We start from the raw sequence: 144,179 nt of genomic DNA on the forward strand, positions 1-144,179 counted from the left end.
GCCACTTATGTGGGTTGTAGACTCCGTCTCATGCTACCACTAGAGTGAAAGCACCGCCAGCATTCAAAAGTGACCAAAACATCAGCCAGGAAGCAGGAACTGAGAAGTGGTCTGTGGTCCCCACCTGCAGAACCACTCCTTTATTGGGGGTGTCTTGCTAATTGCCTATAATTTCCACCTGTTGTCTATTCCATTCGCACAACAGCATGTGAAATGTATTGTCAATCAGTGTTGCTTCCTAAGTGGACAGTTTGATTTCACAGAAGTGTGATTGACTTGGAGTTACATTGTGTTGTTTAAGTGTTCCCTTTATTTTTTTGAGCAGTGTATAAAACATATTTGAACTTATTGCAATAAAACAAATATGTAACTTTTGTAGAATATTGCAATGAGATTGGAACTTTGGGTGCAATACCATTTTTTTTACATACTTACCCTCTGTATTTACTAGTGGCACACATGACTGCAATACAAGAACGTATGGTATGCTCTCAAGTATCATGTAAAATGCCTCACTGTCTCCTCACGTACTGTACAGTATGTTACACTGACTCACGCTTAACTAGCTGAAGTACAGACATGCCTTACTGGAGAAAGAGCACGGTTGGTAATAATGCTCAAACATGTATAAACTATATGTATTTTATGGTGAGAAATGTGTTAAATACTGTTTTGTGTAAAATGCGTATGTGGTAGTTGCATTGCACCCCACCCAGGCCATGTCAAAATGTTTTTCAGCCCTTTAGTACAAATTATTGACCTCACCAAATGTTTGTGATGGTAATCCTCATGATGCAAAATGGAGAGCAGATGCTCTGCGTTTTCCACTGTTTTCCTGCCAGTCCCCTCTGCTCTATGTGTGGCTGAATCTGGAAAATAAATTGCTCACAAACTCAGATTCCCAAGCATGGCGTTCACATTTCACAGACATAATATGAGCGATATACACCTGGAGCGTCTGTAGTGGTCTCCACGGGGTTCTCCTCAGCGCTGTTCATCTTACTGTCAACACAGAGGAGAGATCAAATTACATGAAGTGTTATGGGGCAAAACAATAAGGAATACTGTTCCTCAAGAACCAAAACACAGAGGTTGTTAAGATTTTGGTCCTAAAGTTAAAAAAATGGAAACATTTTATTTTCCAGTCAATATCAGATGTCATGGAAAGCTGGGCTGACACTAGATCCCATGGGGAGCTATTTGATACTGTGGCCTAGCACAACGGACAGCTCTGAAAAAGCTAACTCCAACAATCATGCACAGGTGATCCATCTAGAATTATAGAAAGAAAAATACATATTTAAAAAAAAAAATGTGTCACACTAATAATCAAATATTTTCCTATTTCACTAAGAGATAATAATATGTTTTAAGCCTATTACTCAATTTGCTGGCAGAACTACTTGTTTGTAATCTATGCTATAGTGATTAATACTTAGTTCTTTAATACTTCAGTAATAGTGTGTTTCTACCGCTTACTGTCAGCAGAGGGATCAAGAATAGGACCGGGATGACTCCTCACCTGTTGACTTTCAGACAGGTTCTCTTCTCTCTCCAGTTATTTACTTCCTCTAGCTGAGGCTCCATTGCTATCAGATCTCTGCCTCCCTTTTTGTGACAGAACAGCACATAGTTCATGTCACTGTTGTTTGCCCAAAAGGTGCCCACTGATGTCTCGTATCTGAGACAGAACTCCACTCTGGTTCCCTCCATCTCAAAGGGCGGCACGAGGGTAAGCCTGAACGCAAACCTGTCCGTTGTTCCATCGCTGGAGCCCGGGACGTACTCAGCCAGTAGGTCAAAGTTGGTCTTCCAGCTATCCAGAGTGATCCGGATATAAAGGGATTTATTGTAGCACAGGTTCACCACTCTGACAATACCCCTGAGCACAGTGGTGCCAGGAAGTAACTCAATGCTCTCCAGCTCCAGCTTCTGATCCTGGAGTCTCTGTTCGAGTTCCTCTGGAGACGAGGGCACGGTAAACAAAGATGACAGGAAATACTCGTCCGGTTCTTTAACTTTGACCTCGGGCTCCGGGGGGTCAGCGACCTCTGCCCCTGTCAGGTCTGTACTGTCAAACTCCTTGACGTACACCAGATCCAGACCGAAGGCATCAGCAAAGGACACCTTCCTACGGATGACGGCCAGGGGCTCGGGCTCCGAACCATCTGACTCGTCCGACTCGTCCGTGGCGCCTTTCTGTGTGTAGAGGCTTCCTCGCTCGTCTTCCTCCCTCACTCCCCCCTCTTTAATATTCCTGCTTCCCCAGGTTCTGGTGTCTGGAGCCTCCATGAAGTTTGAGGGCCCGAGAGGCCTTGGATGGTCTGCAGACATCAGTGGGCTGGCTGTCTGTCTACATTGGGAAGGGAGGACAGAACCAGAGTGCTCCTGGCTGTGGCGACACTCGAGAGGACGTGAGTTGACATACGAGGTCCAGTTACAGCTGAATATTGTGGTGTAAGCCAGGTCTATTAATAGGTCTCATACAATATGCTAGTCTGGCCCCTGCAGTCATCTGTCCCAACATAACGTCTCTCATATCTGTTGCAATAAAGAAATATACCAGTAATAACAAAAGAAATATGACACATTTAAGACAGAGGCAAAAATGTATATTGAACTCATCTGTGCACATCTATTAAATGACAGAATGAGATGAATTTGTTTCACTTACCAGTAGTGGATGGTGTTTATGGTTGCCCAGACCGCAAATGTTGCATGCAGTTTGCATCTGTCACTTGCAGGTGTCGATAAAGTCCTCCAGACATGGATCAAAAGTGGAGCCAGGGCCAAGTCTCAGTCCTGTGGATTCCTCATCTGTCCTATACCCTCTTGCCATCATATTACTATAATTCCCCAAGCCTCAGGTTATTGAGGACAAGGAGATAGGACTTAGAAAATAAAGCAACTTCAGAGTAAATTATTGTACAGTAGCCAAGCTCTCACTGGCTCTCAAACAATCACCTCTCTAATTATGATGCAAGAGTAACCTCTACCTTGTAAAATGACATTTTAATTCCTTGAATCTGGTCAGATAGGAGATGCAAGTATGCCTGTAAATCTGACATTCCCTTTCCAACAGGCTGTAGGCCTAGTTATAGAATACAGCCCAGGTATGTACACCGGTTTCACTCTCAATGGATTCTTTGTGCAAGGTTGTTAATGAATCTAGATGGAGTCGTTTAGAATTTTCAACATTACAACAAGACAGTGCATTGGTATTTCTACATAAAATGACATGAAACTGACATGAGTATGATATTTACTGTACTGAATAATCAGATCAGTAGATGGCAGTGTATGACCAAAGTGGATTTCTTCCATGCCTAAGTACGGCATTAGGTAATCTATTCAGCACACCATGTCTGACCTCAACATATATTAATTTTTATCGCTTATATGCATTTCAACATCATCAAATGCATTAGGTTAGGTAAAGTCAATAATAGCTAGGTATACAATACACATTTGTTAGCCTGTTATAAGACGTGCAGTACATACCTGTGACCTAAGTGAATGAAAGACACTACATTACCAGTAGGTGGCAGCAAAGCCCCATTTTCCACACAGTGATGTCGTTTTTTTTTATACTTCATGACATCCAAAATGATTTTTCCTCCTATTTATAGAAATTATGATGGAATGCTCAATCTCACTTAGAATCTTCCGAAATGTCATGGAATTGGATCTTTTACGAAAAACATATTGTATTTTAAACAATTTAAAGATTTTAATCTTAATCGTTGATACCGTTTATAAAATATATATGAATGTATTTAATGTTGTATGCACAATATTCCCTTTTATATATTTCTTACACATGCACATACAGATTATCTGGTGTAAATTGCAAGTTTGCAATTGTTTACAAGTTTGACAATGATATGTCATATTTGTTTTCAACGTAATAGTATTGTGTATTTGTTGTGCATAACAAAACGGAACAATAAAATACTAAAAGCACATCCCTAACATTTAAACAAAGCAGAGGTTTGAACGTCACATTGAAATTAATGTACCTTCTTTTTACACATAAAATCGGATACAAGTGATTTCAATCAAGCTTTTAATCAACACACAATTGTTTCAGTTTCATTAAGCCGACTTTGTAATTTAATATATATATGAAAATGTGTTTTTCCTGTATATGTAAAACAAACAACTTTCACCCAGTATTTTATCTATAGGGAGAGTAAATAAAGACGACATACAACAGGTCAGACCTTGAACGCCAATCTCTGCGGTCCACACCGGTCAATGCTGCAGGTTTACTGCAGTGAGGAGCAGACAGTGCGTTATGACAAATACATTTAACATTTCTAAAGGTTTAAAACATTAATAGATTTCTTAATAGATTGATATCTAGCGCTGGTCCAATTTTAAATGTTTTACAAACACGACTGATCAAACTGCAATGGCACAAAGATTACTATTAAGTATATTGATCACGCATCAATAGATCGAACGTCTTATCATCACCATGTACATGTCAACAATAGCTATATTTATAGCTTATTCTGATGATTGTTTTTTAAATTTTAAAATCTAATCTCATCCTGAATCATAACCTATTTTAAAATATGTGTTCTTCACATGAAAATATAGTAAACAGTGGGCCTATATTAGTTCCTTTCAAAAGAGCAGAATTACCAAAAATATTATAACAAATCGTTAGGCTATATATTTTTGCTAATGCATTTTCTTTGCGCTAACATTACCAATATGCACCCTTATTTGGGACTGATTAGTTAGTAAATGTGCACTAAATGTTTTAGTAATTGTTGTTTGATGTCTAGATCATTTATTTTCATTGTGTGAACAAACCTTCCAAATAAATATCCGTATTGATGCTCACATTGTTTCATATCTGTTTAAGATCAGTAGGTTAGTCTACAAATAACAATGCATATGTGTATTATATAATAGAATACACCTTATTTGGATATTTAAATACGTCTTTCTCCAGTGGCCGACTTTATAGATCAACTCTACAGTAGATATCGGAGCTGGCTTCATCTGGAAACAAGACTTAACTGGAAATGGGACTGTTTGCTTATCTTTGACTTCCAGAAAGAAACAAACATGTAACTTCCAAATAGTTTTTTTGTTTACAAAGCAGGTGGACATGACGTCATATGGGAGGTCGTAGCACTCCAAAAAATAATAACATTCAACTCCGCGTAAGTGCCTCCCCTGGGGCTGCATTGTAATAAGATAGTCCAAAAATAGTTCGTGGAATACATCTTGATGTATTGAATCGCATTGCAAAAAAAACAAGCTACTTCTTCGCATTGCGCGTCATGCGAGAGCATTCAAACAGGACTCAGTGTACTGCCTTTTCTGTTACATTAGTAATAACAGCAGCATTGACTGAAGACAGCAGGAGCGCAAGACAACGCTTGTATGAGTGCAGCGCCAGCGGAGGAATATTCGAGTTTTTATTTACTCTCCGGCTTGTTGTTCATTTCTCTGCTTTCTGGTTAACTTGTACAGTCACGTGTGGAGATTTCTGGAAGCTCAACGTACACCAACTTCTTCTCACGTGGTGGCTCTCGTTTTCCTAGAAGAGATAAACCTGCGTTTTTGGTAAGTTTTAACCAAAGTGTTTATTTCTTTCCACCCTCTTGAGTTTCACTGATTCTCTTGATCGATTCTTACTGTCTACTAACTTCAATGATGAAGCCATAGTTTGTGCGGATGATTGTGAACAACTTCAAATCATCCCAACAACTATATATTGCATATGTGTAAATATATATATATATTACATATTTCATGTTGGTTCTTTTCATGTACTTTCACACAATAGTCGGCTGTGCTTTTTCGTTGCCAAGGACCCTCAAGCAACACTGTCCGGCGTGTGCAGCCAATAGGGAGGATAGACCTCTTCTATAGATGACCACTGACTCGCTGAAGCCGATATGCAACACTGTATCCTATGCATCTTTCTTTTCAGTATATTAAAGATGGAACTATGTATTGCCATTAGCACTAATAACAATACAATAAAACGTTATGAAAGACCATTTTTGCATAGGTTGAAAAGTCAGGTAGAATAGTTGTAGATAACCAGTTGAAAGTAGCCTACCAATTCAGAGATGTATTCACTTTTTCTGGTGTTTTTGGAATTAATAAAAAAATAAAAATAATAGTCATAGTCACATTCATTCACTGGAATGGAATCTCAAAGTATTCTCATTTAAATGTTACAATTAAAGTTTGAAATAAATTTATTTTTGGCCATTGAATATAATGATAATTCGGAAAGTACAGCATTCACCACTATCTTATTAATATGTAGATATTGGAAAACGTTTTTTTCTCTAAAACTAAAAGTTGAGCTATTATAACTGATTCGTTGATAATAATGTATTGCATTCTAGTTTACTATCTGTGTAATGAGAATTTGTAGTAGTGTCGTTATCAGTTGTGCCACAGTTCTTACTATTATCATCACCTTCTACTACTATAGTACTACTACAGTAACTTACTTTACTATTATTTGATGTTCCTTTTACACTACAGTTACTACTGCATTACTACTGCTTCTAGCTACCAACTACTGTTGCTGCTCAGACTACCAAAGCTTAAAATGAAAGCAAACGTATAATAGTATAACTAGTTGTACTGCTATCGTTGTTGATGGTGCTGATGATAAAGATCAATGGTTAACACCTTACCGTTACATTCTTGCTCCATTTCTAGCTACAACATATTCCATATCTTCATAGCCCAGATATAAAATGAGATACCAGTTTCAGTATTATCCTCATAGTTCTTAATAAGCACGATGGACTTGTAGTTTGGACGATGGGTTGCTACACCTTGGTTAAGGGCCCCCCTAAAAACACTCTAAAGTACCTCTCTACTTTAGTTAGCACTGCACCTAAATCGATAGCCTATGTGTAGCTTTTTTTTCATATAGAAACGCTAACAAAGTTCCCTCATGGCCTGTGATCAGTTTTCACCCCTGGTGGATTAACAGGACTGAAGCCTTTTGTTCAAGCCGTGGGTGCACAGGTGTTGCCCAGCCTGAAATGCAGGTGTGCTTCACTGTTTCATCACTCAACACTTTTGTCCTTCTTTTAGGACCATACTTTATCAACTCCTTGTTTGTTACCTCTGTAATCATTGCCTGGTAGGAACTATATATGTCTGTAGCTATAGATGCCCTGTTTCAGGGATTTTTAGTTTGTTGTTGACGTTTACTTTTGGGAAAGTAACCTAATATTTCACTCTGCTGTCTGCGTCAAGGCTATATGGTTGAATGTGGACAAATGGTATCTGGCCAGCATTAGTAGCACGGTGCACTTATTATTGTGCCACTCTGCATCCATTTTCTGATTGCTGCATTTATCATTTTGTGGTTTGCTGCTACATTATGGTAATATGAAAATGAATGTCCTTCCAAGGATTAATGTGTATACGTTTATCATAGCTTTCAATCATTTATCAAAATTTAAGCTGCAATATGTAACTTTTTGGGCATTCTGTCATTCTCATTTAAAGCAAGTCTAAGAAGCGGTAGATCTGTTCTATGTGCGCTATTTCTATGCTTCCCGTTCTTAAATTTTGTGTTTGCATCTTTTACTTTCGGTTTTGTACCCCAGCTTCAAACAGCTGAACATACAATAGTTTTGGTTATTGAAAAGATATTCCACAGCGGTTTAGATGGTACAATGATTCTCTACAATCTACACTATACATTGCTTGTTTTGTCACATTAACTGAAATTAGGTGAACTATTAGAATTTTAGCAACCAGGAAATGGCAGAGGAATTTCTGCATATTGCACCTTTAAGTTTAAGATTTCAGCCAGCCAGTCATAAGTTAATGCATGATTTTTTTCTCTGATTAAAAAAAGTATGCTAGTAACTGAGAAATAGTATATGACTTGTTCTCTTTTTCATGTATATTGAGTCTTCCTTTAAATCATTCAAAGGACATGTCATGCAGTGCAGTCTGAATTTAGAATAAAGTAATATTGTTTTCTTTTAATGTATTACAGAGCAACTTTGAAACAAATACCTACTTTTTCATGTAAGTGAGCTCTAGCCTCTCTCTTAGCTTTTGTATCGTACCACCACCCATCCCCCAACATCTCCTTTTTAATAAAACTGTCTGCTTGCTCAACCTTAGAGGTGTTGCTATGTTTTGGGGAAAAAAGGAAAAACAAAAGTGTGGAGCACCATAGTTTCATTTGTCTAAATATGAGCACTGTACCCTGTCTGTGTTTTAATTTATGGGAAAGTCAACTCTGCTCTCTAAGCCTAATGGCAATTCAACTGGAAAGCTTTCTGTTTTTATCCCGTTAACTTCATAGAAATGTTTCCATGACAACCTCCATGCAAGTTAAAGCAACCAGAGGTGATCAAGTCTTTTTTCCTCCCCACCTCCCTCCCTCCCTTCCTTCAGTAAGAATGGAATTTGTGTTGACAGTTTTGGCCTTTAATGGCACTTTTGTGCTGCGTGAACATATTTGTTTACCAGGATAATATGCTGCTAGCTGTCAGCCTAGAAGAGATTGCCTTCTTAAGATAAAAGAGTATATAACATGCTTAAGAGGCCCCCATGCACTGTAATTATCCACATAATGGTAATGGTGTTTTGTGTGCCCCAGTAACTAAGAGGCCGAGAGCTCAGACTTTTTTAGTTACGCTCTGGGTCACTTCTATAAGCTGGACTTTCTGCTGTTGTGGGTAAGAAACACTGTGACTTTTGGCCAAGAAAAGCTGTGTTGGGTGGAGTCAGAGGATATGGATTAAACTGAGATTGCAGTTTGACTCAAGACTGAAGGCTGTGTTAAGTGTTGTCTTTGAAACAAGTCTCAACCCCGACGTGTTTATTTTACACTGAGCATTTATTTTACTTTCCGGACAAGTTTGGAGGAGTGTCTCATTGCTCATTGCGTTATGACTCATTTTAGAACAATGGGATACTGATGGATCACTTGTCAGTTTGAAACACTTGCCAATATTTCTATTTATGTATAACAGTCCTAAATGCTGTGTTTCTACGAAAGCAAGGTTTCTGAAATATCACGTTGTACGTCACCATGCCACGATCTCAGGGTTGTTGCACTACAAACAAATGACCAAACACGTGTGCGCTGCAGGTTCAGCGGGTTCCCAAAACCTCATAATGACTCCTGTACTTTGACAAAGAATAGAACCTACGCAAGCTGCAGCATGACTTGTGACTGATGTAAACAAACTTGCTTTAGCACTAACCAACAGAGCATCGTTACCATTGCAGTCTGCCAATGCAGTCAGGCTGTATCGGCTCAGCTAATGTCTAGCAGTAGATGCTTGATCATGACCTGGACCTTGACAACTGAACCACCGGTTGACCCTTTAAAAGGCCATTAGTTCTACCTGTTAGGTGGACTTGCTGCATTTCAACCTGCATTATCTGTAAAATTGTGTGATTTCTGTTTTAGCTGTTTGATTCCCATGCGAGAATAGATTTGATAGTTTTGGGTCACTTCTTGTTCACATTTTTCCCCCTGCTTTGTGCAGCCAACACTTGTTTACTCTATATGACAGAGATGGGCAACTCCAGTCCTCAGGGGCCAGAGTGGTGACACACGTTTTCCCCCTTCACTAGCACAGCTGATTCATCTAATTGCATTTTAAACTGAAGATCACTATTAGTTGATTACTGGAGTCAGTGTGATAACAATCAGGCCCCCGAGGAATGGAGTTCCTCATCCCTTCTCAGCAGTGTAAAATAATGCCAGCTTTTGCTTTTCTTTAAGTGACGGTTGGATGGAGAAAGAAGGCACAGTGTACTGGACTGGTGTGAAAGAATGTGTTGGTTGCAGGGTCTTGCCCTATATCAAAGATGGAGGGTCACTCATAGTGAACGGCAAGGTCGCCATCACTCAGGCGAAATCTGCCACCAGCCTGTCTGCATCAATGTAAACAACTACTCACGTCAGACAGATTGAGAAATAACAGGGCTATTGTCTTAACTCTACAATTGTTTAACGGTTAATTGAGAAACAGGTTGCCTTCACAAAATTGTGTAATGAGTCATGTCTAGATCTGTGTGCTAGCTTCATCTTACAATCTGATTAAATTGTTGGTCAAATTAACATGGCTTTTTAAACATCTGGGGCTCATTGAAGTTGTCCTTTTAGGAATTCTAGAAAAAAGGGAGGGAATGGCTAGTATTGATTTGAAGCAGGCATGTGCTGCTCAAACAGCAGGAACACAAACAAATACTGACCTTCCTCTCACTGGTGCTGTGTGTCTCTGAAGACAATTCTGTTGGAGAGAGAGAGATGGGGGAAAAAAACTGTTTATTTCAAACATGTTGAAAAAACACAGGATTTGTGAGGGTAATGCTTTTTGACAGGCACATTAGGCTGCAGAAAGAGCATCGAGCTCGGGGCTGGGGGCATATGGTGCTGCCTTCTGCCGGCGTTGCTCTAGAACAAGTTACAACACTCTGCCAGGGTCACGACTGTCTCAGGTTTGTTCCTTCTGTCTCACTGGCTCGTCTATGTCACGCCCTGACCATAGAGAGCCATTGTTTCTCTATGGTGAAGTAGGTCAGGGTGTGACTGGGGGGTATTCTAGTTTATTATTTCTATGTGGGGTTCTAGGTTATTATTATCTATGTTGGTGATTTGTATGATTCCCAATTAGAGGCAGTTGGTAATCGTTGTCTCTAATTGGGGATCATATTTAAGTAGCTGTTTTTCCCACCTGTGTTTGTGGGATATTATTTTGTGTAGGTGCCTATTTGCACTTCACTGTCTTCACGTTTCATTTGATCATTTATTGTTTTTGTATTTTGCTGAAGTTTCACGTTATAATAAAGATGTGGAACGCTACTCACGCTGCGCCTTGGTCCAATCATTACGACGAGCGTGACAGTCTAAATAAAAACAGCCAGGAAAAAAACAGGGCCTTTGTCTTTCAGAATACATGGATGCACGTTAAACGACAATTACATTCTTGGCTATGATATTTTACAGTGATATAAAAGGGAGGCAATTTTCAGAAATATGCCTAGCTATTTGTTGTTGTGTCTTTGATATCATGGCCACATTATAATATCTACTGCATGTAGGCTAGTTGATAATATCATAAATGTCTCTAACAATCCTATTAGCACATTCTAATAGTTTGAATACTTTAATGATTTGCCAATGTATAACAGGTGACATTACAAGCGTAAAGCTATTTACTAGCTAGCTATTAGTAACACTTCATACCAACATTTCGCCCGCTATAGTGTTTCCTCAAAGTTGTTCATGGACAGTAGGCCTGGTCCTTTTGTCGTAGGGCCATAGTTTTATATCCTGTAATTTCAGAGGGATGGACTTGGACATGATGATATGAGATGCTGACGCAGTGCTCTGGTTAGAACAGAGGGGATTGGTTGAGAGTAATTATAGGCTACTGTGTGGCTTGTAGGGTTTCCCTAGATGACAGGGCCATAATCCTTCATTCAGCCACTTTTATAAAAGAAATGGCCACAACATATGGCCGCAGCAATACAATGGTTTATTTTTATGATATTTGATGGGTGGTTTTTGATTTAGATTGTCACTTCTGGCAACCAGCAAGGCAGATGGTGTAAACTTGAGTGCCCATCAGAGCCTAAATACCTTCGGGCAGCTGTTGCTAATAAACTTTTTTTGTGCATTTATTTCCTTCTAACATGGTTTAGGTCTAGAGCAGTCAAACCTGTTACAACACCTGTTTCTGCATATGTAAATCTGTTGTTTTGTCATTTCATTAGACAAGAAAAAAAGGCAGAGGTCACTCGTGGTTGCAAATGCGGCTGGCACTGGGCCCACTTGGCACGGTACAAAGAGAAAGCTGGTAAAATGCGGCTGGCACTGGGCCCACTTGGCACGGTACAAAGAGAAAAGCTGGTAAAATGCGGCTGGCACTGGGCCCACTTGGCACGGTACAAAGAGAAAAGCTGGTAAAAGCGGCTGGCCGGGCCCACTTGGCACGGTACAAAGAGAAAAGCTGGTAAAATGCGGCTGGCCTGGGCCACTTGGCACGGTACAAAGAGAAAAGCTGGTAAAATGCGGCTGGCGCTGGGCCCACTTGGCACGGTACAAAGAGAAAAGCTGGTAAAATGCGGCTGGCACTGGGCCCACTTGGCACGGTACAAAGAGAAAAGCTGGTAAAATGCGGCTGGCACTGGGCCCACTTGGCACGGGACAAAGAGAAAAGGGGGAAAATACCAAGAGAGAGAATGAGGGATGGAGGGATAAAGAAGTAGAGAACGTTAGTTTCTGTAGGGAAGCCACAAGGCCACAGGATGCATCCTCTGTTGTAAGCTCTCTATCTGGAAGGCTGCCTGCAATTCTGAAGAGCTCCCAGAGACTACAGGACAGGGAAGAGAAGGCGTTCTCTCTCTCACTTTCTCTGTCTCTTTTTCCCTTTCTCCCTGTGAGAGTAGCAGTGAGGCAGGACATGCCCAGGAGCCAATGACTGGCACATGCGTGGCTGCCACGCGCCACACGCTTCGCTCCCAACCCACCCATTATCTGGTGCACCCCTGTGGCTCTCGCCTCTCAACCACATGTGCCAGGGTCTGTTTGGGCTCAGGGGCTAATTGTTCTTTAGTAAACTAAACTGCATGCTTGTTGGGTCCCGACATTAAAACCGAGATGGGAATGAAGATCGTGCTCTTTTTAAGGCAGTTATTTTTCATGAAGTCTTGAAGGTTTCATTTATAATCTTGTCTGTGTAGCTGAATGTAACAAATACACCATGAAATTAAAGGTTATTGCCTAAACGTTGTTTGAAAGCTTGGAAGATTAGTGTTTCTCTGTGCAGAACTAGAGCAGGGAACATAATATGGCTCATTCTTGCATTTGGATGTCATGCTTCTTGTGAGAAATGGATTGACATGCGTCCAGAAACAATGTTTATTGCCTTGTCTTTCCATCTGTCCTCCATTCTCTGGTGATAATTAGGTATTTGAGGCACTTAATGTTGAAGTGTTGCTGATGTTGATGCTGTGAAGCCAATGTGTAATAGAATATATTATATTCTGTCCCACTCTATTCCACTGTCTCCAGTAGTCTTGACAGACCTGGGGTTGTATTGGCCCCATGCAGTGAGCTGGTCTCATGTGGCCCTACAGAGCCACACCTCCTATAGCTGTGGGTTGTTCTGATTTGTAGCGCTTCCTCTTTCTCTTCACACAAGCAGCCAGACAGGAAGCATTAAAAACAGGCACAAACCCCCTCTGATATGGGAGTTCATTAGAGATGGGCCTTTGATGGGCCTCCTTTTTAAGTGACTACAGTTTCAAATACCTTGATGTAGAAGGTTAAGAAGCCATTGTGCAGTAAGCCCTCCTTTTGATGCGACTTATTTAGATCTGCATAGTAAATCAAGGAGAGTAAATAGCCAGGCAGCAGATGGAAGCACGGAGATAAGGCCCCGGGCCGAACAATCACGTTTGTATTTTGTTATGATGTTGACAGCAGCTAAAACGCACTAATCTAGCTCCACTGATCTGCATTTCAAAGAAATCTCATTTAGCAGAGGGGAGGATAAAGTTCTTCTCATTGTGTCCATTTTATTGCGTTCTTCGTTAATTTATCTGCTGGCAGATTTAACGTTCGCCGGTGCTCGGGGAGGGTGAGAGGAGAGAGGGCGGCGTGCGCTGTGGCGGCGGCGTTGCAGAGAGAGGGGGTCTTAAATTCTGTGAAAGCGGTAACGTCTAGACTGTGAGCCCAAGGTAATTACACGTCCGGTGATGAATAGAATGAGTTTGAAGACTCATCTTTGTTCGGGGGCCTGAATTGCTCGCCTAACACCGATAAGGAGCATTTGGTTCCCTGTCGAAAATATTATTGGCGGTGACTTTTCCGTAAGCCCCCACCGCCGTAACACAGGGATGGTATTTACGTTAAAGATAAAATGATTGTGTACAGTAATCTGACTTGTTAGCATAATGTCCCTCTTTCAGCCACAGACTCTTCTATAGCCGCTGTGGAGGTATTTCTGCTCTCCATTTTAAATAGTTTATCTTGACTAAGCACAGCGCTTTATGTAAATAGCCAATGGTATTATTAGGCCCCTTGAATGCTTGAATGCAGTCTGTATTTATAAGTTGATAGAATTTAAAGATCATTTTTGTATTTAGGCTAAGCGTAAAGATATGTGTGATATTTGTAAATCTCTTGAATTGGTCACACAGACTAAGAGCATTCTTGTTGCTTTTCCTCTGAATAGAGTATTACGTCTTCACAGGCCAACGCTGTATTAAAGTAAAGTCAGCATGTCATTCTGGATGAATGGAACAATTACTGAAAATTATGTTTTTATCCAACTATTAAGGCAGTTACATTTTACCTGAATGTTTATTCACACAAATATAGCTAAGTGTTAAGTAGTTTGATTCAGATTTGGTGTGTTATTAGTCCTTTATTGCATGTTTACTAAGCCTTCATTCTAGTACTAAACAGTAGAGTATTTTCTTTTTAAGTACATCAGTGCGAGATTAGATGATTGTGTACACTAACAGAAACATCACCATGCCTATTTTCACAATAGACAGTACAGTAGATGGAAGGGGAGATTTGCATCTTATTTTCCACTGCATAAATGTTACACAGCAATCTGTGTGCACTGTGCAACACGTCTTTCCACAAACTGAAACAGTCAAAATAATGGCACTTGGCAGGTTTTGTTTTCCTCGGTGCTCTTTGGGCTGAGGGCTTTTTGTACAGTTCAGAGAGCACATTCCACAGGATTCAGCAGTTGCTGGTTGCCTTCAGGGGTCATTGGAATTCGGGAAGAAGAAAAAAAGAAAGAAAAATTCTACAGGAACATCCAGGCTAGGCCATTGGTCCATGTGTCTTAAGTATCAGAGAGAGAGAGGCTGCCTGTAAAACACTCGCTCAACCACGAGGGGAATTCAAATGTTGCGACGGGTCAAGTGCTTAAACATGATGTATAGGCATTAAAACGTCTGAGAGGTTATGTGGCTGCAGTTTGTAATTTTTACGGTAATGTAACAAAACATAGCAAACATTAGAAAGATGCATGTGGAAATAACAGATTGATGATTGAGGATTGTTTGATACAGAATTGCAGATAGGTGTATTATAAGAACATGGGACATGTCATTATTGTCATTAAAACCTGTCATTTACTGGTTGACCATTTAAGCCTTCAAGGCACTGCACCCTTTCGCTTGTGGAAAAAACACTTCACATATTCCTCTTTAATGTGTACTGTACATTACCTAAATTCAGAAGGTCACTCCTCGTCTTTCTTGCACAGACACACACACACGCACACACACACACACACACACACACACACACACACACACACACACACACACACACACGTGCGCGCACACACACACACACACACACACACACACACACACACACACACACACACACACACAAGCATACATTCACATGTACTAGAGCTGGGGAATATGGTCAAAAATAGATATCACGATAAATTGCATTAAAAAATGATTTATTATCCTTTAAACTACTACTACTGCTATTAGTTTGACGGTTGTAGTCATCAATTGTACCATTAACAATCACCTATATTAGCTAACTTATTTCATTTCAAACGTCACATTTCTCTAGTATAGGCTACGTATAGTAATGAAGGATATCCGCAAAATGCCTGCGATAAGTGATCGGTATGGTCGGTGTCGATCATTTTCGGTTTATCGTCCCAGCTCTAACACGTTCAGACAGACACATACTCCCTCACATGCATACAGTCACCTAACAGGCAAATCCAGGTGCACTTTGTTGTTCCCAACTTTATTGCTTTCCCCTAAAAGCTAATAACGCTCATGTGCAAGTAAACCTACCCACATTTATCCTATACATGTTTGCACAAGCACCATCGGGGGGGAGGGTGGGGCATTTACAATTTACTATGTGAATTGGAAACTTGGTTGATAATGTTTTACTGTATGGGAACATGCTTTTGAGTAATGATTACTCTCTGATCTGCTCTCCCCCTGCATATCCTCTACAGACATCTCTGGACTGGATTCCTTCCCCTCCTGGAACAGACGGACAACAACCACACATTTTCACCCTCAGGGTATGTACTACAACAGTCTTTCATGTCCCGTCAAAGGTTTTCTGCCTTTGGACTGATAAGGCAGAGTTTGACAATTGTAACGTGCTGTGTGTAACTGTGTAACTTGACTTGATTGTTCCATCCAAGATCATTCATCTCAGAGGTGTCATGCATAACTTTGAAGGGGCACTGATGACCAAATCTTAGACTTATGCATAAAATAAACTATACTTTCTAGATTTTCAGTGTACAAATGGATGAAACTTGCCCGTGCCTCCTTATTTTCAATGGACAAGACACCTCTAATCTTAAGGACAACGGGGTTTGATTTTGTTCTAGTTTCTTTACTTGTACCTGGGCAGGAGTGTTACGCTAAATCCCAGCTGAGGCACAGTTACCTCCATAGAAAATAACAAATCTTCATCTGCCCACCATGATAGAATTCCACCTCTGCAATGAAACCTGTCAGGTTGTGCCTGTTTGGTCTTCACACTTCATAGACTTCCAATCTACTGTAGCTTTTTGAAGTTATGATATGCATTAGATCCAACCAATGTGGACTTGGAGGAAGGATATATGGAAGTCTTCTTAGTGAATGTTGGGAAGGTTTTCTAGATGCCCATGTTTAATTGAGAATGAGCCGTCCTAACGCATCACAATAAACAAGAGGTTATTAACACCGAGGAACTTCAAGTGTTTTGATGTATTATGTGTACATGCATGAAGGTGGTGTTGAACATACACCAGAATGTTAGCTCATAACAAATGTTCATTTGTTTAGGATGAAATATGCAACGGATGTAAGAAGAGCACACACGTTCTGAAGTCATAAAGGGGTGAGTCATACTGTCTTTTACACTGATCTTCAGCATGCCCTCGTGTTGTGTTTTTGTTCGGATTATTATCCAATCTGAACAGTCACATCCACTGCCAATTCTTGTTGATATCAGCTCGAGGGATTCACATGCACTGGTCTTTCGGGGCTGGGGGTACAAGACAACTCCTATCAAGGGACGAAGCTCATTCAAAACTTCAAGCGGAGAAGTGTAGATGCATGAATCATCGGGAGACACTGTTCATATGTCAATCCTCCATGCACAATTCTACATACAGTAGCAAGTGAGAGATGTGTGCGCACCCTACTGTACTGTAACGTCACCCAGTGGCACAACTCAGAGCTTCTGTAGCCCCTTAGATTCCCAATGAGACTCTCTATGAGACACCCAGTGGTGATAACAGAGGCAGTTTGTCGTCACCAAGTCAGTATAAAACGAGCATAAAGAATCCCAGCCAGCACAGTAAGTGTGACACACACTGATTGTGTGACTGCTACTACGGCGGAGGCCTAACGTCATTACTACTGTGTCCCCACAGCAGCCAGACTGAGACAGACACACAGGTGGTGTCTCAGACTGAACAGAACATTGCCAGACGGTAAACTGCAGTAGCGATGGGGAGGAGAAGCCTCATCATCGTGAGGGGAATGAGGGGATGGAATTTAGCCGTAATTGGATGGGGGATAGATATCGAATGCTAACTTGACAATGGGTGATTGTTCAGTGAGCACAGAACAGTTGAAGTGAATTGCTTTGCAGGTAAAATCAAATGTGAAGGTACTGGCTTCTGTGTTTGTAGCCCTCCATAACTTCTCCACTATCAATTATTTGTGTAATTAAATGTATGCTGTAGGTCATTCTCAAGTATTTTCATAGAAGTCACCCCATAAACTTTTGAATTTGAAAAATGTTGTGAAAAAAGTCAGGGCTTGTTTTGATCTGTTTTTCACTGTTGCGGAGGAGAACTACTCTTAGTCAGGTTATTTCCTGAATCCCAGCCACTGGTTTATTTTCATATTTTGACCCAGTCTGAGGAAGAACATCTATTTATCTCCGTATTCAGCTGCAGAGTTTTGCCTTTGAGGTCCAAGTATGATTCGAGTGAGGCAGCTAGGAGCCAAGCGGAGCGAGAGGCTGGGTTAGGGTGGCTCAGCTCAGCTGTAGGCCTCAGCCCCAGCCCACATCCCAAGAGTCACATCTTCACAAGACTAAGCAGAACCGAGATTCACTTCCCTCTTCCACCTAAAAGAGATTTGAATATTAGTTTTTAATTTGTTGAGTATCCCATTTAAATCTTCAAAGATGAACTCTTAAAGCACATCTGTTCTGAAAAAGAAGTCCTCTAATCATCCCAAAGAAGTATAATTGACCTTATAATTGACCTAACTTTCGCACGTATATCAAATCTACAGCAATTAAAGCATACCTCTGGCTAGTTTATAGAAGCAGGCCCCGGACGGATGGCTTTGCCTCAGACTTCCAATTTGGAATTGATTTCTTGTTATGATCAGAGCTTCTGTCATTTCATTTCCAAAACCCTAAAGGGTTTTCTGAGCCAAGGAGCCCGGCTGGCTTCCCCCTGAGTAGGAGAGGGTAACCTCCACGGGTCTTTACCCTGGACACCCTGACTACTGGGGAGGGAGAAGAATCAAAGGGACTTGAGTCGTCCATTGTGGGTCTGATTTGGGATTGAAGAGGATGGGGATGGAGATCAGGCTAGCGCCCGTTTTTCTAATCTTTATCCACCATTAACTCTGGCGCCCAGTGTGTGGCTGGGATCAGGTCATTGGTCAATCCCCCATTCAGAACCACCCCGGAATATTTCAAAGTTAAGCCCCATCTACAACAAAAAAGTATTACTCATCAAACGTTCACTTTCTCACTCTCCAGTCCTCCCAAGGATCTGCCTGCCTCCCTTTCTTCCCTTCCTTCTTATATTCCTCTCTTTATGGTCCATTGTTTTGTCTTCCCACTTGGAGGGGAAAAAAGAGTTGACGTTTTGGAACTTCCCCAAGTTTCCATATTCCAGTTTAATGAGGTTTGGTTTGGAGTCTGATAGTGTCATGCTGTGAGCAAATTGGACCAAGAGTGGACCCACATCCTACTCTTTACAGATCTTTGGTTGGATTAGGAGTTGGAGTTTTTTAAATAGGATTTTGGAATTGCACTTTGCCTCACAGGAAATATATATTCACACCTCATACATATTTTCAACATTCTCCTTGTCCTTCACTTGGTGCAAGCACACCATGTGTAACCTATTGCTTCTCCACAGTATGTTCCTTCAGTTTCCAAAGTCTAACAAGGTAGATTTAAAAAATAAAAAACAACATCTAACTTCAAATCTATTTTATCAAGACAGACCTTGGCGCTGATATGTTATCTCCTTACCTTTTCAATCCGTTTTGTTTGTTCTAAGGTTTATTTGCCCCTCCTCCTGCCTGTTCAGAAGAGGAGTAATGAGGACCCAGAAAGAAAAGAAGAAGAGGCATCTAGAATAGATAGAGCGTAGAGGAGTGTTTGTCTGGAGTGGACAGTTGCCATGAGAATAGAGTTACAGAAGGGGGCGTCTCTACCTAGCTGCCATCCCTCCTGATGGAGAGACACACTGACTCAATGAGATTATTGATCCAGAGAGGAGAGGAGGGGGGTATGCTAATCAACAGTGTGAATGGCTACGGATGCAGCCCTGGCGGGCGACTAGTCAGTCAGCCAGTCAGTCTCTCTAAAGGTCTCGAAGCCTGATCAGATCACACTGGGGGTTGTGGCCCATTATAGACCCCGCATAGGATAAACTATAGGACTTAAGTCCACCTCCCCATTCAGCATGCATTGGTCACTGCTTGCTAAGTACTTTGGACATGACTGATTGCAGATATTGTATGCACAATCTTACTTTTTTATAAACGAGACGCATCTGGTGTTTCAGATGTCATTCTTTCCCTCCGACTTAATTGGGAAAGAGCCTGGGTGCGGAAGCCCAGACTGATGGCATGTTTCCAAGTGCCTGAGATTATTGTGAAACAAAACCCTCAAAAGGCATGACATCAGAGCGACTTGACATCGGTTTGAACTTGTTATTTCAGGTGGGAAGAATTCCGAGTCGCTTCAGTTGCAGGTGATCGTGTCCAATGAATTGGTTTCACATAGTTTCACCTTCTTTGTGGCAGGTCTAATGTTGATTATCTCGACAGTTTGAACCTGTGTGTTATCGTTGCAGCATTCATGAAACAAGGTTGTTTTTTCTAAACGTATACAAAGCCTCTGTTGTTATCTGTTGCTATCTGCTTCCTTCGAATTAAGATAGGTGGGGATTTGTCAATACAATGTTGACCAATCATGTTGATAGAATGTATGTGTTTTAAGAATATATGTGCCCTCCTAACTCCTTAAATAGAGTCATAAATCAATATATGTGCAGCGCAGAAAAGAATACCCATGACCCATTTTGAATGAACTGAGGCTGAATCCTATGTGGAAGTTGAACCAAAGTGAAAACATTGAGAAAATTATGTCATGGAATAAATACATTATTAGCAGCAATTGGTTTCTAAGAATCATACATTTTTAAAGCTTTGAAGCAATGGAGTCTGAAGGATTCCAGCTTCCTGTGGTGTTGTAAGACGCTCAGATTATTGGAATAATTGGCCACAAAGAAGGTTCATATAAATGTAAATTAGAATACATTTGTTCAGTTATGAGAACTTTTTTATATTAATCCAAATATAGTAATTATTCACCAACACGACCAGGTTTACATCTTTCATTTTGATATTATACTTCAGTAGCAGTCCAAAGTGTAGCACGTTTTTGTTTTGAAACATTAAAGAAAACTTAACTAAGATTATTAAGATGACAAATTTGGCATCCAAATGTAGTGCTGTGTTTGCTCTTCAAGTTAAGATCCTGTAGATAATGCTATTTCACAAGCTATTTTTCCTTGCTTCAAATCAAGGCCCAGTCACAGCCATTGCAAAAGCTTTTACTGCAGAGGCAACAAGCCAACTGCTTTGTTCATTATGATCATTTGATAGGGGCTTGCAATCCCACTTCCACGGCCACAAACCATAAGCCTAGACAATATGTCACTTGCTACCTGCTTTTCCCAGAATGGCCAGAAAGCATCTGTCTACGTGTCGAGATGACAAGTTGACAACCTGCTTGATTTGGGACAAAACCCTGACAGGAGTTGGAATGTGGAATCTGTATATGTTGACAAACTTGGCTACCCCTTTGAATGGGGTTTCTGATTACACCTCATCATGCGTGGGAATTTCAGTGTGTCCCCAGCCCTCTCCAAGAGGTGCCTCTCGGGCAATCATGTGGTCATACTACCTGACTCCATGCTGCTCAGAGTGCAGTTGACAAAAACAGCACGAGGCACGTCATGTGGAAAACATTCAGTCTGTATACATATATCCAGTCTGCAGCACCTCTCGGGTTAAGTGAATGAAGAATCAGGCTGTCTGTTGGTCCTGCTCACCTGTGAAGGGAAATGGTGTGTGTGAGTGTGTGTGTGCACGTGTACTTGTGTGTCCAACTTTCCCTCCTAGAGAGTCTCTCAGTTATACTCTGCCGCAGCAGTTGAGTTCCACTCCTTCTCATGTCATGTAAAATTAAGCTCCCGGTCAGTGAGAGCTTTCACCTGTCAGTCATCCTGAAGAGGTCCTGGGGTGTAGAGCTGCTCACCTGTGTTTATTGTACAATACCTGCTCTGCTCTACCCAGGGAGAACGCTCTCACTCTCTCTACGTTACTCCTTTCTTTCTCTCTCGCTCTCTCCCGCACTTATCTTATTCTCTCTCTCCGTTTACCCTCTCTTTCTCTCTTTTCCTCTACCACCACCCCTTCTCTCTTCCCGCTCCCTCCCTTTATCCATCTCTAGTCTCCCTTCTCCCCTCTCTCCTCCCTCTGTCCCCTATTGCCTCCCTCCCGCTCTCTCTCCCTTTGTGTTATTAGAGCCCTCTCACTCACTCGGTTGCTTCCAGCTCAGCCTGTCTGCAGCGTTGCTCCCTCCGCTGCACCTCGCAGAGCACACACACTGCTGCGCTGGCTTTAACGCAGACTGACGCCGCTGCCATAGGACTGATTGAAACTCGTGTCTCAAAGTTACTAATGCTCACTGAACCATTTTATTGAAGATAAAGTAAATAAAATAGGTTGCCGTCTGAGAATTCTCTGGAATAGACTGGAATGATCTGGCACGTAAAACACACTCACTCACTGGCAGGCAGGCCGACAGGCACACACGCACGGATGCACACAAACGACCGCATACACACACACACACGCACACAAACACACACATGCACGGACAGTGAAGAGGCACAACTCCTGTTGGCTCATAGAGTTTTGTTGATGGACTGGGTGGTGGAGGTGGGATGGTGATCAAGAGGTGTGAGAGGCCGAGAGGTATTTTCTATGGCTCAGGAATTTCACAAGTCCAATGTTTTTTAAGAGGCTTTGCAGAAAGCTAACAGTTTGATTTAAAGCCTGATGCAGGGAATGCCACCCATACGTTCACCATCTATAGATTGTACGGTACAGCGTCCTTGCCTAGTCATACTTTTGTGATGACGTAGTGTACGTACATCTGCATGTATGGTATGTTGATGAATGACTACCATAAGTTATTGTATGCTTAGGGTGGATGACACATTGTGTATTAAAAAGTTGCTTACAGTATTTGCATGAAAAAGGAAAACGTCCTCAGGGCTCTCATCTATTTGTATATTGTTAGTTAGTGGTAGGAAACTGTCCCAAAGCAAATAGCCCCGTGTCGTAAAACTCTTATTGAGTTTTTCCATTACTCTTCAACTTGTGACGACACAAACAGCCCGAAGGGTGCACGTCAGCCAAAGAAGTTCATATCATTTTTTTCTGTGGAACTTTAAACCTCCTTGCCTTTTCTTTCCCTTTTCCATTAATATTTCAATGTATTTTATGAATAGATGGACTAAGTGTGTTGGTTGAATCCCTGAACCAGTCATTGTTACTTCAGGTTTAACCAAATCATATACAAACGATCATTGTGTTCATTTCTTACACTTCTTGTAGACCACTATGGACCCCTCGTTTAAAGAACCAGCTACCTTTCATATTCTCAACCTGGAATTATGTAAAATTCCCCTTGCGTTTGATATGATTCCATTCTGCACTGTAAAGTGGTATAGGTGACAAGGTAGTACATTTGCCATTGTGCTCAATAACAAATATTCTTCCAGGTCTTACTCAGTTGGCTGCTTATGAAAGAGCGTTTGGACTGTGTGTGCGTTGTCGCAAGGCGCCGAGGTCATTCGGAATTCAGTCTCTCTTGCTTTTGTCAAATATTTCTGTGCTGTGATAGTTTTCTCATTTATTTAGTGAATAGTTGGGGGTGGATGGAAAGAGAGAGAGAGAAATAGTTTGGACATTATGTAAATGATGGCATGGGTCTCATAATCGCACATGTATTCATCATAGCAGACATTGGACCCTGTGATACTGCCCTCCATTTTTACCATTGTTCGCATTTCTCCCCTCTTACTGTTCCTCTCAATGGCTGTACCAGGCTTTAATCCACCCTGCCTTTCCAATGACAATGTTTACCACCTATCATTCAATAAGAGACCGAGAAGCGTACAATTGCCTTTGTCAGTAAATGCTACATGAATGCACCCGTGCCAGCCACAGAAGAAAGGTATTGTTAGCGGTATGAGGATAAGGTTGAAAGGAAAGGTTAGTTTGATGTGTGTGTGTGCATGCGTGTTTGTGCGGTGTGTGTGTGTGTGTGTGTGTGTGTGTGTGTGTGTGTGTGTGTGTGTGTGTGTGTGTGTGTGTGTGTGTGTGTGTGTGTGTGTGTGTGTGTGTGTGTGTGTGTGTGTGTGTGTGTTAACCCTTAAACTGTCAAAAGGCCATAGAAGTTTTTAACCATAGGCTGTCCTCATAGGAGAACCCTTTTTTGGTTCCAGGTAGAACTCTCTGTTGAAAGGGTTCTAACTGGAACCCAAAACAGTGCTACCTGGAACCAAAAATGGGTTCTTCAAAGGATTCTCCTATGGGGACAGCGGAAGAACCCTTTTTGGTTCTTGATAGCAGTTTTGTTTCTAAGACTGTATAGTTCCACGTAGGCTAGACAACAGCATATGTTCCTGGCATTAGCTAGAGATTAGACTGTACAGGCCCTTTGGACAGTTGTCTGTCTACAGAACAACACACTGACATCACAACATTAGGTAATTACTTCCTGTAAGTAGGGATTAGAATGTGGATGTTGACAGTAAATTGGCTCTCCGCATGTGTGTTGAATACACCTTTGTGTGGATCAGACACACTAATGCACACAGGCAAAGTGTCTGCAGGCACATACTAGAGCAAGCCTCACCACCCCTGTCCCTCCCCCGCCCCTTCCTCCATATCTACAGATCATCACTAAATATGTCTTTATTTTTCTTGTCTCTTTCTGTTTGTGAGATGATGCATTATAAGTAAGCTAATGAGGTTTCTAAATATAAAGATTTGCTCAGACTCCTACAGTGTGATGAAGGCCAGATGTTTGTCTTGGCCTGTTCTTTTTCTTCTTTTTTTTTCAGAAATTGTTTTCCTTTCAAGTGTCTTGACAGCATTATAGATTAGCACTAGAGTATAGCTGCTAACAACCATTAAGTGTTTTCACCATTGTGCCACACAGTGTTTCTTAGTGTTTCTCTCCACCCCCCCCCCCCCCCTTCCTTCGCGTCGAAGCAGCGAAAATGAAAAACAATCATTCTGACCTTTGGCGACCCTTTTTGACGCACAGTCAGTTAAATGGTTTGTAAGATGTTTAATTACCAAATGGTATAATCGTTATTCATCTCATCATTAGATGTATGATATTAAGTGAATCGCCTCCCCTGAGTACTGTGTTTCACAGATCAATAGATTTAGACAGGGCTGGAAGGGAGGGGGAGGGAGGGAGGTTTAAACACTGGATATAAACAGACACACTTTCTCTCTGTGATACCCTCACTCATTTATTTTTGTAATTAGCTTTTATATAGGTTTAATTATGCACATTTTCATTCTACACTCGGGGATGGCGGCAGTGTCTACACCTCGTTTTCCATGGTCTATACATCCTCGAGTGCATATTTTTCCGGGTGAAAGGACGTGTAACAATAGGCAAGGTTATGGATTTTCATAAATTGTTTGTATTCTCTTGTTAGTTGGAATTCTTACGTTGCACTGTACACGCAATGCAATTGATATGAGCATTGTTTAGAAGGCATTTCATGATTCTTAATTATCTGTGTCATCAAGAGGTGCTAAGAAATGCCTACAATTAGATAGTGAGCATAAACCAGTGTGAATCTGGTATACTGGGGACCTTGGTAGTTGGGGACCTAGTCATTGGTTGCACCTCTGTCACTTGGTCACGTCATGCCATTGTTCTGAACATTCTCAAGCCTCGCTCCACCATAGTGGTGCCCAAAAATCATGACAAGCCCAGGCATTCTGAACCATGACAAGCCCAGGCATTCTGAACCATGACAAGCCCAGGCATTCTGAACCATGACAAGCCCAGGCATTCTGAACCATGACAAGCCCAGGCATTCTGAACCATGACAAGCCCAGGCATTCTGAACCATGACAAGCCCAGGCATTCTGAACCATGACAAGCCCAGGCATTCTGAACCATGACAAGCCCAGGCATTCTGAACCATGACAAGCCCAGGCATTCTGAACCATGACAAGCCCAGGCATTCTGAACCATGACAAGCCCAGGCATTCTGAACCATGACAAGCCCAGGCATTCTGAACCATGACAAGCCCAGGCATTCTGAATCATGACAAGCCCAGGCATTCTGAACCATGACAAGCCCAGGCATTCTGAACCATGACAAGCCCAGGCATTCTGAACCATGACAAGCCCAGGCATTCTGAACCATGACAAGCCCAGGCATTCTGAACCATGACAAGCCCAGGCATTCTGAACCATGACAAGCCCAGGCATTCTGAACCATGACAAGCCCAGGCATTCTGAACCATGACAAGCCCAGGCATTCTGAACCATGACAAGCCCAGGCATTCTGAACCATGACAAGCCCAGGCATTCTGAACCATGACAAGCCCAGGCATTCTGAATCATGACAAGCCCAGGCATTCTGAACCATGACAAGCCCAGGCATTCTGAACCATGACAAGCCCAGGCATTCTGAACCATGACAAGCCCAGGCATTCTGAACCATGACAAGCCCAGGCATTCTGAACCATGACAAGCCCAGGCATTCTGAACCATGACAAGCCCAGGCATTCTGAACAGAGGTTAATGGCTGTTTCATCTAAATCACACTATAGTGCCTGGAAATACGATGACATTGCTGAAGTAGGCAAATATTTAGTGGGAAACAACTTTGCCATCATTATCATGTGGTCAAATTTACTTTAGACAGACGGCAATGTTGTCATTAGCTAGCAAAGTTTGTTAAAAAAAAGGCTAGCGATACTAACATTAGCTAACTAAAATCCAGTGGTCTCACATTATGCTGCATCTAAAGTCAATCTGGCGACATAAAAATGATGACAAAAGGTTTTCCTGCAAATTATTTTCCTCTGTTTGAAATGTCATTGTATTTCCAAGCCACTGTTATGCACTTCTGATGAAATCTTCAACAGCGCTCATTGACAATACATTCAGTAGAAATCTCTGTCGGCCATCAGTCCTAAAACTAATGTTCCAAAAAATATTGTGATGCAGTGTGCAACTCATGAATAGCAGCTATTCAGACCACCCAGCACCACTGCCCATAGCTAGATATCCATTATGTAACTAAAGCACCTCTACTGAACCAGCCATTACATTCAGTCACATTACCTACTGCCATTTTGTTACCTGCTCCAGTTATGCTCTACACTAGCAGAGGGGCCATGCAACAGGATTTGAATGGTAGTGATTCCATTTGTTCTCTTGCGCCTTCAACTTCCACTGGACTGTGTTAACACCGTCACAGTCTACTGAACAACCCATCGCCTACACACGGTACTGGCTATATCTTTCGTCGGATTTATGAAGATGTCTATTTGAAAAACCTTTGAATATCTGTAAATATGTGCAAGTTAGTCAGTGGTAAATACCTTATCTATTATTGTTGTTAACACAAACACTGATCACTACAGTGAAGGCTTAAGTATATCTTACTGTTACTCTCAGAGCCCTAATCAGAAGGAGGATCTGTCTGTCTTAGCACTTGAGGAATCCTCCAAAATTTCACTTGATGGCACTGTTTCCTTTTTCCTCCTCTGTGCCCCCGGCCCAAGCAACAGGGGATGTTTTATGTATGTTCCGCACGCTCCAAAAGCCTGGATCCCTCTTCCTCTACTGAGACAGAGTGGCTTTCCCTATCTTTATCTATGGCTCAGGGAAACAAGTTAAGGATGAACACTCATAAACAAAACAATACTTGAATTTGTTCAAAGTAGGTTATGATATTACTTCAAACCTGATAGTTGAGAATTAGTGTGGCAGATACAGTATAGTTATGGCTTAATACTTGTCTTATTTCAGGTGCCTTATTGAGTATAAATGAACAATTTATTTATTTATTGGATGATATTTTGGATGTAATGTTCTTAAAAAGTGTTAATGATATATCTTAAACGTTGATACTAACATTGTTTCCTTAGCGGACCTCTTATCCGTCTGTACCTCTTCAAAGGTGGAACATAGCCTTCCCTATTGTTTAGTATTTCCCAAGCATTGCCAATTCCTGAATTCTAGTAATGTTTCATTTACAATATAAATCTCTTACAACAGGAATTTTGTAGTTATTCACCCGTTTAAATGAATTAAATTAGATTCCTCTGATGCTGCCAGGCGTTCCGTTGATAATTGCATCAACCAGGCGGTACATAATATGGCTGAGAGTGTTTCTATGGCTGCAGCAGTTCATTTAAATCCACTACCTTCGCCACCACACTTGATATACTGGTAACTATCTGTCAGTAGTGTTTCAGTAATGGCCTCCACGCGTTTTAAAAGCCTCTAATTCTTTGTTCTTTCTCTAACTTAAAAGTATAAAATGCAAAATCATAATGGCTGAGAAAGAGAAAGTGTTCAAGAAGAGAGCTATTGACCTTTTTTCACATTACCCCTGATCCTGTCTGCGTTTCTTAAGTCAGAAATAAAGTGAGGGCACCTCGTTTTCCAGTATGAATCAAACTGAGTTTAAATATGGGGTGGTGGTTTGGGGCGGGGGGAGAGAAGATAGTATGTGCTCCAAACCAAATGGTTAAGCATAGCATTCATAGGTGTTGGTCTTCTAATGCTCCCCCATATGTATGAATACCCTGTATAAAGGTGATATCATAGTGAAAATTAACCAGGGTTTGTATTTCAGTAATATCTACATCATAAATAAAGGTGGGAGTATAATTGAGCCCGGATCATTGCCAGGGGGGTGGGGGGTGTCTCCCCATGATGGAGATGAAAAATGTAAATCTGTGTACTGGTAAATAGATAATCACACAAAAGTAATTGAGGTTTTCAAACCCCAATCTACTCTGCCAGCATGAGCTCGTTTGCATGTTAATCACGGAAGTGATTTCCTTTCCCTTCATCGTGAGAAAGTCCACACACTTTCATAACCAGCTTTTAATTGCATTTAAAATGTCACAGAGGTGGAACACATGTAATTTAGCCATAACCGTGTCCAAATTAATGGGCACTACAGAGCCGTTCCGTTGGATGGGCTGAAATGAGACAGGCTGCTCTGCGTCTTTATTTTTATTTAGAGATGCATCACTGTAATATAAGTGTCTTTCTGATAACATCTCAAGAGCAACTTTTGACAAATACGGCTAGATATTTATTTACGCTAAATTAAACGTGGTCTCTATGAAGCTGTGTGTATGTGTCTTCATCTCAATGCTTGCCACTCACTGGGAACCGTAAATTCATCCGATTAAAGAGAGGTATTGGGTTTGAGTGTATTTTCTTTCATCACCAGGTGTTCTTTCACGTATAAATTACCAAGATGAGGTTTCCATAACACAGCTTAGAGCACTCTGGAGAGGGAAACCTGCAAAACAGACCTATTTAATTTTTCATAGACGAGGACCATCAGGAGCAATAAGCCAATATTCCTCTTTCCCCCTTTTCCAGATGCTTTTTCCACCGCTGCATCTTTCCAAACCTAGCCCTTACATTTTTTCCCAGAAAAAAACAGCGGCAGCACTGCCGAGACCTACATGAAAGGAAGAAACTGTTGAAATGTTAATTTTACCATCTGCTGTTGAGGCCTGCTACCTTTTGGGTGTTTTTTTCCCCCTGCCTTCTTTAATTCCCAGTAGTTCTGTTCTGTTTTATGAATGTGCTGGTATTTTGGTTGTTTGAAGTTTTGGGATCTCAGAGCACGACTCTGACTGAAAAAAAAGCGGGGGAAAAAACTGAGCGCCACGTGGAGTGACATTCCGATTAGCCCTCTTTTTCAAGTGCCAGTCCCTCCTCCCAGTCTCCCTCCTACCTGTCTGTCCCCTGATCCCAGTTACACTGTCCCTCCTCCCAGTCTCCCTCCTAGCTGTCTGTCCCCTGATCCCAGTTACCCCGTCTCTCTCTCCCTCTTCCTCCCTTCTTTCTCTTCTCTCTTTCTTCCTGAGTCTTAGTGTCTTCAGGGACCCATTTAATGTGTTTATCTAACTGCTTGGGATTTGAATCATTAGTTTACAAGACCCCAAACACCCTTTGTCTAATTATGCTTTCTTTGTAACACTCACACAGTCTGCATAGCTTCCTGTAAGCCTTATAAACCCCCTGAAAAATAAATCATATAAAGCCAAATGTAAAAAAAAAAATAATAATAATAATCTAATTCCTTTCAAAACTATTCATCTCCTTTTTTTCCCGGTAAAAAGTTAACACTTTTTAAAATGACATTTCAACAGCTTTTGCTATAAGACTTTTGCCAAATGGACAGATTCCTTTGTGAGATTTGATAGTTGGCAATTAGGGTGAGACATCCTGTGTGCAGAGTTGCTTAGCATTTTCCTTGGCTGGGATCTGATTGTTTAGTCTGCTCTCATTGTGAACTGTTTCTGAGCAGCAGTTGAGGGTTGCAAAGTGCTAGGAACATGTAAGAGAAGGGCAGGGGCTCTGCTGCACTTTCTCTTATATTTAATTATTTTTCTCTGTCCTTGGAGCTTGGAATCTGATTTGTGTTCATGTTTCTCTATTCTTTCTGAGCGGTTTTTAAGTGTGGCTGCTGAAATCTTGACTTTCTATGACCTCACTGCACGGCCTGTATTTCATTAATGACCAGGCCTGTGGTTTGGGGGGGAGAGGAATATTTTTCATATGACACCGTCTTGCATTAGTGCAGAGCAGCAGCTGCAGAAACCCCAAAAACATCACATTTTGTGGCTTTGAAAGGTGTGAAAATTTCAGCTCCCTAAAGCAAGCCTTTAGAATTGTGTGGTGTGTGTTTAGAAACAGAACTATTGTAAATAAAAAATGTGTCTTTCATTCTTCCTGGCATCTTGTAAAGTCAATAAGGTAGAAGATGCATTTCAGAGTAAGACGTTTGCATTCACACGTCCTTTGACGTATTGTATATTGTACCTCAGAAAAGACACCTAAAATAACAAGCAGGTATTCAACAGAAAATAGGCTGTCAGCATTTTGGCATTGAACTGTATTATTTTGTGTACTTTAAGTACTTTAGGCTCTATAGGGTATTTTTGTACAAGGGGGTCGTTTTGTTTCTTTTTGTGCAGTAGTGCCACATCTGGCCTGTGTAGCATTTCTTCACAGATTGATTTGCCAGGCTTTGTTGGAGCGACTCACGCAAACCACTCAGCAATTGCTCTAAAAAGCCATTCAACAATACACAGACTCACTTAGTGAAACTCTGCTCCTTGTGCTCCCTCCTCCTAGCTAAACTTCCAGACACTAGACTACTGTAACTCTGTTGGGTACCTTGCAGGATATTGAATATCCAAAAGGAAACCCCAGATTTGTCCAGTCCAAACAAAGAGCCCTTGTGTCGCCCCCCCCATCCTCTCTTTAAACCAGAGAACTGCCATCGTCATCGTGACACAACAAATGCTTTACCTCAATGCCATAAGATTCCATGTGCATATTTTCCCAGATAATTCCTACTATCATTCATCATCAAACACTCGTCCTATGTGTTTCTGTCAGTGTGAAGTGTTCCGTTGTCAGTTTGGGACAGGGGCAGGAGTTTGGAACAGCGAAGAAGGCTCCGTACCAAATGGCACCCTACTCCTTTTATAGCGCACTACTTCTGACCAGAGACCGTATTGGTTCTGGTCAAATGTAGTGCACTATAAAGGGAAATGGGTGCCATTTGAGAGGCAACCAGAAGATGGGAGGGAGGTTGGTTAGTCAGGAAGGCTCAGTGGATCTGAACAAAGGAGGGATTACCTAATAGTCCTGCTATGTATTTGAAGTCGAGTCTGCTGTTTGTTTGAGGAGGTGCAGGGTGGATGGGATGATGGGATGGGCTGTGAAACGTCTCTGCAGCAGCTGATGGGTACTTTGAAGCTGTCAGAAACAGCCCCTCTGCCATCCGTCTTTCTCAATAGATAGGAACAGGCTTCGACGGGGCAGGGCAAAATGGAAAGGGGATAGAAAGTTTAATGATGTTTTAATGTTCTCCCAAGTTAGTACACTCTCTAAATACAGTATAATTTGGTGTCTGTGTTGTAAATTAAAACCCACCCAGACAATAACTTCACAACAACTTCCCAGTAGATGACTTAAGCTGCATTAGATGCACAATCCAATAACTATTTTGGGATCTGATGTGAAAGGATCTGTAGTGAGAATGCTCTCTAAATGCATGTAACCGTATTCATGAATTGAATGTTTGTAAACACACTCCCGGATTGTCGGAGAAAATGATGTTCCCTATTACGCAGAGATGAATTCTGTCTCAGCAAAATATCATGAACTTGTCGTAAACCATTTAATTGCATGCCAAGAGAGTAAAAGTTACGCAAGTTCGGCCACTCTGTGTTTAGTCCATTTTCTCAATGCCAAATGGAATGGACGTGGAATAATTGCAGTAGGTAACTATTTTCAAAGTGATGTTATTCTTTATTCACTGTCCTACTCTGCAAGATGAGTCTGTATTTGTTTGTGGTATATGACCATGGACGGTTGGCAATCTACTACATACTTGAGCCCACCATACAAGAGTGCACTGGAATGGACAGGTAGTCATTGAAAAGCAATGTGAAGCTTATTGCCATTCCCTGTATTTTCAATTGGATGGAACATTGGAGTTTTCATTGACATTGACATGTTCCGGAAAACCATCAAAGTGACTTCTAAACTCCACCAAAGTTCAGCCAAAAACTTGTTGCTGAAAGACTTTTTTAGTTTTCCGAGGCAAATTGCAGAGCATCACACTGAGTCTCGAGAAGTATGTCACAGAATCATCTACCAGAAGTAAAAATTGCCACTTGCATGCTGTCTTTGACCGAGGACAGCCTTAACCACTCCTGAGGAAAATGTGCCGTTTAGAAAGATATAAAGAAGTAATTTTATTACGAGGTACATCTCCCTCTCAGAAGTGATTTCATTTCTCCTTTCAGCCTCCACGGGAGCCTTTATTTGATCTCATATTCCTGAGTTTAACTGCCTCAAACCAGCTGGCCTCAGTTTATTTTCATTTGGAAAAACATTTTCTGTTGGAGAGGAGGTGGATGGGGTGGTTGTGGCGTATATTGCGGAACTGCACGGTTCTGTATTGAATGTAAGCGTCCCCTCTACAGAGCGACTTTTCACTCTATTAGATTGTTGGAAACCAAACTTTTTTAATCCCTCCCCCTTTTCTGACGGAGAAAGAAGTTTGATTGGTGTGTTTTGCCACGCTCACAATTTCATCTCTATCTCCTGCCTCTTTCCCTCCCTCACTTCCTCCCTTGTGAATGCAGAGTTTTTGCAGTCGACCTGATAAAAAATGTTTACATTACACAAAAGTTTCCAGACAAGCAACTACTGTACCATCATTGAGTAAATTCTTTGAGACGGTTGACCAAAAGTTGAACATCAGGTGCGGTAAAATAAAGAGAGCTGGTCCAGCATCTCAGTTCCAGAACCTCAGGTGTGTGTTTTCCCCCAGCTTGAGTGAAGAGCTTATTATGAACCAAGACTCAACAGAGCTGGCATCCCACCAGCTTGCAGGTCCACTCTGACCCCCTGGCCTTTTACACAAACCCCCCCATGCCATGGGCCTCCACAGATGTCCAGCTGGAGTAGCTCTCTCCCTTTCCCTAGGGCTGGGCGATATGGCCAAAATATTATATCATGGTATTTTTTTTTTAATTGGACTGTATGACGGTATTTTTAGTTTTTGAATAATACAAGTTATACGTTTGCTTTATGAGTAGTGAGTGCTCCTAGGGTGGCAACACATCTCAATTCTGATTGTTTTATACTGTTCAATTCAACTTCAACCAAAACAAATATCAGCACTTTTATCATTTCTGCATTTCCTGCACTCAATTGCAGTGGTGGAAAAAGTACCCAATTGTCATACTTGAGTTAAAGTAAAAATACGTTAATAGAAAATTACTGAAGTAAAAGTGAAAGTCACCCAGTAAAATTCCACTTGAGTAAAAGTCTAAAAGTATTTGGTTTTATATATACTTAAGTATCAAAAGTAAATGTAATTGATAAATTGTTCTTAAGCATCAAAAGTAAAAGTATAAATAATTTTTATTTCCTTATATTAAGCAAACCAGATGGCACCATTTTCTTATTTTATTTTATTTTTTACAGATAGCCAGGGGCACACCCCAACACTCAGACATCATTTACAAACAAAGCATTTCTGTTTAGTGAGTCCTCCAAATCAGAGGCAGTAGAAGCCCAGTAATGTTCTCTTGACAAGTGCGTGAATTGGACCATTTTCCTGTCCTGCTAAGCAAAAGTACAGCATTTTCTTTAGGAATGTAGTGAAGTAAAAGTAAAAGTAGTCAAAAATAAAAAATAGTAAAGTAACGCACAGATACCAAAAAAACCGACTTAGTACTTGAAAGTATTTTTACTCAAGTACTTTACACCACTGCTCAATTGAAAAGACTTTCCCCGCTGCCAGGTAGGGTTGCACGATATTGGCAAATCATCTAGGACTTATTTTTATTAACCAAATGATGCAATTGCGATTTGACTTGCAAATTAGAGCAAAACTGTTGGATTCATGGAAATAGAATGACTATTGTAATTCTATAGTTAGAATATAATAGTGGGCACTTTGAATACAGTGTTGTTTGAGATGACAACGAATTAAAATGCCAGGGAGGAGTTATTTTGATGGTAGGAGCAAAAAGTGTTGATAAGTGTTTCCTAGGGGACTCTATTAGCTTTGGCTACATTGCATGTTTTTTCTTAGCTATTTCATGTAGCTAACATATTCTTGCTTTGCATATTCCTCTTTGATTTAGAAGATACTGTTGCACAAACAACATGCTGGTTTAGGTCTACACCATCACTGGTAATACCAGTCTGGTATTATCAGGCTGTATTTGCTAGCTACGTTTGGTCTTACTCAGTGCATTTATTAGCTAGCTATTAGCGTTAGCGGCTAACAATTAGCGTCTCCCTAGATTTAGGGCAACTTGCTAAGAAAAGACAAACTAGCTGATGTAAGAAACACAAACCTATAGTGTCATCGAACGCTAGTAGATTTATATTAAGAAGCAAAGTGAAAACAGCATTGTTGCATGTGCTGCATTGACCATGCATACTGAATGGAAGTGCCTTGTGGTCGAGGAACAACAAATGCGCTGCTTGAGTGACAGGGGACGCGGCTAGGTCTGTATGGAAAGTGGCACGGAGAGAAAGAGCAGAGAGAGATGACTCAAGTTGCGAAGTAAACTATAAAAATGGACATTACACGAGGCGTATCACATTTAACAAACCAAACATTCAAATACCTGTATAGAAGGTAAAGTAAAAACCCAAACCGGTCCCTGCATCAATACCGGTGGTATACTGCCCAACCCAACCTGACCCTTTCTCTCTCTTGCTCTCTCTCTGTCCCTCCCTCTCACTCCCTCCTTCCCTTCCTCCCTCTATCTCCAGAAGCATCATTCTCCGCCTGCAACACCTACGTCTTCTTTAAGCCTAGACTGATGACAGCACGATGAAAACATTTCTTTGCAAGAAGTGCAGTTTCAGAGCCCGGAACTCCCACTCTCCTGAATAGTTTTATTTGGGTAGCCTCCACTGGGCTCCGCTCCATTCTGAGAATTACCTCCAGATGTAATTCCTATCCCGAATTAGTGGCTAGTAAAAATTACGTTTAAATTAGCGGCGGTGTGGAGAACGGTTAAGTTTGAAATTTCCATATAATGAGATAATTATTAGTTGGCGAGATGCCATTTTTCCTGGATTCATTTAAGTTTTCTTTTATGTTATTGGTGTCTGGTTGAATGGTATTACTGTCATGAATGGATGGCCTCTGTGTGTCAGTGGTAACTCAGAACAGTGAGGTAAGTGTTCAGGAGGAGCTCCAGTACCAGACAGGACAGATCTATGTACCACTAAACTGCTGCTGATAGCACTGGCCTTTTGAACACTATCTAATCTACTGAGTGTACAAAACATTAGGAACACCTTCATTTTGAGTTGGACCGTGTTTTGCCATCAGAACAGCCTCAATTCGTCGGGGCATGGACTCTACAAGGTGTAGAAAGTGTTCCACAAGGATGCTAGCCCATGTTGAGTCCAATGCTTCCCAAAGTTGTGTCAAGTTGGCTGGATGTCCTTTGGGTGGTGGACCATTCTTGATACACATGGGAAACTGTTGAGTGTGAAAAACCCAGCAATGTTGTAGTTCTTGACACATTCACCTGGCACCTACTACCATACAATGTTCAAAGGCACTTAAATCTTTAGTCTTGCCTGTTCACCCTCTGAATGGCACACATACGCAATCCATGTCTCAAGGCTTAAAAATACTTACTTAACCTGTCTCCTCCCCTTCATCTACACTGATTTAAGTGGATTTAACAAGTGACATCAATAAGGGATCATAGCTTTCACCTGGATTCACCTGGTCAGTCTGTGTCATCGAAAGAGTAGGTGTTCCTAATGTTTTGTACACTCAGTGTCTATGTTCTCAAACTATCTTATCATAACTCCACTATATGGAATCTTCAATGGCACCTGGTACCTGAAAATGTATAGCCAGGATGTTTTTGACAAAGTAGAAGCAGTTTGTGGTGTGTTAAAATACTGGTGCTGCGGTCTTTTGAGTTTCACTGGACCTTCTCTTAACTCTTATTCTACCAGTGTAGCTATGGTTATGGGAAGACTATGAGAATCCATGAGATCCTCAGCACACAGTGTATGAATGTCAGAAATGGCTTTCCTATTTACCGTTAACAGGAAATACACCTGTGGAAGCGGGCTATTGTATGAATCCTTAACCGTTCTCTTTCATCTATCTGATGACACCTTGCCGGCCAGGAACATTATAACCCAATATCCATGTATTTTTCAATATTATCATATTGCAGCCTTTACAATATGATAATATCTACGGTGAAAAAGGGGGAAGATGTCTGCTATGCTATGCTACTAGACTTTCATCTGACTCCAGTCTGCTGTATAATAGGTAAACTGCTGTGAGGTGCACTTACTTGTTTAAATTTACCCACACAGCCAAGCCTTTGATTTTATCAACGCGTCTAATTCAAATACGTCTTTTGAAGAAAACCTACATTTTAAAGGGAGAGAGGAGATCGGAGCGCAGAAGAGCCAATTTAACCTGGAGTATCTGTCGCATTCTCCCCCAGTTTTTCTGTTTGAAGTGCCCGGTCAGCTTGAACTGTCTGACTTCTGTCATTTCGATCTCTTTTATTTTTTCTCTGCTGCAGCAGAACTTATATACTTCAGTTCCCCTGCCTGCAGCTGGGGGCTGGTGGAAGGGAAGAGAAGGGGTGCAGCTAGGCAGGCAGGTATCATTAAGCAGTGAGAGGAGAGAGAGAGCTGAAGCCAGTGGAACGGCGCTGAGTGAGTGCTATACGTGGCTTCTCGTGGCGCATGTTTACATTTCTGTCCGGTTTATTTTCAGTAGGAACTGAAGGCTGGGCAGTTCCACCTCTAGCTGCTTATTCGGCCTGTTGATATTGAGTCAAGCAAACACTCACTCTGGGATGTCCTGTTGGGCACCGGGCCAAAGTCTCAAATGGAAGTCAAATGAGAGACTCCTGTGTCGGGAGGGAGGGAGCCTAAAGAAAGGCAAGCAGCCAGCCTAGAGGGTTAGGGTTGGTGAGCTGCCCAGTGACCACCAGTTTAAACTATTCACTTAACAGCTCCTTTTTAACCACTGGATGGAAGTGGCATACTGTAAATCTTGATTAATTCACTCAGTTGCTGTTAGGTTACATCGCTGTGAATCTGAATTGTACTTTTTTCTCAATACAGCTGCTTGGCTCAGTCGGGGCTGGCTTCTGCTTCTTTTGTAGATGAATGACTGATTAAAAACATATTCTTGCTGTTGTGACTGTGGCAGCAGCTCTCTGTCTCTCCCCTTCTCCCACTTCTCCCTTCATCTGAAATATCTATGCAAATATGTTTGGACACTATCATTATCGGCTACTTAATATGGATTTCATTAGGGATCGTTCTAAGCAAGGCACAGGGAAGTTGCCATGGATACTCCAGTTGCTTAAGTACAGTATATTAAAATGTTCAGCCTCCTGTAATATAATCACTGAGCTCTAATGGTCCATTATGGCCACACTGAACTTGTTGTGGGGAGAAAAATGAAAAGGCTTAAGATCATTATGTCTTGTTAGTGTGTTTGTGTATTGTTAAACTATAACTGTGTTATTCAGTTTTGCTTTTGGAAACGGTTCATAGTGACATTTATTTTTTATTTTATTTAACCTTTATTTAACTAGGCAAGACAGTTAAGAACAAATTCTTATTGACAATGACGGCCTACCCCGGCCAAACCCTAAACCGGACGCCACTGGGCCAATTGTGCGCTGCCCTATGGGACTCCCAATCACGGCCGGTTGTGATACAGCCTGGAATCGAACCAAGGTCTGTAGTGACGCCTCTAGCATTGAGATGCTGTGCCTGAGAGCGCTGTGCCACACGGGAGCCCCAAAACCTAAACAACTTGAAGGTGGTCTGTTTTTAGATATACTTATAGGAATGTTCATTCTATTGAAATACTGCAGGTGTCGGTCTGTATGTAGTCCAACTGTCAGTACCAGTGCAGTGTGTTTGGTGTTGAGAGGTACAGTATATTCAGCTGTTCACTGCATATTGTAGCTCTGGTCTGGTCTGGTTTAAAGGGGAGGGGAGAGGAGGAGTGAATTGAAGTGGATAACCCTCCATGCAAAGTGAACATCATGGCATTTGGGCAAAGGGCTGAAACAAATACACACTCTCTCAGTCACTGCACACACAAGCCATAGGGCAGGGATCATAAACTAGATTCAGCCGCGGGCACATTTTTTCTTCAGTGGATGGTCGGGTAGGCGGAACATAATTACAAATAATTTGTAGACTGCAAGAAGCCCAAACAGATATAATATTTGACTAAAACGTAATCACTTCAAACCTTGCTTACATTTGTATATGATCACGTGTCTCTCTATCATGTGTGGGAAACCTTGGGAACGGATTTCCAAAATTAAAATCACTTGGAGCTGTGTTCCTGGTGTTTTTACATTCTTTTATGTCCAGCAATGAAAATTATAACAACAACAAACATTTCTAATTTTTTTATCAGAATACTTGGGGGGCCAAATAAATACCACCCGCAGGCCAAATTCGGCCTGTGGGCCGCCAGTTGGGGAACCCTGCCATAGGGTCTCTCTTTCCCTCTCTTGCTCTCTCTCTCTCATCTCCCTTTCTCTCTCTCTCTCTCTCTCTCTCTCTCTCTCTCTCTCTACTCCAGACTCATTCTATTGCTGGGCTCCTTTTTAATGCATTTTTCAAACGCAGCACCTCTTAAGTGGCAGTTCCACACCAGTGTTTTCCCCTTCTTCTTAATTCCCATTTGTTTCAGCGTTGAAGTGTTTTGGCCATAATAAATCATTCTAATGGTGGGTAAGGTGAAAGAGGCTCTGGGTATCTCTGTGTCAGCCCTGAGCCCAAGCTGCTGCCTGTGAGATTGACCAATGACGCTAGTGGTGATGGTGGTGGTGGAAGCCATGGTCTCAGTCTCCAGTGTGGAAGTGTGGAATGTAGAGATGAGGCTCTTGACACTGTCTGATGGCCCCGGGTAAAGCGCTTTGTGTCTGCTTTAATTGGAAATTAATAATTAGAGGGTTGCTATGGAAATGATGCCATCGCTCAGAGATAGAAATCTACACCACCACTGCAACTGCCGTAGTTATTACCATCCCCCAGCCCGGCACGACCCTCCTCTCTACCCCCCTGCTACCCACGTCTCTTCTTCTGCCACGGTGAAGAGACGCTGGTGGCCGTTGTTTGTTGACCTTGGTGGTGTGAAGGCCTGGAAGAAAATACAGGCAGAAAACACACAGTGAAGTGTTAGTGATGCACAATGTCTTGTTGTTCTCTGGCTGACAATGTCAAGGAGGGTGGCTGGGTGGCTTTTCAACACCCAGAGGACTGTCTTGTGTTTATCTTCCAAGTGGTTTATGGGGTGTTGAAGGAGCATTATAGCCACATAGCTCAACGTGTTGAAAGTAAAATGGGTGTAATTGCTCGGCCTAATGTTTGTGCTTAAAGCAATTTGGACCTTGTATAGCTAGCTGTTTCTTAGGCACAACTCCCCCTCGATCTTGTTTAGTGTTTACCACGCTGCTTCAGACAGTGAAGGCAAATGAAAATGCTAAATCTTTTTGGCCGCTGTTGCTTTTTTAATAAGGATATCAGACAGCTAAAATCTGCTGGTTGGTATATAATGTGCTATTCAGAGCCTGTGAACTCATGCCAACACACCGCTCCGAGCTGTGAGTTCAAGTGGTCTTATACCCCGAGTTAGAGGCTAGATCTTTTACTAAATAAATCTGTCATGCCTGCCTTGGGTGCATCTCACTGAACATGAAATGTCTTGCTCCGCATACTCTCACTGTCAGTGAATTTGTGTCTGTTTATCTTTGTTTATGCTGTAAGAAGAGTTTGTTGAATTTTATGAGTACACATTCATCCACCAGACTTCAACACACATGCACTTACGCCTGTGCGCGCACACACACACACACGCACACACACACACACACACACACACACACACACACACACACACACACACACACACACACACACACACACACACACACACACACACTTGTGGGGACACGTGTGTTTCTGGTCTGGGGGAGCCTGTGTGAGTTGTATCAACCCTTTCCTCCACATCAGCCGCCCCTCCTCTTGTTTCAGTAGTGTCTACACAAATACAGCCAGCCAGACGAAGCCTAGGATTGAATCTCACAAGTCCATGTGGCTTTGTGAGCTGGTAGCAGATGGACTTGCTTTTGCATCTGCTGTGTGCAGACTGGGCTTTGTACTGTTCTCCTGGGGGAGACCGAGGCTTTCTTCTCTGCTAGTAGATTCCTGTCTGCTGGAGCAGCTAAGGAAAACATCTGTGGCATGCAGGAGAGAGAGGGGAAAGAGAGAAAGAGAGAGAGGAAGGAGAGGGGGAGAGAGAGAGAGACAAAAAAAGTGAAAATTGACAAACAGCATTAGCTCAAAATGTTCCGTCTCGTTTCTGCCGGCGTGTGTTGTTTACAGTACAGCAAATATGTCAATACATCACAGTCAGACTGGCGACGCTGTAGCTGTTGTTCTTTGGCTCCAATTAGCCAGTGTTAAATGATGAAATGCACTGTGCAAAATACTTGAGGCATGATAGGCATCTGTAAAGACAAATGTGTCTTTTGGGACGTGGTTGCAAAGGTGTGTCTGATGCGGATGGAGGAAAAGCTGTGTAAAGCTTGTCTGCTGTTCTCTCCCCTCTCCCCTCCGCTCGAATATTTCCTCTGTAAAGAGGTCTTTTTGAGTTTCGCCAGGCTTACAGCACATTGTTGCAGGCTTGCCCTAAAAAGGGAAGACAGAGGTATATTTATCAGAGTGGTGAGAGCTGCATGGCAGAAGAGGCCAACCTGGTGTCTTCCTGAGAAAGGAAGTGAGAAAAGCACTCACTGTTTGGAGATCACGCCTGCCGCTCCTGAACCTTTGTCACTCCTCACGCTTGCTATGCAGAAAGAAGAAAAAACTCGACCCCCCCCCCCCCACGTACCCCCTCCCACCCCCCTGACAAATCCTACCTCCCCCTACCCTTGCAATCAAACCGCTGATTTTTGTGTACGATTGGTCCTCGGGTGCCAAAACAATCAGAGGGGATGCTTGATTTGTTTTAATTACCCAGAAGTGCAATGGTTCTTGGACGTGACCGGGCAGGGGTGCTCTGTCACAGTGGTGTCATTACTGCTGTAAATACCTCTTTGATGATGTCTTTGACAGTTAGCGTCAGCTAGTTTTTTTTATTTTTCTTTCCTCCTTTTTTTCTCTCGTTCCCCCTCTCCCTGAAGCTGTTTTCTACCAGTGGCATTTTTCCCCCCTTGATGCGCCGTTGTTAACGCTCCGAGGCTTCTAAGAATATCTTCAAATGCCTATTACCCGGGGGAGTGGACTTCTCTCTTGTCATTGTTTAAAAGGTAGGCTACTTTCTCTCTCTACTTTACGTTATTAGCCGTTTGTATCGATGATTTGTGTTTGTTACCAGATCTGTGTGTAGTGGTAGTTCTGTGTGGTGTGGTCTGAGGACAGTTATCCAGTAATAGATAGAGCGACGTGTCTAATTGCTTTTAAGAGCTCTACTACTACTCTCTCTCTCCCGGTGCACAGCGCACAGAGCCGAGGCTACAGGCTGCTCCACTCGCTCTCCCACTAATCCTATTCTGCCTGTTTAGACAGCGACACAGAGACGGAGACGCTGAGAAAGGCACTGAGCTGTGCTAGAATAAAGCCAGGCACACATACCTCTCTCCCAGGGTGTCCGAAAACGCTCCCTTTCAGCTGCGGTTCTCCCTCAGCCGGTTAGTTAGTTCCCCTCGACACGCCGCGAGGTAGGGATGCAGGCTGTGCCGGCGAGAGCTGAGGTAGCTCGCTCGTGTGTGTGTGTGTGTGTGTGTGTGTGTGTGTGTGTGTGTGTGTGTGTGTGTGTGTGTGTGTGTGTGTGTCGCGTGCGTGCGTGCGTGCGTGCGTGCGTGTGTGTGTGAGAGAGAGAAGGAGAGCTCCTGCAAGTAGCAGATGTGCGTTGAGAGAGAGTGGTGTGAGAGAGAGTTGCCTGGCAAGCTTGCAGATGAGGCCCGAGGGGAGACCCGGCTCTCAGACACTCTACATGTACGCGTGTAAAGGTCCCCCCCCCCCCCCCCCACACACACACACACACACACGCTGCACTCACTCACTTACCCTCTCACTCAGTAGCCAAAAGCAGTGGTAAAAAAAAAAACACAAAAAAATAGTTTTTGAAGGTCACTCTCAGATCAGACACCGAGCCGTAATAATTGTAATGTCTTTCAAAGGCAATAAAAAAGGAGAATGAAATGATAAGTAGTGTTTTCAAGTAATTGTGATATATTTCATCAGCGGTCGGCAGGCCGGGTGTATGATGGTCTAATTATTTCCTGCGTGTCAGGAGAGAGAAGGCGCTGTGTCTAGGCTATAAATTTCCATTTTGGGCACTTTTTTTACTCCCACTCTCTGCCTGAGAAGGCAGGCGGCAGCCCCCCTCTCTCCCCCTCTCTCTCTTTCTGATCCCTCCCATTGGGCCTGTCCGAGAGGGGCTGCCTGTTGGTAATTGCCCGGTGACAACTGGAAATGATAGAATAATTGTCAGGAAGGCTGTTTTTTAATGGGCGACGGGGTGATTTAAGTATGCATGAACAGGGCTTGGAGAGAGGCAGGGAAGAGCAGTGGCGGCGTTGTCTTGTTTATGATACGAGCCTCTATAAACACAGTTGGAGTGATGAGAAAAGATAGAAGCCCCTCTCCCCCTGTGACACCCCAGTCTGCTCCTCACCACTGCAAACACCAACAGCTTTCCTTCTCTGGCCACCAGACACTGTCTCTGACACTACTCTTCACCTTCAGGTAATAAAACCAAGCAACTCCAACTTCATCCATCCTTTCTCATCCTGCTCTCCACGCACCTCTCTCTCTCTGCTCTCTGTACCGCTCACCTCTCGCTGTATTAATGGCTGTGTTTTATCGGCAGGGAGGCAGGCTGCTCATCCAGTATTTGGCTAGCTGCTGTACTTGGGCTTGGATTGTGTTCTGTGTGTGTCTGTGGGCTGTGCGTTCACGTGCTGGTGGTTAATTGCTCTTGATGAATGAATGGTTGGGCTGGTGATTAGTGTTTGTCTGTGGATGTGAACATGCTGCTTTTTTGGAGCTCTTAGCTCTCTTAGTATTGTGTCGGCTTCTTTATTTGATGTGTGCACTTTAGACTGCTGTTTAGGATGTTGTGTTAATGTGGAGTTTACTGTGTTACTAATGGGCAAATTATTGATCATTAAAATCAAGAGGTGAAAGTAATGTTTTTTCGGATGAGATTTTACTGGTCTAGTGGTGATTAAATAAAAAGGGGTTACCCGCCACCGTGATTCTTTATAAGCTAATAAAGATCAAATATAAATGAGTTGCAGATATTTGTTTTACTAGCGTGAGTCTTTTATTTTGAGTTATTTAGCTAGATAAAAAAAAAATTGTAAGTAAGGATCCCAAACTTTATAGGGCATATCTCAGAACAGCATATCCATATAGAGCAAATCCCTTAAGAAAGGAGGAAGAGGGAGGGTCACAAAAATTATAAGCGGGCGAAATACTAATTATATTTATCAAAGGCGGGTGAATAATTTGTTTACTTAAATATTCATGACATGGAGTAAAGCATGGTATTGGGCTATTGTGAGCATATTATTAACATTTCATAGGTCTTTGTGCTGGAATGCGGATAGGCTTCCTCTTCATAATTTAATACCCAGATGCATAATGAGCTATGTGATTAGTTCACGTGGAGAATTGGCCCAACTCCATTTTGAAGGCAGATAATTTACATTGTTCTCCAGAGTCCTGAATATAATAGGTTATTTAGTGCAATAAAATGAAATGCTACACGTTTTATATTTCAGCTTACAAATCCCCCTGGCGATATTCTGTTTTGGAGCTTTTTTCCTGTCTCCATTTTCTTTCTTTCTTTCTTTCTCTATCTCTCTCTCTCTCTTTGTGTCTCTCAGAAACAATGAATTTTAAAATTGTTTAAGTAAAACACATGTTTACCTACATGTTTTATTTAGAATGCACCGTGGCCAATTAACACTGTTCATTAGCAGAACTGGGTATTTGTTTTGAAAGTTTAACCAATCACTTTGTTATGCTAATTGTGATGTAATTTAATTTGAGTCCCGTAATGATGATGCCGCTATTATCCACGTAAATGATGCATTTAAGCGGCACCACGCTCATTTGCATGTGCTTGAAGGGGAGAGCTGAAATGAGGAGGCTCCGGTATCACTTTGCTGTAATTTTCCACCTCTGTTCACTCCCGCCCTTTGGGTCGTCCCGGGCTGTCGTTGGCTATTGATGATCAGCGCTTTTATCCGTTTTTACTAATGACAAAAGAGAGTGCCAACTGATTCCTAGAATTGTAGGATGTGGAAATTAAATAATTGGAAAAAAATGCTAATTATTCTTCAATGAACCTATCAAACATTAAGTGAAGACTCGGTAGAAACGATTGATTTGTATTTTTTTTTCTTTTTTGGGGGGGCCAGAGGGAGGGGGGGAAGTACCTCCTTGAATTTACATTTGCACATCAAAGTGGATCCTTTGTCGGGCGAGAGCTTAATTTTGTATCTGTTGATTCCATAATCTATGGTTTAGACATAATGCAGATGGAGCTATAGTGATTAGCTGGCTGTGTTTAAAATGGAAAGTAGCTGTAGCTGGTACTGTAGTGGGGTGGGTAGCTATAGTGATTAGCTGGCTGTGTTTAAAATGGAAAGTAGCTGTAGCTGGTACTGTAGTGGGGTGGGTAGCTATAGTGATTAGCTGGCTGTGTTTAAAATGGAAAGTAGCTGTAGCTGGTACTGTAGTGGGGTGGGTAGCTATAGCGGGGAGTATTTTTTAAATCAGTTCCTAAAATCCGGAGAGGGGCAGGAGTGATCTCCGTTTGGAGACCTCCAGCTGGCTGCTTGGTGTGTGACTAAGCCACTGTTAAAGACTCCCTTTTATCTGTTTTGTCCAGGGTTAGACTGGCCATTTTCTTCTGGAAAGATGATTTTTCTCCTGACCAATGTCCCCTGTTATGGACCTAATTGGTTACATAAATCTTGTCTCGGTATGAATGAGAAATGTTGTGGTCTTGTCAAGTGTAATCTTCACCCTTATTTACCAATTCATTAAGATCTATCGATGCAGGACTGGTGAGGGGGAATGACAACATAAATCAGGCCGGGGACATAATGACCCTAATCAGCCAGAAATAACTGCAAACGTCACAATGAGCTATGTCTCTGTATCACTCTGGCTGGATCCCTCTCTCCTCGCTGCAGCTCTGCCCGCTGTCCCTCTGTCCGCTTTACCGTCATTAGCTCCTCTGTTCCCCCCTCACCTTCCCTCAGAAGAAGTTGTAGGCACCTCTCTGTTGCTTGCATCAGTCAGGGAGTCCATCTCATCTCACAGCTTGTTTTATCTCGGGCCCCAGCAACAAAAGTAGACCATGTCACGACAGATAATCACATCAGAACAATGCAACGAGAGATGAAATATGCGTCGGAGGAGTTGGGTAAATAGTCCCTGGGAGATAAATGGACGTACAGGTTTCCAGCCACCGAAGAAAGTTATTTCTTCCCTGCTTCACAACGCTGCTGCTCCGTCTCTGTAGATATGATTGGAGCAGACAATGGGGCCTTCTCTTTTATAGGTCAATTACTCGTGATTAGGTGGGCTAAGTTAATTAATGGGAATTCCCCAAAATGCAAATGAGGGCCTAGCTTGATGAGCTTTCGTCACTGTCTGCTTGTGGTCGCCCACTTTGGTGCCACCTCCTCCTTCTCCTCCTCCTCCTCGCAGAAGGAGGTGCTTGATGGGTAAAATGTAAATTATATGGGAAGAGCTTAAGAGGAGAACGTACGCACTAACCACACATAATGACTTAGATTCTCCTCCTCCCGTCAATGCTACTGTGTATTACAGACCCAGAGAGAGAAGACAGGTGTAAATCTCCCATTGACCTCTGGAAACCTAAAGAATGTAATGGATTTTAATCTCAGATAAAATTAAAGACCAAGTTGAATATTTATCACTTTTTTAAAACTTTTTATTTATTATCATTGATTTATATAGAGTGTTTTCATATTTAAGGTGATTTGTAACCAATTGGATAATTAACTGGAATCGTTAGCCATTGTTTTGTATATTTAAGCACATTGTCTTAATGGAGAATCAAACTGTAGAGTAAGACACTGTGTAATATAAATTATTTAAATGTACTTTAAGACATTTAGTACAGTGCAGACTTCCTTGGTTACGTTGGCAGAATACACACACACACACACACACACACACACACACACACACACACACACACACACACACACACACACACACACACACACACACACACACACACACGCTCCCAGACACTTATACACACTTGCGTACTCTCCCCTTCATCTCATTCTTTCTGTCTCGTCTTCTTAATGTAAACAGAACAGAATTAAGTTCTGAACATTCTCTCCACAGAATGACTGGGAACGACTATTTCTTGTCAGCTAAAATGATGAATTGAAATATGACTGAGGTTTTCTGAGCATGGTCTCATTGTGCTGCCGATAATGACGTGTGATACCGTTTCAGAGAATAATGTTAATCCTAAAAAAGATAAGTCTATTATTCCTACATATTCATCCCCTTTTCATTTTTTCCAACCCCTGATTTTGTAAATATGATTTCTCCCCCTAAAGCAATCTCATCTTCTCGTTCCGTTGTGAGTCACTTTGAAATTCCTTTATCTGAAAGAGAAACCCTTACCATTATACACAGGTTTTAGAAATAAATGCTCTTTATGGTGTTCCTTCAGTGCCAAAAAGGAAGCTTTTATTTTCGGAAGCGGCTAGGTCTGCTCTGGCTTGGCTATACTTAATCTCCACTAGTGTAGCTGTGTTGAACAGAACTTTACCAGTGGCTGTTCTCTCCCTGATCCTGGCTCACTGCTTAGGGCTCCGGGAGAGGTAGCAATAAACCACAGTAACTTCCTTGGGCTGCGAGGAGCGAGAGCTTTGCTTGCGAATTACACCTCAAGTACAAACAAGCATCTTGGTCATATTTAAGGGTTTATGTAAGCAACGAGCTGAGTGGTAACGTTCAAATGAAATAAAACTTGTTTTATTTCTTTTTTTAGATTGTTATTTCAACTCAGGGTTGGTGTTATCATGTTGTAAGTACCAGCTCAAAGCCAGTGTTTTTAAGTGGGTGATATCTGGCATTTTGATTTATTAAGCAATCTTAAGTGTTAAATATTTGAGCATAGCCAGGGCCCGGCACTTCTTTATTTTGAATGCGTTGTAACTTATGGCAATGATGAATTAATTTCACTGGAGCACAGAATTTGTGATTATTTTAAATGGTATCCATATCTTGACTTGATCTGAACTGAAGGAGCCAACAGACGGTGAAATGTAATTTTTGTATTATTTTTCCACTGAATGTAAGAATTCCAACTACCTGAACTGTGAACTGATAATGAATAGACTTCTTGGATCACAGAGTTAGTGGTCACGTTTTGGTTTCTGAAATAGTCATCAGGCTTCTTTAGACTGGAGTGCTGTTTCATATACAGTATCATGCAGGCACAGTGAGAATGGACCCGTGTTCCTGACTGTAGAAGGACACTGCAGAGTGGAATCCTGAACACTCAGGCTATTTGAATCCTGGGCAAATCTCAAATGACACCCTTTTCCCTATAGTGCACTACAAAGTCCACTACGAAGTAGTGCACTATATAGGGAACATGCACTATATAGCTGAACATGCAGCATATGTGACACCCTGCCACCTCAGTTCAATTTTGGGGCAGATAGAGACCTTTATGTGTCAAATAGGGGACAGTATAACACAGTACATCTAGATAGATGGCCAGTGTTGTGTGTTTGGTACATGATGAAGAGGTAGACATGTTAGTTAATGAGGAAACATTAGGGGCTGTTAGAGAAAGGTGTGTGTGTGTGTGTGTGTGTGCGTGGGTGTGTGTGTGTGTGTGTGTGTGTGTGTGTGTGTGTGTGTGTGTGTGTGTGTGTGTGTGTGTGTGTGTGTGTGTGTGTGTGTGTGTGTGTGTGTGTGTGTGTGTGTGTGTGTGTGTGTGTGCATGCGTCTGTGTGTGTGCATGGGTGTGTGTGTGTGAATTGTCTCTGTCCTCCCACATCAGTAGTCTCACTACAAATTCACCATCTCAGCCCTGAATGTGTTGTCAGGATTCTGTCTGGGATTCTTCACCTGATGGAAAAGACAGATTTGCACGGCGTAAGATTCATGAGCAAACATTTACTCAGCCGGAGAGGAATAGCAAGCAAGGTACCGTTACAGGGGGAATTAGACACAAAGAGAAGTTACTTTAAACATTTGCAAATAATGTGTCTCTCGCACTGTATCCGAAATGATTCTCTTTCTATCAGACCCCGTAATAGGGACGTTGAAGTCATCCGTGATCTTTGACCGCAGACAGATAAAATAAAGAGTTCCGTTTTCTCTCACTATCTCCCCTTAAACACTGTATGACTATTATCTTTCCCTCCCTAGCTGTACACCTATAGTATTACCAGTAAATTACGCTGGCAATACAGTCTGTGTCTGTGTAACTGATTCATATAATATGTGATCTGGCACTCCTCATTGGAAGATTATGGCTTGAGAAAATGGCGTCAAATAGCTGGTGTGTTAAAATGCAGGACACTACCAATTTAAGGGATGTCAAACACACAGACAAGGCAGACATCCCCGAGCCTTATTCACTCACTCATGCACTGTTCAACTCCTCCATAGCCCATAGACTCTGGATAGCGCTAGTCCAGTAAATATTGTTACTGAGGGTGGAGGGCTGGATGCTTCCGGCCCAGTTGTTTCTAGGACAAGCTGATCCCAGGGCGGACTGGTTGGTAGCCCCGAGGGGTGTAGAACATAGGGGAAGACCTGCGATGGACATACACACATGTAGGCCCAATGCACGCACGCACACACACACACACACACACACACACACACACACACACACACACACACACACACACACACACACACACATATACACACACACACGTAAGCGTGTCACACACACGACACACACACCAATACACACTTACCCTCTGGTGCCATGCATTGTCACTATCCATCTCTCTCAATGTGTACAGTGAGCCCTGACTCTCTGTCAGTCACCCAGTCACCGCTATAGTCAGATCCTCTCTCTGTGGTCTGCAGCCAGGGTGGATCTAATTGACATTCTAATTGGCAGATTTGAATGCTGCCTTTAGATGGCTAATTAATTTGTCTCACCGCTGTCATTAAGGTTAAAGCACCATCTGATCTCTCGGAATATGATTAGCATATATCTGCATTATCATTATCATCGGTTAGACACATGCACAGATTTTTGTGGAGGAGGCAGAAATTATACCGTTGTCATGATTAAGATGGATATTGTATTAATATTTTGCATTTCCTTGATTTAAATGACAATATGATTCTCCCTTGTTTCTCGTTTAAGCAACATTTGATAGGTGAGAGAGGTTTCTTTCTCTTAACCAAATTTCTCATTCCAATTCTTAAAAAATTAAAAATTACTAATAATTTTCAAGTAAATTACATATAGTAAATTGAACCTGTCTTGTGGGTTAATAAACATCTAATTGGTTTAATTTCAAAATCCCCAATTTTAAGTTGAGTTAGGTAATGCTTCTCATTGTATTAACATGTCATTAAAATATCCTTATTTTTCCCTCATATATCTTCAAGTTTTCCTCGCATCCATCGCCCTTCCCCCAAAAAATCTCCATTAGAATGTTCATAAAATCCTAGTAAAGGCAATCAGGCGGTGTTTCTCTGAATATTTTAAACATTGGGCATGTAAAATGTATGCCTAATTTGAATACTTATTAGTCGCCTGATCTCGGCTACTGCTTTGTGTTTCTTGGGCTGAGATTCATCACTGGTTTGGGTGTCACACATTATGCCAGTCTTACCCTCTCACTATGTTCTTCTCCTCTCTCTCTCTCTCTCTCTCTCTCTCTTTCTCTCTCTCTCTCTCTCTCTCTCTCTCCTCTCTCTCTCTCTCTCTCTCTCTCTAAATTCAATTCAATTCAAGGGGCTTTATTGGCATGGGAAACATATGTTAACATTGCCAAAGCAAGTGAAGTAGATAATATACAAACATGAAATAAACAATAAAAATTAACAGTGAACATTACACTCACAGAAGTTCCGAAAGAATAAAGACATTACAAATGTCATAATACAGTGTTGTAACGATGTACAAATCTGATGTTTCAAATCTCTCTCTCTCTCTCTCTCTCTTTCTTTCTTTCTCTCTCTCTCTTTCTTTTCTTTCTCTCTCTTTCTCTCTTTATTTTTCATGCTCTATTCTTCTCTCTCTCCCCCTCTCTGCCCCCCTCTCAGGCTCTCTCCTTTTCTGTCTCTCGCTGCCCCCCCCTCCCTCTCTCCCTCCCTCTGTCTCTCTCTCTCTCTCTCTCTCTCTCTCTCTCTCTCTCTCTCTCTCTCTCTCTCTCTCTCTCTCTCTCTCCCTCTCACCACTAAGGTTTTAACAGGGAGTGTTTGTTCATAAGCACGTCTTGTTCACTGCTTATTTACTGTGGCCGGAGCAGCTGTCACCCTGCTCTGTGTAACTCCTGCTCCTGTTTGTTCTGTCTGTATCCTGTTTATCCTGCACCCTGGACATCCTTTAAAGACTGTCTGCTGTTAGCTGGCTTTGTGGCTGGGTCTGCCCCTCATCACACAGTTACACAGCCTGGCCCAGTCATTCTAATGGCATGTACTGATGTGAGAATGCGGTTATGTTAGAAACATAATCTGTTTTGTTACCTGAACTGTGAATTGATAACAAATTGGCGTCAGAGTTGGTGGTCACGTTTGGTGTCTGAAATAGTTCTCAGGCTCTTGAAGACTAGAGTGCTGCTGTTTCATATACAGGGAGCTCCAAAAGTATTGGGACAGTGACACATTATTTTTTGTTTGGCTCTGTACTCCAGTAATTCGAATTTTAAATAATACAGTGACACACAAATATCATACCCCCAAGACATGCTTACCTCTCATCATTATTCACGATTCATTCAGGATTATCCGTAATCATGGTAGCATCCACATTAATGTAGAAGTGTTTAGAAACATATTCTATTCTTATTAACAATAAAAGTGACTCTAAAATGACACAATACATGATTTCATTTATATTAGGCACAAAATAATCTGAAACACAACCAAAACAAACAGCAAATGCATCCAACATGCTTGATGTAATCATTGTGTGTTAGGAATATGGGACCAACTTTCGACTACTTTAATACACATACAAGTGAATTTGTCCCAATGCTTTTGGTTCCCTAAAATTGTGGGACTATGTACAGAAAGTGCTGTAATTTCTAAACAGTTCACCCGATATGGATGAAAATACCCTCAAATGAAATCTGACAGTCTGCACTTTAACCGCATAGTCATTGTATCATTTCAAATCCAAAGTACTGGGAGTACAGAGCCAAAACAACAACAAAATTCACTGTCTCAATTCTTTTGGCGCTCATTGTATCATACACGGAGATGGAATCTGTGTTTTGACTCAAGAAAGAGACACTGCGGATTGGCATACAGTCTATGGGCAAATCTGAAATGACACCCCATCGTGTCACCTCAGTAGTCAGATTGGGGGCATTTTAACCTGTATGTGTCCTGTTATTGACAGTATTCCCACCAGATAGAGATGGCCAGTGTTGTGTGTTTTGCTACATGATGAAGAGGGAGACATGTTAGTTAATGAGGAAACATTAGGTGCTGTTAGAGTATCCCTACTAAGGTCAATGTGTAGTGTGTGTGTGTGTTTGTGTGTGTGTTTGTTTGTGTGTGTGCTTGTGCATGTTTGTGTCTGTGTATGTGTGTTCACTGTGCATGAGCACGTACGTTTGTGCACAGGCATGCATGTATATATGTGAGTGAGTGGGTGTGTTTAGCATTTCATTATCAGCATTATCTCTCAAAATCAGTCATGGTACAGGATGCTTTGAATCAAAACTTAGTATTAATTGCTCAGCCTATGCATGTGACACAATTGGTGTATTTGATCTTAGAAAGGGAGGAGGGCTGTACTGTACCACCACAGATATAAGAAGGGATATTATTTGAATATGAATAACCATACATAACGATTTGAAATATCATTATTGCATACAGACTATATTCATGTTATAGACATTATATTTTATTGAAGGGAAACTCAAATATGAATCCCCAAAAATGATACATTTGAATAATTAGGTACAACCTTAATGAATATGCTAATTATGGAGAGGCTGTCAAATAGAGAAGCCCCATCAGAGTGGTATTAGAGATGCAGAACACACCTCGAACAGTGTGTTGTGTTGGGTCAGTCAGTGTGATTCGACTTATTTTAGTTATTGTGAGGATTTCCACTGATCCTGGGCAGGACTCCTCATTGCTCCAACCAAGGTACAGAGCATTTATGCAGGGAAATGATTTTTTTTTTTAAATGGATTACAGGAGAGGAGGTAATATGCATAATTTATGCTGTTTTTAGCACAATCATTAGTGATATTCGTGATATTTTTTTGCTTCTTTTCTCTTCTTCGTCTCAGCTTTTCATATCTAATAGAAGCTGGTGAAATTAGTTCAATACCTTACATTTATTTGCCCATGGACCAGTTTAATTGTGTCCCGTGGAGAACAGCAGTAAATGTTTTAAATGTCACCAAAATAAATGAATATTTGAGGTTTGATTAAAAAACAAAGAGATTTTTTTTTTGTTGCCAATATGTGACATATGAGCTTTTTCTCTATGGAAGCCTCGGAGGCACATTTTATTTAGACACAGCTAAGGAAGAGGAAGCCTATTACATAATTTATCACCGGGTGATACCATGTGATTTGGACCTCCCACCTCCTCCCCCTCCTGTCCCACATTTTAATTTTGCATGATTAGCTGTGCGTCATTAAGCAACTTTGTTCATGTGAGACTCGCACTAAAATCCTGACAGAATCAAGACGGGGAATAGTTTAGGAGGGTCTGTGTGTGCCTAGACAGGGTGAGGGGTATATCAAGGAGTGAGTGAGCATGTCAAAGAAATAAAGTGTGCTTGTGTGGTCATGTGTGTGTCTGACTGCGTGTGTATTTGTATGTATTTTTATACGTCCGTTAGAAAAAGTATTTCTGTATTTTTTTTAAATAATACATCATAAATCAAGTGTCCTATACACACATATTCCCAACATGGGCGTAGTGCAGCAGAGGCCCTATTTGTGCCTAAATTCTAGTGATTAAAACACTTACCACGTTTAGACTCTACCCTCCTTTACAACGAGACCAAGAGGACATGCATCTCTTTGTATTGCTTCATTTACACAATGAATGCATCATTCCTCCTGCATCACCCCCTCCCCCTCTTAAATGCTTTCATTTGCAGAGGTAATAATGGAAGCTTAAAAAAAAAAAAAATTAAAAAAATGAGGGAGAAAAAAATGAAAAGAGAAGAAAAGGGTTGTAACAAGAGCCTTAACTGGTGCCTCTTAATCACTTCTAGGTTTTAAGTCATGATGCAGGAGTCGGCCACAGAGACAATAAGCAACAGTTCAATGAGTCAAAATGGAATGAGCAGCCTGAGCAGCCTATGCAGCCAATTAGATGCTGGCAGTAGAGATGGAAGATCAAGCGGTGACACGAGCAGCGAAGTAAGCACAGTCGAGCTGCTGCATCTCCAACAACAGCAGGTAAGTTGTGTTTCTCCTGCACATCACAATGCTCTAACTGCTAGCACAGGGCTTGTACTGATAGGACAGACACTACTTTTTTGGAGATGACACTGTGCATTTAGTATAGAAATAAAGTTGTGTTTTTATTTTATGGATTTATTCGTGTGTTTATGATTGTTTTTATTGATAGTTGTTTATTGTGTGGTTGGGCATTTATGTTTTTGATTTTGACATGTTGCTGTTGAGGACTACTTGTCTAGAGGTTGTGTAGTTGTTGCTGGTGTTTTAGTGTGTTTTTATTGATATTTGTGTGTGTGCTGTGTTGAGAGCACACTTCAGCTGAGGCTATTTGAGTGTGTGTGTGAGAGAGCGCCGGCTGGCGCTGCCGTTGTGTGCGCACGCCCTGTGTGTGGGTTTGAGAGCCGTGGCTCAGCTGTAGCCACCAGAGGGCCTCCTAACTCGGTCCTATAGCCGTCCACTCTACTCTGCCACAGCCCCTGGAGGCAAACCTTTGACCGGGACACACTTCTGCATGCTCTCTGTTCTGACTGCTGTCTCTCATCTGGCCTGTGGAATTAACAAAGAATTCATACATTTTTTGTGTAACTGTTTAGTGCGTTTTTATAACATTTTCTGTTGATGGTGTTTATTTTATTGATTGCTGTGGGATATTTAAACGTGACTGGGGCTGTTGTGTGGGAGCTGTGAGAGTCAGGCGCTGTTGGGGAGAGGAGTCAAGTGCTCGTGTCTTTTCATGGAGAATGATGGCTTTGACAGTTTGCCAAAAGAGCAGCAGTAGAGGTCGGGCTGTGCTTAGGGGGCCCCTCGCCGCGTGTTGCTTCTGTGTATGGAACCCTGCGAGTGTGTGTTTGTGTGTGTTGTCTACTTGTAACTGTGTTTCTTTTGTTGCTTTGAGGATGTTTCTATATTTTTACATGTGTGAGTTTGTGTCTGTGTGTGTCCATGTTAGTGTGTGTGTACGCACATGCTGGTGGAGGCAGCTGAAGCCCTGTGGTTAAGTCGTGCCGGTGTGTGTGTGTGTGTGTGCGTGTCGGATGGATGGGGGTGCAGCCAGTGTAGCAGAATGAAGCATGTCCTGCAGTCCTCCCCCGGCCCTCCTACACCCCACCTAACCCCCCTGCCCCAGCCCTGCACCACCCCCGATGCTCCAGCTGGTGATTACAACAGCATCACGACACCATCGCCTCACCCCCTATTCATCATCACACTGCCTGTCTCTCTCCCTGCAGACGGCTGATTGGGGTCAGTTCTCTCCTTCTCTCATTATTCTTTTATGTTTTAACCTGTCCTACTGTGGAGGACTGCAGATACATACTCACTGTATATCTCACCATAGGCCTATATCGTACTATAGGGCCCTGTGTGCATCGGGCTGGAAATCTCTCTGCTCTCCTTCACTAGTCTCGGGAGTGTGTAGTCATAACAGTAGAAACAATAGTCATCTATTTTTTATTTTTTATTTCACTGCCATTTTAAATACTTACTAAGTAATATATTTTTTTTAGAATATTTTATTATTATATTAGAATTATGTATTATGTTATTATTTCACAAGGACCATTTTTTTTCGAACACTTAAATCGCTTAAATCTAAAACGCACACCTAAGGCAACGAGAACAGATCTTAGAACTTTAGTCAGAAACTAATTTACTGACAAAGGAAGTTGAAGCCGTAAAAGAGAGCCACGGAGGGAAAGAGCAACGTAAGCATAAAGTATCTAGTTAAGTCGTTGAGACGGACACATTGTGAAGGGGAAATGTGGAGGGATGTGACAATCTTCTCCTGTAAAGAGCAGCTTTATTTCTGTGGCGAGACAGACACATTGAAATGAGTGGTCCAGCTAACAGGTCTCCTGAGGCTTTTTAAACAGAGTCCCTGTGCTGTTAACTTCACACACTTCCTGTTCTGGGCTCTGGGCTCACATCACTCTCCCTCTGGTCTGGTCTGTCTGTATGGAGAGGATACCTCTACCTTGGTTAGCATTGGTTAGCATAAGCTTACAGTTGTTTATGAGTGGTTAGTGGATTGGTATAAAGGGTTGTGTGTGTGTGTGTGTGTGTGTGTGTGTGTTTGTGTGTGTGTGTGTGTGTGTGTGTGTGTGTGTGTGTGTGTGTGTGTGTGTGTGTGTGTGTGTGTGTGTGTGTGTGTGTGTGTTTTAACGGGATTTAGGTATGTGCTGATTTTTCTCCATACTCACAGCATGGATTGTGCTGTACTGTATGTACATGCGTATGCTTATCTAAGTGTATTCCAGCACTTTGAAGAGAGCCAGGGTTTAATTTTCTGACATACAGTATTTGGAATGACATTGAGTGTTCCAGTGGGCATAAAGGGAGCTGATAGAATCTCCCCTCTCTCATCATGGTGCTAGAGAGGATGGTTAATAAGCACTGATTAATTCTCCACTGTCCCTTTGGGTTCAGCTGTTCCACAGTCATCGCAACACACCACCTCCAGCTATAATTAGCAAGATGCCATTTTAGCGTTTTCTCTTTTTTGTGTTGCTTTCCTTGAAGGACGCACATCAGCATGTACACGAGAGCTTTTTAACTTTTTGGCCAAAAGAAGGGGAGAGAAAAAAAATGGGATTTACATGTGTACATTAAAAAAAAAAAGAATTATTCCCCGATCAAAAAACAAGATAGCCTTCAGATGATTTCCATGCTTACGTTTGCATTAATATGAAGGGATTAAAAACATTTCACTAAACAGGTTGATTGCTAAGGTCAAAGCCATTGCCACGTAGTAGGCCTTCCTGAATAATAAATACGTCCATGTCACAATTGAATTTCAAGCACACATTATGTCATCCTCTCATCACCATATTCCCAAGGTCTCCCCTAAATAGGCCTAATTTGATTTTAGATTGTAGATTAGATGTCCTGTGTATCTGATTGCAATTTGCCAGTTAGGCCCAGGTAGCCACACAGTCGTAAATGTTCCATACAGCCTAATTACTATGCAAAACCATGATGATAAAAGCACTCAGAAATGCTCTCATGTTTTTTTTCTTCCTTTAATTAAATCAATCTATAAGGCTGCGGTCGTACAAATGTATTAATATGTGATAAAAATGAGTATACATGGTGCTCTGCATCGATCTGCTGGATCCATACCATAATGTTCTTTAACGGAGCGGTTAGTTGATTACAGTGGCCTATAATCTATATGGCCCTTATCAGGAGAATGGATGACTGAATATTTATTTTATTCAGATGAACTGTCCTGTTATGTACGGAGGCCAGATCCATTCGTCTCAGCTCTTAGTCCCCTGGCTGTCCCATACCAGTTTATCTGTCACCAGTACCTGATGCTCTGCAAAAGGAAAGGATTCCAAACTTTCTCAATGGATTTAATGGCTTTATTTGAGCTATTTAAAGTTGTGCATTTCCATATTTGGGAAATGTTTATTTGGCCAATTGTAAAAAAAAAAAAAAAAAAATAAAAACTCCCAAAACACAAAGCAACACAAGGTGTCTTTTCACATCTGTGTCTCCGTCTGCTGTTCCAGTGCCACTGTGTCTCCGTCTGCTGTTCCAGTGCCACTGTGGCTCCGTCTGCTGTTCCAGTGCCACTGTGGCTCCGTCTGCTGTTCCAGTGCCACTGTGGCTCCGTCTGCTGTTCCAGTGCCACTGTGGCTCCGTCTGCTGTTCCAGTGCCACTGTGGCTCCGTCTGCTGTTCCAGTGCCACTGTGGCTCCGTCTGCTGTTCCAGTGCCACTGTGTCTCCGTCTGCTGTTCCAGTGCCACTGTGGCTCCGTCTGCTGTTCCAGTGCCACTGTGGCTCCGTCTGCTGTTCCAGTGCCACTGTGGCTCCGTCTGCTGTTCCAGTGCCACTGTGGCTCCGTCTGCTGTTCCAGTGCCACTGTGGCTCCGTCTGCTGTTCCAGTGCCACTGTGGCTCCGTCTGCTGTTCCAGTGCCACTGTGGCTCCGTCTGCTGTTCCAGTGCCACTGTGGCTCCGTCTGCAGTTCCAGTGCCACTGTGGCTCCGTCTGCTGTTCCAGTGCCACTGTGGCTCCGTCTGCTGTTCCAGTGCCACTGTGGCTCCGTCTGCTGTTCCAGTGCCACTGTGGCTCCGTCTGCTGTTCCAGTGCTACTGTGTTTGTGAACAGGCGAATGTGTGTTATATACATTATGGGAACGTCAACACGTTCCTTACTGCGAACAGAGTTTAAACAGCCATTTAGTGTGTCTGGGCCTCGGCTTGTTGGTTTTCACAAGTAAACACTCTCCATCTACTGCTGCATTACTAATGACAGAGAGCTCCCCCATCAGCACCTAATAAACAGACCTCTCTCTCTCTCTCTGAGTGTGTGTGTGTGTGTGTGTGTGTGTGTGTGTGTGTGTGTGTGTGTGTGTGTGTGTGTGTGTGTGTGTGTGTGTGTGTGTGTGTGTGTGTGTGTGTGTGTGTGTGTGTATCAGGTGTGCAAGGGGCCACTGGGAGTTTTAATTACTGTCAGTCAGGAGGATGCAGGCTCAAGACGCTTGTACACAACAGCTTGCCAGGGCTTCTGTTGTCCTCACAATCCATATTCTGGGTCTTTGCCTATAGGGAAAATGGTGGAGGTGGAGGTGGCAGTGCTACATTAAAAAGTCACTGTGACGTGATGCTGAATCTATCTGCTCCATCCTAGCTCATCAGGACAAACAAAAATAAGAATTCTCCCCCCTCAGATGCAAATCTGGGCATTGCCCTTGAGCATAACTGAGAGGCCTAATCACCCTGTTTCTCTCCCCTTTGGAGCCCGGTGAGGGAGGTGACTCTCATTTGCACTATTACACAAAGAACCTCATTAGGTTTATCTTTACAGGCCAAGACTGGCCCGACTCGAGTGTGTAAATAACACACCTCACCACCAGCCTACTATAGACTACACTATGCTTTCAGTCAGGTTATGATAAAGGCTTTCTTCTTGAAATATGAACCGTTTGAAAGAGAAGGCTACTGTATGTAGTCATCGTTCTAAATGGAGATAAGAGTGTCGGTTTGAAAGGCGGAAAGTTGACAGGGACCCACAGTTTATGTCTTACGTCTTTCTTTTTTTTCTCTCCATCACAGTTTCCACAGTCAAAGGATGGCCTGTGTCTTCCTGCTCCATGCCCCACTTATTTATAGTGGGTATAGCTATACATTTAATTTCTAACATTTCACTACTATCTCCCAGACGGTCTCTGAAGTACTGCACATACAGCCTGACATATAGGTTCGTCCGTCTCCCCTCTATGTCGATGACACTCAAGATATAGGATGTGAATGACAGACAGGACGACGTTGCTGCTGTTTGCTCCCCTCCCCAGACAAAACAGGAGTATTATTCTGTTATCTTTCTAGTCACCCCTCGCTTCTTCTTCTTTTTTTGTCCATCTGTGTTTAAGACACGTTACATGTGGCTTCGTGGAATTTACAGTGTGGCTCCCGCAGTAACTCCATTTCACGTCCCGGTCTCCTGAGACCCACGGAAATGTCAAGCTGCAAGGCTTTGAAAGAGAGACGAGGAAGATAGAGAGAGAAATGGGGATGGTGGAGCGGAGGAGAGAGAGAGAGAGAGAGAAAGGGAGAGGAGAGAAATCTGCTGGAAACAAACACTTATGAGCATTTTATGCTTGAGCAGCTGGGTGCAATTGTGAGGGGAGTGGTGTGTGAGCGGTGCGCATGTGAGTGCTGTGCGGGTTGAGATGCATCACAGGTGGAACACAGCAGGCTAGGGGGAGGGGGAGGAGAGTGTGTCCACCATGTCACCAACGGTATCGCTGCCCACACACACACACACACACACACTCATGACGAGCTGCCACTCTCTCAGAGAACATGTGGTGATGAGGTCCAAAAAATAGTTAACATTATATTTCTGAAGGTGCCATATTATTATGGGATGTGATGGTACTTAGCATTAGCAAGATCAGAGTTAGTGTAGGCTACATCCAATGTAGTAGTAGTACAGCATTCATCTCACTCCATAGTGCTAGAGTGCTGCTAGGACTGCTGTGGGTTAGAGCCAGTGATTAGAGTCAGGGTTAACCTCGCTTTATAAATAAGACCCAGCCAGCCAGTGCAGGTCAGGATCAATGGCCACTTCACAACTCATTTCCTTTTATGCCTCCTAAACCGCCCTGCTCCGCTCCCTACGACCGGGAAATAAATAGTGCTCGATCCATAGTCCTGGATCCGTAAGCCCCCGGCTATTGCTACAGCTCAATGCCCAACAATCATTTATTTGCAGATGGCTTTTTTTCTTCTCTCTAAGAATGCATCTCAGATTGTTCACCCCTTCACAATAATTGTATTGAAACAGGCATTCTGTCATTGTTTGTTGCCACTCCCCTGTCATTGACTAACAATAGACTAGCAGGTCGTTAATACGGCGAGGTGGAGGGGCCAGTCACTGAAGGTGCTTACATTATGCCTGGGTTCGTGATGTAGAGTTTGCTGGGGGGAAGGAGGGGAAAAAAACGTCCTTAAAGATGCAGTTGTAGAGACGAATACATTGCTGCTTGCCTTACACAAGCGATTCCCCAAAGCAAGTGGCTTAGACGTTTGATAGCCTGCGACACCGCTATCCATTTAACAGAGCTTAGAAATAACACATATGCATATGTCCTACGTCTTAAGCTGACAACCAAGAGGCAGGATTTGCTAGAAGGCAGCTTTGGAGCGTTGTGAATTTAACAAGCATGTCTAGTATTACAGTTTCTCTCCGCTTTAGCCATGAATAGTCACAAATCAGCGTCCAAAACGCCTGCCTTGCAGTTGTTGTTTTTCCTTCCCTCCTGAAACAAATATTAAAATCTGATTAAATGGGATGACTAGAAGTAGGCAGCTCCAGTGTCCGCGGTCCTTAGTCCTTTTCTTAACCCCAACTGTTTCCACTGTCCATGGACCAAACACCAGATGTCAGCTAGCATTCTCTGCTTTTTATGCACGAACACTATCAGGTGTTCTGACTCCAAACAGAATATTCCTCCTGAATATGTGAATGGTTTATTCCCCCCTGAAAGCTGTGGCTGTAAGCCTTCTAGGGAAGAGATGCTCATCCTCCACCCACAGCCTCCCGGCTAACATTGTATGTATATGTAGTAGGGGCCTTTTTCCTCTCTCAGCCGGCTGCTCTTCTCCTCTTCAGGCCTTTCTAACAAACCCAGTAAATAAGCCCGGGCCTCACCTCGCCAAATACACAAGAGGCTTTTTCAAACAGACATACATGTCACTTAGCTCTGGCTTTACGGTCTGCCTTTCTCACTAGCGGGCTTTCGTTTGAAGCTCCCCTTATTGGTCCAGAGGCCTTAGCTGCAGACGTTCCCGTTCCATTTCCTCTCCTGTCATTCTGGCTCGGATGTCTTCATCACTTCATCAGCCATTCTGGGTGTCTCTCCCGTCTCCTCTCGTCTGGTCTCACCCCAGTTTAAGGGAGGACAAATGGAAGTAAGAGTTGAAGACCTACAGCAAAGTACCCCAGCCTTGCAGACCAGACAGACCCTCTAATGAAGCTGTTCTCTGTTCCCCATCCCCTGCAGCCTGCCAGTCCTCATCAAGGCCCTAACCACTGGTTATGTACCTGCACTGGGACAACTTAACTGGGGTTGAATTGATCAGTGATAGCAGTGGAAAGCTGCTTCGTTCTTTCAGCCTGATAAGGGAAGTCTATGAGCATATGCAGAACATGCTTTGTGGTATGCGTAGCAGCGCTTCATGCTCGAGTTGACACTAAGCTGATATTGGGTTTCACGCTTGAGTCTTTGTGCACGAGGCACCAATAAAAATGGGAAGATTTGATTGTTTCTGCATATGCATTTATCAGAAGTTTACATGATATATATACATTAGCTGAGTGACTTGGCCATGCGTGGGATTGTTTCGGTGATAGTGCTGCTTTATGCATTCACTTTCACCTGTTTGGACTTCATCATCCAATTCCCTATGAAAATGATCATCGTAATTTGCTCAAATGTCACATTTTTTACCCCAAACGAGGTATGGGCTTTTGTTAATGTCTTTAGAGTGCAGAAATATTGCTTATTTGGTACAAGTTTTTATCATCCACATTTCCACAGTTGATTACCTAAATTTCAGACTTCAACATAGCAGCATGTTTATCACTTCCTGTACGAACTTTAACTGTGTTATAGGTTCAATAACATCAATGATATACAATGTATGATCATCTGAACAATGTTGAGGATTGACACTCTTAGAGTATGAAATCACACCCCCTTCCGCTTGATCTATTTCTATGCAGTAGCTCCTTCCTTTGCTATAAATGATCTGTCATTTCTTTTTGATGTAGATTCAAGTCGGAGGTTTTTTTTAATAACCAGTGTAATTGTGCCGGCCTTGTGTGGAGTGCTGTGGAGGGAGTGATCGTGCTTTTGGCACATTTATCAAAGCCCCCAAAAAAATTGAAAATGCAAAAAGCCCCCCGCTTCTCACATGGACACACTAAGTGAGCGACACAGTGATACATTTTCTTGTTAGGAGAAATTACATCCACTAACTTGAGCTACTTCAGCATGAAATTGAAAAAGAAGCATTTCTCCTGAATTTCCATTCTTGATTCAATGAAAGATGTAGATTAGCCCTTTGGAAAGGGGAGGAAAAGAATGAAACTAAAGAAGTATGACTTTTTTCACGCTAGGAGGTTATTCTTATAAGCGTGTTATAGGATGCCGTTGAAAAATTGAAAAAGGGCTTTGTTTATGGAAGCAAGGGTATAGTCAGCCAGGTTGTGGTCTGAAACAAATATATTTCATGTTGTTTTTTCCACCACTGTGTGTGTGTGTGTGTTTGTGTGCGCTCATGTGTGTGTTTGTGTGTGACCATCTGTGACTGCTTGTGTCTATGCCTGCAGATGTGTTCACTGGTGTGTGTGTACATCTTTATCTATGGGGCTTGTGCTCATCTCACTTCCCACCTTAGTCATACACAACTCTCCTGTAGTCAGAGCGGTACGGGGATAGCGCTTCCAGAGCCATAGCTCTGCCTCCTCTCTCCCTCCCAGCCATCCTCCACTTCTCAGCCTCCCTCCACCGCAGGCAGGCAGGCAGGCAGGCAGGCAGGCAGGCAAGACGCTGATTGATAGACGCGGCGTGTCAGAGAGGAGAAGATAACTGTATCTATCGCAGCTCACTTAAAGGTCAGACACACGGAGTAATTGGAATATTCACAAGACAACTGGATGAGATAGAGTGGTGGGGATGGTATGTGAAGAGAAGGAGGTGTTGAAAGCGTAACTCCATAAGCAGGGAAACAGTTGACGGAGATGCATTGACCCTCCACGGCTAGATGTAGTGGCCATTAACTTCAGTGATCTTTGGGGGAACCGGGCGTTCATTGAGATTGGGCCCCGGAGATCCATCACCCTGGCATCTTGGATGGGCTGGAGGCTCTTCCCATAGAGGCTAATGACAACACAGGACCCAGGTAATCGAACAGAAAGCAACCACTTTCTGGTCACCTAGGTGAAGGTGTGCTGAGAGAATCAGTACGGAGTGTTATCTTCTGAATTTTTTCCTTGTTCTTTGTGCCGCCATTGTTTGGTAGTGTCAGGAAAGCTAGATTAATAAAGTTTAGGACTGCTTCATTCCTCCTTGCACTGCCAATTGAATTGGCTACAAACATGAGAAACAGCCTAGCCCAATACAACTGCTGTGTGCGCTCTCTATTCCAGCCCATGCAAAATACTAGCCTAGCTCCACACTCAGCCCAATGGCTATTGGGTTAGCCATGCAGTCATTAAGGTTTTCATTTACAACTAAGGTCAGAGTGGCATTTAATCGACCCCGGAGGTAAGACTTACCACACAACCTGAGCCTCTGCCAGGGCCAGACGCACTCTATTGACCTGCAGCATGAGAGCCTCCGAGGGGGTGTGACCAACTGGCTACAGCAAAGCACACTGGAGCTGATTAGCTCAGTTATCTAAAAGCTCAATTTCTGTGGAAGGGAAGAGACAAGGCCTCAATCTACCTAAGATGCTGTTGTCCTTCATAGACAGTATGTGATTCCTGGTTAAGTCCACTTTGGTCCATAAGCACTAGTGGTGTATCAATGTGATTTGGTAATGATGGGTGTTAAATGGGTGAGATTAAACACACAATCAAGCTCAAGGATAGTTAGTTCATAACACATTCAGATATGGGGCCAGGCCGGTTTTTGGCAGTGCTTGGATGTGGTGAAGCTTTACTCTCATATTGCATATTTTCATTTCAATAGGATTTTGTTAACAGTCCTTTTATGACTCAAGGTTTTTGGCAGTGTAGTGTGTGTGTGTGTGTGTGTGTGTGTGTGTGTGTGTGTGTGTGTGTGTGTGTGTGTGTGTGTGTGTGTGTGTGTGTGTGTGTGTGTGTGTGCCTGCGTGCCTGCGTGCGTGCGTATCATTTTAGGCATGTGTATTGGTATTGACATCCTGCACAAACACATGATCTTCTGTCGATGCCGTTGAAAGGTTCCCTGCTCTCCTGTGCCGTAGTCAGAAAGCTCATAGCCTCCGGCCATCCACTTTGTTGTGTGAGCCTCTTAGTAACTGAAGACAGACACAAACAGAACACTGATGGTGGAAAACAACTTCATTCTGCCGTCCCCTAGCTCCCGGAAACACATACGTTTTAGCTCCAATCCATTGCCCTCCAAGCTCAGTTTTCCAGAGTGCTTTTCTTTTTCCACTGGTTGGCCCTGCTCTAAATGAACTGTAGATGCTTTTAATGCAACATTTAATAGTAGGTATTCTTCCAACTGTGTGACGTTCAGCCGTCTGGAACTGTGAAAAAGGAGATGGATCATAATCACTTGAAAGGGGAATCAAGCGAATCAAGTGTGTGCCTGGACCGTTAAGGAGTGGTGGGGTGCAGGCAAACACACAGGCATGCACATGCACACACACACCCCAACACATATACTGTATACACACACACACACACACACACACACACACACACTAGGCACGCACACACGTACACTCACACATACACTCTCTCCCCACACACCTCCCTCAGGTGTAAGTGAAAGGCAGTCTCTTCTCTTTTTCATAGTAGATTGTGGTAGCGTTCAGTTGTTGGACTGTAAAGGACTTCCCTAAGACGAGCAGATAAAAGAACTGCGAATGGTCCGTGAGTCACCTTATCTAAACCCAGTGATATACTGCAGTTGAAAGTGAAGGCTTTACTAAAGCCACCAGAAGAGAAGCGGGATAAATAGAATTTCAGAAGGGAAGAAACAGGGAATAGATGCATCGAGACAATGTCAGGTGGTTTGTAGGTGTTTTTCTAACTTGTTCCCAGCGGTGTATTTTATGTGGTGTATAAGTTCACCTCACAGGTTGCTGGCAAGCTGTAAACTATTATGCTCGCTCCATAGACAAGATTTCCTTGTATTTGCACGGAATATCCATGACAGTATCTGCAGGAGGTGGGAAGTGTATGAATGTTTGTGTTTGCAGTGAACGATGGCAGGCTCGCTCTGTTTGGTGTGTTATTGCTGGCACTGTTTCTCTCTCCTCCAGGGCGGATAGACAGAATAGAGCTCTCTCTCTCTCTCTCTCTCTCTCTCTCTCTCTCTCTCTCTCTCTCTCTCTCTCTCTCTCTCCACTGATGGGCTGAGCAGACCCATGTTTTGTCTCTCTCCCGAGCTGGAAAAATAAGTGTGAGGTTACACAATGGAGCAGGATTCCATATTTTCTCCCCCCTTTCCCCTATAAGTGCACAGCTTCCTGGGGTAGCAATGCCTGAATTCGTCTTACAATTCACTGGGGAGGGCTGAGCTATGCCGGCTCTGTTTACAGTGGCAGAAAGTTAATATAAATTTTCATCAGAGGGAGAAGTTTACACATATGATTCTATTTGTCCTTCGTTATTAGCACCTGAGTCTGGGGCTGGGGAAGCATAATTGTCTACAGGCGCAGGCCAAATAGATGCAAGGGGAAGGCAAATAAGCACACCCTGAAATAATTTCCATTGTTTGTGTGTTACAATCCCTTGCCCTGGGATTCTTAATCTAGAGGATCAATAAACACAGAGAGAAATGGAGGAGAGAGAAAGAAGGGAAGAAAGAAATTGATTGTGAGATTGATGTGTGTAAAATGAAAGGAATTCTTAGAGCGAGAATCACTGAGTAAGAGAGAGGGCGGCTGAAGATAGAGAGGGAGAGGAAGAAACAGACGTAGAAAGAGAGTGTGGAACGGACATAGAGAGAGAGACTTTAGTTGTGTTGGTAGTGAGTCGTGGCCCCAGACGGAGGAAGCAGAGCAGACCAGAGCAGCACACAGAAGCCCATTGTTCTGCTGGTTAGCTCTCCTCTCTGTCCTGTGGCTGAAGCAGATTCTCAACGGACTGCTCCCTCTCTCCCTCGCTCCCTCCACCTTTGCAGACTCTGTTGATTTATTGAGTCATACATAAAAATGCTCATTACTCCCACATCCTCTCCCTCTCCTCTACTGCTCAGGAGTGTGTGTGTGTGTGGGGGGGGGGGGGGGGGGGGGGGGGGGGGGGGGTCCCGGTGTGTCCCTATATCATCAACAACCATAGAAAAACACTAACCTCTGATTCCACAGCTATTTTTTCCCAGTATGAGATAATGGCATGATTTATCTGTGCGAACTCTCTCTCCCCCTCCCTCCGATGCTGATTCACCAACTCACTGACTTTTGTTTACCTCTTGTTTGTTGGGCCTTAGTCGAGCTCTCCGCTCCATGGTTCTGTGTACTCCGACCCTGCTACAATTTGTTTCTGTAACTCCAGTCTAACGGTGTCGTTATTTTCCAGTAATGGTTTATTTTCTGAGGAGCCAGTCAAGCAGAGTGCAGGCGGATCCCACTGTATTGTGTTGGGATGGCTTTGTGGAGCTGGGGGTGATAAGGGAAACACTGCCAGGTATTGTTGAAGCCACTGGTGCATTACTGTTCTGGATGACCTTTTATGAAAGGGATACGAATCTTTCTACTCCTGCTAGTAAGTCACTTCAGTTAGGGGAATCAATATGAGGATACACCAGACAACCAGACAGATGCTTTGGTCCTGTGTCAGACTAATTGGACGATTTTGGGGTACAGAATACACCACACACTTTGTATGCAGATGTCATTCATGCATTTTTTTACTGTTTGATCCAGTGAAAGACTTCAACAAGATTCCAATTCCATCGCTCCCAACGATCCCAGGTCACACTTTGCTTGTTTTCATGAAAGTCCGTCCACTTCTGCATTCATGAACTGTGTAGAATGTTTTATCCCTCTCTTCATGCCACCAGCCCCTCCAAGGAAGCCTCTGTTCTATCCTGAATCCACTTACATAACGCAATGTGGTGTCAGTACGTTGCTGTGTAGTGCCAGGTCCTCCTATGCTATCTCCTGCAGCCGTACCGCCTGCAGGCCACAGTCCAATCAGCCCCTGTTTGTTTGTTCAGCTTAAACTGTTTGTGCCTTGTTTTCCATGGCATGCGACTCCCCTCTCTCCCCTGGCTTGATAAAGTGTTGCACTCGTCTTTTTTTCTCCTCCTCCTCGGTCTGTTTTCTCCGGGGCGGGTTGTGTTGTGTTTCCCGGTAGCAGTGAAGGGAGGGTAAGTGGAGATAAGCCCAGTGTCTGGTCTCTAGTTGGACAAGTCTGCCATGTCAACAGGCCCGGAGATGTTCTGGATGACAGAGTCTTGTTGAACAGCAGCCCTCTGCTCCGCACAGAGGCTGGGGCCTACTGCTAAAACACACACACACAGACACACACACACACACACACACACACACAGACACACACACACACACACACACACACACACACACACACACACACACACACACACACACACACACACACACACACACACACTAAGGAAGTAGCATCATATAAGTACCCTACACTCTTTAATGACTAGAACTTCCACCACCTGTGCAGTTCAGGAAGTGACATACCCAATCCAAACACTATGTCACGGTTCCTTTCGATATACCATAATTCTGATTTCAGGGCTTATTTCATACTGTCACTAGAAAACGTATTGGAACGAGTGGCATTCCTTCAGATGACTTATTTCTCCCTGGCCATAACCCAACACTCAGCCACCATAAGCAATCTGTGGATTTGTAATGGTGTGGCCAGTCACGGCGAGCCGCTAATGTATTTCATGCTTGTTTAAGATGTTGGAATGCCCAGCTCACAAAGGTGCATTGTGATGTGTTCCTTATTACCTCTCTGCATTAAGTCTAAACACAGGCTGTGGACTGAAGGGGGGGGGGGGGAGAGTATGGCTGACATATGTTTCTTTAGTCTGTCTCTCTCCTCTTTGCAGTGATCTCTGCACGCCTATTCATGTAGCAGGGGGGAGTGCCTGTGTAAACATTCTAGTTTCTCCCTCCGTTTCGCATAATAGTTGCCTGAATTCATTTCTCCTGACCTGGCTATCTGAAACCAATTACACCACATCCATTTGGGCTGAATCTTATTCTCCTAAGGATCCCTGAGTCCACAGTCGGTGGAGCCGTGGCCTTTTGTGTGTGTGTGTGCGTGTGCGTGTGTGTGTGTGTGTCTTTGTGTTTATTTTTTTTGTCTTCTATCCTCGGCGATGGATATCAACATCAAATATGCCGTTCTGAGTGCCTGGTTATTTATGTTAAAGCCAGAGCTCTTTCGCAGGCCCCTTTACAGCCGTCTCAAGAATGCGCGACATTGTTCTGTTTATACAGTGTGTGCATTAACAGACAGGAGGTGTCATTTTCCCTGCATAGCAACCCAGGTTAAATAGGCGGACTGCTCTGTATGTTTTGTCTGCGCACCGAGCGGCTCTTCAGCAAAAACTTTTGATGACTTTTCTTGACATGCCTCTGCTTTGTATAGTCAGGCGGAGAAGAGAGGGGGAGAGAGCTCTGTGTGTGTGGAGTTAGGCCAAGTCTATAATCGACGCTGAAAATGGATGGCTGCTTTCCCCAGTAATGACTGAATATTCAGAAATACTGACAGAAAGGGAAACGTAACCTCGGCTACACCGATGACGTTTCTGTCGGTTTAAGGCGTCACAAACTCGAGCGAGGCTGTGTTGATACGGAGTGCGTGGAAAAAGTACAATTCTAGATTGTGACCAGAGTTCACCTCTAATAAGCTTGAATAGACCGAAGCTGTACACTCCCAGTCGCATCGCTGTCAGGGCCGATATCGGACACACCGTTAAAATGTCTCATTCCCTGTCCTGTTCTCCTCCTCTTTACTTCTGACCCTTGTGTTGTATTGAGTGACTTTCTTGTCTTTGTTTTCTACAGTTCAACAGAAAACAGTCAGTATTGATTCCAAGGACAGAGAAACATTTCCTCCTGCTGTAAATTGTTGTGTTGCATCCATCAGCCATTTATTAAGCCTTCCTAGCCTGCCTGATTCACACTACAGGGGCAAACCCAACCCAAGCCACTCGGTATGGTTCTGTTTGGCACGGTATTGTGAATCAGGCATCAGTGCTGGACTTGAGTGGGTTTCGGAAAGTAGCCCAATTCACTGTCAAAATTAGATTCATTGGGGCCACATTTTAATACTGCACTGATTTTTTGGAAGTCTCGATGCCGGGAAAGTTGTTTTGTTTTCACATTTGCTCCGTCACACAAACACAAACATAATTTCAAATCTGAACTCCATTTTGTAATTTCTCCTCATTCTGAAAGCCCAAACAAAGCGTAGAAAGACTGACAGACGGTATCAGATTTTGTACTGCCAGCCCTGGTAGATGTTGGTGATTTTTTTTCTCCCTCCCCTTCTGTCTCTGAGTGTCTTGTGAAGTTTAAGGCCATGGCTCACCTCACTGGTGGGTTTCAGCTGAGACTGAGACTGAATCTGAGACTCGTCTTTCTGAGGTAGACAGATCAATGCAAGTTAGAACCCAGCGCCACTGCATTGTGTTTGTTTACTTTAGTTCAGAAACGTCTGGCTCCTGTGAGCCTCCAGCAGACAGACTGTGGCAGCCCCAGCCCTCCCCAGCCCCCAGTCCCAGCCCCCTTGCTCTGTCTTTTCATAATTGATCAGGGGGGTGGCTGCTGTCCCAGAGGGTTAAGACGTGGCAACCCTCTCTCCCTCTCTCTATCTCCCTCCATCTCACTCTTGTCCCTCTCTCTCTCTCCCTCTCTCTCTCTCTCGCTCTCTCCCTCTCTCGTCTCCCTCTCTCCCTCTCTCTTCTTCCCCCTGTTTGCTCAGCATCTCAATGTACTAGTTCAAACATTGTTCACACCAGCTGGCAGTGCAGTGCCATATGCACATCCTGTCAAAGCAGCTGTTGTCATGGATACTGGCAAGCACCAGGAAAATAAAATAAGGCCCCATGATTCTCAGGGAGGAAGAAGTGTCACTCTCCGTCTGAAGGAGAGGTGTTTTTTTCCCCTTATTCCTCTTATCCTTCTCCTTCACTCGAAAATAAACACCTGTGAAAGTGTTGTGTTGTTTTTGTGTTTTTAACTGGGTGCTTCTGGTTTTTGTTTTTCTACAGTATGCTGCTGCCAGCTGCTCTGAATGGTCTTTCTGACATATTGACTTTCATCAGTTGTAGCCTTGAAGCAGAGGAGTAGGTAGCCATTGTACCTATGAGTTTTGTACTTGTCAGACACAGAGTACATTGCATGGGCTTCGGCTTCATCTTCTCATCTCACCCTGAACGCGTCTGGGAAATCAAGCCTGTCTCTATATCTATCAGTCGTGTCTAGATGTTGATGATAGATGTTTAACATTTTATCATTCTTTCTGCCATATGTAAACAGCATGTTAGCCAATTTCATCTGACAGGGAGAGGGCTTTTTTCCCTCTCTCTCTCTCTCGCTCTCTCTCTCTCTCTCTCTCTCTCTCTCTCTCTCTCTCTCTCTCTCTCCCTTCATGTGCATAAGCAGCGTTAATGCATAGTGTTAAACCTGGCTTCCTAGTTAATTCACTCCAAAGGTAATCTGATGTTGATTTTGTCAACTTTAATTACGGGTTGTAGGAACACTCCACATCGCCTGCCTCTACTTCAAATTGATATTATGAATATGCAAATAGCCTAGTAATTTGCAGAGAAGTGGGTATTTCAGTTGAGCACACACTAGACAGGTCAATTCTACTGACGCCTTGCTTTTTTTTCTCCAACCTTCCTCTTCAAGGGTGCTTTAGACAAACTGTATTTATCCTTGATCATGGCTCTGTGTGAATTAGCACAAAAATGGATCTCTGGCGTATTATAAGCCATGTCAGAGAGTGTCGCCGAAAATATTGGATAATATTTCTTGACAGATTTCGGCTAGTTTAATAGCTTTTCTTAATATTTTCAATGTTCTGCTTGGTTGTCATCCCAAAGAAATCTATTGTTTAGCTTTTTTCTCTTTGTCTCTCTCTTCTGTCCCCCCCTCTCTCTCTACTCCCTCTCTATCTCTCCCTGCTCTCTCTCTCTCTCTCCCCCTGTTCTCTCTCTCTCTCTATCCGTGTTCTCTTCTCTCTCTCTCCAGGCCCTACAAGCAGCGAGACAATTACTCTTACAACAGCCAGGCAGTGGCCTGAAATCTCCAAAGAACAACGACAAACAGCGTCCACTGCAGGTGAGCAGCATGGTCACTAATCTCTCAAATCCATCCATAATACATGCTGTCTCAGAAAGAAGATTTCTTCTGCTCCACAAGTGTGTTTGATTTGGCAATGCAATTCTGGAACCTGTCATTGGAATTCGCAAACCTGAGACAACCTGTCCTCAAAGCAAAGCAAGCTGTTTTATACACAAAGAAACAAATCGACCTTTGCCTGCCTCTGTTTTTCCAACTTTCGATGGTCAAGTCTCCACACATGGTCTTATGTCCTATCTTTCATCAGATGTTACAGAATTAGGGTCGGGGTTAAAGACGAGAAGGTATTATGAGGTATACTTTCTTTATGTCAAGATAAAGGTTATTGTATGGAATGAAACACAACGATATCTGCAAGTCAAAGAAGTAGGAAGTGAAACATCAATGATCTCAACACTTTTCTCCAATTGAACCATAGTATTGCAACGCCACCAGATCCAGAGGTGACTTATTTGCACAACACGTCAGATTTAATACAGGGGTTGTTAAAGGCAGCTCATTTGCCTTATTGATTCATAGCTACTGTCTATTTCTGTTTGTCAGTAATTTGGATAAAAGGTCACAGTCATACTGCATCATCTGCTCTTTTCTTCCTTCACTCCTCCTCCCATTCCCTCATTTATTCCTGTTGATTCCTTTTCTCCATCCACAGTCACACAGGATCTGTCATTCTGCTCATTTAGTCAATAATAAGACAGTTATTTTCTTTGCTAGCTTCACAATTATGTAAGCCCCTTGATATCTGCGACTGCTTCTCAAGCTTTCGGGGGGTTTTTTTTTGGGAGGGGGGTAAAATTGAAGTGTGAGAGTGTGTGCCCTCCACTCAGCTAATAAGTGCTATCAAGGAGCACTGGTTTACCTCATTACTACCCCTGTGCATTTAATGAGAGATGGGGGGGGGAAATTGGTGTTAACCTCATCGTTAATATTTTTCGCAGTGTCTAACAATGGCGACACCTTCAATTGGAGTCACACCCCTGTGTACCTCATTACACGGTGGCGAAAATATAAGGTTCAAGCAATGTGCCGCCCTTCGTCACACTTTCTCTTTCATTTAAATCATTCAAATCGAGAAAATGTGTCTGTGTCGAGAAGTGTTAATATTATCAGGCATATTCATTCATGGATCATTTTTCTTTTGTGTTTCGTGCAAAGAAATTAGCATTACTGGGAGTTTGAAGATATTCATTGTTTATCATACATTCTCTATTTCTATACAGTATTGTTAGGTCCATAGCATTTCACTAGTTGGGTGTACTGCATACAGAAAATAATGGGTTTCACAACCCAGTGAGTGATCTGCAAATTGCTGTACTTGTGCAATACTTGTGAGGAGTGGGCAATAGTATTGGATGGGGGTAAGTCTCTGTGATAGCACTAACAGCTGGTCTATGACTGATCCACGGGCTCTAATAACAGCAGAGAATGGTAAATATTGAATATTTACATTTGCTTACTCCCATCCTCCTCATGTTAGCGATATGAATCAATATGAATCGGGGGCCGTGTGAGCAGCGTGTAGTGACTCTAGTTAATCCAGCTGTTGATCCGTCCTTTATTGATGTCTTCACCTCTTTGTTTTAATGTCCAGACTGAAAGTCTTTGTAGAGAGGTAGTAGCACAGCCCATGGTGTTCAGGTGTATATCAACTCAACGCCACTAGGTTGCTTTGGTTTTGTCACTTTAGCTGTATGATTTTATTTCTGAATCCACCATTTTGACTTGTCTTTCTATTGTTAATATTTTATATTTTATCATTTAAAACGCACACACACTCAATAATGTAACTATTCAGGGCCCACATCGCCCAAGAGATTCGTAATGACACTGTCAAATGTTCATATGGAACACTTTTATGGAACGGTATCGCCTATCTTCCAGTTGAGTTTACCCAACAATCTTTATTTACCTGGATTACAAGGCCGGAAAAGCTCCAGAACTCCCACGCTTCAATAGTACCTGTCTTGATTGAGTCACTAGCAAAACTAACTGCATGTGTTCCTCTGCAGGTATCAGAGAAATTGATCCCCTTGTCTTATTAAAGCAGCTAGAAACATGGAATGGATTAATATTAGTGTGACAGGCCTGCTTACTGCTTATACGCTTCTAAGTCACTGATAAATCCCGGCATTTTCCGGTATTTAAGAGCAGGGAAGACGATACACTGTAGATTATTTAGTACACAAGCATATAAACGCATCAGCTTGCAATTTTAATTACTTGTATTCGCGGCTAAAGGCTCTCGCCTGACTAATTCTATCCGGAGGTTCATCGCGGTGTTGACGCGGCGGCACAAGCTGCTTTTCCACATTTGCGTAATGTGACAGGTCTATCATTACCCAGTAAGCCCATGGGAGCGCTCAATAAACACCTATTTCTCCCAGTAAATCCCCTCGCCTTCGCCATGCTGCTTACAAGGATTTCCCAAGGCACACAACACCCTCTCGTCTCTTTTCTACTGCTCTACTCTCCCTCTCACTGTGGCAATATCTATCTCCCCGAACGCATTTATACACTGACATTTAGAATACAATTAAAGAGACGGGCAAGATGACGAATAGGGAAGGGAGGATTACCGAGGCCTTTGCAATCTGACAATTGTTCTCCCGAACCAAGTCAACATCTCAAGTTGTCAGACGCCGTCAATGAGGCCCTTGTTAGTTTGTTTGTTTTCTATTGTCTGAGGCTGATTCCCTCCTGCCTTGATGTGGGCTAGGCCCTTGCTGCCTTAGCAATTCACCTGTGATGTATGTGCATATAACACACTGGGTACACCACAAAGCCTGGCACGGTGACACATGTATAGCGTGTGCGTTGAATAACGATGGCGCCGCGCCGTGTGGGAGGCACGTTAGGTGTTCGGGGAAGGTTTGAGTAAACAGCTGTATCTGGACTGGATCAGTGTGTACGTGTCGGTGAGCGAGGGGCTGCCATGGCGATAGGGTATGTCTCGTTGATGACAGCGTTGTATACAGCATAAAAGAAGGTGGGTGTGATCCGCTGACCTCCTCTGAAGACCGTTGGAAAGGGTTGCCCAAGCCCAACACACACACATACACACGCAGTGCGAGAGGGGCATTAACGAGGTGATCGCACAACGCTGTAGATGAACAAAGGAGGTCTTCACTCTGTGTGTCAAAGACACCCCGTGGAGGAGTAGCTAGCTAGACCCTCCATGCCTCTTCACATTATGCAACCCAGACAAAAGATCCGTGCCATAGGTTAATATTGGATTTGCCCCTCAGCTCTATTAGCATAGAAGACATAGCAGACTCCCCAGCCCCTCCTCGTTGACTTTCCCTGACTCTCTAGTAGCTAATGGTTAACCATCAGCCATGCAAAACCTGAGCCGTGACAGGTGTTTAGAAAGCACTTTCTCTTTTATACAACGTTTTTAAGGAGTGCGTCAACCAAGACTATATCATGTTTTTAAGGAGTGCGTCAACCAAGACTATATCATGTTTTTAAGGAGTGCGTCAACCAAGACTATATCATGTTTTTAAGGAGTGCGTCAACCAAGACTATATCATGTTTTTAAGGAGTGCGTCAACCAAGACTATATCATGTTTTTAAGGAGTGCGTCAACCAAGACTATATCATGTTTTTAAGGCAGTTTAACAGTAATGACACCAAGTACCATGCCACCAAATTCACCTTGAATGAATATACAGTACAGTGGTTGAACTCTGAACCGTGTAAAATGACTGACTGTTCCAGGTTGGCTGTTGGTTGGTTTATGGATGAGAGGAGCTGTATTATAAATATCATGTTGGTTCTTGCCTTTCTTAGTGGTTTAGTGACTCCAGATCTGCCTCCCTATCAGACTGTGGGCACTGGGCCATCCTGAAGGTGTCACTGCTTTAAAGGTCGCCGCCATACATCTCATCACAGTAAAATATCCCTACGCCACTTTCCTTAACATTCATCTGACTATAGTCCCCCATCTGGAACGCAGAACTCTGAGAAAAGGCTACAGATATAAGGGCTAAGGACGTAGGCTAAGGATGGAGGATGGTATTCCACATTTACATGTATTAATATCTGCTCTGCATTCCCCCTGGTAGTGGTAGGATCTCAAAATAGGAGAGAAAAAATGATCACAGCAGAAAAACATTTTGTTATTATTCATGAAGAAACCTTCTGTTGACTTTTGGAGAAGGAGGAGAAAAAAAAGTGTCAGCACATTTTCGCTCGAACACCCTCGGTGACTGCATGCTTTTGTAACAAGAAAACAATATTTTATTCTCTTTTTTCCCCCCCATCTGTGTTAGTTACACAAACCTACAGGACAAGACTGCTAAATTCTGAGGACAGAGGAGGTTCATCATTGTGATGCAAAAGAAGTTGAAATATAACCCCAAGGCAAGCGGCAGCGTAGAAAAACATGAAGAAAGTGCTACATCCCCCAGACCTTTGATGTAGCAGCAACACATTTACCTTCTGACAGAAGATGCATGGAAGCAATAAGCGAGTTATACCCAGACCCTTACACATGCGATCTGATTATTCTGGCCCGGGTGTTAATTGGATACTAACTCGCAGATCTGGCATGAGTAGCAGACCAGGTGTTGGGAAGCCTTTCCAAGTGATGAACTATAATTCACTGAGCTCCTTGAAGCACTTGTAATTTAGCGCGTGTCATTTGATGAAGCGACTGATCCAGCGGTCTCTGTAGTACCTGGAACATCACAAGGCAGACTGGCTGTTCCCTCCAAGAGTACCAGCTACTATGGCACACACCAAGATACCTGCTAGGAGACCCGTTCGGAAATATCAACTGGGAAAGACAGTACGGAGAGCTATTGTGATAATACAGTGTGTCTGCTCCTCTCCACTAGCCACTGGAGGTTATAAACACTATTACAGACACTGTTGTAGTGACATAGTACTGTTACACAGTACATGTCCTCAGCTTTATAAATGAAAAGGGTATCAGGATTATCTACCCAGAGATAGATATGTTTTGAAGGACTACTGCATCTACCATAACCCACATCTGTTTTATTAGAGGACTTCATGCAATTGGTGTCTTTATGTTTTGATAGATTGCATGTCGCATACTGTGCTGATTTGGGAGAAAGAAAATTAGCTCTGGTCCTGACAATCTGGAGTATTGATCTCCTAATCCGAAGTGTGTGTGAGGTGTGTGTGTGTGTGTGTGTGTGTGTGTGTGTGTGTGTGTGTGTGTGTGTGTGTGTGTGTGTGTGTGTGTGTGTGTGTGTGTGTGTGTGTGTGTGTGTGTGTGTGTGTGTGTGTGTGTGTGTGTGTGTGTGTGTGTGTGTGTGTGCATTACATTATGTATTACACTTTGCCCACTTCTCTGAGAAGTTCTGAAAAGTAAGCAAAGCTTGCAGGGAGGGAAGGAGGCCTAGTAGGAAGCCTTGGTGGTCTGGCCATGAAGTAGCCCCCTATCAATAAGAGCCTGGCCACCATTGGCAGTAATTGGTTAGTAAATGAGCAGTGTCAGCTGAAAGGGACTGGAGGGGTCAGAAGTTCAGCAGCTCAGAGGGTCTGTAGTTTGGGGCCCTTGGCCCCTGGGGAGACCGGGATTGAGATGAATTAGAGGGGGACACTGGAGGAATTCCATCCTCTCTCTCTCTCTCTCTCTCTTTCCTCTCTCTATCCCTCACTCTTCTCTGGGATAAAATGGGTCTAACAACTTAATTAACACTGAAGCTTGTCTCTGCCAAGCAGCTCAAGTAATTACCACCTGACGCCCCTCCATTTCTCATTTTATTTTTCTAAACAGTATCTGTGGCTGCTCTGAGACCATTTAGCTAGTGCTGAAGAGGCCCTTACGTTATTCACTCCATTCACCATCCCATCACCGGCCCTGTTTATGCCTCAGTCCCACATCTAATCGGGAACTTCCCCCACTTATTACCGCTAAGTGAATTCTAGGGAAATTGAGAGAAATTCATGTCTTTTTTCACCCCTTAATTGTTTAAGTTTTAAGTCTGATACTGTGGGATATCTTTAGTGTGATTTGATTTGGTCATAAATCCATTGTTGTAGAGAGAAGCCAAAGTGGGTAGAATCGTTGAAGGTGCATTCATCTGCCCATTGGTCCGGTTCGATGCAGAGAACCACCGAACGGTGGTGTGGTTTTTAATCGCACAATTCTCAGTCAAATCAAATAAAATACGAGGCCTCTCACCGGAAATAAACCGCAACTGCTGCCTTGGCGTCTAGAGGTACCTGATCACTTCTCTCCGGAGAAGAAGTTGACCTTTTGCAGCCGTGAAGAGGCTTGTTCGTTCTCTGGCTCGGTGTGTGACGAGCGAGAGAGAGCACCTTAATGATGTGCTTGTTCTTGTGAGGGGCAGCCAATGTTTTCTCATCAGGATCCAATTTAAAGGTCCTTTGTTCTGCACTCAGACCTTGGAGCTAAGCAGCAAACCACACGGCCTCCAAAGTTCAAGTTGATAGCCATCGTCTTTCCTATATGCCTTCCTCTGCTTTCTTAAGGCAAAGGAAATAAACAAATAGGGAGCAAACAGAGAGCGCCCAAGACTGCTTTGATTGCCATGCTGTGTGTTTTGTTTAGAATCCTGTTAACCTACATACCAATGATATGATGTGTTACTTTTGAGGATTTGGAGTAGGACCATTTGGGAACAATTTACACATATAAAAGAATTAGAAACATCCATTTCATTTACCTTCCTCCCCGGTTACCATCCTCAACTGTAGCTAATTTTCAAATGATTTAAGAAATCCCATTAAGTTTTTGTTGTTGTTGTCATAACGTTGTTTGATATCATGGTGGTGGTCTGATCCTGTGCGTGAGAGGACCGTTCATTGTCTGCCCGTGTTTATGACGCGACGGTCCCTGTAAATGCTCATTAATTTTGTCCCTTCTTGGCAAAATCATTTCGAGGAGAAGCAATTCAGCCTCTGTTCCTTTCAATTCACTGCTCTTGTCAATCAAGCGGCCCGGGCTGCGGTATCCTGCGGTATCCTGCGGAATGGAGGTGTTATATTCCGGCAATTATCATGTCATATACTCTAAAATGTAAATGAACGTGTGTAAAATTAAATGTATGGGTTGTCAGTGAAGAATAAGAACCAGGAGAGCAATTACTTATCGTCTTTCATCTTGGAGGCTCTGATACGTCAAGCAGAAAAGCATTCAGTTAAATGCCTGGAATTAGCTTTGTGCTGGGGCTTCAACAATGAACCAAGGGCCGGGGCCTTCCTCTCCTCCGCCTCGCCTGCCTCTCTTTTTGTTTGGGGAAGAGCGATGAAATGAAGATGATTATCATCCATCACTCGCGAGCTAAAAAGCTAATGAAAGCGGGAAAGCCACTTCCTTGACTTCATTTGTTGCCTATTTTTCAATTTTCATTTTTGAATCCCCTTGTTTTCCTTGTCAGCATGCATGGGCTTTTCTCCTTGCTTGTTGTTCAGATACAGTATTATCCTCATCCTGTACAACTGGGTTTTTAATGCGTATATAGACATATAAATACCTCTTACAGAATACATGGTGTTTAGTGGTGTTGTGATTCATTATATGGTCTTGTATGGTTATGTGTTTTCACTATTTACATGTTTACATTTAAAAACCCAGACTCACACCAAGTTCCCCATTTGTCAACCACATTAACCACAGGATCCTCATTCAAGCAGCCAATTAATGGGTTTAAATGGAAGCATTGTCATCCTGTCCCCCACAATTCAACGGGGTGGCCCCCAGTGTAATTACACGTCTCAGATGTATCTTAAGGTTTAATAACACTTGACGGTGGAAGCACGGCGCATTTAGTCACATGCAGATGTTTCATTTGTGACTTTTGTTGCTTTGTTCGGCCTCTTTCTTTTGTGTCTCCTTAACGAAGTGCAGAAGAGAGTGAGGCTCCTGCTATAACACAACAGCCTTCACACACACACACACACTCGCGCCCACACACACACGCACACACTCTCTCTAAGACCCAAATGAACAATGGTGGCAGGCTAGGATTTGTTTGAACATGAATGTGGTGGTGCGGTGGGGTGGGGTGGAGGAGGATGGGGCTGGGGATGGAGTTTGACCTTCAGCTGTGATTTTCAGTTCATCAGGATTAGTCAAGCTGGGCGATCAGGAGCGCTAATGCATAATGACTTCTAAAATGAAAAATGTGTAGTGACCATGCAAATGTCTCAGCTAATCAAAGAGGGGAACCTGGGCTGAGGAGAGGAGAGAAGAGCAAAACAAGGACGTGTCAAGGCCTGAGAGATGGGGGGGATTGAGGGGAGGGGGGGATACAGGGAGAGATGTATGGAAAGTAATCAAGCAGCTTGATTAAACAGTAGCGTTAGATGTTAAGGAGACAGGAGGGTCTTATTGGCCCTTTCTGTCATGCCGTCATCGTATACCGTCATAGCGACTATGTGCTAAACGATGTCGCAATTAGCGAGGGCTATGGAATGGCCACAACTACATACTACAATATTCAGTATAGTCATATTCTTTAAAGACGCCTGCAAGAGATTTAATTCATCTTATCTTAGCATACGATACTATTTGGTGCACTATTCTGCATCTGCAATGGTTGGATGTGTCATATCAGAGCCTGTGTAATAGAATATTAAAATGCCTAAAGCCCTTGCAGTCAAATAACACTTTCAGAGTATACCGTGTCCCCAACAGGTGTCAGTGAAAGTTTCAAATTCCTTTATTCAGCAGCATAGCAGAGTAAACAAACTCAGCCCAGCGTTTGTTTTCATTCCAGTCATTGTAAAAAAATAATAATAATAATAATACCAGCCATGAAGAATTGAACAAGAAGTGATATAAACATTAAAGCTACATTCCCCTGTTTCTATGTGCTCATGCAGGCAATCAAAGTGAGAAGCAAAGAAAAGTTGGATCTTTCTTGCTTTGTTATTGATCTGTTGTGTTAGGAAGTCACTATCTACTCTCTAATACGGCGGCATGTAGCCTAGTGGTTAGAGCGTTGGGCCAGTAATCAAAAGGTTGTTAGATTGAGTCCCCAAGCTGACAAGGTAAAAATCTGTTGTTCTGCCCCTGAACAAGGCATTTAACCCACTGTTCCTAGGCTGTCATTGAAAATAAGACTTTGTTCTTATCTGACTTGCCTAGTTAAATAAAGGTTAAATAAAATAAATAAGACTTTGGCTGAGAAATATATATCTTTGTTTTGTTTTGGTGAAGTTCTCTCTAGCAGTTTTGACAGCAGCTAGTAATTGAATGATTCTTATCACCTAAAAAATGACATATACGTTTTTCAAAATGACACGTCAGTGGAGAAAGAATTGCGCCTCTGGCTGCTTTTCGTGAGAGTGAAGAAGTTGAAAAACTTCTGTGCGCTGCAGAAAGGCAGCTGGTAATTCCACAAACAGAATTGTCTACCAGCACCAACTAGCACCGATCCTCTCAGAGCAAGTTTCTCTAACAATCATCTCCCTCCCTGTCTCTCCAAGGCTCTTTCTGAGTGATCTCTAACCTCAGGGTTGTCTGGGTGCTGGAATGCTGATTGGACATACCAAGTGTCCACTTCAACTGTGTTATTTTAATCAACTTTGGAGTTGTGCATTTTCTTGCTGTTTCACAATGGCCGCCACTGATAGGCATGCCTAAGGCGGTTCAAGGGTTCAGCTAATTAGGGTATACGTCTATTTAAATCCCTCTCTTCTCCCAGCGGGCGGACTGTCAAAAATAAAGCAAGGAAACACAAAGGCACAGCACCCATCCATCCTTCAGCACAGAGTGCCTCAGCACAAGGGTGATGGGAGACATGCTTTCTCTACCTTTTGGTCCCCAGCCAGACCCTGACGCATTCTCTCTCTCTCTCTCTCTCTCTCTCTCTCTCTCTCTCTCTCTCTCTCTCTCTCTCTCTCTCTCTCGGTCTCTGTCCTTTCCTCCCTCTCTTTCTCTCTCTCTGTACCTCCGTTGCTCCCCCTTTCCCTCTCTCTCTCTCTCGCTCTCTCTCTCCCACCTACCCTCCAGGTGCCGGTGTCAGTGGCCATGATGAGTCCCCAGGTGATCACCCCCCAGCAGATGCAGCAGATCCTCCAGCAGCAGGTCCTATCCCCTCAGCAGCTCCAGGCCCTGCTCCAACAGCAGCAGGCTGTCATGCTGCAGCAGGTACCTAACATACACACACACCGTGTAGACAGACACAGAGAGACACGCACAGTAACACACCCACCCACACAACCACATACTCACCGAGAGACATTCACCTAGACACACACACATAGTTACGTAGTCATACACGCGCAGTTACATGCGTATGGTCACATAATGCCTGCCTCCATTGAACCGCACACACACACACACACACACACACACACACACACACACACACACACACACACACACACACACACACACACACACACATACACACATACACACACTGCCTGTGTAGCACTGTATACCCACCACACATAAGGTACAGTACATCCACGCCCGCTGCGCCCTTGACACAGTTATAAAAGAGAGACTAGAAGTGACGCACTTTGACCACGTCACAACCAATTACCTGTATCCCCCAGTGGGTCTATTTCCTGGGAGCCCTCGGGAAAGGTAAAAGCTGTCAGGGTAGTTACTGTAGTTATGAGGAAGTCAATGAAAGAGGGGTGGATCGAAGGAGCTGAGTTTTTCATCATTATTTCAGAGATAGACTACAGTGAGAAAATAGGGAGCGATTGTTTCATTAACTACTATCTTTAGTGGAATTTATGAATTCATTCAGTTTCAGGAAGATGTCCCATGCAGGCTAGAAACTGATTGCAATTTATATTCTTTAGAAGACTTTTTACCCTACTGTACCCTCCTCTATCTTCAGGAGTCACTGAGAGTAGCATAGACAGCAGAGAGCCGATGTCATGTGTGATGTGTGTTAAACGCCTTACTTTTAGAGTGATGAATCCGGTCCTTTGAGTGTGCTGTATTCACTTTAAAGCATTTCAGTGCCTGTCAAGACATTAGACCAAAAACTGTATTCTAGTTAATATGATTGATTAATTGTGCCCCCTCCAGTACTGTGCGAGGCCATTTAAAGTCCATACGGAGAAGACATGGCGGGAGAGCGAGACTACAGTATGTGTCCCCTGCTAGAAAATGAATAGGATTATTTATGGCACTTCCACCGTGTGTTATTCGTAGCCAGCATGTGTCGGTGTTGTCGTGGCACCTCATTTTCAAAAAAATTCAATGCAAATGAATTACAACATGTCAGAACCTTGGCGAATGCTCTTTTTGCTGCTCTAGTATGGAAACAGATTCCTCGTGAACTTTACAAACACATTGCTACGGTATTATACCATATGGTCAATATAGTCTGTCTCGGTAAATCGAGGCTTTCCGCATGCCCAAAACGTCACACACCATACCAATGAAACCAAGAGAAAAGAAGCATTTGCCAATGTCTATTTACATAGCCAGACGATAATATGGACATTCTCCTAGGTTACCTGGAATGTTTTTTTTTATCATCTATCTCTCTTTCTTCCCTTCCCAGCAACATCTGCAGGAGTTTTATAAGAAACAGCAGGAGCAGCTACACCTGCAGCTTTTACAACAGCAGCACCCTGGAAAGCAAGCAAAAGAGGTGGGTATCTGTTTAGACCCGGAATGGCCTGACAGTGGGAGTGGGAGGCAAGACAAGCAGGGAACAAGTCTAGATGATGTCTTGCTGGCTGTCTCACTCAGTTCAGTCTTCGAGGTTAGCGGCCGTGGATTTGGGGAAACCTTCCCATGTTTCTGGGATTTCACAGACCAAGCTAGCTAATCCAAAGCCAGTGTTCTCTAATGTTAGCTAATGGTTCTCCCAGTGTTACTGTATGTGCCTGAGTGTGTGTTTGATGGACTAAGCACTGACACTTGTTATCTGCCACTGGGGAAGACTTGGGGAGAAATGATGGGACAGGGGGGATGTTCTCGCCCTCCTTCTAAAACATGTAAATGAAGGGACGTGATGTTAAATAGCAAAAAAAAAATCCCAGTTTGAGCCGAGAGAGAGAGAGACAGGACCGAGTCACAGGGTCTGCTGATTAATGAACTGCTTCTGTGGGTTTGGGCCGAGTGGCGAGCAGCAGAAAAGTTAGAGTGTGACGCGCTCATAAATCACACTGACAACCCGCCAGTCTACCGGGCGAGGCTCGCAGTCTGTCACAGGGGCCAAACATCGTAGCGTGCCGCACGCTGTGCCGGGGCCAAATCTAAACAAAACATGGGGAAGCAGTTAAATTGATCAAGAAAAGGTATCACAGACACCTTTTCCCAGACACATCTCTCTCTCTCTACCTCTCTCCCTCTCTCTCTATTCCCTCATACCTCCTTCCATCTCTCTCGCTCTACCTCTCTCCCTCTCTCTCTATCCCCTCCTACCTCCCTCCATCTCTCTCTCTCTCTCTCTGTCTGTTCAAGCAGCCCATTATGCAGACCCTACAGGAAGCTGCTACTGACCTCCCGGAGGCTTTGTTTCTGTTTGGATTTGTGAATAGAATTTTCAGCCCTCCGTCGCCATCAAATATGGAATAGAAATTGCTCCCTTATTTCTCCAGAGACGGCGGGTCCAATCCACATGACTTGCTCCATTATGCAGTCTGTTTTCCAGTGAGCGCATCACAAGTTTTGTCTGCCCCCCCTCCCCCCAGGCTAGAAAGGAAAGGGTCTTCCACTGCAGCTTCTCTCTCTGTGAAGTGTGACTTCCACCACATATATCCTCAGGAGTGTCTCTCCACAATTCCATGGCCACCTTGGTCTTGTAATTCTTGGCAAGATTCTCCTATAATAACAAGCCTTTCCTTGAGTGTTACAATGGAATCTGATAGTAGAAAGATAGTGGGGGAGAAAGAGAGGCAGACAGAGAGAGAGAGAGTGATAGAGAAAGTGAGAGAGAGAGTGATAGAGTGAGAGAGCGATACAGATACAGAGATACAGAGAGATGTAGAGAGATGTAGAGAGATGTAGAGAGATGTGGAGAGATGTAGAGAGATGTAGAGAGATGTGGAGAGATGTAGAGAGATGTAGAGAGATGTGGAGCTAACAGAGAGATGTAGAGAGATGTAGAGAGATGTGGAGAGATGTAGAGAGATGTGGAGCTAACAGAGAGATGTAGAGAGATGTAGAGAGATGTGGAGAGATGTGGAGAGATGTAGAGAGATGTGGAGAGATGTAGAGAGATGTGGAGCTAACAGAGCCAGTTGTATGATAGCTCCATGTTTCCTAATAGACCGCCAGAGATCTCATCCACAGCCCACTGAGGACTAAACTGGTAATGAAGTGATGCTCAGTTCTCGCCATGTTTACTGTTATAGAAACGTATTATACCATGGTAATACACAGTTAGCTGTCTGATCGACATCTGCAACAACACCAGAATAGTACTGTTGTGATTAAGCCACAAAAGTCAGGGCTTTTTCCCTTCCTCTCCTGCTTGTTTTTCTGTGGTTGCTTTGGCAGTTTTTTTTTGGTGTTGTTGTTGTTGTTGATGTTGTTTTGCTCGGGCTTACGCAATCGGCTGTCTGGCTGGTCCCGTGGTAAACAAGGGTGGGGGGAGAGGGGGTGGGAGGGGGATAACGCTGGTGTGCTCAGTAGCTGTAAATCTCCTAGCGAGTTCCCCTCGGCCCCATAAGCTGTAATAGACCATCAGCAAATGGAAGACAATTAACTATCAGCTGTGGGGGGAAGGGATTACCCAGGGCTTAATATCATACAGAAGACTCATCTCATAGCAGTCTGGAGTGGCGAGTGCAGTCCGTCAGTCTATTAGCCCAGTGTGCCTAGCTCTGCCTCGTTCAGCAAGAGGAGGAGACAGAATAGAACAGGAACTAGGCAAAAAGGAGGTGAGGAAAGAGAGAGAAAGGAAAGAGGAAGAGAGACAGGCAGGCAGTAGTTAAGATCATGGAAGCAGCAGCATCGGCAATGGAAGCATCCTCGTCGTCAGTGTGGGCGCCCACTTTCTTGTTAATTTGTTTAATTTGTGCTCCTCTCCTCCTCCACTCCTCCTCCTGCTCATCTTCACTATAGCAACAGCAGCAGCAGCAGCATCAGCAGCAGCTCGCCACCCAGCAGCTCGTCTTCCGGCAGCAACTCCTCCAGATGCAACAGCTCCAGCAGCAGCAGCACCTGCTCAACATGCAGCGCCAGGGCCTGCTTTCCCTGCCTCCGGCCCCAGGACAGGCAGCCCTCCCCGGGCAGACCATGCCACCAGGTAAGGAGGTGGCTGGAGGAAGTGAAGGGGGAGAGGAGGGGAAGGGGAGAGAGCCTGGGGCTTCAGGGGTTCTGAGGCTGGGGGGGGGCTATATTGCACGTGACTGCTGGCGCCCACACCGCTCTCTCTCTCTAGCTCTCTTTCTGTTTCTATCTTACTTTATCTTGGTTTGTCTTCCCTTTTTGTTACTACCTCTTTCTCTCTCACTTAGCTCAGCCTGTCTCTCTGTCTCTTCCTGTGTCTGTGAGTGTTTCTCGCTCTCCCTCTATTCCCTCGCTCCCTGCTCACCCCTCCCTCTCTGGGTTGTTATTGTTGTTGTTGTTGTTTACTGCCTGCCTCACAGTAAGCAGCGAAGAAAAGAGACAAGAGGAGCCGCTTCCATTTTCTCTCGCCTCGCCAAGAAGTAAACACGTGTTTACCAAAATGGCGGGGGGGGGGCGAAAACAACAACAACAACAACTAGGAAGAAACATAACGAAGGGGGGTTAATTACCGGTGTGAGGCTGAAACAAAAGGACAATGCGTGTTTATCTAGCTAGATAATATCATTTGTGCTAACTGAATTCTGCTTTCTCTGTGACTGTAATCCAGTGGCAGCCATTGTGGATCAATGCCCGTAGTTCCCTGTAGATTTCATTGGAACACTGCTTTCTTATTAAGTAGAACGGCTGACAAGAGATCATCCCAGTTAATCTCTCAGTGTAGCCGTGTGTCATTTGATTAAAAAACTAATCCTGAGTTAGAGATGAACGTAGGCAGTAAACAGGAGGAAGCTATTTCTGTTGGTTTGTGATGACACTGTGTTGATGTACATTTTACATTTACATTTTAGTCATTTAGCAGACGCTCTTATCCAGAGCGACTTACAGTAGTGAATGTATACATTTCATGCATTATTTTTTGTTGTTGTTTTGGTCCCCCGTGGGAAATGAACCCATAGCCCTGGCATTATACACACCATGCTCTACCAACTGAGCCACAGATGTAGTCTACAAGACATCAGCTCCAGGCATTGTAGTGTGTGCGTAACTGTATTGTAACTGTGTTGGTCCTCTGTTTCTCCCCTCTCCCAGCTGGACTGAGCCCAGCAGATCTCCAACAGTTGTGGAAGGACGTGACCGGTGGCGGCCACAACATGGAGGACAACGACATCAAACACAGCGGCGGCGGCCTGGACCTGACCACTACCAACTCTTCCTCGACTACCTCCTCTACCCCTTCCAAAGCGTCACCTCCCATCTCCCACCACTCCATCGCCAACGGCCAGTCTCCCGCACTCAATTCCAGAAGAGAGAGGGAGCGAGAGAGGGAACGGGAAAGGGAGAGGTACGGAAAGTGAGCTACACATCCGCCACCCACTACACAACACATTGTAGACACAAAAGCTTGTTATTGGCTGTTAGTTGTTTGTTGTTTTATGGCTTTTAATAATGTACAAATACATTCAATATCTATCTATAGAAACAACCGATCAGAGTATTTGTCCCCGTTTAGAAACAAAAAGAAAAAAACATATTTGTTCCTGCCGGGTTGAACAAGATGTTTTGTTTGTTTGTTCAATAGTTTATTAGTGTCTTGGTAATATTCAAAAACCAGCCTCGGCCTCCCTAGGGACAGCGTAGGATGCTATTGAACACAGTTGCTTACACTATATCAAAAGCAAGGAGAGGAAGACACCGGCAGCAATACACTGCTGTGCGAGCAGAAAGCAAAGGTAACCGCCATGTACATTAAGTATTTAGTGGCACTTTTCTTTTAAAATTACCTTACCTTACCTCTTGTCATGTAAACAGAATACATGATGCCAAGGTGGTATTTTAGAATGTTTATCCTTGCGATACCGCCTTTATATGTGGTTGCGACTGTAAGAAAACACTGTTCGCATATCTGTCTATCTGATTCCATGCATTATTCAAGGCTCTTTCCTGCAATATAAGAAGAACGTGGCGTAGTGTAGTGGTGTGGAGAGATTACAGTGCAGGTGGATGTGTTGTGTAATTGGTTTAAAGTAGATGCTATCTGCTGCTGCCACTAAACGGGAGCTTGAAACAGATATCTTTGGAAGGCAGACGTCCCCCTAGAGGAGAAACAAAAACAGGAGGAGGAGGGAGGGAAAAAAAGAGAAAGAAAACACTTTTTATCTGTTAGTGTCCCCCGGGGGGGGTGTGGCGTCTCGTGATGATCGAACGTGGAGTATTGTCAAGGAGAGATGCTTACTAACACACAGTGGATCGATGGAGGGAAAGCCTGTCTGTAGAAACCATGTGTGAGCTCTCACATATACACACACACACACACCGACACACAAACACACACACACCCTCCAACCCCCCCAAATACAGAAACAAGTGGAGCCGAAAGGTTAAACCGTCACTTTTAATAGGATGTGCTGTCTACTCGGGGTCGTAACTTATTCGGGTGCCATTTTCCAAGCAGGACCCTCTCTTGTCCTCAAAATAACATGAATTACATTCATCTCATGATGAAAATTATATGGCTGTCTGGATTTTTCATGTTTACTTGAAAGCCCTCTGTTGATCGCTTTACAAGATGAAGAAATAGGGGTTGGGAAAATAAGAAAATAAAATTGGTCCCCCAATGGGTTGGCTGGATGGTTTTTCGCACGTTGTTTAGGGGTTTGCAATAACACTGGGGATAGCTAAACCTCTAGATCAATAATCAGATGTTAATCATATTGCTAGGCCAGCCACCCTCATCTTTTCTCCCTTCTGTTATTAGGAACACCCTATTCCCTTTATAGTGCACTACCTTTAGCCAGAGCATCAAGAGCCTCATGGGCTCTGGCCAAAAGTAGTGCACTTTATAGGGAATAGGGTGCTATTTCAGATGCAGACAGTAACTTCCATCCTTGGATTAATTAGGCTCCTTCCCTTCTCCTAGCAGCCTTGGCAGTTGAACTATTCAATAGAACAGGGCTGAATTGACCTGTTTTGACCTGCTTGTCGCTGATGGTAACCTGACAGCCACCAGCAGCCTCAAGCCATTATGGCTTTTTTGATGAATCTGACGCCAGTCTACCCTTCTCTCTCTCCTTCTCTCTACCTCCGATCCTTCCCTTTTTTTCTCTCTCTGTCTAACTCTACCTGTCTCTTTCTTTCTCCCTCTCTCCCTTTCACTCTTGCTCTCTCTCTATCCATCCCCCATCTCTTTCTCCCCCTTCTCTCTCCCTCCCCTTCCACCCTCTCTCTCTCTCTCTCTCCCCATCTCACTCTCTCTATCCATCACTCCCCCCTTCTCTCTCCCTCTCATTCTCTCCCCATCTCACTCTCTCTATCCATCGCTCCCTCCTTCTCTCTCCCTCTCATTTTCTCCCCCTGTCTCTCCCTCTCTCCCTCTCTCTCCCCATCTCACTCTCTCTATCCATCGCTCCCTCCTTCTCTCTCCCTCTCATTTTCTCCCCCTGTCTCTCCCTCTCTCCCTCTCTCTCTCTCTTCTCTCCTCAGCTCATTACACGAGGAAAGCGGCGCCTCCCACTCCCTCTATGGTCATGGGGTGTGCAAGTGGCCCGGCTGCGAGAGCGTCTGTGAGGACTTCGGACAGTTTTTGAAGTAGGTCTTACTCTGAGAATGTACTCTCTACGCTGTGTCTTACTCACCTCCCTTTTCCTGTACTGACCGACCGCATATATCATCATGTCTTAGCTTACACTGTGAATTTACTGCATGACTGTGCATTATGTTACAGTCTCCTGTGTTAATACTAAAAAAAGTACAAGCTCAATGACAGTTGCATTTAACAACCACAGGCCAAGACAATGGCCCCCATGATATCCGATAAAGCATCATGTCACCCTGCCAAGCGCCTCTCGTTGCTCTTTCCCACAGCAGAAACGACGTCTTATGTTCCATGGTATAAAAGTTGTCGTTCATCAACTAAGATGAGCTTAGCTGCTGTACATTTTTTGTTTCTCAATAATGAAGCTGTAGAGGCCTACTCTGGGGTATTTTCCACAGTACCAGAGCGGCTCTTTGCGAGCTTAATCGAGAGGGCCCAACAAAGAGATAAACACGCTTGCATCTCAATTGGGACATTTTGACGTATAGTTTGTATAGACTGTCAGGCGGCTGGCTACATTAACCCTCGATGTAAATGATCTCCGATTTACACCCAAATCTCCTCTTTAGCTCGCCGAGTTGCCGCGAAAGGGCCTGATAGGCTTGTGTGAAGAGCGTCAAAAACGAATGGCAACTTGTATAGACGCGCGGGGGCCCCACAATGGTTGCATTCAGTGTTGTCATGGCGCCTACGACGGACTGAATGAACTCTTCATGCTCCATCAACAATTTAGTTAATTAGCTCATTTGTAATTGGTCTGCTTTGTTGCCTGGGATGTCAGCGGGAGACATCAGAGGGGAAGGTGTTTGCTAGTGCCATAGATTACAAGTTATCATGTTGCCACTCACTGGAGTAGCTAGGCTCTTTCTCTCTCTTCATTTGAAAAGAGAGAAAAAAGGGCCAAAGCGTTCATTGGAATATTATAATTAGATTTGTAATTAACTGAGAAACAATGATCTCGTTGAGCGTTTTCACGGGTGTAAATGTCCATGTAAATTCCGCACAAACTCTTTTGAAATAGGGATATTTTTCTATTTCGGGGTGGAGGATTCTTCCTTACATTACAGTGCTGTAACTCCATAACTGTGGTTCTGTTATGATATGGAAGCCCACCAGGGCCAAACCAGAGTTGTAGGATTTAGGTCAGGCAAAACCAAAGGCAGTAGCTTGGCTAATTATACAGCCGTCTGTAGCACTAGCATGTGCATTAGGGCTAATGTGTGTCTGTGTAAAGAGAAATTACTGAAAGCCAGACTGGCTTAATATACAAACCTCTACAGACCCCACAAGTCAGACAGACAAGACATTTATTGTGCATTATATCAGTGCCTCTATTCAATGGACACGCCAACAATAGACACTCCTTTGAATTTATTCTGTCCAGGTGTATTTCTATCACAATGTCTTTTCTATGGCTGTTATGTGTGCTTATCCCCTGGGGAAGATGCACCACATGGAGCAGCATGGTGGATGTCACTAGCAGAGATTTGCTCGGGGGGAAAGGCAGTATATAGGCAATACTATAAGGTTACAGTATATATTCTGCTGGAGGCCCTGGAGCAGAGCAGAAGTTTGCCCTTGCGGCTTGAGAAAGATTTTGGCTGTGTGTGAGACTGCATGGCTATAGCGGATTAGTGGTCTTAAGTCATACACTCAGTTCACTTTGCCTTACTGAAACCACCCGCTACTGTACATGGGCTTCCATGTAAACACGGCTAAGTATGTTTACTGTATGGGCGTCTTTATAGCTTAGTTTCTCATTTAGGTTAGGGCATAGGTACACAGTAGGTTATGAAACGTGACTGTATATGTTCTTTAAGAACAGTGTAGAAAAAAGGATTGCACAGATAGGCATGTACTTTACACTAGTAGACTAGAAAGAGGCATTGCAGGTAATTCTCTGACAGCTGGTATAGTATGGAAAGGGACCCTGCTTCAAACAACTGTCTTTACGAAACAGCCTTAAAGATTCTGGGTGAGACTCCGCGTCGTTGCATCCAGCCTGCGAGGAGTCAGAGGTTCATGTACTGTAACCGGCACATGAAAACAGACAGCAACAAAAGACAACGTGATCCTGGCAGAACAAAGATGGCTGCTTGTCTGCCTTGCCTTGGAGGAGGTATCGTCAGTGTCAGGGAGAGCCTTTTAATGTTTTCGGAGATGCCACTCATCTCCTCGGCAACCGCCAGGTACAAACACACTTTAAAATGGTTTACATAAAATAGGTGTCAGAATCAAATGGCACTTTAAGACGAGAACGCAAGGAAGGGGGGAAACCTAGGTAACCTGATGGTTGGTTGCTGGAGGTATGAAACAAAAGGCTAATGCAGCGGGCGCGTCTAGTCATCTTTTGTTGTGTTGCGGTAGGAAACTTGTCAAGATCAGCATTTAATAGCTCTTCAGTGTCTCTTTTATGTGTGTTTACCTGGAGAGCCTAGAGGCTGGCTGGCACGTTGTGTTAGCTCTGTAGTTCAAATGTAATATTAGCGTGGGAGTGTGTGTGTGTGTGTGAGTGTGTAGGCCTGTGCGTGCATGTTGATACATGTAAGTGTATGTGGTTCTAAATAGTTTTGTGGCGCATACATTTTCAAGGAAGGTTTGACAGGAACGAGAACAACTCATTTCACACCCAGGTTTGTTCTTTTAGATTAGTGTTACAGTGATATGTATACATTTGTGGGCATAGTTCAGTACTGTACAGTGCAATCAATGCAGAAATATTTGATTCATTCACATCACGTACATTTTACTAGTCCATTCTATTTAGTATTATTATATAATGCTTCCTGGTCTGTTCCCTTGTTCTATATTGATTTACTCTCCCATCTGTGATCACACACACACACACACACACACACACACACACACACACACACACACACACACACACACACACACACACACACACACACACACACACACACACATCCATCCGAGAGGAGTTAGTTACCGTTTGATTATCATCTCCAATTAAACATTCTTCAGCCCGTCAGCCCATATATATTCATACCCCCCATCCAAACCTCCAGCATGCCCCTCCAGCATCCCCTCCAGCATGCCCCAACCGCCAAACCCTCAGACCATGGTCTCCCTAAATCGATGCACCTTGCCGTCTACACAGACAATTTTTCTGCCTCCTCACTTAACTCTTCCCCTCTCTACCCTCCGACGCCATGTCCCCCTCTCCCCCCTTACCCAGCAGGCAGTAGAATCAGAGAGAGAAATGGCAAGCGGAGAGAGAGAGAGAGAAATGTTAACCTGACCGCGAGTGTCTCTAACCGTTGCTTAATTAAACCCACAAGGCAGTAAGAAGCCCCCGGATAGGCCCCCTTAGCGCTACTCTGCCAGACGTCTGGCTGGGTGTGACAAGACCTTTAAAACTGAGGGCATTACATTAGTTATGCATATGCTGCTGTCTGGTCTGGTGTGGGTCTGCAATGTGTGTTTGTGTTACTCTGCGCCATGCTAGACAGTCAGGGTGGAGAGAGGCCCCAGCCTCGCTAGCATGAAGGGTCTGGGTCGACAGAGCTGTGATAGGACACATGGACAATTAGGCACACCATACTATATGTGTGCTTGAAGGTATATTAGCAGGCTCTTAGAACTCTCAGTGTATAACTTCAGTATATTGTGTATATATTTGTCTTAATGGTCGGTGAGGCTTTGTTTTTGTCTAGAAAACCCTACTATACACAACACACCACTGTATTAGTGTGGACTCTCTGTCCCTGAATCCCTCCATCTGTCAATCTCCCCAGCTCTCTCTCTCTGTTTCTCTGCCTTTCTGTGCTATTGGACCCATCACATTGGTTATTCCCCTCTCAAAACAAAAATCAATATGCCTATAAAGTGACCCATAAATTACGTGGTGGCTCCAGAAATGTTTGTTCAGAGCTGTCTTTGTGAAGGCGTCCGGCCTCTCTTCCCTCCCTCACCTCTCTGTTTGAACTGCTCCGAGTCTGACTATGCCCGGCTCATTAGGGGATATTCTGGTGACGATGACGGATAACCTGTCTCTCTCTCTCTCTCTCTTTCGCTCTCACTCTCTCTCTCACTCTTTCTGCATCTCTCTCGCTGTCAATCTCTCTCCCTCACACCATCTCTCTTCCTATGTCTGTCTCTCTCACTCTCTTACACTGTCTTACAATTTCCCTCTTTCATATTAATGCATAGCAGCAGCGCTTGCCATTTTAATATTTCATATGCAGGCCGTAATCTGTTTGTAATCGCCTTGCCAACTGGCCAGCAGAAGAAGAAGAGGAAGACAAAAAAGGGATCATTTGAAAAAATGGTCGGAGGAATATCGAGAGGCCTTCTCTAGCTAATTCACAACCTCCCACAGGAGAGAAAAAAAACACAGGCTGCTTGTCTGTCGATGAGAGGGAAACTTAATAAAGATTTTTTTTTGTATTTGGAAATGAAGTATCTTCAGGGATAGCGGGCCAGCCTACTAGGTGCTTTTGAAGTAGCTGTAATTTATGACACACGCCATACATCAACTGCATAGGATAGCATTATGAGCATTGAAATGACAAGGGTATTTGCAGCATTAGTTCCCTCTTCCTGCGAGGGACGTGATTAAATGATTAATGAAATGCCTCTTTGCATGCGCATTCTGAAACAGCAATTAGACACGGGCTGGAGAAACCCACCAGTCCAGCCTCTCCCCCTCCTTTTAATGCTATTTCATTCCTGATTTAGAATGGAACATTTCTGAGCATTAGACCTGAAATGGTTACAAAAGGAATGAAATTGGAATGGTTTTAAATGTGCCCGGCCATAATTGAAAGGTACTGGGCTATTGTGATTACAAATGTCCCATTCCATGCTTTGATTGGCATACTAAGGGAGGCTGGTGAATACCTTTGTATTGTTTAGCATTTTGCTGTTAAACAATAAATAGGAAAAGACTAGAAGAAATGGTATGTTGCCGTACCTGGTGGGGGGAGAGGAGAGGGGAAAAAAGAAGACGGAATCTTAACACTATAAATATACATGATATTACGCGTGTGTGTGTGTGTGTGTGTGTGTGTGTGTGTGTGTGTGTGTGTGTGTGTGTGTGTGTGTGTGTGTGTGTGTGTGTGTGTGTGTGTGTGTGTGCGTGCGCACGCGTGCGTGCGTGCGTGTCAGAGAAAGAGATTTAAGCTCCCACTCATGCACTGGAGGCAGTGCTGTAAATGATCATTGAAGGGTCTGCAAGCTAACCTATAATTACAGCAAAGAAAGTGGCAGCTCTGGCATTTCATAACCATGTCTTCTCACCAATGATAATTCAGATAGAGGCTCATTACCGAACATCACAACACTTTAAGAAACCTTTTCGCCTTTGTGGCGCGGTGCAGGGAATAAAGGTCTATTTTAATGGTGAGGTTCTTTAGTGTCCTGCAGGCTAAATCCAATCAAGACAAACCGTCATCAACTGTTATGGCTGTTTGCGTTTTTTTATTCTAATGAAGGAGATGCATTTAATAAGTCTGCCACGGAATAAATGTACACTTTGGAAAGGGAGCTTTAAAATCATACTCACGTTAAATTGCCTTTATTGTTTTCTATAAATGAATGGAGACAAACCCATTGTGCCAGAGCAGCATCAGTTATCCTCTATAGACTAGTGTTCTGGGTAGTCACTGACTCCTATCCACACTACAGAGGGTGTATTGTCATGGAAGATATGCTACTGGAGTCATATTGGAGATGTTTTCATTGTTTTATATCAGAACAACATCCACCAGTGTTACATATCATTTCAGAATGATGACGATGATGATGATGATGATGATTACAACAACAACGTAATAATAATCATTTATGATAATACGTCATTTAATAAATGATCACATTTTTGCATTTTAATAATTTATATTACAATGCCTAATTTTGTGAATTTGTATGCATATAGCATCATTAACGACTTCCCTCCCACTCTCTCTCTCTCCCTCTCTCTCTCACCCTCTCTCTCTCTCTCTCTCTCTCTCTCTCTCTCTCTCTCTCTCCCTCTCTCTCCCTCTCTCTCCCACTCTCTCTCTCTCTCTCTCTCTCTCTCTCCCTCTCTCCCTCTCTCTCCCTCTCTCTCTCTCTCTCTCTCTCTCTCACCCTCTCTCCCTCTCTCTCTCTCTCTCCCTCTCTCTCTCTCTCACCCTCTCTCTCTCTCTCTCTCTCTCTCTCTCTCTCTCACCCTCTCTCTCTCTCTCTCTCTCTCTCTCACCCTCTCTCTCTCTCTCTCTCTCTCTCTCTCTCTCCCTCTCTCTCCCTCTCGCTCTCTCTCTCTCTCTCTCTCTCTCTCTCTCTCCCTCTCTCTCCATCTCTCTCCCACTCTCTCTCCCTCTCTCTCTCTCTCTCTCCCTCTCTCTCTCCCTCTCTCTCCCACTCTCTATCTCTCCCTCTGTCTCTCTCTCTCCCTGTCTCCAGGCACCTTAACACAGAGCATGCTCTAGACGACAGGAGCACGGCCCAGTGTCGAGTCCAGATGCAGGTGGTACAGCAGCTAGAGATACAGGCACGGCTCTTTTAGCATTATTACATTGTTATTGATTTCTAATTATTTTCTTTCATACCTGTTTGTGTGGCCGACTAGGCCAAAGTGCAGCAGAATCTTATATACCGAGACCACCTAAACAAAGGAACCCTTGGGCCCGCACCAAACCCATTATGACTGTTTTAATTGAATTAACGATGTGCTTATTTTCTCTCCTTTTCAATTAATAACGGAGTGCATCTGTCCCCTGTCCCTGCATGTTAATTAAATGCACTTTGCACCTGAAGGAAGCTTCTGAAGACAGGAACTATTTTTAGTAGGTGGAGCGTGACCTTATTAGCGTGTCACGCTGCCGAGATAATGAGTCCGGTGATTGAATGACATTATTACTCAGCATCCACGGCATTCCCACAATACACTGGATTTACACCACGGCTGTCTATTTTCTGTACTGGATTTACACTGTGGTACTGACAGTCAGGCCTGCTTTAGGCCGGGGTAGCATGGACAGACAGACATGCTCTTAGAGTTACAAGTTCACTCTCTCTCTCTCTCTCTCTCTCTCTCACTCTCTCTGATCTGAATACAACCCAAGCGTTCCACCATAAAGTTTTTTTCCGCTCCGACAAACATTTAGTATTTATGTTGTTGGGGTTTTGGAGGGTCTTAGAAGAAAAAATGTATAGTTATTGTTTATAGGTAAAAGAAAACTAAAAAGTATTGTGTTTTTCTTTATTTTTTGGGGGGGAACCCAAAGCCACCGAACCTCGTGTTTACGGTGTGACCAATTACCAGTTGGCGTTTGCTGTTTTATGCCCTTCCTTTCCTCCTTTTTTCCTTCGCTCCATCCCTGAGAGCCGTCACTGGTAATGAGGACCAGTTCAGTCTAGTCCAGTGTTGCTGGATGCTGCTGCTGCTGGGTCGGTGTTGTAGCTTGCGCAGGAGGAGTGGAGTTCAGTCTGTTCACACTGCCTGGTCCCTGTCACTCCCAGTGAGTTAGATTGATGATAGCAGATCGCAGGGCCACTAACTGGACCTCCAAGGGAACAGGGGGGAGCGTGGAGGCGGGCCTGGCTGGCACTCTGTTTGGAGGACCCCTTCACCTCTCGGCAGCTGTTGGCTGGGGTTCATCTCTCTAACAGTGTCCACAGGACTTTGAGGAGGCACTCAGGACCTTCTAATTTATAGCCTGAGTAGCCTGTTGCTGTCAAAGCACCCGTGACCTAAATTCTGATATTGACAAAAAGATGAAGTGCTATTTGTTTTCCCTGACCTCTTCGCGCTAACTCCCCCTTGCCGACACCACTAGCAGCAGAAATGTTTTGTCTCTCTCTTCTCCTCTTCCTCTCCTCCACTGGTTTGGTTTAAGTCTGTGTCTTCAAGGCAGACTTAGCTAGGAGCCCCAGACTGGGCATATGCAGGATTCATTACAAGAGAGACAAGCTCGATAACAAGATGTATTACTGTTGCAGTCTGGGGAAAATTGCTCATTTCTAAAGCACTTTTTTTTCTCTCCCTCTCTCCGCTAACAGCTTTCTAAAGAACGTGAGCATCTTCAGGCGATGATGGCCCACTTGCACATGCGGCCCTCGGAGCCCAAGCCATCTCCAAAACCTGTGAGTGCATATTGCTCTATATACAGTAAACAGGGTTTGGCTGAATGAGCCCAGCAGATGAAATGGAACAGTTTAACCGTCAGCAGTTAAAATGGATGGAGGGATAGAGGGATGATAGTGGGATGGAAAGGCAATACCAGGTTACACATCTCCCATCAGATACATCTCAGTCTATGACAGAGAGGACAATAGAGACAGGAGTGTATTAAATCACAGGCTTGAGTCCTTGGCCAAAACGCTGGGCCATTTCATTGTGATAGATATAATGGTTAAAACAACCTGTTAGCAGCGCAATAGCTGCTTAGCACCACAGTCCAAAGCAGCACTTAAAGTAGAGTGAGAGAAATGAAAATATGTTTCATTTTGACAACAAACACCTCGAATGATAGCTGTACTGGTAAAGATGATGAGCAATGAAATAGCCCAGTAATAAGTATGCAATAAAATGGGCCTAAAATGGACACAAAATCCTACAAATATGGGCTAAAATTGGCTAAAATCTATTTGACACTATTTCACTTTAGTAAATATTTGCATTGAATATGGATACACTCACGATACTAATGTATTTAAATTATACACAAAAAAATGTATATCACATGTGCAAAAACAATGCATCATTTTTGTGAGTATTATTTACCTTAATTTTAAAGCAGTTAAAAAAATGAGGAAGCCGAAACATTGTTAGTATGTTGCTGCTGCTTAGTAAGTGCCTCATTTCAATGGAATAATGCTCCATTGAATAAAGTAGAATCACAAGATAGAATAATTATCCTGCAAACCCGTCAGGAATCATCTGTTTTCCTCCAATTTATTATTCAATCATTTTTTTCCCCTCTTTTTTTTTTATCTTCAAAACTCCAGCAGCTTGGTTACATCTAGTCTAATAAAGAATGTTCAGTCCTGTAATCCAAGACTGCATATGAATGAATAATGTTAATGAAGTATTGAATTACATAAACCGCACATGAAATAACTGCTAATTGCATTTGATGGTGCGTAATTCGTACAGAGATCCTTAAATGAACCAACTCTCTCCAGCTTCCGTTTTAAGCCTCCCCCTTTTGGAGAACTAGAACGGAGCGTAGTTATACTGTAGATTTTGGCATATGAAAATGACTACATGTGTATAATACGTGTTATATGCGGGGGAAAAATGCATAGTTCCACCGCAATAGGAGATGGGTAATAGATATCATAGCATGGGTTTACACCCCGAACATGGCTGGGGCTGGGGTTGAAACAGCCCACATATTTGATAAATATTAATAGTGTGAATTTATTGCCGGCTGCTGAAATGAGTCCTGTTGGTTCATCACTGCAACCCTTAACAGCTATCAGTAGCCCAACACAAGGTGTTCCTCGCGCTGGGCGCACTGTCTATTATATGACCCCATTTACTCTCTGAATGGCACTTCATTAAATGTTACCTTTTGGCCATGCCATGGATGGATGAAAAGTTACCAAGGCTGCAAGGCCCAGAATAATGAGTTTTTTTCTCTCTCTCTCCCAGACCCAACCTTGAATATATATATTCAGATGAGCAGAGAGGTGGCAAAGTGCTCATCCCTGCCTCTCATTCGCTCTCCCTCTCAGTTAGGGCTTTAATAAATTCCATTTTGCAAATACTAGGATTGTATGCCTGCAAACATGTTACGCTTGTTGCCGTACCTGGTGGGGGAGAGGAGGGGGGTAAAGAAGACGGAATCTTAACACTATAAATATACATGCTATTACACACACACACGCACTGATAGGATTTATTATGGAGTGCATTTTTGCTGTGTTTGACAGCGTGTCCAAACCCTTTGTGTGTCTCTGTGTTGAACATGTAACACGTAATGACTGTTCACAGTGTATCTGGGGCTGTGTGGGTGTGCGTATGTGTGCGTATGTGTGCGTATGATGCTTTGAATGAATAGGGGATTAAGTAGGATCAGACTTCAAAGACCTGGTTGGTTTGGTGCCTTGACCTGACCTGTTGTGAATTATATGGAGATTCCTGTATTATACACATCAAATACACTGTTTTGGAAGCTGTCGTAGGAAAAAAACAGCAATATACATTTTCCTTTTCAATTGTCATGCTAGTTTACTGTCTGTGCTGTGTTCTACAGTGACAGTTGCTGTAGTCTAGTCTACTTTCCTCGCCAAAGTAGTAAAGCGTTTCTGTCTCAGACAATGATGGATATGACTTGTCCATCGTCATTATTATTCCGTAATTAAATTGCATAATTAGCACATGAAAATAATAATGAATTAGCATTTTATATTTACACCTTTAAAAAAAACAGCTGATGTGCATGTCTTTGAAACTTACACTCGTCAGTCTTAGATTCACTCCTCCTTCCACTGTGCAGTAGAGTAAACTTGTACTAAGGCCACAGCTAGCCTATGCTGCAACTCTGCAGTCCTATGGAAAGTTCTTCTCATGTAATAAATATATGCCATTTAGCAGATGCTTCTATCCAAAGCGACTTGCAGCCATGCGTGCATATATATATATGTTTTTTTTTTACGGGTTGTCCCCGGAATCAAACCCATTACCTTGGCGTTGCACGCGCCATGCTACACCAACTGAACAGAAGTACTGCTGTCAGTACAGGCCTTACAGTATTAACTAGCTGCCAGTCATCTCAGCCCAGACAGTCCCTCCCAGTATCAGCTCACTAGCTTTAAGTGGTGTTATAATGATCAGCTGAAGCCATAGATGCACCATAGTCTCTCCGACCTGACATCTCATTGTATTTATCAACACATGCTGTCGCAAATGATTATTGAGGCCTCTCACTCTCTCTTTACAACCCTGCTCCCCTTTCAAAGTGATCTCCAGTCACGTTCACCAGCAGTCCACTCATCCCGTTCGCAATTAAGCCAATTTGCTTAGAATATGTAATGATGTCATTTCCATTCCAGCTAAATTAGCACAGAGACCCAAAGGTCAGGGTGGAAATTTCCACTCGGTTGGTTGGAACCCCTACAATCACATCACATGTGCCCAACTAAAAAATAGATAAAAAAAGAGGGTGAAAAGCTCTGTGGATTAGTGACGGGTTTCAGTTAGCGTTAGCGGAGAGGTAAAGTGACTCTGCACGGGTTTCAAAGAGGAAATTAGCCGCATCGCTTTTGTTTTGTATCCAGGAATGGTCAGGGTTGCCTGTGCTGTGGCCTGGCCATCTGTAGCCAGCTGTAGCCATCTGTAGCCAGGTGGGGGTGGTGGCTGTCTCTGGCTCTCTCCCTACCACAGTTTAGTACACACTACACAGTGAGTTGTCTCTATGTGGGCTAGAGATGGTGGTTGGGATAACATGGATGGCTGATCGTTAGATCATCTTTAACAGCATGCTCTAATTAGAATTCTTATGATACAATTTTATCCTTTAATTAGTGGAGATTGGTTGCTTCCTCTAACACAGCTTATTAGTGGAACCAAAGCTGTAGAACTGTAGAGAGAATCCACTCTCATTTGTCAGAGAGCCCCTTCTAATGTAAAACCGTCTTTCTTTCTCCCTCCCTCTCTCCTGGCTCTACTTCCTTCTTCTTGCCCTCAATCCTATTTCTCTCTGTCTTTCTTTCCCTCGTTCTCTCTTCCTCTTTCACTCCACCCTGTCTCACCCTCCTTCCCTCCCTCTCCTTCCTTTCCTCACTCCCTCGCTCCCTCACTCCTTTCCTCCTTAATCAGCTGAACTTGGTATCGAGCGTCACCATGTCGAAGAACCTGCCGTCGGTGTCCCCTCCGAACGTACCTCAGACCCCCACCACGCCCAGCGCCCCCGTGACGCCCATGTCCCAGGTGCCCCAGGTGCCCTCCCTGCTCAGCGCCGCCAACGTCCCAAGCATGGGCGCCATGCGCAGACGTCACTCCGACAAGTACTCCATGCAACTGTCTTCAGGTAAGACCCTCTACACTAAGCCCAGTCACCTACTGTTATGATCATTAATAAAGTTGGGTTCATTGAATTGAATTGAATACTGTGTTGGACTCCTTTCAACGCATTGCCACTAATAGTTGTTGTTGTACGACCACACAGTGTTTATTCCCATATGGAATGTTAGATTTAAAAAGGAAAAAAGGCCTCTGTATAATCAATCTATATGTCAATAGACCATAACGTTTTCTGAGCGTAAATATTATGTGAATGTTAATTCAGTTTGAACGTTAAGATGTTCTATGTATTAAGCGCTTTGCATTTTAAAAGGCCTGTCTTTGATGTTTATATTTACTCTCTGGAATTTAGCATAAAATATGCATAATTATTCAAGTTCATACAAAATATCTACATTGATCTAATTTGATATGGATGTATTAGTGTTTAAGATTTCTCATGAGAGAGATTAATGAAAAATCTATTTTGGAAAATGGAAAATGCTGATTTGATGTGTGCTGCTCTCCCCTCCCTCTTCTCTTCTCTTTCTCTCCCTCTTTTAATTTGATGAAATCCTAAACTAATTCCAATACCATGAGGAATAAAATTTACCAATTATTTCAGGTGGTGACACAGTATTTATTTTTCCAGAGATCGCCCCAAACTATGAGTTTTATAAGAATGCCGATGTCAGACCGCCATTTACTTATGCAACCCTCATAAGGCAGGTGAGTGGGAGAATTTTTTTTAAAACTTTGCCTGATTAGATTTAAATGAATTGCTGCTTGAATCGCAGGCAGCTCTGAGAGTGTGTGTCATGCTGCCTAGTTAGTAAACCATTATTTGATGTCGTCTCATTTCAGGGTATCATGGAGTCGGGCGACATGCAGTTAACGCTTAATGAAATCTACAGCTGGTTCACCCGCACGTTCGCTTACTTCAGACGCAACGCAGCTACTTGGAAGGTACCTACCCTGAACCTACTCTTACAGCCTTAGAGTACACTACTTCCTCATTTAGAGACACCTCTTTGTGCAATGCCTGCAGTAAGAAAAGCTTGGAAGAACATTTATTTACTTGACACCAACAGATTAGTATCCCACACCCCTCGCTTTAACCTGACCTCTTGAATAGAGTGAATTTTTCCAACCTCTTTCTCTCAGATGACAAGTGAAAAAATAATTCTGCCTCTGATATCGTTTTCTAATTTGGTGCAATTAATAGGCGAGGCTGTGGATGAGGAGTGGGGCCTGGCACGCTAATTACAATATAGCCACTCAATCATCAGCACCTTTTGTTACCATGCACCGTATTACTTCTCCTCCTGTCCCTCCCCTCACTCTCTATCTATCTCTCTCTCCTCTTTCTCTCTCTCTCTCTCTTCCTCTCTCCATCCCTCCTCCCACACCCACCCAGCCTCTCTTGCATATCATTGGTTAATTAGTCTGAAAGATGGCTGTTTGCCTAGGGAGGCTGGGGCTGTGGCAGGGGGTTTTGTGTTTAGTGTCTGGCCCGTGTGCTCCTATACACACACCATAGCTCATAGTGGCGGGCTGGCGGCCGTGTGTCCGACTGAGGGGTTATGGACGTTCAGCCGAAACTAAAGGAGACCCAAAGTGAGAATTAGCCTGTCAAGGAGAGAACGCACTTTATTTACCAGGACAAAAATACTAATTTGTATCTCTGTCCTATACAACTTTCATTGCCTGCCTCTCCAGCACAGTTAAACATGTCTTCTTGATGCATCTGTTTTGGGGGAAGTGTGTGTGTGTTGCTGATAAGTATAGTCCCTCCCTCTACCCCAACACTACATGTATCAGTGTTTTATTCTCACCCTCCTTCAGCATAATTCGTTTGCCAGTAAGAGCCAGTGGCCATTGTGGATACTCAGGACAAGGAGAGGGTGGGGGGATCAGAATATATCCACCTCTCATCAGCATGCAAAGCATATCAGAGCACTAGGTTTAGCAAAGTGAATTAATTTGGATTTGGGATGCAAATGATGTCGGTGTGTGATTACTGATCCACAAGGGTGTGCTGCAAAAGACTCCAGACTCTTCCGGATTGTCACACAGTCGTGTGTGTCTTTTTGACTTGTTTAGTCAATTGTTTTATCACTGACTGGTCATTAACCAGCACACACCTTACACACTCTCTCTCTGTCTCTGACACACACACACATTACACACTCTCTCTCTCTGTCTCTCTGACACACCTACACATTACACACTCTCTCTCTCTCTCTCTCTCTCTGTGACACACACACACATATTATTTTTTTGGGGCCCGGTCGTGATATAGAGAAGTGTGCAAAATGGGCATTAGAAATATCTCAGTCCCTCTCTCTTTCACAATAACCTAGGTGATATATTTACATTTTGAGCTCCCACATTTCCTTTGTAAGGCATTAGAGGGATGATCTGTGATGGGCTTGTCATTTGATTAACTGAGAAAATAAAAAAATAAATAAAAGGTGATTTAATATCTGAGCTTGGTCTCATCAGCTCTGAGACTGGAGGATCCAGCCTCCTCTCTGCTCAGCTCCTCACTCCCCAGCAGCTTATTAGATCTAACTGTATAGCATGCATAATAAAACTGCTCATTTTCTCATTAATATTAAACTGATCATATTCAGAGCCATGGGCATTAAGATCAATCAAATCCTGGGATTTTCAAGTCAGATGCGAAGATCTGCTTATGTTTTTTCTTTTAGAGAATTTCTTTTCTTAAAGGGAAAAAAACGGTATACCTCGTTGAAAAAAGAATGCATATGAAAGAGGGCGATATTAAAGCAAAGGTTATTATTTGTAGGCTTTTTGATGCATGTTTTAATTTGGATTTATCTAGAATGTTGGGGAGGAATATTGTATTTATTTTGTTGATTTTGTTTTTTGTATATATTTAATGTTGGCATATACATGCAGTAACGCATACATGTATTAATGCATGGATATCTCAGGTCATTTTGATAGCAACGCTTTGCTTTAAGGAGATGTGACAATATTACAACAAAAAGCTATCAAGATCTGATCATTAATTTCACTCCTATCTTGACAGCATGCACAGACTATTTCGATATAGCAGACATCCTTGTCAGCTCACACCAAGTCATACCCTCTCACACCAATTCTCCTCCTCCTCTTATCCTCCACACCTCATACTGTCACCGGGTTAGCAGTTAGCCACCGGATGGGTAGGGCCTCAAATCTCTGCTACTGTCATCTTCTAAAGATACTGCCATTAAGACTAGAGCAAAGGGTTGAGGGCTGCTGCTTGCTGCTGACATCACCATCATCACCACAGCATTACCACTTCTGTCACCAAAAGCCATTCGCTATGCTGATTACCTCCTTTCAGCCTACTTACTCTGATTGATATGTACTGTGTGTGACTTGTAAGTGCATTCGTACTCGCTCACTTTTACTAATTAAATCAATGGCGCGTGAATGTTAAGAATTTCAAAAAAATCAATTTCGCTTCGTTTTTTTTTGCTTCCTTTCTTAGGTGGATAATAAAAAAAAATTAAAATGACTCTTTCCGTGACCTTTCTCTCTTTTTTTCATCTGTAGAACGCCGTTCGCCACAACCTCAGTCTGCACAAGTGCTTTGTGCGTGTGGAGAACGTGAAGGGGGCCGTGTGGACGGTGGATGAGATGGAGTACCAGAAACGCAGGTCTCAGAAGATAACGGGGTACGTTAGAGCGGAGCTGTCACTCTAACTCCCCACCTAGTCCTAGGGCCTGTACCGTATTACCACTAATAATCAGCTATTTTTAAATATCACTGTAGTACAGTATATGGTGTCTGTTCAAAGGCTGCCGTTCATTCTAAGATGATTTAATGTCACAGCTATGAGGAGAAATATGTATTTTAAATGTTACACCACTTGACTGTTTCACTGTTCAATATACAATGGTATTAGAATTTGATTTTTTTTTCAAATATGTTGGAATGTGCCATTTTGTAAGAACGTTTATTTCAAAATGTTTTGTGTATTTCTGTTTCCTGGTGTAGAAGCCCGACGCTTGTGAAGAACCTTCCCTCCAGCCTGGGCTATGGAGCTGCTTTAAACGCCAGCTTACAGGTAAACACCCAGTTTTAAGCTGTGGTTGCTCTGTCAGATCCTGTACGCTTGACAAAATGTGACTGATTCCCCTCCATTGTATTGTGGGTACTATAGCCTACAGCTGTCTATGTGTGTGGTTTCTGTGTGGTTAAATGGAAGTAGTTCTTAAGACCTCAGCCTACTGTATTATATGTTCATTAGGCAGCAAGGGAGAGGCGGAAAGAAAGTGGCTAAAGTTGAGTGGAGGGTCTTTCTCTCCTCCCTCTCTCGCTCTCCTCTCTCTCCCTCCCCCCCTCTCTCGCTCTGCTCTCTCTCCTTCCCTCCCTCGCTCTCCTCTCTCTCCTCTCTCTCCCTCCCTCCATCTCTCTCCATCTGTCTGGTTGGTATCAGTGAGAATGGAGGCCACCCTGTGGCTAGTGCAGGAACCAGCTCTTTCTCTCTCTCAGCTTGACTACAGGCTCAGATTGATAGCATTTGCATTCATATTTATCCAGGCTGTCATAAATGATTTGGCTTCATGCTGTTGGCCAGCCAGCAAGGTGCTCGTGGCAAAAACTTTACATTTTAATCGCAAATATAACTTTAATGCGCAGGAGGCAAAAGAGTCGATTCCCACGGGGGTCAGTACAAAAAAAAAAAAAATGAAATGTATGCATTCACTACTGTAAGTCGCTCTGGATAAGAGTGTCTGCTAAATGACTAAAATGTAAATGTAAAATGAGTCATCGAAAGCCAACATGGTGATATCAATGACATCAAAAATCTGTCATTGTGTGGGGTTATATTGAGTCGAATAAACCATCAGTGAAAACTATCCAATCATTAGTAATATAAGTCCTCTAGTAAGCATCCAGTTGTTAGCATAATAGCTTGTCAAAAGTTTTCACTAGTATTATCTGTATTTTGAAAGTTATATATCTTGAACGTTGATTGCTGACATGCAAAACATTTTGGGACAATATCAACAATGGACTATTGAAACAAATACCAAAAGATAGTTTTTTGATGGAATTGTCTTTTAAGTGTGAGGTTTATCTTCACGATGGCCTGTAATCTGAATACCCTCTTGTCTCTAACTTTTCTCTCTCTCTCTCTCTCTCTCTCTCTCTCTCTCTCTCTCTTCCTTTCTCTCCCTTCGCTCTCTCCATCTCTCACTCCCTCCCCTCTCTCCATCAACATCCCCCCTTCTCTCTCCCACCCTCTTCCTCCCTCTCCTCTACCCCTTCCTCTCCCTCTCTCCCCCTCCCCCCTCCCTCCCTCCCTCCCTCCCTCCCAGGCGGCGCTGGCTGAGACCTCCCTGCCTCTGCTGGGGAACCCTGGTCTGATGAACAGCAGTTCGTCTGGTTTGATGGGAGGCAGTCCTCCTGGTTTAATGGGCGGGAGCCCCCCTGGTATGCTCGGCGGTAGCCCCCATGGATTGATGGGTGGTAGCCCACATGGATTCATGGGCGGGAGCCCCCATGGGTTGATGGGTGGCAGCCCCCCAGGAATGATGGGTAGCAGCCCCCCCAGCCTGCTTCAGTCTAGTCACGACGACTTGAACGGATCACTGGATCACCTGGACACCAACGGCCACAGCAGCCCTAGAGGATACTCCCCACAGGCACACATGTAAGTAGCACTCAGTAGCTTCTCGTTGGTGGCGATGCACGCACACACACACACATTAACGCACGGCACACACACACCTACCTCAGTGTGTTCACTGTAACACAGAGTTGGTGACAGACCTCCCACTCTGTTCCATGTACCAGATGATACAGTAGCAACAGTGGATCCCCACTCTCCCCATAGTTGTCTTTTGTTAGCATAGTAGCTTGTTAAAAGTCTTTACTAGATTATAACATAGTGGGAGGTTTTTGGGGGCTAATTTGATTTTAGTACTAAATCACCAGAATATTTTGGCATCTTAATTTTAAGACAACTTAATTTCAACGACACATTATGTCACACCGGAGGTGAGGTTTACATACATGGCTTTCAGTTATAACCTATAAAAAGAAGATAATTACACATTTGGTTTGAATTACTCCAATGTCTGTATTGTAGGGGTTTAGATGTTATATTTTATTCAAGACCGTCCATATTAATATTTAGCAGCTAACTGTATCATTAATTACTTTAAAATCGTTGCCTTCTCTATCTTTTTTAATGGAGCCGAGAAAGAGGAGGGCCATTAAAAATGGATGTCATGTGGATTTCAGTAATGTGTATGTTACAAATGTGCTCTCCCTCTAACCAGTGATGTCACACATGTCACTGTAGTCCATGTTTACCTAGCCAAAGATAGGAAATGGAGCACCAAGGGCGCTGTATGTGAAGCTACTACTTCCTCCATCCCCCACACACTTCCTTACCCCGCCCCCCATTTGAAATCAATGATGCAAGCCCAGCCACAGTAGCTAACTTGCTAGCCATCTCTGGAGTAGCACTGGGAATTAAGCCAGTTCTGTATCTAAGAAGGGGACTGACTGTTCTGAGAGGAACTGGCCTAACCCATACATTAATTTGTTTGGATCTGTTTATTCCTTTCGGAAATGGGGCCAGAGTAGGGGGGGGGGGGGTGTTAAGTAGGGCATATCTGCATTGCCAGACAGGATCCCTCTGTATCCACTCCCCCATGTTGTTTAACTTTTAATAACGGACAGAACAGGAGACTCTCTCTCTCAGACGACCTCGCCTCAGTGTGAGGGGTTGCTGTGGAGGCTGCCGCCACGACCGCTCTCCACCTTTACACGGCCGCAACATCCTCAAAATGGAAGAAATGTGTTTTTATGAGCGGGTTCTCTGGCCTGCACTTAATAATGAAGGGAGAGTAACACTAACTAAAGAGTACACGGCGTACCAGCCGGTCCTCAGGAGAGAGCAGGGAAACTTCAGAAACCATGTGAATCGAACAATTAGACAAACCTTTTCCCCCCACTTCTGGAGGTTAATGCTATCAGCCAAACAGCGACTCAGATAGCTCCAGGCATGTTACCATTTATGTGTGTGTGTGCCCTCAAGGGTGTGCTTTAGAGGAAAAGACTAAAGAAGGCAGGAACTAGATGTGCTAGCTAGAATCACAGTACAGCAGGATGCTGCTAAAGTAAAAACAGTTTCACTTTGAATAAAAGAGATTTGTTTTTTGTGTTGCATTATTATGTAAGGCCATTAAGTTGCTGTGTGTACTTTATAACACGCCACACTCCTTGACAACCGTAAATGATCCATGTTCAGATGCTATCATGTGTGTCACTCTGCCCTCTGATCGTGCCCCCGCCCCTCGTTAACTGACGACACATAGCGAATGATGTGATTTGCATCCCTGCCATGCCTCATACATACGTGATTACCAGGGATCATAATCTGCCAGTAATGGTGATGAGTCTCTGTCCAAGATGCATTTATGAACCACAAACACACACACAACGCACACACACACACAGCTGGTATTTATCAGACACAGAGCCTAGGCATTTAGTCCAGACTTCATAAAGCCAGCTTGCCATTAACGGCTAAATGACTCATCCAATGGTTCTCTAATACAGTGTAAAGCCACAACGAGGACTAATCATTTTTCTCCTTTCTTTTATTCATTCTCCATCCACACAAGCATGTTAATGGTTTATAATGGATGCAAATGAAAGCTGAATGCCTGTGATGATGAGGAGAAAGGGTTGTGCTGTGGGTGTCTAACGGCTGTGCTACTGACCACCGTCTGGTCCTGCCTCGTGTGTCTCCAATTAGGATTAATATCGTCAATGTAGCATGTGTGTTGTAACATGTTAAATACAAATGATTTATTACAAAGCTTGAGCGAGATCACCAAGGATTTGAATATACTTCAGAACGTATTCACACCCCCTGACTTTTTCCACATTTTGTTGTGTTACCAGGTGGGATTAAAATGAATTTCATTGTCATTTTTTTGTCAACAATCTACACAAAATACTCTGTAACGTCAAAATGGAAGAAAATTTTTCCTGTGCTTAGCACTATTTCGTTTCTTTTTATCCTAAAAAACTCCCTAGTTCTTGCCGATGACAAGCATATCCATAACATGATGCAGCCACCACCATGCTTGTATATGAAGAGTGGTTCTCAGTGATGTGTTGTGTTGGATTTTCCTCAAACAGAATTCTTTGTATTCAGGACATAAAGTTAATTTCTTTGCCACATTCTTTTCAGTTTTACTTTAGTGCCTTATTGCAAACAGGATGCATGTTTTGGAATATTGTTATTCTGTACAGCCTTCCTTCTTTTCACTCAGTCATTTAGGTTAGTATTGTGGAGTAATTACAATGTTGTTGATCCATCCTCAGTTTTCTCATGTCACAGGCATTAAACTATGTAACTGTTTTACGGTCACCGTTGGCCTCATGGTGAAATCCCTGAGTGTTTTCCTTCCTCCGATGACTAAGTTAGGAAGGACGCCTGTATCTTTGTAGTGACTGGGTTTATTGTTACACCATCCAACGTGTGATTTATAACTTCACCATGCTCAAAGGGATATTCAATGTCTGCTTTTTTTTTAACCCATCATCTGCATTGGAAAACCTCCCTGGTCTTTGTGGTTGAATATGTGTTTGAAATTCACAGCTTGACTGAGGGACCTTACAGATAATTGTATGTGTGGGGTACAGAGATGAGGTAGTCATTCAAACATCATGTTAAACACTATTATTGCACACAGTGTTAGTCCATGCAACTTATTGTGTGACTTGTTAAACACATTTTTACTCCTAAACTTATTTAGGCTTACCATAAGAAAGGGGTTGAATACTTATTGACTGAAGACATTTCAGCTTTTCATGTTTAATTCATTTGTAAAAATTCGAAAAATATTATTCCACTTTGAAATGATGGTGTGTTGTGTGTAGGCCAGTGACAGAACATCTCAATGTAATCCATTTTAAATCCAGGCTGTAACAAAACAAAATGTGGAAAAGTCAAGGGGTGTGAACACTTTCTGAAGGCACTGTATATGTTTTTTGTAAAAACATTAATTGGGAGAGATATCAAATACTTAATATCAAAATATCAAAACATATGTCTGTTGATTAGAATGGTAGCTCTGAATATGAAAATTGTTGATTGTTTTTATTTACGACAACAAATTCAATTCAATAAATGTGTTACCAGATAACTAGAATGAGTGTATAGAAATGAATCCCGGATCATCGTTCCATCCCCCTCTTTCCACCTGGAGGGGAGAGTTCTGTTTATTCTGGTTTCTCCTCTTGAGTGTGTGGGTTGAGAAGGAAACAGAAATATTCATCACGCCGCCTAGCATCCTAAAAAGTCAAAGCTTCTCCATCTAGCTACCACATCTGAATATTAATTTATTTTTGCTATAAATATTAAAGTAATCTGTACCTTTTAAAATTATTTTCAAATTCCTCCTCGCCATTGATGAAGGCAACCCAGGAGATGGCTGCCAGACATGTTCTAATACAGAGAGTACTTGATAAGGATTTTTCTTGCTCTCTCTCTCTCTCTCTCTCTCTCTCTCTCTCTCTCTCTCTCTCTCTCTCTCTCTCTCTCTCTCTCTCTCTCTCTCTCTTTCTCTCCCCCCACTTAGTCCACAGGGATTCCCTGATGCATCCGACGTGTCAAAAATAATTAGGTTTTGTCAGATTTATCATCGCACCACAAACCCTTTCCCCGAGTAGGGCCCCGGATCATGTTAAGGCCTGTTTGTGTGTGACAGCATTATTATTCTTGTTAGTAGCCCCGCACATCCGCCCACACTCTGTTGTTCCGGAGGGGAAACGTCCCCACTCAGACCGGTGTTTCAGTGTTTTCACACTGCATTTATTGACAGTGGCTAAAGATATTCATTCATTTAGAGTTAAAAACATGTATCATGTATGTCCGACTGAGCTGCCGGGGTGAAGCTGATTAGTGGCGGAGGCTAGCTACAGGTTTTTCCTCTGGAGGAGCGACACGCACGCCCCTGCATATTAACGCCGCGTTGCGCTTTCTATTAACAAGTTCAAATAAACTTGACTCCCCTTGCTCCGGGGGACTAGAGGGGATGAGAAATTCTCCATTATTTAGTATGCAGTGTGTTTTTTTTAGATATATTTTAAGTCAACCAGGTGCCATCAGTAAACTCTTGATGGCCAACCATTATCTGGGTATAAGCCGTTTTCACATTTTGGTCATAAAAAATGTTGATGCAATAGCTTAAGAGTAGAGGTGATGTTTCATGTTGAACTATCGTTTCACAAATACGATGGTTGTTGTTACATGCTGTTTAGCAACGTAATTCAGGCTGATGTCAATTATTGTCATCAAAATGTTTTATGTTTTCTCTGAAAAAAGATGAATATACTTTATGTTTATTATATGGAATGTCTAGTGTACATTCTGTAGAAGAGGGAGGCTATTTGAGTGATTTCTTAGATGTTTTTTTCTGGTTCACCCCCTGTTAATTGCGCTGAGGGGCTTCTCCCTCACAATCTTTCTAATTCCCTTTAACAAATAGCAGTGTGATAAAATATGTGACCCAGGGTGAAGAGTTGATTCCCTAGAGCCTTATATGCAAACAACTCAGATATTCATAAGTGGATCTCTCTGACTTCACCACCACTGTAGACCCCCGTCTGCACCTCACTGACCAACCACCAGACAGACAGAGAAACAGGTTTAGTTCAAATCTGTGTGCTCCAACACTTTGGTAGTGCATGGGTGAAATCAGGGCTTGTGGCACTCATTTGAATTTTAACCAACCTAACTTCTCACTTCAATCATAGTTTTTGTGTTTAATTGTATGGGAGTTCACACATTCACCACTGTACAACAGTAGCTTCTACCTGTGTGGACTATAGGACTCAGGCACACTGGTGGAACTGTATCAATTTCCTACTGTATCATATGTCTTTATGTATAAAATAATTAACAACATATTTCATCCATTCCTTTCCAGGTCAGCGATCCACGTCAAGGAGGAGCCATTGAACATGGACGACAATGACTGTCCGATGTCGCTGGTGACGACAGCCAACCACAGCCCAGAGCTGGACGACGACCGGGAGCTGGAGGAGGGCAACCTATCAGATGACCTGGAGTGACTACTGGAGTCCCTCCCACTACTACAGGCCCCTCCCTCCACCTCCGTCACACTGTCCTCCTACCTGTTTCCTCACAGGCTGTCCTCCTAGAACCTGCTAGAACCAGAACCACTCCTCACCCAGAACCAAACAGATCAAACAGATCAGACCACAGCTGACTCTCCTCCCTCCCGACCCGCGGACTGGAGTATTTATTGAGCATGCATCCGGAAGACGAGGCCCAAAGGAACTCTTTGTTGCAGCCCTTTGGGATCCCTGACTGAACATGACAGGCATGAGACGTCTGGTTTTTAAAACGACTTTCAGACCTGTTTCATTAAGATGGCTTGGCCACTACATACACACAGACAAATACAGAGGCTCATGGACGGAAAACGACAAAAACACGAGTCTGGAAACCCGTTCTGTAGAAAGCTAACGGCCTCATATACTGCCAAAAAAAGATGTTGAATTTTGTGAATATCCAAAACCCTCACAGTAGTTGTTGATGTTAGAAACAATTGCTGGTTCAATTCAAACGTTGCTCTGTCCATCATTTGCACAGGAGTAGTATCAGAAATTAGAGTCACTGCCTGTATGTTGCTAAAAATTAAAAAAAATGTATTTTCTTTTCTTTTTGCGTTCTACTTTTTGTATTTTGATTTCTGGCACCACCAACTGTAAATGCCATTTCCTATTTCCCAACAGTAACAGAAGCACGGTATCAAGACTGTTACAGCTGTCAAAAAAGTAGGCTTCCAGTCTGTATCTGTTTGTGATGAAAGTAATGAACTTGATATCAAGTTTGAAAAACGTAACTGTTTGTGTAAGCACCAACCAATATAGAAAAAATGCATTTCTGCATATTCTTCTGCTGTTCTCTTTTACCTCCTTGTTCTAAAGCTTTGTCTACCTGCAAACAGTCACAGGCAACAGCTAGAAACCAAAGCCAACACTATCAATGGCCAATAGCTTAGACAGAAGCCACCAGACTCTTTGGTCAGCCTTCTGTGACTTTAACTAGTACAAAGAGAAGCTTTCCACAAACTACCTTCTAAATAACCTCTGGGATCGTTTCATTTAGCCCTGTACAAAGATGATTCAAGAAAAAAATAAAAGATTTTGATGTGTAATTTGATAACTCGTAGTGTCCACTTGGATTTTAGGGGCGAGAGGGCAGTATCTGTACATATCACATAACAAGCTATGTGATAGAGACTGGTAGAAAGCAGCTATACTGCAAAAGTGGATCATGACCAAAACAAACATTTGTGTGTTCAATGGAAGTGCAGAAAATTGTGTTGTTGTGAAGATTGTTTTTGATTTCTTTGTTTTTGTTTTAGATTTTCCGTTACCCATCAGGTCATAGTGTTTTCTAATCTAGTGAATATGTAATGTTCAGTGGGACTGTCAAATATGTCATGTCTGATTTCCGTGTGGTTTGTTTTGAGCCGCGTTTAAAACCGAAACTGAAAACACAGTAACCAAACATTTAAAATATCTAGTAAAGCCAAATAAGTCATAATTTCAAGTTGATATGAAAATGGTGTGGCTTGGTTATCACGTAAAAGCAAATAATATAGCCATTGTAGAAGACGGATATCAAAGGTGAAAAGAAACATTTTCTATGTGATATTTGCTTTATTCTATAGTTTAAATACTTCATTACTTAATTCATAGCTTCTTAACTACATAGATACAGTCAGTGGTAGCGTAGGAGAAGCTATCTTTAACTGCACTGAATTCTGTATAGGGTAGGCAACTTGTATATCACATTTGGGATTCTAGTGGCAGGAACAGAACTTAGTGGTTGTCTAAAAATATATTTCATTTCTCTCAGATAAATGTCATCTAGAGAAGTGGATTCTGTTGCTTTACTGGTCATTTCTGTTTTCAGTCAAACCAAAGTTACACAAAATTCTGCCTCTGGTTATGGGATACTTATGTTATACTCTAGAAATGACACACACACAAACGCTTTCAAAGGCTCTCACACACACACACACACACACACACACACACACACACACACACACACACACACACACACACACACACACACACACACACACACACACACACACACACACACACACACACACACACACTGTGTTTTCGGTCTGCCAGCTTTCCTGGTCCTTGTCTTGGTAACCTTCAGATGCAGAAAAACAGATAGTGTCAAATAACTGACTGAGTTGTGTTGTATTTTAACTGACAGTGTGTGTCTGCTTTGTGCGTATGTATGGAAACATACTCTGCATATGTTGTTTTCAAGTGTTGTGCCAAGCCAAAAAAGTTGGCTGCTAGAGCTTAGCGCACTACTACATACATAACCAAACACACGTTACACACAGACTCATGCCGGTTCCACTTCAAGAGGGTGCTGGGCCCAGGAACAAAGCTTATCCCTTATGTACTTTGATGGAGTCAGCAAAATGACTTGAAGACGATATTCATAATAATCTTATCACACCAAATATAAGGACACGGCGTCTTTCATAAAAGGATTCTCCCACTTAACCCCAAAAATGAAGGCTTTCTAAAAGGTTCTACCTCTGCACAACCAATTCAGAACAATTAAATGGCAGATTGCAAGTCGAGTTATTAGAACGCAACAAGTGTTACACTTTACTCAATGGACATGGCTCCACGGACAGTTTACATTCCCAACGTCAGATATGGAAGAAGATTAGTATTGTAATAGGTTGTCCTCAAACATTTGTAGAATGATAATGTAAAAAATACCTTTAAGGGAATATTGTGTTTTAAAATGCATGTCTAAAATCATTTGGTGGACTGGAAAACAATCATTAATAAATACAAATAATATAAGAAATACAAATGATCAGGATGATGACCTAATGCATCAGAATGCATACCTCGGCTATACTGTTTGGGAAGGAAAAAACTGTCAGCCACAGAATGCATATTACCTGTAGATTTTGCATGGGTTTTGTAAAAAATAAAAATGTCTAAAATAGTTGCTTGCACATAATACCAGAAAGATCTCCAGAACTGCAATCTGCTCATCCACTAGATTTTAGGATTGTCTGGATTTTCTGGGATGATTTTGTCTGCATTTTGATAACTGTGCATACTATGTAAAAATGTTGGTGGACCCATAAAATTTACCAGACTTTTTTCTAAGCTAAAAAAAATAATAATAATCAGTGTTTCTTTTCTGAATTTCATGATTTTTTACTGTTCTCTCATTGCTCGCTAAGAATAGCAAACCTGCTTTTTCTGCATCAGCTTTGCGTAGCTGTAAGGCTTAACCTAATGTGTGTATTTATTGCTTGTACCTCTGTGCATACTTTATGAAGCATTATGTCAGGCAGTTGAGTCCTGTATACTTTCTACTACTATCATTCTCTAATAATTGGGAATATGATCCCCCTATGTATACAGTAAATTGGGACTGTAGCAAACACATGTTTATGTAATTGGTGAAAACATTATATGTTTTTGTTTTATTCCTTTATGATCGAGCTCATTTTTGATACTTTCATTACCGTGTACTGTGTCCATGCGTTAAAGATTCTCTGACATTAGAAAGTCATGGTTGAGAATTGTAACAGCCGTTATTATTTTCTGTATTCATGGCTTTTCACTGCTGACTAAAATAAAGGACCAAAACTAGGATTTGAAAAGCAACTGTCTACCTCCAACTTCAGGGAGTTCTTACTTTTTTTGTACACATATATATTTTATTCCTCAAAGTCACAACCATGAAAAATCTAGCTGGCACTACGCATTTATCGTTTCAGGAGTGTGCTACTTCTGAGAATGTTTTTTTTTTTTTTAAACGATTCCATTTTAATGTGTATGTTACAAGGCTTTGTTCCAGATTCTAGCATCCAGAGTCTTGTTTAGAGGAGGGGGACATGTGGATCCATTGGCAGTGCCCTCTGAAGCCAACCCCCTGGACCAGTAACGGCTCAGGGGCCACGTGTTCAAGACACCCTTTGATCAAGTACAACTTTGGCCCAGTACACTACTAGGCCTGTAATTACTGGAGAGTTTATCATAAGCCTTGACCAGGGGTAGTTTATCCAGGAAATAGCATACTGTAGGGATCAACAGAGACTCCGAAGAGGCACACAGGTACCCACTGTAGAGAGTTGTGGGCATCAAGAGAGGGTATAAGAACATGCTTTTTATAAATAGCTGTTTATGGTTATATTCCAATGTTACTGTTCCTTCTGCATTTTTCAAACCAATTCTCGATGGAAATGTGTTGACTGATGCTATAGAATAAGGAACAGTGTGGATGACAAGCAGTGGATAGCTCAACTCATCCCAGCTAGGTTACACCTTGTCGGTCATGGAGAGCTCTTACTGACACGCTCATTGAGATTCACACTGAATACACCATGACCAATAGGTCCCCATTAGCTCCTCTGTATTCTAAGGGCTCATTCACGTTCCAAAGAGTGGCCAGGGACATTCTATCTGGGATGCTTTGAATCATGTCCGCTGGTCATTTAATGACAATGCCAACCCAAATGTTATTTTCTCTATGTGATGTCCCATGAGAAGTCAATAGGAGAACAGCACACACACACACACACACGCACAGTCTCCCCAATGACAGCCTGAGCCGCAGCCATGCCTGCTGTTGTCTCCCTCAACGGCGTTACAGAGCATTACCTCGCGAGGCACACTCGTCTCTCGTGCTATTTATGCACATGGAAGTGTCTGTGAATTCAAGCGAGGAGTTGCAACAAGGACGGGGCTGTGTACTACACAACATCAGAGAGAGCTCCCACATTAAAGTGTAAGGCAACGTTACAGACCCCTCTTTCAAAGACCATGAAATAATAATGTGTTGTGGTTAGAGAGGTATCCGTGAGTCACACTGGCTGCTTTTCATAAAGTGGAGTTATTTACAGTGCGATGAATAAAAGAAAGGGGTAGTGGTGCAAACCTTTTCCACATGAACGCTGGGAAGAGAAGTCCCTTTTATATCCAGAGGAAAAGGAGAGAGTTCTCTCTTAAATAGGTCAGAGTTAATTTCTAAACTCCTTTAGAAGGAGCGGTGCACCAGGTGAACGTAGCAGCACCTTTATAGTCACACACTGGAAGTATATCTATTATAGAACTACAGTACATTTTTTTACTCAGAAAGGCACATAAAAGCCGATGTAGCCTACATGGAGATTGTTTCATTCTCAGTGCTTTTATTTGCTAATATTGATATTCTTTTAAAAATAGATTAGAACAGTTAATATTGTTATTGAATTAAAAAGTGACTTGGATCCTTTTAGTGCTTGTAGGATACTGACTTTTAAGTGATAACGTGTATCATTTGAGATTTAGAATTAGGCCTAGCAAATGAACTCCATCCAGCTATATCTAATTTCATTTCCAACACTGACCAATTAGGTCAATTTAGGCCGTCTCCTCCTGGGACGCTGTAGTAAATATCTCCAGTCACGTTTATTGATTGAGCGTCCGTCCGAGGACTCGTCTCCCTCTCCTCCTCTCCTCCTCCTGGTCTGACAGTGTGTGTCAGCTCTCCAGAATACCCTCGCCCCCAGGCTGCAAAATTGCCTGCTAAATAGTCAGAGGCAATGGCGACGCTAATTGAGATCATCATTATTATAATTGCGGGCCCTGGAAAGAGCGTCTTAAATAATTTGCATTGCTCTCGAGTTGATATTGGACTCAGTGCAAAAATAATTGCATAGCTTCGAGGCACATTTGGGTTCGGCACTCGTTTTTTTCTAGTGGTGCCAGTTTTATGCCATGACTCCATGTTCCGTAACGGACACGGTCACGCCACTCACATGTTTGTCCTATCAGCAGCACAGAGCCAGACAGAGCTCTGCACTGTTTCAGTTATATTAGGCTGACAAACGTTTTTATTAATGAAGTCTATACATATGATAAAATGTCTTGCCATGACGCAGTATTATGTGATAACAATAAAAAATTGTATCAGTTTAGTTTAGATTAGATACCCTTTAAAAATAACAGTTTTTATCCCTTTTTGTTTCGCTGTTTAAACAAAATAAGACACTGAAATTAACAGTTTTCGATTTTACATGCATCCTATTTGCTCCTAATGTTATACAGCGTTGCCTCTGTGGGGCCAAAAATTATGTGGCCATTTAACATAGACATTCACAAATCATGCCATCAGTGGGTCCTGGGCTAAAGGTACATTTTACTTCCTGTGGATATAATGGGCTGTGAATGACGTAATGCATGCTGGAAAAATGCATATTGCTCCCACTGAAACAAGGGATTAACCGAACAAAGTGGTGAGAAACTGCTGATATTCATGAATTCTTGCCTGTGGCATATCCAGCACCTACCACACACACACACACACACACACACACACACACACACACATACACACACACACACACACACTCACACACACACACACACACTGCCCCACGACACACACACTCTGCCCCACGACACACACACACACACACGCTCAAAGCACAAATAGTGAGGCTCCATAATGACAGTAATGAATATTATATGGTAACATGATATCGTTCAGTAATTGTTTTACATCTGGTTATTCAGACAACAACAACACATTGAGACAGTGGGTAAATCTCAGACTGTAAAATGAGAACACATCAAACATGGATGAATGAATGAGAATCAGATTAACTAAATCCGCTTATCAACAACATCCAATCCCTTCCACATAAGTATTTTACTGAACATTATTACTTATAATATATCAACATTTGAGCTTGATAATGTGAAAGTGGCTGGAGTGATATGGCTCAAGGACCTCCACTATCAATTTCAATCCATTCGGTGGGAATCAGATCAAGACCTAATTGCCAATTCATATGAATTTATTAAAGAACGATTTCAATTACATACCACCACCATTGAGGTCTGATGCACCAAATTAAATTAGGACACTCGATTGTATCTCCGTCTTTAAAACCCAGCATATTTAAGAGTCTGGCATTTTTTCAGCTGGAACTTCTGAGGAGGAACTTTCTGTTCGGTCTTGCCCCCCCAGAAAATGGATGAAGAGGGGGATGAAAAAAAAACCTGAGGAGAGGAGTAAAAAAATACAAATCTAGCATTAGTGGGGAAAAGTGGGTTAAATCACTTACTGGAGATTTTTAATGACATTTCAGTGTTCCTCGTATAATTACTCTTCATCTAAGATATCCCATAACGATGTTGGACAGTCTCGGTTCAGGCTCGCTGGCTCGCTTCATTAGCGTGTCATTCCTATTTCACATCAGAAGATTTCATTGTAATGCTGAATATGCACAGCTCTCCACTGAAGCCCTAATCAAAGTAGATCCACTTGTATTATTCATATCAGAAATCAGCCTGCTTGCTATTTTTTTTTTATAAATAAAAGAATGCAGATGCAAAAATCAGCTGTCATTTATTAGCACAATGCTGGCATATCCGCTAGACATGCAAGCCAAACCCTTCTATCTCTGTAACATTTATCCCCAAAAATGTTTAGAAAGAAAACATTAAATATACATACTAACTCCTCACATGAAGTAATCAGATTACAAAGCAGGTGACATTGGGCACTGGAATTCAAATTATTGGCATTAAGAGAATGAGAAAGGTGCATGCATAGAGGACAGACGAAGGGATCGGGCAAGGACGAGGAAGAAAAGAGGAGGGATGTGGGAAGGACAGGAGGGGAGGAAAAGAAGAAAAGGGAGGGAGGATTAAGGATTTACATTTAATGGCAAAAACTTTTTGTCCTGGGAAGGAAGAAACAGTGGCTTTGAGGTGGGCTGAAGACAGTGTCAACCCCCCCACACAGGTTCTGCTGATCAACCATCAAATACAGCTAGCTGTGTTTAGACTCTTATGTCAGTCAATGCATTCTGTTCTCTGTTATCCAGATGGGCCAAAGCCTTTTCTATTAGTGAAGAACACTGCTGATCTGGATGGCACACAGGGTGAATCAGAGGAGGATTTGAAATGGGAGGTTATTGTGACTGAACTATGAAGATTAGAGAAAGAGGCGTTTTGGAGAGATTAACTCCACATTTTTATTTGTCATCCACATCAATAAAAATGCTTTGTATGCGTTTGGCATATATCCTCAGATTGGAAATTATTCTTATTTTGAAATAAATCACATTACCATTTTTCAGATCTAACCAATTCTAAATTCATTCTTATCATAAAGCCTCACCAATAATTGTCTTGTGTAATTCTCATGATGTTGTTACTCCTAATTCTTAAACAACAAAGTATTTACATTCAAAATATTGACAGTATTATTACTGATCTACCCTTCACTGATCTACACTTCACAGTTGCGTTTGTCATGATGTCACTGTTATAAAGCCATATGATTGGCTTCTCCTCCAGGTCAGATGGCACGGGTCATTACCAGTAGTCATGGCAACGGTGAGCCAATCATAGCCACATTTTCAGCTGTTCTTCATCTGCTACTTAGACCTAGGAGGCTTCTCACCTTCTCATCTCACCTCTACACACACACCAAGAATGGTTAGCAGGATCTGAATTCTGAAGTATTGCTGGATTTATTTTCTCCCTGGTCATTATAATAGATTGATTAATCACGTCACTGACTGGCCAGATATTCCACTCACCTGGTGTCCTAGGTCTGAATCAGCTCCTGATTAGAGGCTAGAAAAATCTGCAGTATTTCTGACCTCGAGGTCCAAACTTGAGAAATGGTACTGCTAGGCTTGTTTCATGGACTATAGGCATATACATTGAACACACTGGATGTTAAAGTAACTGTCCAGTCAAAATCTCACTTTTTAAAGTTCATATTCTGTTAACTCATATCCAAATAACGTTGGTGACTCATCTTATATTTGTGGCCAAAGCATAAATTTGAGAAAAACACTCACCTCAAACTTGTATCTCAAACAGACTGCATAAAAAATGCTTGCTATTTCCTCATAGAGGATGATTTCATTCTCCTGAGGAGGACGAGCTGGCCAATCAGCAGTATACATTTTTTTTCTTCGCGCTGTTTGTAACCAGTTTGTAGATAATGTTACTGCTACCAACTCTTAAGACTGAAAAGAGCTTGCAGACATCAGAACAGCGATTACTCACCTCGAATTGGACAAATAATTTTTCTTTAATGAGTCGGACGGGAAGGATATACTCCAAACACCCGAACAGGCCCTCATCCCCGTCATTCGCTGGAGGACGAAAGGGAGACTTTGCGGAAAGAGATCAGGGTGCCTTGTGAGGATCAGGTGAGGATATACTCCAAACACCCGAACAGGCCCCAATCCCCGTCATTCGCTGGAGAATAAAAGGGAGATGTCGCGTAGAGAGATCAGGGTGCCTTTTGAGGATCAGGTGACGAGTGACTAATCTGCCTTTGCCCGCCGTACTGCTAGCTAACGTTCAATCGCTGGAAAATAAATAGGACGAAATGAAAGCATGTATATCCTACCAACAGGACATTAAAAACTGTAATATCATGTTTCACCAAGTCGTGGCTGAAGGACGACATTAAGAACATACAGCTGGCGGGATATACACTCTATCGGCAGGATAGAACAGCAGCCTCTGAGACATGGGGCGGCGGCCTATGCATATTTTAAACAACAGCTGGTGCACGATATCTAAGGAAGTCTCAAGATTTTGCTCGCCTGAGGTAGAGTATCTCATGATAAGCTGTAGACCACACTAGAGAGTTCTCATCTGTATTGTTCGTAGCTGTCTACCACCACAGACCGATGCTGGCACTAAAACCGCACTCACTGAGCTGTATACCACCATAAGCAAACAGGGAAATGCTCATCCAGAGGCGGTGGTCCTAGTAGCTGGGGACTTTAATGCAGAAAAAATTAAATCAGTTTTACCTCATTTCAATCAGCATGTTAAATGTGCAACCAGAGGGAAAAAAAACACTAGACCTCCTTTACTCCACACACAGAGACACGTATAAAGCTTTCCCTCGCCCTCCATTTGGCAAATCTGACCATAATTCTGCCCTGATTCCTGCTTACAAACAAAAATTAAAGCAGGAAGCACCAGTGACTCGGTCTATAAAAAAGTGTTCAGATGAAGCAGATGCTAAACTACAGGACTGTTTTGCTAGTACAGACTGGAATTTGATCTGGGATTCTTCTGGTGGCATTGAGGAGTACACCACATCAGTCACTGGCTTCAGTGCATCGATGACATCGTCCCCACAGTGACTGTACGTATATACCCCAACCAGAAGCCATGGATTACAGGCAACATTCGCACTGTGCTAAAGGGTAGAGGTGCCGCTTTCAAGGGGCGGGACTCTAACCCGGAAGCTTATAAGAATCCTGCTATGCCCTCAGATAAACGATCAAACGGGCAAAGCATCAATACAGGACTAAGATCGATCGTACTACACCGGCTCCGATGCTCGTTGGATGTAGCAGGGCTTGCAAGTTATTACAGACTACAAAGGGAAGCACAGCTGAGAGCTGGCCAGTGACACGAGCCTACCAGACAAGCTAAATTACTGCTATGCTCGCTTCGAGGCAAGTAACACTGAAACATGCATGAGAGCATCAGCTGTTCCGGACGACTGTGTGATCTCGCTCTCTGCAGCCGATGTGAGTAAGACCCTCTTGTACTCCCTGTTCACTCATGACTGTACGGCCAGGTACGACTCCAACGCCATCACTAAGTTTGCCGATTAGACAACATTGGTAGGCCTGATCACTGACAAAGATAAGACAGCCTATAGGGAGGAGGTCAGAGACCTGACCATGTGGTGCAAGGACAACAACCTCTCCCTCAACGTTATCAAGACAAAGGAGGTGATTGTGGACTACAGGAAAAGGAGGACCGAGCTTGCCCCTATTCTCATCGATGGGGCTGTAGTGAAGCAGGTTGAGAGCTTCAAGTTCCTTGGCGTCCACATCACCAGCAAACTAACATGGTCCAAGCACACTAAGACAGTCATGAACAGGGCACGACAAAACCTATACCCCCTCAGGAGACTGAAAAGATTTGGCATGGGTCCTCAGATCCTCAAAAAGTTATACAGCTCTACCATCGAGAGCAGCCTGACGGGTTGCATCACCACCTGTTATGGCAACTGCTCGGTCTCTGACCGCAAGGCACTACAGAGGGTAGTGCGTACGGCCCAGTACATCACAGGGGACAAGCTTCCTGCCATCCAGGACCTCTATACCAGGCGGTGTCAGAGGAAGGCCCTAAAAATTGTCAAAGACTCCAGCCATCCTAGTCTAGACTTTTCTCTCTGCTACCGCATGGCAAGCGATACCGGAATGCCAAGTCTAGGTCCAAGAGGCTTCTAAACAGCTTCTACCCCCAAGCCATAAGACTCCTGAACAGCTACTCAAATGGCTACCCAGACTATTTGCACTGATTTGATTGATTTGATTTTACTATTTTTATTGTCCAGTATATTCCCACACCATTCTGTTGTTAGGGTACGCACAAACCATTCCAACACAGAAACGCTGCTTTTTAACATTTAATTACCATTTCACTCACATTGCAATTATTACAGGTGAAATTTCAAAGAAATCTGGAAACAGTGGACAGTGACTTTATAAAAGAGAAGCACATCTTTATGTGTTAAAAAGTGGCATTGATTGATTAGAACCTGAGGTTCCTCTGCAGTGTTTATGTGTTCATGACCGGATAGGAACTCTGATGTTTTATCTACAGTAAGTTGGGAAGACAGTGTAGAGAACTGTACAATTGAATCAGGCCGTCAATATCAAATATCATCATCATGCCAACAAGTAACAGTGGAATATTGCATCCCTTTGTGAAGAGAGGGAGAGGGAGAGGGAGAGGGAGAGGGAGAAGGAGAGGGAGAGGGACAAGGAGAGGGAAATGGAGAGGGAGAGGGAAAGGGAGAGAGAGAGGGAGAGGGAGAGGGAGAAGGAGAGGGAAAGGGAGAGGGAGAGGGAAAGGGAGAGGGAGAGGGAGAGGGAGCGCCTGTCCAGCACAGGTTAGTTATGAGTTTGAGGTATCTCTCCCACACCCATTATACATAGCCCAGTGAAGTGTCATGGAGAGGAGCTGTGATGAGATTCACTCCAATCGCTCCAGTTTTATATTCCAATCCCCTTTGATCTGTTATTTGCATTTTACTGCCCATGGGGTAAAAAAATGTGGATGAGATTTTCTTTTTGCTGCATCTTCTTTACCCTCAACACACCAGCTTACCTGCTGGGGCTTGTAGTCAGCCCTCCCTCTCTACCTCCTTCTCTCTCTCCTCTCTCCCCACCCGCCTTTTAATGGCTACTCGCTCAGTTTAGCCCGGGATCGAAACAAACAAATCCAGGGACAAGAGGAGGCAGGGATTCAATCTTCCCTCTTCACCTTCCATGAACCCCAGAGCATCCTGTACAAGCCTCCCAGACAGCAGAGCATGACCAGAGGGAGTCCGACAACATGGATCCCCCTGAGGAGGGGAGCAGGAGGGTAACCCTTGGCTGAGTGATTCAGGTATAGAGGTTATGGGAGCCTGTACTGCCACTTTTTTACAGCAGAATGGGCCTGGCGGAGCCGAGCTGAACCGAGGTCTCTCGATATGAATGAGTACGTGTCTCCTGCTGTCTTTGGATCCGACCCTGGCTGTGTGTGTCTGTATGTCACCCTCTTCTAGATTAACACCATAGCAGTCCGGGTCTAGCTACAGCTCTCCTCGCATTTGATGTTTTTAAACAATTTATATTTGTTATCATATCAAAGAAGGAGGCGTGTGGTTATCAAAAGCGTGAGGAGAACAGGCTGCTGAGGGCTATTCCAGCGTCGCGTTCATTCCTTATTCTATTTTATCTTTCTTTTGGTTTTGACTAATGTCAGTAACAGCTACCAGTAATAAACTGGCTTGTTAGGGTTTTGCTGTTGCCTCCGAGCCGCAGTCTTTGATACATTGTCAGCCCTATTTGGCCGTGTTTCCTGATTACCTTATACCCCAACTGCATGTTTATTGATGGAAGTGAATAAAGCACAAGCAAGCTGACTTCCACCAATGCTTCATTTTAAAGAAGACGTCTCCTTTGATGTGAAAGTGATACATTGTCCCGGCAGGTAAACGTCTGGTGTGTGTTATAATGTCAGCTCTGCTTCAAGGCCCCCCCATGCCAAGATTGATGTTATACCTTGGAAATGAACGATCGTTCACTGCTGGTGGGGTACACACACACACAACAATGGCTTTTTCTCTGACTGCAGACTCATTTCAACTGTATGAACAAAAATATCAACGGGACAAAAACCTGTCCGTGTGTGTGTGTGTGTGTGTGTGTGTGTGTGTGTGTGTGTGTGTGTGTGTGTGTGTGTGTGTGTGTGTGTGTGTGTGTGTGTGTGTGTGTGTGTGTGTCAAACTGTCTGCTATTCAAATCTCTGACCAGACTAATTGTATTGTGTGTCTTCCTCTTGGTTTCCTCCTTAGTGACATGCTTGTGCCTCCGTCTCTCTCTGCCTCCACAGACAAAGGCCCTGTACTTGTAACAGATCTTCTTAGAGAAGTGGAGGAGTCAGGCGCAGGACACAGGGATGAAGGTAAACCAAAACGTGTTTACTAAAATTATTCAATCCATCTTCTCTTAAAAATACATAGTCTGGAGAAAACACCTCCAACTACACTAAACGGACAAACAATCACCGACAAGACAAACAGGAAATGCAGAGGTTTAAATAATGAACATAATTAGGAAAACTCAAAACAGGTGTACACAATAAAGACAAAACCAAACGAACAGTGAAACATCGATCGGTGGCAATTAGTAAGCCGGTGACGTCGACCGCCGAACGCCGCCCGAACAAGGAGAGGGGTCGACTTCGGCGGGAGTCGTGACAGTACCCCCCCCCCCGACGCGCGGCTCCAGCAGCGCGCCGACACCGGCCTCGGGGACGACCCGGAGGACGGGGAGCAGGGCGATCCGGACGGAAGCGATGAAAATCCTGGATTAACGATGGATCCAGGATGTCTTCCGCCGGTACCCAGCTTCGCTCCTCCGGGCCATACCCCTCCCACTCCACGAGGTACTGAAGGCCCCTCGCCCGACGTCTGGAGTCCATAATGGCTCGTACGGTATATGCCGGGGCCCCCTCGATGTCCAGAGGGGGCGGAGGAACCTCCCGTACCTCCGACTGCTGGAGCGGACCAGTTACCACCGGCCTGAGGAGAGACACATGGAACGAGGGGTTAATATGATAATCAGGGGGAAGTTGTAACCTATAACAAACCTCGTTCAATCTCCTCAGGACTTTAAATGGCCCCACAAACCGCGGACCCAGCTTCCGGCAGGGCAGGTGAAGGGGCAGGTTTCGGGTCGAGAGCCAGACCCGATCCCCCGGTGTATAAACCGGGGCCTCACTGCGGTGGCTGTCGGCACTCATCTTTTGCCGCCTGATGGCTCGTTGCAGACGTACATGGGCAGCGTTCCATGTCTCCTCTGAGTGCCGAAACCATTCATCCACCGCAGGAGCCTCGATCTGGCTCTGATGCCATGGTGCCAGGACCGGCTGATACCCTAGCACACACTGAAAAGGGGTAAGGTTAGTGGAAGAGTGGCGTAAGGAATTTTGGGCCATCTCCGCCCAAGGGATAAATGATGCCCACTCTCCCGGCCGGTCCTGGCAATAGGACCGCAGAAACCTACCCACCTCTTGGTTGACTCTTTCCACCTGCCCATTACTCTCAGGGTGGAACCCTGAGGTAAGACTGATCGAGACCCCCAGGCGTTCCATAAACGCCCTCCAGACTCTAGACGTAAATTGGGGACCCCGATCAGAGACTATATCCTCAGGCACCCCGTAGTGCCGGAATACATGGGTAAATAGGGCCTCCGCAGTCTGTAGGGCCGTAGGGAGACCGGGCAAAGGAAGGAGACGGCAGGACTTAGAAAACCGATCCACAACGACCAGGATCGTGGTGTTCCCCCGTGACGGGGGAAGATCCATCACGAAATCCACCGATAGGTGTGACCACGGTCGTTGCGGAACGGGAAGGGGTTGTAATTTCCCTCTGGGCAGATGTCTAGGTGCCTTGCACTGTGCGCATACTGAACAGGAGGAGACATAAACCCTCACGTCCTTGGCTAACGTGGGCCACCAGTACTTCCCCGTAAGGCAGCGCACCGTCCGACCTATACCAGGATGACCGGAGGAGGGTGATGTGTGGGCCCAACAGATCAAACGATCGCGAACATCAAACGGCACGTACACGCGCCCAACGGGACACTGGGAGGGAGTGGGTTCTGCACGTGACGCCCGTTCGATGTCCGCGTGTGAAAAAGCGTGTGAAAAACATAGCCCACCTAGCCTGGCGAGGGTTCAGTCTCCTCGCTGCCCGAATATACTCCAGATTTCGGTGGTCAGTCCAAATGAGGAAAGGGTGTCTAGCCCCCTCAAGCCAATGTCTCCACGCTTTCAGAGCCCCGACAACAGCTAACAACTCCCTATCCCCCACGTCATAGTTTCGCTCCGCCGGGCTGAGCTTCTTCGAAAAGAAAGCACAGGGGCGGAGTTTTGGTGGGTTACCCGAGCGCTGAGATAGCACAGCCCCTATTCCAGCTTCGGATGCATCCACCTCAACTATGAACGCTAAGGAGGGATCAGGATGCGCCAGCACTGGAGCCGTGGTAAATAGAACCTTCAGGTTACCAAAAGCTCTGTCCGCCTCAGCCGACCACCGCAACCGCACTGGTCCCCCCTTCAGTAAGGAGGTAATGGGAGCCGCCACCTGGCCAAAGCCCCGGATAAACCTCCGGTAGTAGTTGGCAAACCCTAAAAACCGCTGCACCTCCTTTACCGTGGTTGGAGTCAGCCAATTACGCACGGCTGAAATGCGGTCAGTCTCCATCTCCACCCCTGACGCGGACAAACGGTACCCAAGGAAGGAGACGGACTGTTGAAAGAACAGACATTTCTCCGCCTTGACGTAAAGGTCATGCTCCAACAGTCGACCAAGCACCGTACGCACAAGGGACACATGCTCAGCGCGGGTGGTGGAGTAAATGAGAATATCATCTATATACACCACTACACCCCGCCCGTGCAGGTCCCTGAAGACCTCATCCACAAATGATTGGAAGACGGATGGAGCATTCATTAACCCATACGGCATGACGAGGTACTCATAGTGCCCAGATGTAGTGCTAAATGCCGTCTTCCACTCATCCCCTCCCCTGATACGCACCAGATTGTACGCGCTCCTGAGGTCCAATTTTGTGAAAAAGCGCGCCCCGAGCAATGACTCTGTCATACTGGCGATCAAAGGTAGCGGGTAACTGTATTTCACAGTAATCTGGTTCAAACCTCGATAGTCAATGCACGGGCGTAAACCTCCATCCTTCTTCTTCACAAAAAAGAAGCTCGAGGAGACAGGTGAAATGGAGGGCCGAATTAATCCCTGTCCCAGAGATTCAGCGACATATGTTTCCATAGCTGCCGTCTCCTCCTGTGACAGAGGATACACGTGACTCCTGGGAAGTGCAGCACCCTCTAGGAGATTTATCGCACAATCCCCCGGTCGATGGGGTGGTAATTGAGTCGCCTTCTGTAAACCACCCCACAGAAGGCGATTGCCAAATCGGCATATTCGGGGGGAATGTGCATGGTGGAAACCTGGTTTGGACTTTCCACCGTAGTGGCACCTAAGGAAACACCTAAACACCGCCCTGAACACTGACAGGACCATCCCTTGAGAACCCTCTGTTGCCACGAAATAATAGGATCATGAGAAGCCAACCAGGAAAGCCCCAATACAACTGGAAACGCAGGAGCGTCAATCAGAAAGAGACTAATACTCTCTTCATGACTCTCCTGCATCACCATAGCAATGGGAACTGTGACCTCCCTAATCAGCCCAGACCCCAAAGGACGACTATCTAGGGCATGTATAGGGAAGGGAACATCAACGGGAACAATAGGAATCCCTAATCTATTTGCCAAAGACCGATCTATAAAGTTCCCAGCTGCGCCTGAATCTACTAGCTCCTTATGCTGGGAATGCGGGGAAAACCCCGGAAATCTTATAGACAACCACATGTGAGCAACAGGGGGGTCTGGGTGAGTCGTGTGCCTACTCACCTGAGATGAACCACCAGTGTTCCGCCTACCACCTCGACGACCTGGAAAACCTCCCCAGCACCGACCAGCAGTGTGTCCTCTGCGGTCACCTCTGGTGCATGGAACGGTTTCCCCTCCGGTCTCCCTAGTACCAGCCCCTCCCAACTCCATTGGTGTTGGGTCTAAGGGACTGGAGGATGGAACCAACGGACCCCGATCCGGACATCCGCGGGAGGCCAGCAGGTTATCCAGCTGGATAGATAAGTCCATCAGCTGGTCCAGGTGGAGGGTGGTGTCCCTGCAGGCTAGCTCCCTACGAACATCCTCTCGCAAACCACACCTGTAGTGATCGATCAGGGCCCGCTCATTCCATCCTGCACCAGCCGCCAGAGTTCTAAACTCTAGTGCGAACTCCCGAGCGCTCCTCATCTCCTGCTTTAAATGGAACAAGCGCTCTCCCGCCGCTTTTCCTTCTGGTGGATGATCAAACACTGCCCGAAAGCGGCGGGAAAAATCCTCGTAGTTTTCCCGAGTCGGGTCTTCCACCTCACAGATAGCGTTGGCCCACTCTAGGGCTTTACCAGTCAAACAGGAGATGAGGGCGCTCACTCTCTCGCGTCCCGAGGGCGGCGGCCGGACAGCCGCCAGGTAGAGCTCTAGCTGGAGTAGGAACCCCTGACACCCGCAGCTGCTCCGTCATACGCTCCCGGGAGCGAGAGCCGAATCCCACCGGATCCAGACGGCGGTTGGATAGGATCCAGAGGTGTACCGGGCGGTGGTGTGGCTGAGTCGACGGGACATCCTTTCCTCTCCACTCTCTCCATGGTCAGCAGCATGCCCTCCATGGCCGTCAGTAGATCCTGGATCATTTTAGCCTGCTGCTGAACGTGCTCCTCTAGCTGATTAGGAGAACTGGCTGCTCCTGCTGACTCCATTTGGTGGTCGGTGATTCTGTAACGGATCTTCTTAGAGAAGTGGAGGAGTCAGGCGCAGGACACAGGGATGAAGGTAAACCAAAACGTGTTTACTAAAATTATTCAATCCATCTTCTCTTAAAAATACATAGTCTGGAGAAAACACCTCCAACTACACTAAACGGACAAACAATCACCGACAAGACAAACAGGAAATGCAGAGGTTTAAATAATGAACATAATTAGGAAAACTCAAAACAGGTGTACACAATAAAGACAAAACCAAACGAACAGTGAAACATCGATCGGTGGCAATTAGTAAGCCGGTGACGTCGACCGCCGAACGCCGCCCGAACAAGGAGAGGGGTCGACTTCGGCGGGAGTCGTGACAGTACTGTATACGATCCTCTCTCTCTCTCTCTGTGTCTGTCTGTCTCGTCTCTCCACTCCGCTGAGCCTAGACTCGTGTCAAATCAAAATAACAGCTTGAAAGATTCAGTCAACATAGCCCTACAAACAGCAAGGCCCCTGGTTTTGTATTCATGTATTCAGGTGTACATTGTATCATGGTATAGGCCGTTCTGTTGCTCGGGAGAGGAACATGGCGATTCCCATCAAAATTTTATGTATTCAATTATAGTCACTAGTAAGTCTGTTTGTTTACAGATAACGGTGATGTTTACCGGTCCAGACCTGCCAGGAAGGAGTGACTACACACATGCAAATAGGTGTCTTATCGTACAAGTGGTCACCTATATACACAGCTGCAGGTCATATGTCTTCTGGCGAAGAAGACAACTTCTACATTCTCATTTTCCAAATGCTCTCCTTCATCTCTCTCGCTCTCGCTCTCCCTCCCTCCCTCCCTCTCTTTCCCTGTGTCTGTCCCTCTCCCTCTGAGTGGAGGTCTGTCTATCAGCACATACCTGGGAGAGGCCATGACAGTGGAGCCAGGTTGAGCGCATACAGGCTGGTGTGTGTGTGTGTGTGTGTGTGTGTGTGTGTGTGTGTGTGTGTGTGTGTGTGTGTGTGTGTGTGTGTGTGTGTGTGCATGTGTGTGTGTGTGTGTGCGCGTGCTTGCGTGCGTGCGTGTGTGTGTGCGCGCACGTCACGATCCACAATATAGCCCCAACGCACGGCTGTGACAAAGCCCAGATGTGCCCAGCGTGAGAATTATTGGCTCCCTCTCCTCCTTTCCCTCTCTCTCAGTGTATTTACATCCTTGTTTAGTGTCATCCTCCCAGGGTCAAAATAAAGTGCTTTGCCTGGGGCTGGCTCCAAGGTTTGTGTACCACTGTGTTTGCTGTGCGTTCGCACAGCCCCATCCTGCCTGGTTCTTTTCCTGACATTTTTTTTCTCAAATGAGTTATTATAAAATACCCGATGGCGGTCTCACTTTCAGCCTGCAAAGATCTGTAATAATATGTAAATAGAGAGTACTGAAAGTTCATTTAGTGCATTCGCAGACAGCTTACTAAATCAGGAAGGGGGAGCCCCCCCCCCCCCCCTTGTTCTCCTCCTCTTGTGAACCCCTCTTGCCTGGCCCACATTTCCATTGTGCTCTTTTTTGGATCCATCCCAAAAATTCCTTTTGTGTCAAAATGCATTACGAACATCAAAACATTTCTGTTTACAGCATCACAGTCATGTCAATTAAATCTGATAAATTATTCAAACATTTATCTTTTCCCCGGCCTGGGGAATTTTTAATCAAGCTTCGGTATTTGCTTTAAATTAACACTGTCAAGTGTGCCTTTCTGTAAAATCCCTCGTATCATTAAAGATTTATCAATTGAAGTCTGTTTGGGTTTATTTTGCTGTTAATTGGCTAGCAGGCGTATGGAGGCTGACTGGGGCTCCATGTTCCGTGCCTGCTGCTGCAACAAGTGGCTCAGAGCCAGAAGCCAGAGCCAGACGGGGCATTGCAGTGGAGGACAGATGTAAACCACATGTGAGGGGTTGGCATGCAGGTCACACAGGGGTCAAATGCCATACCGGCTCTCTCTCTTTCTTCTCTCTCTTCTGTCTCTCTCTCTTTTTCTCTATCAAATTCAGATAGCTTTATTGGCATGAAGTACAATTTGTAGATATTGCCAAAGCAGTATAGTGGTACAGCATTTCAGAAAATACAATACAATGTAATGAGGTTAACATCAAAATGTACATGGATGATGGTTGCACTATGCATTACTTGTAAGTTATATACAATATAAATACTTCCGGGTATGAATGTTTTAATTCCATCTCTCTCTCTCTCTCTCTAAGGGGTTTTATTCTCTCTGTTTGTGCCTCTCCCTCTCTCTCTGCAGATCACACCATCCACTCATTCCTACCCAAACGTCTTACATTATGTGTTGTGCAGTGTACTTCTTATACTTGGCATGTTTGAAGCAATATCAGTGATGATATGTTTTGACAACATTTCAAACCCCTCTCTTTGTAATGCTAATCTCACTGACTCAATAGGAAAATACGGACACATGCTAAATGGATAGCTGGCAGATGGTTGAAGTCTTAAACATTGAGGGTTGGACTCCACATTCGTGAAGGATAATAATATTAACTGGTTGTGAGGGTTTCACTGGTTCCTCTCACCGCCCGGACCCAGGGGTCATTGTTGGGGCTCCCTCCGTGTGCCCCAGACCTGCAGCTTACATCTGGCTGCAGCGCGGCTCCTGCTCCACTAAACGCGGCCAGGTGTTGGCCCACAGCGACGCTCACGTCTTCAGGCTCGCAGACACTGATGATTGCTCTTTTCATTGAACTGTGAAAAATGAAAAGGGAGATATGCACAGAAGTGTGCGTGTGTGTGTGTCTGTTCAATGCCTGTGTCTGTTTGTGTGTGTCTGTCTCTATGTGTCATGTGAGTCCTCTCCCCAGAGAAACAAGGCGGCGTTGCACTATAGACGAGATGATGTGAGGGCAATATCAATTAATGTATTCATGATATTTATATATTTAAATATATTTATAAGGGAGTAACCCATAGGGGGTGGTGGCCTCCCATCTTCCTAATGATATGCAAATGGAGTGTAATACCTAATGTTTTGTTCTGTCTCAAGCTCATCCTAGTGTGTTCAATGGGGTTGTGAGTGACACAGCGGACAGCAGACAGAAGATGACTAGATGACTGGCCAATCCGATAACGCCACGGAAACTTGATGCAATGGGCAGTTAGGAATCACAAAGGAGCTTCACCAAAGCAAATAGCAAAACAACCATTTCTAAATGCAAAACCATAGTAAGGAAGATATTGACTAATAATTTGTGAGTTAAATGTGTTTTATATTGCATGTAATTAGATCTCTTATCGATGGGTGGTCTTATCTCCTCCTGTAATATAATACAGCGTCATAAACACACACACACAAGCACACACACATGCACGCACACACACAGTACACACACACACACATACAGCCTCATCAGGATGCTGAACCGAACCCTCCCAGGTTAGCCACATAGGGAGATATAATTAATCGGATGTAATCTTCATTTAACTGGAAACCACAGGGGATCTCAGACAGGTAATGCTGCATTCATCGCCTGGTGAATTAAGGATGTTGTTGTTCGTTTTAAAATGCAAGGTTCTCAAATCCAAATTTCATAGACGGTTATTTGTCACGCCTGCTCCCGCTTCCCCTCTCTTGGCGCTCGAGGACGCCAAGCTGCCCTTCATTACGCACACCTGTCACCATCATTACACGCATCTGCGCTCATTAGACTCACCTGGACTCCTTCATGTTGTTGATTGCCCCGTCTATATCTGTCTGTTCCTCAGTTGTGTTCCCCGTGTCAGCATTATTGTCGTAATGTAATTTTGTTCCCCCTGTCCAGACGCTGTTCTTGTTTTTGTTATATGTCCGTTTTCCATTAAATGTTCACTCCTTGTACTTGCATCTTGTCTCCAGTGTCGGTCCTCGCAGAATGCTGACACCACTATTTGAAGTATTAGGGAGTTCTTGTTTTTGTTTTTGTTGGTGATGTCGGGTCCGGGTGCCGCTGCCGATGGAACCAGGGGTGCCTCAGCTGGCTCTTCGGGCTTCCACACCTTAGCTGGCTTGAGAGGTTTCCTTGCCTCGGTTGGGTCGGCAGGCTCCCATCCCACGTCATGCCTCAGCCGGCTCGTCGGGCTCCTACGCCTCAGCCGGATCCTCAGGCTCCCATCCCATGTCATGCCTCAGCCGGCCCATCAGGCTATCACGCTTCAGCCAGGATCGCCAGGCTCCACGCCTCAGCCGGCTCTTCGGGCTCCCACACCTCAGCTGGCTCGTCGGGCTTCTACGCCTCGGCCGGCTACTCGAGCACCCATGCCTTGGCTGGCCCCTTCAGGCTTGCCCAGGGGGTTGGGGGGGGGGGGGGGGGTATTGTCACACCTGCCCCTGCTTCCCCTCTCTGGCACTTGAGGGCACCAGGCTGACCTTCATTACGCACACCTGTCACCATCATTATGCACACCTGTCACCATCATTACGCACACCTGTCACCATCATTACGTGGATCTGCGCTCATTGGACTCACCTGGACTCCTTCATGTTGTTGATTGCCCCGTCTATATCTGTCTGTTCCTCAGTTGTGTTCCCCCCGTGTCAGCATTATTGTGGTAATGTAATTTTGTTCCCCCTGTCCAGACGCTGTTCTTGTTTTTGTTATATGTCCATTTTCCATTAAATGTTCACTCCCTGTACTTGCTTCTTGTCTCCAGCGTCGGTCCTCACAGTTATTATTATAATAACTTTTTTAAAAGCTATTAACTCCAAAGTCAGACATCAAAATATCATAGGGTTTAAAACTGTAAACATTGAAGAGGTATTAGATTGTGTGACACAGTATCGTCTTCCTCTGTTCCATTTTAGAGTGTGATCAATCTGCTACCAGGGATGAATGTCCTCTTGGTGAGTCTACCTGTGTGTTCTGTGTGTTGAGGCTGAGCTGTTGTAGTGTTAGTGTACAGTACAGTAGCTACAGTATGTGACAAGGTGAAAACAGGTCACCATGTTGGCTCCCTATCCTGGTCCCAGATCTGTCTGTGCTGTCTTACCAAGAAATGGCCATAAACGTTGACAAGACAGCACAAACAGATCTGGAACCAGATTATTTTACTGGAGCATAGGTTAGCCACATCTACATTCCTCTGTCGCCATGACGCTGGCAGGAGATACACACTAAACAGGAACAGAGCTGGAACAGACTCTGTTCTCTGTGGTTCTGTCCAAAATGGCACACTATTCCCTACATAGTGCGCTACTTTTGAAAAATAGTGCACTATATAGGGCAGGGATGGGCAACTCCAGTCTTATTGGTGTCACACTTTTGCCCCAGCCCCAGCTAACACACCTGACTCCAATGATCAACTAATCGTGATATTCAGTTTAGAATGCAATTAGATGAATCAGCTGTGTTTGCTAGTGAAGGGGAAAAAGTGTGGCACCGAGGACTGGATATGTGGTGAGGAATGCCATTTCAGACACAACCAGGAACAGACTCTGCTCTGTGACCTGTGTGAATGGCTGCAGTGCTGCAGATAGCATCAGCCAGCAGCAGGGTTGTCATTTTTTTGTTGTCAATGTGGTCATTGAGGATGTTTTCCAAAGAGCCCCCTCTTCCTTCTGATGTCTGATAAGATTTCTCCAGAGCGTTTTTCAGTTCTATTCTGTTTTAACGTCCTTCCATTTCTAGGAACACATGAACAAAGCTCCTGTAATTAACAAAGACCATATTTTTGCAGAATTTTTGCTGAGGATCAAATTTATTTTATTGAGTTGTTCCTTTAATATTAATACATTTTTCAGTTCGCGGTCAATACGTACGTATAATTAAACCTCAAAGTTAGTATATTTTTTAATGATGGTTAATAATAAATATATTGTATTGATTAGGCAAGCTGATTGGTGATTTATCGTTTACCTTCTCAAATCCTAATCCTTTTTGTTAATGCTGACATTTGGAGAATTCTTGATTTACATAATTAGACATCTTTGATCTGAGATTTGTGAATTCCCCTCTTTCTCCCATCCTGCCTTGTTTCCTTCCACATCTCACAACCTTCACATTAATACTGTGAGTCCTTGGCTTAGATTTGACATTTGAAAAGGCATGTTTGACTGTATGAAAAGAGAAAAATAGCATCATCACATTCTGAATGGATACAGGCCAACTCAGGCTTGTATTTACGTGAGATGGCACAGGCACACCCGCAAGCGCACACACACACACACACACACACACACGCACACACACACACCTACACACATAAAAATACACACTCACAAATACACATATAATCACAATATTGGGCCTGACTGCTTTGAATAGTGTAAAGATGCCCGTGGACTTATTTCCCCTCTAAATGAGTTATCAGTCTGTGTTGTGAGCAGGGGCTTCTATCATCCATAGAGAGAGAACACATACACACGCGCAAACATAAACCCACATTTCTACTCTATGAACGAGACCACAGCTACAGTGCTTTATTGATTTTTTAGGTGCAGTCCTCTTATTCTTCCCAGAGGGTGCTGAGTGGTGCTCATCGGACACATACCTCGGACTGTGATCCCATGTCAGTGAGACCAATGCCTTCTCAACAGGCCACCCCTTACTATACTAATAATACCCATTCTACCTGTTTGTCAATAACATACAGCACTGTGCATCAAGGTCAATGGATCTTTGTCATTGACAAACTACGGCAAGGTGTAATTGACTGGCGTGCATAGTAATGGCAGATAATGAGTTGAGAAGGAAGACATGGTTGGGGAATTTTGATGAACCTAGGTGCTTAAAGGTTTATTTGGGGATTTTAGGACTCTAGTTTAAACATCTCACTCGGCGTGTGGAAGTGCTTGACCTGATTCTACAATCAAGGTAAACAGCCATCCGGACACTTAGAATGTCTCGTCAGAACACATCAAACATTCTTAACAGGAAATATCTAACTAAAATTCAACCTCAATGATCCCATAGTATCAACTAGCTAATACTGTTGCGCTGTTGCGCTGTCCACTATCGTGCCAGCTATTCGTACCAAGCCATATGGATGTTACACCATTTCGACATTGATGTCATTGGGTCTCACTTTTAGCTTGGTTTGTCTTTAATTATTGTCAGAGCAGCCCACAGAGCCAGACCTCATCAACTGGATAAATATTTGACTGCTATTCCATACAAATTGCGTTGGGTTTATTTTATATCTGCACAGTCAGCCAAACCTAGACACAGTGGATTGGCTTCTTTGCAGGTGACCACAGTCCATCTCCACATGAGGTAAATTAAAAACCCGCATTTGTTAAAAATGTGATATTCCTTCACTTCCAGACTTGCCTTATTTAATTCCAATATATTTAAAAGTCTAATCTGAGGCTAAGGCAGGGCCATTCAATTAATCAAAAATAGGCAAAATTGTAGTTTTGTGGGATATTATGGCGGCTTCACAGCATTGTGTGTGTGTGATGATATGCCTCTAGTCTTGCCTTGCTGCACTCAGGGGGGTACACTAACAGGACTCTGGGGTATGTGTTTGGTATGTGAGACGGCTCAAAGCTGGACACACCGACTGTGTGGCGTCACGCCTTCACAAGTAAGTAACCTACTGTGATTTTTTAGCCAGTGTCTCCACTGTATATCTTTGGCTTAGGTTTATGCTAATGATACGTCTCTGATGAATCAGAAAGATCAAAATATTGCGGTGGTGTTCAGCTTTGAAAACAAAGTCAATCAGATCCAGCCAAGGACAAGAAATGCTAAAAAAAAACTGCTCAAAAACTTTAAAGGGGCAATCTGTGATTGCTACATCCATTTTTTGACTTTTTTTTTAATATAAACACATTTATTCTTGACAAATATAACTTGTGAATGCCTAATGAGCTTAGTTTAACTGTCATACCCCATCAGTACCCAAAATATAAGCTTGATTTACTCCATTGTTTGTAAATAATATACGGTAATTGTAAACGTATAGCCTCAAAACATGGTTAAAACTCTAATTTTGATATCATGGACAGTCAACCCTTGCATCCATAGCTCTGTCAATTCATTTGAAAGTGGTTACATCTCCTCAGCTCCATCCCGTTACCAAAACAGTGGTGGGAGAGTTTGCTTTGTTGGGGTTTGAACTGCAGATTGCCCCTTAAAGTTAACAAATTGTATATTTTATATTAAGTTTTACATATCTTTGGTTAGCATCGTGATGGAGTCATACTGAGCATAGACAACATGTACCTTCATCATGACCACATCAGCTGTGACACACTGTCCACATCAACATGCAATCTGTAGCTTATAAAAAGAATGTTAACGTTAAGGAAATTAGCAACACAACCCCTCACGTGTCAAACTCTCTCTTACTGTGATGTCATTTGACATGTTGTTGGTCTCACGTACTATAACTCTGCTGCAGCTGTGAAAGTGAGAAACTAACATTAGAGATACAGGCTGGTGGTGGTAGAGGTTAAGGGGGTTGGTTGAGTGTGTGTGTGTGTGTGTATATGTGGGTTTGGGGGTAATGATGAGTGTTGCAATGATTCCCACAGCCAGGGGGTCCAGTTCCACATTTAGAGCTAACTGATACTGACTCAGATTGACTCCTTTTTCACTCTCACTCTCCGCTCATCTGTATCAAGAGCAGAAAATGAGTGCAGGACTGCGATGGATTGGATGATTTGACACATTCAACTGTGGCTTGGGGTAGAATGTCAACAAGGTTAATTTAGCAGCACATGGGCCTCAACTTTGATCTTTGGATCCCATCATCAGGAGCTGTCAGCCATATTGTTATAGCCTAACTGTCACTTTGTCCTGCTGCTGTACATGTGGACTATGAGTCATCTGGCCTTAGTTATCATCATGAAAACCTGCCGAACTGTCTTTTGTTTTTTAAATATTAGTTTTCCATCAACTTCTCTTTTGCTCAGACCAAGGGCCATTTTTGATTGGAGAGAGGGATACATATTCATGAACTCATGACTAGTCTGACCCAGTGTGAACATTTGCTATTGATTACGTGCATTCTTCATCCATTCCAAAGTTTGAGTCCAGATGTGTACAAGGCAAGCGGAGAGGAATATTACTTCTTCTTCTTCTTACTTCCCTTGAGGGAGCTGAATCACCAATCAATTATAGTAACTGCCCAACAGTGCTTATCAGCAGGAAACTTGTTTTTTAATGAGTTGCATATCTATTCATGTCATATTCGTTTCAAGCAGACAGCTCCAGACTTGCTCTGTGAAAACAAAGTCTGTCTCAGTGTCTGACAGTGCGACCAATATAAAGGGTGCAGAGTGTTGATCAGAGAGTACTTCAAACGCCGTCAGAAATGACCATAATGCCGTTAATCACACAGGGCGTCAAGGGTCAAACAATGCCACGGTCATCTTGGTCTGTGGATGGCTGGTGTTTATTCCTCTGTTAGCTTCAAAGCTCGACTTATTAAGTTCCTCTCATTCTAGCCATCGACTTCCTTGTGAGTCTCTTTGAAGGTTTGATCAGTTACGGGTGTGTATTGTGGCTGTGCCCTGGTGTTTTGGTTCAAAGTGTCACCTTCTCATTTTGCTTGGCCATTAAAGTCAAGACGAGGACCCGGCTCCGTCGGTAAGTTTCACATTTCTAGTCCAATCACAGCGCCGAAGAATAAGCTCATTAGGCATAATTACAGGTTTCCAGTTCCACTGCATTTCTTTTACACCGTTTGGTGTGAAACTTTAATTCCATAACAAGAACCAAATGCGTCCACCACAGGCCGCTGGTGAGAGCGATGCATAAGGACCATGGTTTACCTCTTAGTTAACTATGAGTACATGAGCAGGTCCAAGTTTAGGGCTATTCAACTCTGCGCCTTAAAGTTCTCCTCAACACTGCTAGGTTTCCTTTCTTTCCCTCTAATCAGGGACTGATTCAGAGTTGGGAATGAGTGGACTTTCTGGCCAATCAATTACATTAATCCATTACTCAACCAATCATGAACTACCAAGAAGAGAATAAAAACAGCATGAGGCCCAGATCTGAATACCACTGACCTATTTCCATCCCCTAGCTTTAACAGTTTGTTCATACCGAGGAGCAACAACATAGCCTACTGTAATTAAGTGACACTTTTCTCATTTGGCTTGTATAGTCATTGATTATCAGTTAGGAACCCGTTGCAAAGCACGTGCCTTGACTCTCAGAAAGAGTGGCAAATACAATGTAAATCAAATCAAATTGAATTTGTCACATGCACCGAAAACAACAGGTGTAGACCTTACAGTGAAATGCATCCTTACAAGCCCTGATCAACAATACAGTTAAAAAAATGTAAATAATTAAAGAGCAGCAGTAAAATAACAATAGCGAGGCTATATACAGGGGGTACTAGTACAGAGTCAATGTGTGTGGGCACCGGATAGTCGAGGTATTTAAGGTAATATGTACATTTAGGTAGAGTTACTAAAGTGACTATGCATAAATAATAAAAGGGGGGGGGGGGGGGTAATGCAAATAGTCTGGGAAGCCATTTGATTAGATGTTCAGGAGTCTTATGGCTTGGGGGTAGAAGCTGTTTAGAAGTCTATTGGACCTAGACTTGGAGCTCCGGTACCGCTTGCCATGCGGTAGCAGAGAGAACAGTCTATGACTAGGGTGGCTGGAGTCTGACAATTTTTAGGGCCTTCCTCTGACAACCCCTGGTATAGAGGTCCTGGATGGCAGGAAGCTTGGCCCCAATGATGTACTGGGCCATACACACTACCCTCTGTAGTGCCTTGCGGTCAGAGGCTGAGCAGTTGCCATACCAGGCAGTGATGCAACCCGACAGGATGCTCTCAATGGTGCAGCTGTATAAACTTTTGAGGATCTGAGGACCCATGCCAAATCTTTTCAGTCTCTTGAGGTGGAATAGGTTTTTGTCATGCCCTCTTCATGACTGTCTAGGTGTGTTTGGACCATGTTAGTTTGTTGGTGATGTGGACACCAAAGAACTTGAAGCTCTCAACCTGCTCCAATACAGCCCCATTGATGAGAATGGGGGAGTGTTCGGTCCTCCTTTTCCTGTAGATCACAATCATCTCCTTTGTCTTGATAACGTTGAGGGAGAGGTTGTTGTCCTGGCACCACACGGCCAGGTCTCTGACCTCCTCCCTATAGGCTGCCTCGTCGTTGTCGGTGATCAGGCCTACCACTGTTCTGTCATCGGCAAACTTAATGATGGTTTTGGAGTCGTGCCTGGCTGTGCAGTCATGAGTGAACAGGGAGTACAGGAGGGGACGGAGCACAGATCCCTGAGGGGCCCCCATGTTGAGGATCAGCATGGCTGATGTGTTGTTACCAACCCTTACCACCTGGGGGTGGCCCGTCAGAATTGATTTATTTCTTTATTTCACCTTTATTTAACTTCTCTAGGGCCAGTGGGACGATTTCGTCCCACCTACGTAACAGCCAGTGGAATCCCGTGGCGCGTTATTCAAATACCTTAAAAATGCTATTACTTCAATTTCTCAAACATATGACTATTTTACACCATTTTAAAGACAAGACTCTCGTTAATCTAACCACACTGTCCGATTTCAAAAAGGCTTTACAACGAAAGCAAAACATTAGATTATGTCAGCAGAGTACCCAGCCAGAAATAATCAGACACCCATTTTTCAAGCTAGCATATAATGTCACATAAACCCAAACCACAGCTAAATGCAGCACTAACCTTTGATGATCTTCATCAGATGACAATCTTAGGACATTATGTTATACAATACATGCATGTTTTGTTCAATCAAGTTCATATTTATATCAAAAACCAGCTTTTTACATTAGCATGTGACGTTCAGAACTAGCATACCCCCTGCAAACTTCCGGTGAATTTACTAAATTACTCACGATAAACGTTCACAAAAAACATAACAATTATTTTAAGAATTATAGATACAGAACTCCTCTATGCACTCACTATGTCTGATTTTAAAATAGCTTTTCGGTGAAAGCACATTTTGCAATATTCTAAGTAGATAGCCCGGCATCACAGGGCTAGCTATTTAGACACCCACCAAGTTTAGCCGTCACCAAAGTCAGATTTACTATAAGAAAAATGTTATTACCTTTGCTGTTCTTCGTCAGAATGCACTCCCAGGACTTCTACTTCAATAACAAATGTTGGTTTGGTTCAAAATAATCCATAGTTATATCCAAATAGCGGCGTTTTGTTTGTGCGTTCAAGACACTATCCGAAAGGGTAAAGAAGGGTGACGCGCCCGACGCGTTTCGTGACAAAAAAATTCCAAATACTCCATTACCGTACTTCGAAGCATGTCAACCGCTGTTTAAAATCCATTTTATGCAATTTTTCTCGTAAAAAAGCGATAATATTCCGACCGGGAATCTGTGTTTTAGTACAAAGAGAGAGAAAATAAAAACATGGGGTCGCCTCGTGCACGCGCCTCAGTCTCATTGTCCTCTGATAGACCACTTACCAAAGGCGCTAATGTTTTTCAGCCAGGGGCTGGAATTACATCATTCAGCTTTTCCCCGGGTTCTGAGAGCCTATGGGAGCCGTAGGAAGTGTCACGTTACAGCAAAGATCCTCAGTTTTCAATAAAGAGAGTCAAGAAGAACAAGAACTTGTCAGACAGGCCACTTCCTGTAAGGAATCTTCTCAGGTTTTTGCCTGCCATATGAGTTGTGTTATACTCACAGACACCATTCAAACAGTTATAGAAACTTTAGGGTGTTTTCTATCCAAAGCCAATAATTATATGCATATTCTAGTTTCTGGGCAGTAGTAATAACCAGATTAAATCGGGTACGTTTTTTATCCGGCCGTGTAAATACTGCCCCCTAGCCCTAACAGGTTAACCAGGTAGGCAAGTTGTGAACAAGTTCTCATTTACAATTGCGACCTGGCCAAGATAAAGCAAAGCAGTTCGACACATACAACAACACAGAGTTACACATGGAGTAAAACAAACATACAGTAGAAAATAAGTCTATATACAATGTGAGAAAATGAGGTGAGATAAGGGAGGTAAAGGCAAAATAGGCCATGGTGGCAAAGTAAATACAATATAGCAAGTAAAACACTGGAATGGTAGATGTGCAGTGGAAGAAAGTGCAAAGTAGAAATATAAATAATGGGGTGCAAAGGAGCAAAATAAATAAATAAATACAGTAGGGGAAGAGGTAGTTGTATGGGCTAAATTATAGATGGGCTATGTACAGGTTTCAGAGATTTTTGTAGTTCGTTCCAGTCATTGGCAGCAGAGAACTGGAAGGAGAGACGGCCAAAGGAAGAATTGGCTTTGGGGGTGACCAGAGAGATACACATGCTGGAGCGCATGCTACAGGTGGGTGCTGCTATGGTGACCAGTGAGCGGAGATAAGGGGGGTCTTTACCTAGCAGGGTCTTGTAGATGACCTGGAGCCAGTGGGTTTGGCGAAGAGTATGAAGCGAGGGCCAGCCAACGAGAGCGTACAGGTCGCAGTGGTGGGTAGTATATGGGGCTTTGGTGACAAAACGGATGGCACTGTAATAGACTGCATCCACTTTATTGAGTAGGGTATTGGAGGCTATTTTGTAAAAGACATCGCCGAAGTCGAGGATCGGTAGTATGGTCAGTTTTACGAGGGTATGTTTGGCAGCATGAGTGAAGGATGCTTTGTTGCGAAATAGGAAGCCAATTCTAGATTTAACATTGGATTGGAGATGTTTGATGTGAGTCTGGAAGGAGAGTTTACAGTCTAACCAGACACCTAGGTATTTGTAGTTGTCCACATATTCTAAGTCAGAACCATCCAGAGTAGTGATGCTGGACGGGCGGGCTGGTGCAGGCAGCGATCGGTTGAAGAGCTTGCATTTAGTTTTACTTGTATTTAAGAGCAGTTGGAGGCCACGAAAGGAGAGTTGTATGGCATTGAAGCTCGTCTGGAGGGTTGTTAACACAGTGTCCAAAGAAGGGCCAGAAATATACAGAATGGTGTCGTCTGCGTAGAGGTGGATCAGAGACTCACCAGCAGCAAGAGCGACATCATTGATGTACACAGAGAAAATAGTTGGCCCAAGAATAGAACCCTGTGGCACCCCC

The 144,179-nt window shown here is 43.5% G+C and overlaps 2 protein-coding genes across 15 annotated transcripts in view; one reads left to right on the forward strand and one right to left on the reverse strand.

Annotated features, from left to right (window-relative positions):
* The window catches only part of LOC106576050 (protein phosphatase 1 regulatory subunit 3A), an 8,097-nt gene extending 5,669 nt beyond the window's left edge, over positions 1-2,428 (reverse strand). The window contains exons 1-3 of one of the 2 annotated variants that reach the window (XM_014152883.3): positions 1,523-2,420; positions 950-1,002; positions 766-869 (exon numbers count right to left, since the gene is read on the reverse strand). In XM_014152883.3, coding sequence (XP_014008358.2) covers positions 766-869; positions 950-1,002; positions 1,523-2,334 — 969 coding nt within the window. In that variant the 5' untranslated portion in view covers positions 2,335-2,420. Of the gene's footprint in view, positions 1-765; positions 870-949; positions 1,003-1,522 lie in introns of both variants that reach the window. The other variant, XM_014152884.3, reaches the window with a different exon arrangement.
* A 2,806-nt stretch (positions 2,429-5,234) lies between these two features.
* On the forward strand, positions 5,235-115,870 carry LOC106576095 (forkhead box protein P2). 13 transcript variants are annotated; one of them, XM_082963813.1, is made up of 20 exons: positions 5,235-5,586; positions 16,005-16,073; positions 16,834-16,888; positions 53,686-53,872; positions 71,299-71,388; positions 81,365-81,502; positions 82,403-82,462; positions 82,884-82,973; positions 85,397-85,580; positions 86,654-86,915; positions 89,045-89,149; positions 95,565-95,652; positions 97,164-97,247; positions 100,930-101,140; positions 101,765-101,841; positions 101,977-102,078; positions 104,683-104,803; positions 105,121-105,197; positions 106,456-106,790; positions 112,093-115,870. In XM_082963813.1, exons 4-20 carry the CDS (start codon positions 53,696-53,698, stop codon positions 112,235-112,237), a joined length of 2,346 nt encoding a protein of 781 aa, XP_082819939.1. In that variant the 5' UTR covers positions 5,235-5,586; positions 16,005-16,073; positions 16,834-16,888; positions 53,686-53,695; the 3' UTR covers positions 112,238-115,870. The 13 variants fall into 13 exon arrangements, with proteins under 13 accessions (XP_082819939.1, XP_082819940.1, XP_082819942.1 ...); XM_082963814.1 differs by having other exon boundaries at positions 5,236-5,586; positions 104,683-104,804; positions 105,128-105,197; XM_082963810.1 differs by having other exon boundaries at positions 5,238-5,586; positions 101,738-101,841; positions 104,683-104,804; positions 105,128-105,197.
* Positions 115,871-144,179: the final 28,309 nt, after the last annotated feature.

Source organism: Salmo salar, chromosome 17 (assembly GCF_965601325.2).
Source record: "Salmo salar chromosome 17, fSalSal1, whole genome shotgun sequence".
Taxonomy (NCBI): Eukaryota; Metazoa; Chordata; class Actinopteri; order Salmoniformes; family Salmonidae; genus Salmo; species Salmo salar.

What these genes read in the sequence shown, in the direction of transcription:
- LOC106576095 (XM_082963808.1), top strand. Translation starts at nt 53,696, where the DNA reads ATGATGCAGGAGTCGGCCACAGAGACAATAAGCAACAGTTCAATGAGT. An exon ending in ACAAACAGCGTCCACTGCAG is followed by an intron (nt 71,389 to 81,364) that starts GTGAGCAGCATG and finishes CCTACCCTCCAG; the next exon opens with GTGCCGGTGTCAGTGGCCAT. An exon ending in TACTCCCCACAGGCACACAT is followed by an intron (nt 106,791 to 112,092) that starts GTAAGTAGCACT and finishes ATTCCTTTCCAG; the next exon opens with GTCAGCGATCCACGTCAAGG.